Here is a 137,941-nt window from a genome sequence, read left to right as displayed (position 1 = left end):
CAGATTGGTTCAAGCTAACAGGAAGGATATAATAACTCAAATAATAATCACTCTTTAAAACTGTGGTGAGCAAAAAAGCATCTCAGAACACACACAAAAAATCAAACCTTGAGGTGGATGGGTTACAGCAGCAAAAGCCCACATTGGGTTCTACTCCTGTCAGTCAAGAACAGGAAGTTGAGGCTACAATGGGGATGGACTCAATCAAACCAGACAGTTAAAGATTAGAAAAAAATTTGCCTGGTCTTTTTCTAATCTTCAGTTGTCGAGTTTTGGTGATCCTGTGCCCACCGTAGCCTCAGATTCATCTTGTTGGCTAACGGGAGCTTTAATCTGTATCTGCATGATTACATTTGCTGTGCATTTGATATGCATTGTGCTGCAACCATACGATTAGATAATTTAATTAGATAATTGCATACAGTAAATAAGTAGGTATACAAGTGTTCCTATTAAAGTGCTTAGTGAGTGTATAACTGTATTACAGTAACTGTTAGCTTAGGGTGACCAGATTTCCCTAGTCTGAAACCGGGACACTTTTGCGCGCAACCATGCTCGTGCACGCACACCTTTTTTTTTTACGTAAACGTGACACTCAGAGAGGCACTCTTATCATTTTGTTGAAGCTCACATTTATCAACATCTCACATGAAATAAAACAAACAGGCATTTTGTTATCTAGTAGCATAGTGGTATACAGATCAGTTAAATTATGGTCAGACAACAGATTTTGTAATGGCTGAGAATAGGCCAGGCTATGTCCATAGGCCAAATTTAAACTGATTTATTTCACCTCTTTGTGAGAACACCAAGAAGAATGCATATGCACATGTAGGCTATATCTCTAAAATTGTATGCACTATAGCATGAACTTAAAAAGTAGATATGTGACCTCAACATAGCCTAGGTCAGAATCAACCTTACTAACCATTCCCCACAACTGAATAAAGCAAGATGTGTACAAAAGTGAACACTTTAATGGAAGGTGCAACAAGCTGTTCAACACAGCAATATGGCCAAACTGTCAGAATGGTATGTTAAACAGAAACAAAAAAGAGACAAGTGATTTGAGAATATACACTCAAACAAAACAGCAGTAAAGGAGGAGAGGGGCGACAGCCCGAGGAAAGCCCCCACAGGATGTGATCCTGTATATTGGCGTTATCACCGTGGGCTGCGGAGAAGGAACACTTGCAGTGTGTGCAGTAGGCTTCGTGTGCATTGTTCTGCACCTCTCGGAGGAAGGGGTAGGTGCCCTGTAAATCTTTGGAAAAGGTACATTTTCTTTTCGGCATAATTGCTGTGGCATTACTGCTGCTAGCTGCTAGACAAAGAACATTCGCGCCAGTTAATGTTTATTTTATTGTTGCATGGCAACACGTTCTGTTGTCTGGAATAATGTGGCTAAATAAACACCCATGCCACAGGGCCAGGGGGCAGTAACCAGGAAAGTTTGCGATTCCTGTCAATTCATCAAAATAGTAAATGCAGGGCCCTATGAAAGATTACAATTTAGGGCCCCCCCAGTAAAATTTTCAAGCTCGAGCAACTGAATTTGAAGTCTGTTTTTGGCTGGCACTTCTACTTTACTATGCATGTGATCAGCTACCTAGCAAGTTTAGGTGATACAATTATTTGGTATATGAACATTTTAAATGCAGAACTGTCAGAATTAGACTGAATAGACTCTTGCCTTAAAATGAAAATTCCATGATATATATTATGGAAGATATATATTTCTTTTATTAGCAACTATTATTAGGCCACTCAGTAGCTTATGGAGTTCATTCAATCCAAATGTTTGTGTTGAGAGAAATTGCATGCATCACTGTATCAGTCTGGATTTATAACATTCTGTATGCACATTATGGATACTCCAGAGCCCTCCAGCAAACATCATCGATAATCAGGATTACAAAATGTATTCCTTTGTTTCCTCCATTTATTGACTTATTGTATGTGATCAAATGTATGCCTTGATGAATAACTACACTAGGTTTTATATATATATATATATATATATATATATATATATATATATACAATTACATAGTGCACTGCAAGAAATCCACTAAGTGTTTTTGGTTTCTTTTAGGCATCACACATTTATTAGAAAACACAGCAAATGTTCAAATATTCAAGTTAAATACTTAGTAACAGTATCAATAAATCCACACATGAACAATAGCAATGATATCTCTGACCACAGCTAATGTGCAAAATATTAAAGTTAAATACTTAACAATATCAACAAATCCACACATGAACAATGGCAAAACACCTAGACTTAATTATACAATAAAGATACCTATGAAAAAAGGTGACTTTTTTTTCACACACAGTGTGATATCCGGACTTCATAATTCATCACACCTGCTCCTGCTTAGCAACTTCTAGAATGCACACCTCTGTTGCGCACATAGAAAAAACCCCAGCTGCTCTAGCTGCGCTAATAGCGGCGCTGTGCACACACGGAGCTACACATTTCACGTGTCCCGCTCCCAGAATCAGACTGTACCATTAGTAAAAAAAGGGTGGAGGGGTGAAATGACAATATCATAAATAATTCAAGAAAAATGTCATAGCAAATCATAACCATGTATAATTTGCATATTTTAACAGATGAAATGAAATATTTTATTTCAAAAACTTACACAAGGCAATACTATTAAAATAATATTAATATCCCTCATAGGCCCCCCTGTCAGTGCCAGGCCCTTAGAATCGTCCTAACCCCCCCCCCCCCCCCCCCCCCCCAGCGGCGCCCCTGACGTCGCGAGTGGCGAAAACCGGGACATATCCGTGTCCCAACAGACTTTTGTCGGGACTCGGGACACACAACCCCAAATCGGGACTGTCCCGGTAAAACCAGTCTGGTCACCCTATGTTAGCTAAAACTGGTGCTTTGGTGGCTAGCAACCTGGATCACGACATTGTTGGTGAGGTATCTAGTGCTGAAAATATTGATAAGTATTTGAAAACAGGGTGTAATAACACAGCTGGATTACAGCAAATGATTAGAGTTATATTTAAATATTGTTTTGTTATATACACATGCTTGGGCCTTGTCGGTTCAGTTCAGATCACTGGATGGTGCATAGCTACGAGTCAGTGGACTTGTAAGTCCACGTGTATGTTTCCCCCCTTATTATCGATATTTGCCTGTACATGTGGAACTGAGTGAATGAATAAATCATGTAATTTGTAATGTTCAATACTTTTTGGCACATAATCTAACAGAACTAGACACACTTTATCAATGTGTACTGTGTATTACTACACAGTATCTCAGTTTATTTACATTGCCAAGGTTTTCTCAGTGTATTTCCTTCAAAAAAAATTATTATTATTATTATTTTGTCATGTTGGTCTTGCTGATTTGTCCAAGGGTTGGATTCTGCTAGTACTTTTTTTTCCTGCACCTCTCTGCTCTGCTTTCTGTTCAAAATGCTTTTGAGGTGTGTGTGTGTCCCCTGTATAAGCACACTATATACAGTACAGTTTTGGATAATGACTATTTATGCCTTGAAATTTGAAAAAACCAACTTTCCAAACTTGCTTTTGCGTAAACCTTGGCCAAAAGTAACTGCAGTGTAGCAGTGTGTCATTGTTTTCTGTTTTCATGTTGTAGGAAAGAAAAAAAAAATTCGTTGCCATGTGTCTTAAGTTGAATTTGTTCTGCGCTGATGTTTTGTATTATATTAACATACAAACTTGGTACATTTTGAAATGCCTTTGTGTGTTGTAGAAGGACAAAAATATATATAATATTAAACAAGTCATTTAAAACGTTGCAAAGCTGTTTTTTCTTCTGGAATGCTGTTTTACATTTGAAACTCTGTGTGTGTGTGTGTTCATTCTTGACTTTAAACTTGAGCCTCCTTCAGTTAAGCTTGAAAAATGCTTTGCGTCAGTTTGCGGGATTCGTTTAGTATCACTGCTGTTAACTCCCTACTACTTCTATATTTTCAAGCAGTTATTTGCTTCATTAATTACAGTGATTAATGACCAAAAAAGAAGTTTTCTTAATTTGCATATTCTCCTTTGGCTGACCCTTGTATCCAAAACAACTTACATTTGAGGCAGGATAGAACTGAGCAGCTCCAGCTTACCCACGACCCTGCACATGATAAGCGGTTATGGATAATGGAGGGAGGGAGGGATGGATAGAACTAAGCAGTTGAAGGTTAAGTGTCCTGTTCAAGGACTCCAGAGTGGCAACTTGACGGTTCTAGGATTTGAACTCACAACCCACTAATTAGTAGCGGAAAACCTGAAATTAAAATAAAAGTATAATCAAGTATGCTCATTGTACAATATACTGTATTACCTTATATTTAAGGCATGGTTTTTAGAGAAGGGATTTTTCCTGGAATTCTTTGTTTGTAACCACATGACCAAAACTGCTTGCGTCATTGACCGCCACCATGTTGGAGGATATACAATCAAACAATAAAGCTTCTGTAAACAGCATTCCAAGCGATAATGTAACTTATTCGACTTATTTTAACTCACTGGATGGCCTTTCCAAGAAAAGGTACCAAGTCTACAAATCAGCGGAGGCTTATAATTTTGACGTCTCTGGCTGGGTGAACACTTTGCAACTGAACACACACACACACACACACACACACACACACACACACACACTGTATAACATATTTAGTTATAAAAGAGCACTCACTGGGTGAGAAGGCTGCAGTATTTGAGGGAGTGAATTGACATGAATCTTATTTGATTGACTCTGTGATCGTTTGGGAAGATTCTTGAATAATTTTGCATTTCTTTCTGCACTGTATAAATCTAGCATTTCGAGCTACCACTTTAGTACCATCTTTGATTTTGTTGTGGCCCATATTTTGTGTTGGAACCCAGTCTGGATCCATAAAATTGTAAAGATCAGCTGGTTTCCCTAATGGAAAGAAAAAGCAAAATAAAAGCAGCGTCATCAAAATTATATACAACTCTTTTTCAAATGAAATAATCGTGGAAGCCTTTGATTGTTGGATCACACACTTTATGATCACAGCTTTGTCACATTTGACAGCGGCGAGTTTCTGCATGACCAGGCTATTAAATGATCCAATATTTCTTATATATTGCGATCTTTCATTAATAACTAGTTTGTAGCACTTACCATTAATAAAATGTTCATTGCAGACTCGTGTGATTTTTGCTTTCTCACATCGCTTGGATCAGCCCGGTTTATGTCGGACAGCCACTGATGTCCATGGACAACTCCTCTTGTTTGTCCTTCTTGGTTATTTATAATTGCTGGAATTCTAAATAACTTATAAAGTCCCCTTATCTTGAATAGAGTTGTGCCCTCATCCAATTATAGCACAAAGAGTAGGCATAGTAAAGAAACAAAAGGAATTCTTGAGGGTAACAACTTCTCGAGCATATCTTCTATAGTAAATGTGCGTCACGTGAGTACCGTATATCCTCCAACATGGCTGACTTCTGGTTCAAAGCCTCATACGTAATTAGCTATGATGTCACATGCAAACGAAGAATTAATGGGTTTCAGTCACGTGACTTTTCTTAGCGGTTTTACCGGAAGTGAAATAGCTGGTGGTCTAAATGGCTGCAAACAACTAGCAATAACTTATCAGAATGCGCTCGTAATCTAGACGCCATGCTCTCTTTAGATATATTCAGAAGATTGCTATGTGCAATGGAATCGATCCCTACAGTCTGAGAAAGAAGAATTTGTCATACGATCTCAAAAACTACCCTTCAGTCGAGTTCCCCAACATCTCGAACTATCTGGTGTTGCAGATATCCTTCTACACCGCGAAGCAGATGAAAGCGTGGAAGAGTATGGAGGCTTACAACTTTTTTGTATGTGGCTGGGTAAAGGACCTTGATATCAAGTCACTGCCAAATGAATCCTGTATTGTTTTTGCCCGTGTAAGTATGTGGTTTTTGTTTTTTTTAGTTTTTCATTCACGTCTTTACAATGAAGCGCTGCAAGTTGAAGTGTAAACAAACAACAGTTCACTTGATTCTCACTTGTGTTGGCTCTTATCTCTCAGGTAAATCATTCACAAAGACCATCAGAAACCCTTTTAAAGACCTAAACAAGACAGAGAAGAAGTGATCACGGCGCATTGTAACTGTATGGCTGGGTTAGAATTTTGTCGCAACCTTCATGCATAGTATGGACTTTGTGAGGAGTAAACAAAGAAACAGCTGGGGACTTTAGCACTTCGTGACTAAAAAAATTACCATAAAATAACACCTAGCAAGAAAAGTACTTGGAAAACACTAAGGACATAGCTGAGAGGGATATACAAACCTTTCACGACGTGATCACTGCAAACTCGAGCATGCTTCGACTCGGCTCCCTTTGATTTGAGTGAGAGGTTCAGAAGCCACTTTCTTGACGTCTTTTTGTGAAATCCTGTGTTTCATTCACCCTTTATTAGTTCATGGGGAACCCTGAAGAAACTTTTCAGTTTCACAGTTTGATTTGAACAACCTAAAACAACGCAAGCATAAGGCTTTTTTTTTTGCGAGCAATGCACCTTCTCCGTACAAACGCTTTGTCAACTGAGCTTTGGTAGACCACCAGCTAAAGTTTTGAATAACTAATGAAGCGGATGTGACGTCATGTGAAACCCAGCAATAGATGACGAGTACCTCTGCTGTGTTCTTGTTATTCAATAGCATTTGTGCCATTTCAGTGTCCCCTAGGGCCGGGCTATTCAATTGGTGGCCCTAGCGAGGCAATTTGTACTGTTCCTTTAAGTAGTGTTAAAAAAAAGGCCAGACTCGGGTGCTGCTCTCCACTCTTCTAACTATAGTCCTGTTCTTGCTAGCACCTTAGCTACACTAAATGTGTCTTTCTGCTTTAAAAAAGCGAAAAGTTGATGCAGAAAACAGGCAATTCACCAGTGAATAGACAGAGAAGTCCATTCTGTGTGACATTCTGTGTGAATGTTGACAGAGAGTTTGCAGTGAAAGCAAAGGAGCTAGTAATGTCATTAAATGAAGTGTCTTTACAACTCAAACTCACTGACATTCAGTCATCAGATGGCCTGCGACAGTCATTACAGCTGGCAGCTGCTGAAAAGTTTTGGACTCATGACATCAGTCACGAGAAATTCCCTCATTCAAGGGCTCTTTCTCTCTTTTTCCTCACACTGTTTGGCAGTACTTAGACATGTGAATCATCATTCTCACACATGAATGCCATTAAAACTAATAACCACACATCCCTCACTGCCCACAATCTGCACCACTGTATGCGTATTGCCCTGACCACATAGATACCTGTACCTGACTTCACTGCTCTTGCTAAATCGAAAAAATGTCATTTCTCTCATTAGATGGCAAATGTTGGCTGATTTTTTAAATGTCTGATGCAATTTCAATAGAATTACTTTGCCTTGATAAAACTCTGCACTGATATTTTGTCATATAATTCCCCATATAATAGATATATAATTCCTTCTTATAACAGTCTTATCTTGTCTTTCTGAAACAAAGTAGCTCTGACATTGAGCTCTCTCTCTCCTAAAGGGTTTTTAGGAGAAACAAGTCAGAATTCAATAAGCTCTGGCCAATGTCTCATAACGTTACTTCTTAATTTAAACTCCAAAGAAGCAGTCTATCGTCAAAGCCCAATTAAGTTCAATTTAAGTTCAACTTAAGATCTTAAAATACTCTTCTGCTATTCTTTTGCTCCTAAAGGGATTTTAGGAGAAACGGATCAGAATTCAGTAAGATCTTATTTATTTCGGTGAGACAAAGACAAGACTGTTGTAAGCCATAATATTTTCCTCTGGGTCATTCCGTATTATTCACTTGTCCCTTTGTTTTTTGTTGGTACAGTTGTGTCCAATTAAGTCTTTGTTAAATGAGTTTCCTAACATGCCATTTGAATGTAGAAAGGCTTGGGCCTTTGTCTAAAACAGTACAATGCACTGATGATATTATGCAGTTACAAAATACAAAAAGACCTCCTATGATGTTGTATGGCCCTGCGATGACCTGGTGACTTGTCCAGGGTGTACCCCGCGTCTTGCCCATAGTCAGCTGGGATAGGCTCCAGCTTGCCTGTGACCCTGCACAGGATAAGCGGTTACAGGTAATGGATGGATGGATGGATGGATGTTGTACTTTACTGTATCTGTTAATGTGATTTACTCATATATTTTAAGCGGTATTTCTCAGGCCCTTCATTTGGGATACTTTTCATGAACTGGCCCTCATTACAAACTAATTGAATAGCCCTGTCCTAGGGTGTTTCTCAGTGTCAAGGAAGAATCCTTTAATGGCTGCATTTCAAGAATGCCACATCACTGAATCCACCAAAAGACTGTTCTAATGTCTAGGAGCCTTTGAATTCTACCAAGGACCGAGTCCTTTCTTCAGAGAATTTTCAAGGATGCATGTGTATCCTCAGCATTCTTAAGGCACCCACAATCCTATGCACAAGGTGGAACCCTTTTAATGACGCACACCTAACTAGCCTCTGAAGGACCTGACTTGGAAGGACTCTTCCTACCAAGGAAGCATCTTTTGACTCTGAGAAATACCCCTAGTGTCACTTTCCTAGTGCTATGTCACATGATGTATGAGGATATAAATTCCTTGAATATGTGTACTTCCCTTAATCTTCCTGTAGAGGGCGGACATGACCTTTTCCTGTTTAATTAGATTCTAGCTCCCTGTTCTCTCTTAGTAATTAGCTGAAAAGCTGTTATGATTGTTTTCACTCCAATTCACAGAAATATGGTAAGATCTTGAAAAGAGTACTGAATGAATGGTGACCTGGCAGAATAAATAGTCACGGTGGTTGTTTCGCGGCTCAGACACTGTGGATTTAGTTTTTAAATTAACTGACAGTTGTAAGCACCCACATTTTAAAGGATCACAAAACCACTGCTTGTAGCTATTCAAATATAGGAATGTTAATGTGATAATTGTTCAGCAATTTTTGGTATAAAATTAGCTGTTTGGCAATATATAAAAGCATAATCACAAAAAGGTTGTAACCAGGCTTGATGATTTGTTTAAAAGCCATGACCTAATGGTCAGAGAAGCAGCTTTGGGACCAAAAAGGTCACCGGTTCGATTCCTTCAACCAGCAGGAATGGTTGAAGTACCCTCGAGCAAGGCACCTAACCCCCAACTGCTCCCCAGGCTGCTCTGGGTATGTTGTACGTCGCTCTGGATAAGAGCATCTGCTAAATGCCATTAGTGTAGTGTAGTAACGATTAGTCCTCCACCCTCAGGATATCTTCACGCTTAAATGTGAATGTCTCTCTGCATATAAGCTTGTATCTGTGTCCCGAAGTAAGATGCCATTTAAATTTCAGTAGGAACGTTCTCATTTCTTATGCATATGCATTCATACCTAAGGGCAGTTTAGAGTAGCCAGTTAATCTACTGGTATATTTTTTAGAGGTGAGAGGAAAAAAGGGAGCATTGGGAAACGTGCACAGAAATTTCACACAGACCGTAACCCTGAGGTCAGTATTGTGTCTATTACCCTGGAGCTGTGAGACCACTGACAATCTTATGACCTTCCACTAGAAATTCTTATGTCCAATTTATAACTGAACTCTTCAGCAGTCAATTATGACTTTACAGAATTTAATATGAAATGATCTAGATCCCAAATTCCCTTAGTCATTCATCGACAATGGGAAGATGAAGGAATAAAACAAATGAAATGAGACAAAAGTGTGTTGCCCTTCATACATTAGATAATGGCTATAAAAATAACTACATGCCTGAAAATACCCATATCCACTGTTGGGGTAATTTAATATATTTAAAATTACATTAGGGCGACATCGTGGTGTAGTGGTTAGCGCCGCCTCACAGCAAGAAGGTTCTGGGTTGGAGCCCAGTGGCTGATAGGGGCCTTTCTGTGTGGAGTTTGCATGTTCTCCCCGGGTCTGCATGGGTTTCCTCCGGGTGCTCCGGTTTCCCCCACAGTCCAAAGACATGCAGGTTAGGCTAATTGGTGGTTCTAAATTGACCGTAGGTGTGAATGTGAGTGTGAATGGTTGTTTGTCTCCATGTTTCAGCCCTGCGATGACCTGGCGACTTGTCCAGGGTGTACCCCGCCTCTCGCCCATAGTCAGCTGGGATAGGCTCCAGCTTGCCTGTGACCCTGCACAGGATAAGCGGTTACAGATAATGGATGGAATAAAATTACATTAGCTGTAATGAATGAGTATGCAAGTGCATTTTGACCCCCCCCCACACACACACACACACTGGAAGCTCATTAGGATTTCTTCAAGGTTCAAGATTTGATTGGAGATTTGCGGAAGAACTCCATTTCCAAAAAAGTTGGGACACTGTAAACTGTAAATACAAACAATTTGGTGATCTGCAAATCATGGAAACCCTGTATTTGATTGAAAATACTACAAAGACAACATATCAAATGTTGAAACTGATAAATGTATTGTTTTTAAAAAAAAAGTATCCTCGTTTTGAATTTGTCAGCAACATGTTTCAAAAATGTTGGGACAGGGGCATGTTTACCACTGTGTTGCATCACCTCTTCTTTAAGAACACTCTGTCCTTCCATTGCTCCATCGCTGATAGAGTTGTAGCAAAAATAAAGTGGGTTTTTTTTTTACAACAAACACACAAGTTTCTTTTTTTTTGTTGTAAAAAGAAGGATAAAAAAAGAAGGAATCTAATCCCCACTGTAAATTACATGTGATCTGTGATGTTATGAGTCTGTTTTTCCTTAAAAAGGTCCTGGGAACCATGGTATCACATGACTAAAAATTTTTTTTTTTCTTCCACTCAGAGATCAGGGCCAATTTTGTTTACTTGGACTCCAGGCCAAGAAGCTAAAAATGGGTTGTCGTTAGATCTCTAGCAGAACAATAATCCAAAGCACTAAAAAATAAAGTTTAAATGACTACAGAATCAAATGCTTGACATGGCCATCCCAGTCCCCTGACCTAAACCCAATGAAATCCTGTGGGGTGAGCTGAAGAGGAGAATCTACAGACTCTTGGAGGATATGGAGTTTCAGATTTTTTTTTTATCTGTATTGTCCAATCTCATCTAGCATTACAGTATAATTACTCTTATGTTGGCAAAAAAAAAGTACTGTACTAAATGCAAGGGTGCAAATAATTGTGATGTGATTTTGTTCAAAAATCCTTTGCTTCAATTAACGTTTCACCTTTTCTTTTATTTTCAGTGTGTGATTAAACTAATTCACCACAAAACATTTTTACACATATTTAGCAAGGGTGCCAATAATTCTGGAGCTGACAGTACATACTTTTCATGTGGCAAATATAGAATGTTACAGATTGTTAAAGGCCCCCATGGGGGCTCTATATATATTCACTTGCAAAAATGCTTGTCACCAAACTCCAGGAAATACTAAGGCGTGGGATGCACACTAATGGGTGCAGATATATTCGGAATGCTCTTTTCTCAACCTGGCAACAGTTTGGTGACAAACTGTCAACATTTAATATCAGAAAACTGACTTTCATTTCGTCAACCAGTCTTTGTCACCACTCATTTATATAGAGATTCACTTGCGGGGATTCGTGACCATTCTTGTCACCAAACTTCAGGAAATACTAAAGCATGGAGCAAGCATTAATGGGCGGAAATATATTGGGAATGCCCTTTTCTCGACCTGGCTACAGTTTGAATACAATCTGTCAACAATTCATGTGAGAAAAGTCACTTTTATTTAATAAACCGGGCATCTATCCAGCCTCCATGGCAGTGGCTGAACGGGCTGGATTTCTCTAAGAATGTATTCCATTCATGTTCTTGTTTAACATGTTGGGGATTATTTTTGCTGAAATGCCAAAAATGCCTTGAAAAAACTTGAAATATGAAACATTTGATATTCCTCTTACATTGTGCATGCTCTGCATTGTAATGTAACGATCTGGATCTCATTGACACTATGTGTAATTATAAGGCTAATAGCATATGTTGTCCAATAAATCAACAATATAGATTGTCCTCCTGTCTTTGGCCTCCTCTGTTGCTTCCATGCTTACCATGGTGAAAATGGCAAAGAGCTACTGTATGACAGGTCAGTAGACTGATCTGCTTTTTTTTTTTACTTTGAATGCCATAATAAGCTTTTTGACAAAAAATGTGATTAAACTTCCAGAAAAAAAAATCACAGAAAAATCTAGGTAAGTGACCATTCATGACGGCTGCATGACCGCCTACAAAAATGTCACCGGGAGGGGCCTCGTGTTCCTTGAACACATCTGTAGTCTAATTAAACATGTATCGGCAAATGCACTCCTGAAATATATGATTGCCTGTGTGTTGTCAGCACACATGTACAGGGAGATATCAATCTCTTTCGTTATTGTTCCAAGTTTCAGCTTGATTTTGACTTTTTGGCTTCCAGAAACAAGAATTCCAATCCACTTACAGCTTCCTCACCTCATACTTTGACGGACAAAAAGGTTCAAGCTAAATGCAGCGAAAAGAATGAAGACATGAAGATTTTGCATGACTGAGGTTAAATAGGGTTTCATCTCTCACATCCATACAGCTTTTCCAAAGGTCCCTTTGACCTGCATGTTTCATTGCAAACATGACCACTGGCTTTCAGTGGCTGAGTGCAAAAGGAGGAGAATAATCTTGAAAGCTTTGAGAAATAATGGATGATCCTTTCATTTAAAATTAATGGATTTCCAGATTTACTTGCATTTTATGGAAATGCTACTTTCTTCTTTCATTGTTCCTTTCTTTCTCAAGGAGTTGGTGGTGGTGGTTCTGGTGCTGCAGCTAAATTTAATCTAATAGATTGAATAAAAATCTTGCACTAAACACCATGAGCTTCCTATACAGTGTGCATAACTCTGAGAACTACAAACCAAAGCAGCTGAAAATCAACTGAAAAACAGCTTTTTTGAAAGCATTGCTTTCACTACCCCAGAACTGGTCACCCTGCTTAGAAGAAAGCTTGCACCCCAAAATTACCTTTAATGTACAATGCACTGTGTTTGCCTGTCAATACCTGAAACATGTGTAGACCTACCTGTTTAAGTCCATCAGGAATGAAGGTCTACATATGCACTGACAAAGCTATCTATTTTATTTCTCTTTCAGTTAGATTATAAAATGAGTCCCTGTTGCTCTATTGACTGTTTACTTGGACACAGTTTACCACTAGACAAAGTTGTCCATAATTCTTCACAAAAAGCCAGTTTTAAGAATTTTTAGTTTTTAGGGACTTGTATCAACAGATAATATTGTCTTATAATTGAATTGTGTTATTATAACTTCCATTTCCAATCATTGCTCCCATATGAAAATAAATAACTACAAGAAGCAAGGGTGGATGGACAAAGTTTTGAGACAGTATACACTACCGTTCAAAAGTTTGGAGTCACTCTGAAATGTCCTTATTTTTGAAAGAAAAGCACTGTTCTTTTCAATGAAGATCACTTTAAACTAATCAGAAATCCACTCTATACATTGCTAATGTGGTAAATGACTATTCTAGCTGCAAATGTCTGGTTTTTGGTGCAATATCTCCATAGGTGTATAGAGGCCCATTTCCAGCAACTATCACTCCAGTGTTCTAATGGTACAATGTGTTTGCTCATTGCCTCAGAAGGCTAATGGATGATTCAGGGATGCCATGGTTACGGCCCGCGGGCCGGAAGTGGCCCGATTGGACATCACATCCGGCCCGTGGTTGATATGGGAGAGCCATTTTTTTAATTAAAAAATGTAATAAAATAAACTTTCATCTAATGGTTTTTCCTTTAAAAAATTCAATCTGACGTTTTATTTTTATTCAATTTTCGTGGAATTATTTCAGTTTATCTTTTGCTGCTGCCCGCCTCAGCTGCTGCAGCGCGTGCGCTGACCAGGATGTTAGCCTGCAGTGTTGCACGCCGTTGAAGGATGAGTACACATCTGTTGCAATCGAATCATTCTACAAATACTTGCCGCCAGAGTACCCAGTTATGACGGCATTTGCAGGCAAAATATTGTGTATGTTTGGGACAACATATTTATGTGAGCAGGCCTTTTCTGTGATGAATATTAATAAATCGAAACTGCGTAATCGCCTGACACACGAACATCTCAATGACGTTATGAAAATAGCCACGGCCCAGAACCTGTCCCCCAATGTCGACAAGCTAGTGAAAGTTAAAAGGTGTCTAGCTTCGACAAGGAAAATGTAGCTGAAGTAGGTTTGTCTTCCCATTCATCATATTCCTGTGTGATATGGTTGGGAGGGAATAAAATGGGTTGGATTTTACTGATGTATGCTGTACAGTAGGCTAATGCCATAGGCATGGGTTTGTGAAAATGTGGGTTGGAGCTGTATGACTGGCAAAGGAAAAGTGCCATCTGTTGTTGAGCCAATGCAATGTGAGGTCATATCTGGCTTTTTTCAAGAACCTTACGTTTTTCTACTGAATATTAAGTCACTTTGCTTATTTTTTGGATTGCTTTGTTCTGGCACTTATTTCTGTGACTTGTTTAGGAGTGTTTGGCCTTGACTTTTTTAATTGGCCTAATTTTGGCCTAACAATGCTTTTATGTGTAAGCCTTCAATAAATATGATCAAAATAATTTACAGTTTACTCTTGTGTTATTTGTAGAAAATGTGTTGGCATTGGCACCTAGTCTATTTTGTTGCATTTCTAAATGTGGACTACTTGCATGGATATGTCCGTGTCACATTTTCAAAGGGTAAATATCTGCTATGTAATTGTATGTCTCATTGTGAGGCTATTGTGGTGCCAATACAGTTCCTTTTCGATGTGTTGTTGGCATAATTTTAAAAACAGTATATCCATGTGTTGAGTTACCTAAGGTGTAATTCGGCCCCCGAGGTCCCACTTAAAAAAATCTGGCCCCCTAACCAATTTCACCCTGGCATCCCTGCCCTTGTACAATCATGTTAGCACAGCTGAAAACAGTTGAGCTCTTTAGAGAAGCTATAAAACTGACCTTCCTTTGAGCAGATTGAGTTTCTGGAGCATCACATTTGTGGGGTCAATTAAATGCTCAAAATGGCCAGAAAAATGTCTTGACTATATTTTCTATTCATTTTATAGTGGTAAATAGAAGTGTGACTTTTCATGGAAAACACAAAATTGTCTGGGTGACCCCAAACTTTTGAACGGTAGTGTATTTAAGCAAAAGTATAAACATTTTAAAATTTTACTTGATTAATAATGGAAGTATACAGCCAAAAAAATGTACTCGTGAAAGTAAACAAGTTGCTACTTTTACTTGTACTCAGAAATGTAAAAGTAAGTGGTACTAAAGTTATGAAACTGTTATTTTTTTTCCATATACAGTGGTGCTTGAACGTTTGTGAACCCTTTAGAATTTTCTATATTTCTGCATAAATATGACCTAAAGCATCATCAGATTTTCACACAAGTCCTAAAAGTAGATAAAGAGAACCCAGTTACGTGGTTCATCCTCAAGTTCCACACTTCAGTCCAGTGGCTTATCCATCTTCAAACGCACAGGGATAGCTATAGTACTAACTACATTGTGGAGCATGAGAAGGCCAAGGACAATTGCCATGATTCTTGAGAGTTTTCTGTCTACACTGATGAGCTTGATTAGTGCTACACTGAAATTATTAGATGCCCTTTCAATCAATGTGTAGCATACAGTAGAAGAGACTTTCAAAATTTTGTAATGAGGACTTTGAAGGTCTAAATAAAAATATAGGGACAAAAAAATATACTTTTCCCCCCTTGGAAATTTAATCAGGTAAGTGTACTTAAATAAGAGTGTTTAAATTTCAAGTATAAATACAGCAAAATATGTATAGTAACTAAGTTCAATTACATGATTGTTTTTCACCCCATCAACAAGTATTTACTTTTGACATAATCTGTTTTAGTTTAGTCCGGAAACGGCTGATCAACAAGAAATAGGCAGAGGTATGCTGGTGTCTTAATGGTGTACTGTTTGGAAAATCGTTTATTCATGTGTATAATTAAAGGAGAACTGAAGGCAATTTTTTTTTATTATCAAAATTCTATTTATCTCATTTTATTAAATATAGGAATGCATTTTTGATAGCTATTTTGTCACTGCTATAGCAAGTTATAAGTGTTTGTTTGAAATATGCTATGTAATATATCAGTCCATATGTCAAAGCAATGGCTGTAAACGAGATTCGCTGAGACCTGTGCGAGACATCGTAGGACGGAAGTAAAACGTACAGTGGAACTCAAAGTGACCGACATCTGCCAACGTTGTCAAAAGACGCGCGCGCCCTCTTTCGAATGCTGATGTAATCAAGCCGGAAGTTTTGTTTGTTTTGATAGCAATCAGGACAGTTTAAAAAAAGTAGGCAGTAATCGTCATTTAAACTTGTTTTTGTGCAATATTTTGTTTGGAAAACAGTTTTCAAAATAGCGGCACTGACACCTGGCTGACACTTGACGTTTCGAAGTCTCACACAAGTCTCGTGAAGATCATGTGGATAAGTGACGCCTGCCGTGGACCAAATGAACTAAATTCAACATGGCTAAAAACCAAATAGGCCGATAAGTATAATATTTAATTGCAATTAGTTGCCAATATAATTCACGATACAAGGTTACTTAAACTGAAAACGTAATTGAATAACACGTTAATTAAGAAATAAAGCAGGTTTAAAAATGACTTCAGTTCTCTTTTAAATTTCAGGTGTAATTCAATAAACTCTGATTAAAAGCACATCTCTTGGTGATATAAGACTTTAATGGAGAGTAACTGCTTCACAGAAAAATACATGCTTCAACAATACTATAAAAGGTGTACACACTGACTTCTAATCATCGGAAACATTTAGAATATTATCATTTGTGTATACTGTCCGACAGTCACATTTTAGCACTTGGCCTCCTTACAGAAACCTAGACGCTTACACAGTCAGCAGCAAAGAGGGCTTCAAGCATAATGCTGTATTTAAAGTTGTCGAGTAAGGCACTTAGTTATAAGATGATAGTAACATGTTTATAGAATCATTGCAGTTTAGACTTCCTATAAAGAAAAATCCTATTTAAAAAATTCTATAAAAGATCTATAGGCCGTATAGTTACACTGATGTCATACTGAGTTAGCCAAGTAGGACACACAAAGACATCTGGGGAATAAGATAATTTTCTCAGCTTTCCTTTTTCAACCTGCTTTATACTCCAAAATATGTACACAGGGCACTTACTTGTGTAAACACATACAGTATAAGCAACAAAAAGGCTTGGTTACATATTAACCATTCATAGCAGTGACAGAGACTTGTGTCAGGGACAAGGACTGATTTACAAAGGAAAACCATAGCAATAAAATGTTTCTTTAACGTTGAAAACATCCATCATTTCTTCAAGTATTTAATGACCGTCTCATGTAACTAAAAACAAAACTGGTGGGGATTTACATGCTGGTTAAAATGGAAACGTTGGTTAAAATAGAAAGGTTGGTTAAAATGGAAACGCTGGTTAAAATGACTTGATACAGCTGACAAAAATGCTTTTGGTGCAAACCTTTTTTCTTCCAAACACAAACTTGTGCATGCACCCAGAAATGACACATTAGGCTTGTAACATTCTTGATCTACAATGTGTGCCATTTTCATTTGGTTTTCCTTGAAGCAAGTGCTGGAGTGATCTAGAACCTTTATTTGCCGATGATAACATTCCTGAACCCTTTTACGGGACCAAGTTTGTCGCTGTTAAAATCCACCAGTAGTTTGCGCAAGCCATAATGGGTGGGTGTGAAGTAGATTTTGACCTTGACTTCTTGTCCAGGTTCAACACTGGTTGAAATACTGAAAAAAAATTATATAAACTAATTAGATATCACACTCGTGCCCCATCACAGCTGATTACGGCATCAATTTAATTGCTTTTTTAAAATGTTAGATACTGGACATATGAGGAAGCAGAGTAATATCCTTAAAAAGACAGTCCAGTGCATCCAGTCCATTTTATCAGCTGTTCGGGCAAAGTGTTTTTCTGACTGGAGGAAGTGAAACCAGTAGAGATTCAGAAAAAAAAACATTTAAAATTTAAACTATATTTGAATCTATAAGTGTTTGATGGAGTTTAGCATAAGTAAGCAGTTAAATGACACAATCTAATGTTCGTTTCCTGTCCATAGATGAACATTTGCCATCAAGTGTTTGATGTACCAGGAGACCAGCATATGGCTAACATGCATCACATTATAAGATCTTTAGATCTTTGCACTGAAGCAGTTTCTTGATCCACGTATTAAGCATTTATATTTCTGGACTTCACAGCATCATGAGCCTTATTGGCTTTTGCAAGTCATTTTGGATTGTACTCACATCATTAGATCTGAGTGCAAACATTTGTCTTGTCTCTTATTATTTAGTCCTACATCACCCATCACTGAACTACATCACTGAACCAGATTAGCAGGAAATCAAATATTTTAGGGATTATGAAACACATGCTGCTAGGCCAGAGTTTAATATTGGCAAACAAACCTTAAATGAGTATGATCTAAGGGGAAAATTTCTGCTGTCTCCTTCGTCTATGTTTGGATCTGCAGCCAGCCTTGATTTATTAAAACCAAATGTTTTGTTTTAACACTGTAGCTAATTATTTGAGTTTTATATCCATTTGGAGTGTTTTAAGTGATTTTTGAATGCTAGTCTGTTTACAGAGAAAATACACAAGCGTTTTATAAACCATTGTGTTTCATGTCTTAATGCTCTCAGACTGCAGCTCGTATGTGAAATGATCTATAAACCGGCACATTAATGTAGACAATGTCTGCTTAATGTAACATACCTCTTAGTAATAGTCTTGCCTCCAGTGAGGTTGGCTCCCTCAATGCTGAAGCAGCATGCATTTAAAGCCTCTGGCAGTGTGTTCAGCACCGTGAGTTCTGCAGCCAGCTGACGGTTCTCTTTGGGTTCTCCCAGGATCTAAGACACAATGCCATATACATAATATGATAAATAAATGTTCACTGTGAATTATTTAATTTATATCACAGTGCTGTTGAATTCTTAACTCTCATGACTATAATTCAACCCACAGGTTTAAATTAATGTGCTCTTTCTAATATATTGTTTCTAACAGCAAATTCACATGGACACAGACTGCTCCACATAATCTAAGTTTAATAACAATTATATATTGTGCTATTATTTAACAAAGAAAAATATCTGATGGTTGATTTCTTGAGGCTTTTTGTAATGAGATGTTTATTGAACATTTAAGGAACAAGTCTCTGGCATCAACAATATGCAGCAGTCAGTAAGTTTTCCACCAGAGGCAAGTCTTCAGGACAAAGTACTTTTTATTTTCTCTTTCTTTTTTAATTAACATCAAGAGAAAGGAAAAGGGAGAGGTTGGTGATGGAACAACTGTTTACACCACCTATAACATAAGTGATATCTGGAATAAACTTGCCTCATAAATGTCCTACAACATTAAATGTAACTATAAATGGATAAAAGTAGCATAAACTTGCTGTGGTATTTTAAGGAGAAAAATACAGGACCTTAGGACTTCATAGTGGTAACAAGAAACCCTGTCATTGATTATTTTTTTTTTTTTACAACGGTGCACTATGTCATGATTTATTCCTTATTTGGTACTTGTTAGATTTATTTTTTTCTATATGTGTATGTCAGTCACATACTGTACAATCTTGGCCATATACCGAGTAAAATTCCTGAGGAGGTTTGTATTCCAATTTTTGTATTGTGGTAACATTTTTAGGTTGAATTTTATTCCTCTTATATTAAAGCAATTTGCCAACGATTGCAACTTTTTATTTATTACTGAGTGACACATTATATTTTTGAACAATTTTTGGTTAGATTTAATGTGGCACTATCATTTATGTTACAGCAGGTGTAAACACTTGTCACCAGCCTCTCGTTTTTCTTTCACTAAAAGTTGTCATGGCAGCATGTCTGTACCCTTATCTTGATCTCTGGGTTGTCAAGGACAATAGTGCGCATAGCCAGAATGCCTTCTCTGGTGCTGTAGTCAATCAGCAGAGCACCCAGGCGGATCAGGTTGTCCTGTGTTATTGCATTGCAGTATTTACTGTAGTTCAGCCTCAGTGGGACCTTCCGCTCTAGAACGCACATACACACATCAATTGCATACAGTGACAATCACCACACCACATACAAACACGTGCATCATCTAACCAAAGGAAACCCCCCCCCCCCCCCCCCCCCACACACACACACACACACCTACCTCCTCCAGGTTGTAACTCGACATTGAGCAGGTCTTTAAATCCACATTCCTGCCCTATAGTGCCATCATAAGCAATGGCACGAGAAGCAAACACCAGACGACACTTTTTTAACACCGATGTCTGGTTGGAAACCAAGGCAAAGACATCAAAATCACAGCCCTTCCTCATTTCCGTGCTGACCTTGATGGTGACATGTAGGCCGGTGTTGACTGGCTGTTTTAGAAGTTTGTTTTGATGGTTGGCGTTTTTAAATACCTCTCGTTCTTCAGCAGTGCCTGTCTCAGGAAAACATTAAAGCAGGTCAAATGCCAGGGTTGTCATTACTCTCTCAAGAAAAACAGTAAATCTAGAATTCTAAAGTTTCCCCAGTTTGTCCCTCTATGGGAACACTTTTAAAGTTCTACAACATAGTCTAGAGACAGTTGAAATTCAGAGAGGATTGAAAGCAACAGCCCAGGGAGCTAAAAAGCTGTACCGATCCAACAAACCTTCGCAGCATGCTTTTTTTAACAGTGTAGGTAACACAATATTCTACAGCTGCTATGGAATCAGTTTGTACCTTTCACATCCTAATAGATGCAAAGTTAAAACAATGTCAGAGAAATTTCAGTAATTTTGGGTTTTAATGTCAGTGTTTATGTGGCTAACTGATTGCACAATTTGTGGTAGAAGTGTGAATGATGAGCACCAGAGGACTGGTGGATATACTCTACATTACCTTCTGGATACTTGTAAAGATGGGTAATGTCCTCTCGCTTGTCACTTCCAACACTCTTAGTGCTGATTTCCTGGCCAACCACAGTAGTAGTGATGATCTTTCTTGTGTTGCCATCTTTGTACTTCAGGAAGGTCTCCACATCTGCATTTACCTCCGAGAACACAAACGGGGCATCATACTTGCACAGTAGCTCTCCCTCCTTTATGGCTTGCACTGGGACTGGACCACAGCAGTATACCCCTAAGGGTGTGGGAAAGAAATGGATGGGATTTTACTCCATTTGTTACAATGAAATAAAAATGAAGATGTTTCAATCTTATTTGCATTAAAAATATTGTCCATACCCTCGCTCTTCTCCTGGGGTGTGGGGTCACTGGCCTGCCAGCCATTAAAGCCTGCTTTCAGATCAGGACGAGCCATCCAGCTCTCCACCCAGCAATGGTAGTTCCTGCGGGGGTAAAAAAAAACCCAACAACTCACTTTTATTCAAAAACACCTACTTTACATCTGCATTTGTCATGATCCGCCCCGGACTTCCACTCCGGAGATTTACTATCTCCCAGTTCAGCGCAATCTGGATCCGGGATGGGACTTCCATCTTGCCGTCATTCACTTCCTGGTCTGCTCTGCTGTGTATAAATAGGCCATTCTCAGAAGGGGACTTTGCCAGAACATCTTGTCTGTTTCTCATGTCGTCTCTGTGCCATTTTTGCTTCCTGGATTTTTGCTCTCTGTTTTGCCTAGTCTTAGCCACAGTTTTTGTACTCATGTTTTGTCATTTTTTTTATGTTTTTGCACTACGTCTTTTTGTCTCAAGTTTTTTGTCTGAATTATTCTTGCTATTTTTGTTCATTGACTTTTTGGACTTTAATTAAATAATTTTTTATTCATTGGATTTTCTGGTTTGTGTTCTGCTTTTGGATCCTATCTCACCACATCTCGCTCCCTTTAACAGTACTTTCTGGCCAACATGGATCCAGCAGAACTTAACCATCTGAGAATAGCTATACAGCAGCAAGGAGCCCTCCTTGGGACCCACCAACAGGAACTCAGGCAGATCACCCAGAACCTGGCCACCCTGTCCAACTCACTCAACCTCCTGGCCACACAACTCCAGCACTCCCAAGCCGTGCCTACCCCTGCCCAGCCATCTCTTTCTTCACCGCCCGCCACTGCCACTCTCCACGAACCAAGACTCCCTTCGCCTCAGCCCTACAGTGGAGAACCAGGTACCTGTAGATCTTTTTTGTCAGTGTTCGCTGATCTTGGAGCTTCAACCTCTGGCTTTCCCCACAGAATGCTCCTGGGTAGCCTATACCATCATGCTTCTCACTGGCAAGGCCAGGGAATGGGGAATGGCGGTCTGGGACGCCGACATGCCCTGTTGTTCCAGCTTCAAGGAATTCTCTGAGGAAATGAGGCAAACATTCGACTACTCTCTGTCCGGCCGGGAGGCGGCAAGAGAGCTCATGGAGCTGCGGCAGGGGTCCCGATCTACCTCGGGTTATGCCATTGAGTTCCGGACATTGGCAGCATCATGCGGTTGGAACGAGAGTGCCCTGATCAACACGTTCCTACATGGCTTATCCGATGCCATCAAGGATGAACTCGTCTTGCGGGAACTGCCGTCGGACCTCTCCAGCCTGATGGACCTTGCCAATCGCATTGATGCACGGGTTCAACAACAGAGGAGAGAGAGGAGCCGCCTCAACTTCAACCCCTCTCCACCACCTGCCTTGTCCTTCGAACCCATGCAGGTAGATCGGGTACGGGTGTCAGCGGAGGAACGACTGCGCTGATGGAGCACAGGGGCTTGCTTCTACTGCGGTCAGCAGGGACACATCTGCCGAGCCTGCCCGCTAAAAGGACGAGCCCACCAGTGAATTGAGGGGCCCTGGTGGGCAATGCTCAGAACCAGTCCCCTGCCGACCATTACTCCCTGTTATCATCACACTCAACAACCGGCATCACCATCTTCAGGGGCGGACAGGAACCTGATCTGCTGTGCCACCGCCAAGGATCTCGGAATCCTGTTACTCGCCCTCGAGGTCCCTCTCACCGTCCTGACACTCAGTGGCACTGGCTTGACAACCATCACTCACCTCACCACCCCGCTCACCCTAAGGATTTCAGGTAATCACTCCGAAACGATACAACTTCACATCATGAACAACCCTCGTATTCCCGTTTATTCTTGGATTACCCTGGTTGATGCAGCACAACCCCCATTTAAACTGGACTGACCACACCATCTTAGGCTGGAGTCCTTCCTGCCTGAACTCCACTGCCTCCCGCCAAACCACCTCAGCCAGCGAGTTTCCCGACCTTTCTCATGTGCCTCCGGAGTATCTGGACCTCAAGCCTGTCTTCAGTAAGACCCAAGCAGTGTCCCTTCCCTCTCATAGGCCCTATGACTGTGGTATCGACCTCCTGCCAGGGACTGCACCACCCAAGGGACGTCTCTACTCTCTTTCCCCCACCAAGAGACAGGCCATGGAGAAATACATCACTGAGTCTCTGGCAGCTGGGATTATCCACCCTTCCTCCTCCCTGGCAGGGACGGGATTCTCCTTTGTGGAGAAGAAAGACAAGTCGCTCCGCCCCTACATTGACTATCAAGGTCTCAACGCCATCACAGTCAAGAACCGCTACCCACTACCACTCATGACTACAGCCTTCAAACTACTCCAGGGAGCCAAGGTATTCACTAAACTGGACTTATGCAATGCCTATCACCTAGTTAGGATCAGGGAAGGGGACGAATGGAAGGCGGCCTTCAACACCACCACAGGCCACTATGAGTACCTCATAGTCCCTTTCGGCCTGACTAACGTGCCCGCAGTATTCCAGGTGTTGGTTAATGATGTTTTGAGGGTCTTTCTTAACACCTTTGTCTTTGTTTACCTGGACGATATCTTGATTTTCTCTCACTCCCTGGAGGAACATCGGGGTCATGTCCGGCAGGTTCTTCAATGCCTGCTGGAGAATAAGCAGTTTGTTAAGGCAGAGAAGAGCGAGTTCCATCAGGCTCTGTCTTGTCCCTGGGGTTCATCATTTCACCAGCCAAGATCCAGATGGACCCCTTCAAGCTGGAGGCAGTCGCTGACTGGCCCACCCCATCTTTGAGACGAGAGCTCCAGCACTTCCTGGGGTTCGCCAACTTTTACAGGCGTTTCATCTGCAACTTCAGCATGGTGGCTGGACCTCTCTCAGCCCTGACCTCAACCAAGACCAAGTTCAAGTGGGGGGAGGAAGCAGAGAAAGCCTTTTCCAGTCTCAAGCACAGGTTTACCACAGCACCCATTCTCACCATACCCGATTCTACCAAGCAGTTTATCGTCGAGGTTGACGCCTCCGAGTCAAGGGTCAGAGCCATCCTATCCCAGAGGGCCAACAACAACAAGGTCCACCCATGCTCCTTCTCCCGCCGGCTATCCCCAGCTGAACGAAACTACGACATCGGCGACCGTGAACTACTGGCCGTGAAACTATCCTTGGAGGAGTGGAGGCACTGGCTCAAGGGGTCTGACCTCCCGTTCCTAGTCTGGACCGACCATAAAAACCTGGAGTATCTCAAGTCTGCCAAATGTCTCAACTCCTGTCAAGCCCGTTGGTCTCTCTTCTTCTCCTGATTCAACTTCACGCTCTCCTACCACCCAGGCTCCAAGAACGGCAAACCCGATGCCCGATCCAGGAATGTTCTCTTCTCACCAAGAGGAGTCCAAGCCACCCAAGACTATCCTTCCTCCACGCTGCCTGGTGAGAGCCACTATTCTAGAGGTTGAGATACTTGTGCACAAGGCCCTGGAGCAGGACCCCGGTGAAGTTAACTCCAACAATATTCCTCGTAACCATCTGTTTGTCCCCTGTCATGTGCGAACTCAGGTGCTGCAGTGGGGTCATGGTTCCAAGTTGGCCTGTCATCCGGGAGCCGCCCGAACCCTGGCTCTCATCCAGCAGCGCTTTTGGTGGCCATCCATCAAGGAGGACGTCCAGGAGTTCATGGCAGCCTGCGACACATGCTCCCGGAACAAGACAGCCAACCAACCCCCTGCTGGCCTACTAAGACCCCTTCCTACTCCACATCGACCTTGGTCTCACATCACCCTGGACTTCATCACAGGACTCCCCAACTCAGGTGGCAATACATGCATTCCTACTGTCATTGACCGTTTTTCTAAGACCGTCCATTTCATTCTTCTGCCCAAGCTCCCCTCAGCCAAAGAGACCACAGAACTACTCATCCACCACGTTTTCTGCCTACATGGTCTGCCTACCGACATAGTTTCTGACCAGGGTCCTCAGTTCACTGCACAGTTCTGGAGAGCCTTCTGAAAACTCATCGGGGCTACCTGTAGTCTCTCCTCAGGCTTCCACCCACAGACCAACGGCCAGGCAGAACGGGCTAACCAGGCTTTGGAGGTTGCACTCAGGTGCATGGCATCCAGGAATGCCAGTTCTTGGAGCAAGTACCTACCTTGGATCGAATACACACAACACTCTCCCTTCCTCTGCCACAGGTCTCTCTCCATTCCAGTGCTCACTAGGGTACCAACCACCACTGTTCCCCAGCCAGGAGGAGGAGGTCGCCGTACCATCAGCCCAGGCCTTTATACACCGCTGCCAGAGGACATGGGCATTGGTCCGGAGAAGACTCATTCGCTCTGCACTTGCATCCAAGAAGCAGGCTGACAAACATCGCTCCAAGGCACCCACCTACCGAGTGGGCCAATGAGTTATGCTCTCCATGCGCCACCTGCCACTTGGGGCCGTCTCTCACAAGCTGGCACCCAGGTTCCTTGGACCCTTCCTCATCAAGAAGGTAATCAATCCATGTTCCGTTAGACTGGTATTACCACTCACCATGCGACGTGTTCACCCCACCTTTCATGCATCACAGCTTAAACCTCTGGTTTCCAGGCTCTCTGTTTTGCCTAGTCTTAGCTTTTGCACTATGTCTTTTTGTCTCAAGTTTTTTGTCTGGACTATTCTTGCTATTTTTGTTCATTGACTTTTTGGACTTTAATTAAATCATTTTTTATTCATTGGATTTTCTGGTTTGTGTTCTGCTTTTGGATCCTATCTCACCACATCTCGCTCCCCTTAACAACATTTAATCATTCAGCAGAGACATTTGTCCAGAGCAACTTATAATCCAAAAGTGTGACCTTACATCTTTTACTCTAGAGTACTGTGTTTTACATTTACAGTAAATTGTAAACTTTACCAGAGTCGTGTACACTGAAAGTCGTGTCAGATATTATTGACCTCATTCATGAGGAAACCGGTCTTGAATCATTTCCTTTCCAAACTGTCAAATGACAGTTGAATGTTTTTAATGCAGGAACATTTATAAACACAGCACAAACCAGATGATCTGTTCATTAAATATACCTCCCTTTTCTATAAATAACTGCTTAGTCATTGTTGCCCAAATGTTAAAACTTTCTCAATAGGTCAGTTTGTGCCTTAATTTGAAGTGTGTGAGTAATTCAAGGGAAGAACACAGGTTTATTCATATGAATAGGACTATTCACAAGCGTACACATTTGCATTTATGTATGTCTGAATATGAATAGTCTTAAAGTCCACAGAAATAATTCAACTTTGACAATAGGGGAAGTAAATTCAGAAAATTAAAAATTCACCTGCTTACTTACCAAGCACTCAGCACAAGTTATACCCATACCTCAACACTGGCTACAGTTTCAAAGCAAATCAAGTCTAAACTTCAAACTATTATGTATAAAGCAGCTCTGCACCTTAGCAGCACTCCCATACTTTATGTATTTGGGGCTATGGGGACATCAACACTGATGAGAACTACAACAGCAACAATAACCTAGTTTAAAAAAAAAAACTAAAAAACATAAGACTAACTTTGCACGTATGTATGTACATATTATAATTCTGACATAAATTAATGATAGCAGAAGTGAACTGTTATTACCAGATCATGTCTCTGGTGGTGTTCAGCAGCTGGCCATTTTCATCCACATAGCGCTCAATCACCAGGTTGCTGTTGGTGTCATGGGCTGAGAGGTAGTTCGTCACCACTCTGCAGGGGATACCCAGTGCTCGAGACACTGAGGACAAATGCCCAAGAAATTTGGCTTATTTATTCATGACAAGTGAAATCCATTACCAATGCTTTTAATGTGCTGTTATTGGTGCCTTTTTAATTATTCTCCCATGCCAGCTAGCTCTAATGCATATTTTACTACCAAATTGAATTACGTCGGTCCATATCTCCAGGCTTGTCTAACTGCAAAGAATTTGTGAAGAAGAAAAATTCTTACCAGTGCAGGCAACTGCAGCGAACACCCAGCACTGGCCAAAGCGGACAGGCAGGCAAGAAGTGGAGTTCCAAGTCTTGAGAATCTCCACACTCCCTCTCCAGGACATGGGACTGACTCCACCTTCAAAAGTTTGCTTCCAGCAGCCTTCCAGTACCCCATTATCTCTGTCATTACTGTTCACCTGTGAGTGTGTATTTGTGTGTGAGTCTGGATGAATATATGCATTACAAAATGCCTTCAAATGAGTGCATAGCATAATGAGCAAAGTTGTAGAAATGTAATTCTCACCATAGCACTAAGCACTCGAGAGACATAAATAGGGTTTCTGCGACCAGAACAATCTTTCCCAGGGTTACGCCGGTACTTAGGGTTCACATCCAGAATTCTTAGGCACACATCCAGAATGCCTTCTTCAAACTAAGAATTGCAGAAAAGCATAAACTAGCCATTATTATTATTATTACCCTACTAGGAAAGGTTTGCGACAATAATAGCAATGTGACAACTGTGACAAAATTTATCATCTGATCTGTTTGTCTAATAAGAGTTTTAGAAATCCCATGAGGTTTCAATTATACAAACATCGTTTAACACGTACCATGCAAACCCTGAGCCTAACTCAAGCCTTGCGCTGTCAAAAAAAGGGGTACAGTAGGAGTCCATTTCTGTCCCCAAGTTACAATCAACACTAATGTACCCCCTAGGGCTCATTATTGGACCTCAAGGTAACTACGTGTACCTTTTTAGGGCCAAAAAGATACATATATGTTCCCTAGCAGTATTTAAAGGGTACCTATGAGGGTCCTGCCCCAGTGACAAACCATTGTACCCCTAAAGGTACAATCATGTACTTTATTTTCTGAGAGTGTGTATGGATTGCAAAATGCCTCATATATAGGCAGATGACAAATTAAAGAAAACACTGGTGACTCTATTTTGCTGTGGGGCAGATTAGCACCTATGGGAGAGTTTGGACCAATATTAGACAGTGCCTTCTATTATCATCAATAAAACACCAGGGATTATCTTTTAGAAGAATGGGGCTCATGCCTCGAGTACACTTCCAGAGATTTATCGAATTTGCAAGGATCTGGTGGCTTGTGGTGGCCCAACATCTGCAAGTTTATACAGGTGTTTATTTTCCCTTTAAAGTGCATATGCTATACATAAAACCTCTTATAAAATCCAAAACACATGATAGTGTACGTAATTGTCCTTTGTATTGCACTGATCATACATTCTAACACCGGTTTCCTCTACTGTGCCTTTTGAATAATTCATTCATTTTAAAACAGTAGCTGTTTCATCTGGGTCAAGGTCACACACATACACAGAGGCATGTTTTTGGAGGTGGTATGAAACCAGAGAATATAGAGGAAATCCAAGCAGTCATGGGAAGATGATGTGAAATATGTGGATTCAGGATCAAAGCTTGGACTCTGGAGTGGTAATACAGCACTGCTTTACTATAGTTATTTATCTTATCAGTGTTGGCGCCTCTAAAAACCTCCTGTACCATAATGTCCTTTCTCTGCATTTTTTCAGTCTCTACATCATCACTCTTTTTGTAAGCTTGCAAGCCCTATCTTTTTAAGGGGGTAGAGTGAGAGTTATTTTGGGGTTACATCCAACATTTGGAGTATATGTAGAACGGGATGATAGATAATAAATGACGTGCATCATTGTGTGTGTGTGTGTGTGTGTGTGTGTGTGTGTGTGTGTGTGTGTGTGTGTGTGTGAGAGAGCACCTGGCCAAAATACCATGCTGAAGGGATGGGATATTTGGCATCACCCTTGTAGATGATCCCATCCTGAGCTAAAACATATTCTTCCAGATTCTTCTCGCTGTTCATGTACACAGCATCTCCTGTTCAGCAAATAACCGAAATACATCATCCTTTATAAGCCTGATGGAAACATTCACTAGCATTAATAGACACTGAACATGTAATATGTGTTTTATATACAGTACACTTTTTCGATGGAATAAAAACATGTATTCTATTCCCTTCTAGTGGGTTTCATTCATTTGGTTTGATAGCATGCAATATTGTTAGCATATCGCTTATCCTACATGCATTACATCACTCTACCCAATGGAAAATGAGTGTTGAATATGGTTTACGATATTGCATGGTTGTCAAGACAACAGGACGTCACATGTCGGAGATGTAAAACTTTTGTGCTAGCAAGTGACTTTGACAATTTGTAAACAAACATGGCTGCCAGGTTTGCTTCATTAAATACAGAAGCTTTTGAGAGAATTTTGAAAGAGAAAGCTGTGTTGAACACCCAAACGGAATGTGTATGTATAATAATAATAATAATAATAATAATAATAATAATGGTTGCCTTTTTTCATGATATATCAGAAATATTCCATTCAGCTAGCATGATATTGAACTCGTCTTCGATTTGTTCAATATCATGCTAGCTGAATGGAATATATCTGATATACCACTCAACGCCAGCCAATATTATTTAATTATGTGTGCTTAGGCATTTGTGTGTGGCCTGCTGATGAAGTATAAAAATAAATTAACACTGCTTTTGTTTCGTTTGTACAGAAGGATAACAAATTCAAGGCTTCTGTTTGTGTTTGTGTTAAATTTTCACTCACGGGGGCACCAGGGGTTGAACAGTAGTATCAATTTAAACTGAATCCTGCCGTCTAGAATCATGGTGTAGCTGCCGATTGGTGCATCAGGGGCAGAACAGATGGACAAGGAGACAATGTCCCCAGGAGGACTGGTTACTGCAGCGCTCCACTGTGTATCATCAATATCACCACTCAGGCCAAACACAGCTTTGGTACCATACTGCTCCACAGGATCAGGCCCTTTAGACATTCATATAAAGTAATGTATAAACATCCATCCATCCATTATCTGTAACCGCTTATCCTGTGCAGGGTCACGGGCAAGCTGGAGCCTATCCGAGCTGACTATGAGCAAGAGGCAGGGTACACCCTGGACAAGTTGCCAGGTCATTGCAGGGTGTAATATATAAACACTGATAAGAATATCAACACTAACATCACTGCCAAATTCTGCACCAATAAGAAGCATTTCTTACTAAAATAAATGCATAGAAACACGACACTTTGGGAACTCAGGATGTGTGGCCCAGGCCTTGGAAGAAAGTCTAATGAACACACAGACTGGAATTTCTGTAACTGGGACATATTCCAGGAAATGGTTCCTTTTAAATGTTGGCGCAAAAACAATCTCGTTATTTATGCATATGGCATGTTCTTTTCATGTGATGTTATGATGCTGTTATAGCTTGTGAAGTTGTTGTAAAGGGAGTTCTAAATACAGGGTGTTTTCAAAAAAAATTGATATTTCACAATCTAATAACTTTGCCAATTCTCATTCAATTGACTTCAAATTTTAACAGCATGTGTGGAAACAGGTCAAAGTTTAATGTTTTTTGTTTTTATCTTTTTAGGTATAGAAATGCCATTAACTGGAAAAGAAAAGGCATTTTGTGTGTTAGAGTACACTCGAACACGACTGCAGCGTGCATTTATGAGAACATTCTCTAAAAATGCACTGACTGCAATGCAGATTTGGACATGGCACAAAAAGTTCAAAGAGGAAGGCTGTCTGTGTCTCAGGCAGCACACATATTGAAAATTTGTGAAATTGTTCATGGAATTCACATACCTTTGAATTTCTCATTCAAATTTTGAGGAATAAATCTTATATTGTTCAACATTAAGCCTGTTCAGTTTCATTCGCCTCGACTATGTAGTTTCTGGGATATTTACATCTCAAATAATATCAAATTTTTTGAAACACCCTGTAGTTAGATGCAAATCAGTGAAACACACATTCATCTGCTTTAATCTGAATGAGGACAAAAGTTTCGCTAGAAATAGATAGTCATCTTTTGTGGCTGCTCGTTATCATAAAACACTCAACCAACTCAAGTGTGAGCAATCCCAGAATAACTAAGAGATTTCAGTATAACAGCCAATCCCACTGCATACATCAGACATGGAAGAGTACGAAACCATATTTTCTTACATGACTCTAAATTGACCTTCACCCTATATACAATTCTTTCCTGATAATGTAGTTATCACTGAACAGATGCTTTTTCATTGTTTCCTGTGTTGCAACCATTGAGCGTCTTCATTGCTCAACAGAAGACACTGGAATTTTCCAGCTGGCTGTTATAACCTCTTAGTAATTTGACACTCATTCTGATTCCTATAACTTTGATTGCCTCTTCAGAAAGTGTGTATTCTGCTAGTGATATATATTTAAAAAGTTTTACTTATTAAAGCTGATTAATTTGTAATCTATAATCTATACGCACTGATCACTTTACATTCAGGACTGTAAATACAATTAGTACAATCTGTGCAATACTGTATGTGCTTACACTGCACTTTATTTTACTGACTTGATCACTTTACACATAGGAACGTAAATACACCTAGTACAATTGTGCAATATCTGCCTACACTGCAATTCCCCCACTTACTTTATCTTGTATTTTATATATATATATATATATATATATATATATATATATATATACACGAGTGATTCCACGCTTATGGATACTGAAATGGGGACATGAACTTATTTTCAAAAATTCACCTAAAACCATTTTTTTTTACCATCAGGTCACAAAACATGTAATCTTTAATGAATGATATGTTAAAAGATAACTTTAATTTTCTGAGATGTAATAAAAACATATTTATATGCCAAAGTCAGAACGTAACAGAAGTGTTGTGGACATATATATTCTCAATTTTAACAATGTAGAATTACTTTTTGAAACATAGGAAGGTGATGTTTTAGCAAATATAATTAATAAACATGTGTAGTAGAATAAACATACACATTCTTTCAATAAGATTAACATGGTATATAGCTAGATTGTAATTAATTTGTAACAGACGCGAGATGGACAATCATAACAGAAGTAATGTAACAGACATCATTTTGGAACTCATAGGCTTGACTTTGGCATATAAATATGTTTTTATTACATCTCAGAAAATTAAAGTTATCTTTTAACATATCATTCATTAAAGATTACATGTTTTGTGACCTGATGGTAAAAAAAGAAATGGTTTTAGGTGAATTTTTAAAAATAAGTTCATGTCCCCATTTCAGTACCCATAAGCGTGGAATCACTCATATATACACACACACACACACACACATATATATATATATATATATATATATATATATATATATATATTTATTTTTATTTTTTTTTTTAACTGCTGCCGTTTTATCTGAGTGCTATCAAGCTAAGTTTCATTGGATAACTACAATGACCGTCAAGTCTTGTCTTGTCTTATCTTATCTTTTCTTATCTTATGGCATAGCGAAACAAAATACCCTACCAAGAGGAGGAGAAAGTCTTCTCAGTACTTTCACCACTTTTACCCTCCTATTCATGCTCATTAACCTTTTGTAAAGTAAAATCAAGCTCAATAAAATGTATAAACCTTGTCTTCTTTTTTCATCTGCTCCCGTTAGGGGTCACCACAATGGATCTTTTCCATATATTTGATTTGGCATAGTTTTTACACCAGATGCCCTTCCTGACGCAACCCTCCCCAATCTATCTGGGCTTGGGACCGGCACTAAGTATGCGCTGGCTTGTACAATCCCAGTGGCTTAGTATAAAATGTATAAAACTTGTAAATTATAATAAATTTATAACAAGCACTCTTGACCATTCAACTTCACAGAAACCACATTTTAAATTTCTGATCTAGGAACCCTTTCTTTTTTTTATTAATTAATTAATTTTGCATTAGTGGCTCTAATTTTAAATGTGTCTCTAATAATTATTTTAGACCAGGGGTGCACAGCTCCATTCCTGAAAGGCTGGAATTCAGCATACCGGTAGTTTGTCAGTTTTACTGCAACTTGAAATGGTAATTCATTGATGAGTTAAATGAGTTGTCTTCAAACAGAGAAGCGGAAGATTGGAGTTGGTCGCCTCTGTTAGGGTTTTGCTGGGATTCGAACCTGGTTCGTTGGTGTGATAATCCAGCAAACCCCCACTAGGCCACCAGGGGGATGACTCAAATGCAGAGGCGTGAGGCGGAAGTAGAAAAAGAATCAAAAGGTTTATTTAAACTATATACACTATATACAGGGCAAAACAAAAGACAAAAAAAACCCAAAGAGTATAATCCAAAAGAAAAGCAAAGTGCAAAAATTCAAAAGCTAAGAAGATCAAAAAACACAGTACAAAGGAAACTGGAGATAAACATAACAGCACAAAGACTCCGTGACAAGAGGACTGAACTCAGGGGTATAAATAGACAAACTAATTAAGGACACAGGTGAAGATAATTAGGCAATTAACACAAACACAAAACACAGGAACAGTGGCGGCCTCTAGAGGCCAAAATAAACACGACATGAAAAGGAAATAACAGCGGCCTCTAGAGGCCAAAACAGTCCTAGTCCTAACAGGACCCCCCCCCTAGGAGCGTCTCCTGACGTTCCCAGGGCGATCCGGATGGGCCGAATGGAAGTCCCGACATAGTTCTTTATCAAGGACATCCCGAGCAGGAACCCAGCAGCGCTCCTCAGGACCATAGCCCTCCCAGTCCACCAGATATTGCAACCCGCTGCGGACCCGGCGGGAGTCAAGCAGGCGATTCACAGTGAACACAGTCTGCCCCTGGAAGATGCGGGGGGGTGGGGGGTTCCTAGGGGCAGGGGCATACGTAGATGTCAGTACGGGCCGTAACAGGGAAACATGGAAAGTGGGGTTGATCCTCAGAGTCCGGGGCAACTGGAGCCGGTAGGAGACAGGGTTCACCCTGCGCACCACCTTGAAGGGGCCAATGTAGCGAGGAGCAAGCTTGCGGTTCTCCACCCGCAGTGGAAGGTCCTTAGTGGACAGCCAAACACGCTGCCCAGGGCGGAAAGCGTGTGCAGGTCTTCTATGGCGGTTGGCCTGAGTCTGGTTGGTTCTGGAGGTCTGTATGAGGGTCTTCCTGACCTTGCTCCAGGTCTTGCGACACCGTCTCACATATTGGTTGACCGAGGGCACCCCCGCGTCCTCCTCCTGGTCCGGGAACAGAGGTGGCTGGAACCCGAATTGGCACTGGAATGGCGACAGCTTGGTGGCCGATGACTGCAGGGTGTTGTGGGCGTACTCCGCCCATGGCAGCCAGGTGCTCCACGATGTCGGGTTATCCATAGCCAGGCCTCGCAGGGTGGTTTCCAGGTCCTGGTTGAGCCTCTCCGTCTGACCATTGGACTGTGGGTGAAACCCAGAGGAGAGGCTGGCAGTGGCTCCGATGACCTTGCAGAACCCGTGCCACACTCGGGAGGAGAACTGGGGCCCTCGGTCTGAGACGATGTCCTGTGGAAGACCAAAGACTCGGAAGACATGATTAAACAAAAGTTTCGCAGTTTCAAGAGCAGAGGGGAGTTTGCACAGTGGTATGAAGCGGCAGGCCTTGGAGAATCTGTCAACTAAGACCAAAATGACCGTGTTACCTTGTGACTCAGGGAGACCCGTGATAAAGTCGACTGCCACGTGGGACCAGGGACGCCGGGGAATGGTCAGAGGATGCAGGAGACCCTGGGGACGCTGTCGTGGGTTCTTGGTTCTGGTGCAAACCTCACAGGACAGGACAAATGACCTTACTTCCTTCTCCATGTTAGGCCACCAGAAGCGTCTTTTCAGGAAGTCCAGGGTCCTCCGAGCTCCCGGGTGGGCGGTGAGAGGGGAAGAGTGACCCCACTGGAGAACCTTGGCCCGGGCTTGATGTGGGACGTACAAGAGGCCTGGTGGCCCCGTCCCAGGACCGGGGTCCTGGCGTTGGGCTCGTCGGACAGCCTCCTCAATACCCCAGCGGACAGGGGCCACAATCCGGGACACAGGAATAATAGGCCCGACTTCATTCTCCCTGTTAGTGGCAGAGAACAGTCTGGACAGTGCGTCAGGTTTGGTGTTCTTGGAGCCGGGGCGGTATGAGAGGGTGAAGTCAAACCGACTGAAAAACAGGGCCCACCTAGCCTGTCGAGGGTTCAGTCTCTTGGCTTGCTGGAGGTACTCCAGGTTCTTGTGGTCAGTCCAAACCAGGAATGGATGTTGTGCTCCCTCCAGCCAGTGCCTCCACTCCTCAAGGGCCAGTTTGACCGCTAGCAGTTCTCGATCCCCCACATCGTACCGGGACTCAGCAGGACTCAGGCGGTGGGAGAAGTAAGCGCAGGGGTGCAGCTTTCCTTCCGAACGTTGAGAGAGCACCGCGCCGACACCACTGTCCGAGGCGTCCACCTCCACGATGAATGGTTGGGAGGTGTCCGGGAGAACCAGAATGGGTGCCGTGCAGAAGCGGTCCTTGAGGTCTTTGAACGCCTTTTCTGCCTGAGGAGACCAGCCATAAGATCCACCTGTCCCTTTGGTGAGGTCTGACATGGGTGCTGCCACAGAACTGAAGTTCCTGATGAACTTGCGGTAGAAGTTAGCGAATCCTAAGAACCGCTGAACCTCCTTAACGGACTTGGGAGTAGGCCAGTCCCGGACGGCCAGGGTCTTGGCAGGGTCCATTTGGAGTTGGCCTGTCCGTACAATAAATCCCAGAAAGGAGACCTCGGGAACATGAAATTCGCATTTCTGGGCCTTGGCGAACAGATTGTTCTGTAGCAGCCTCTGGAGAACCTGGCGGACATGGTGGCGGTGCTCCTGCACGGTCTTGGAAAAGATAAGGATGTCGTCGAGGTAGACAAAAACGTATAGGTTAATCATGTCCCTTAAGACGTCGTTGATTAGGGCCTGAAAAACAGCTGGTGCGTTGGTGAGTCCGAAGGGCATCATCTGGTATTCGTAGTGCCCAGACGGGGTGTTAAAGGCAGTCTTCCACTCGTCTCCCTGTCGGATACGGATGAGGTGGTATGCGTTCCGTAGGTCCAACTTGGTGAAGACGGTGGCGCCTTGGAGCAGGTCGAAAGCTGTGGACATCAGCGGAAGGGGATATCGGTTGCGCACAGTGATCTTATTCAGGCCCCTGTAATCAATACATGGTCGGAGCCCCCCATCCTTCTTGCCGACAAAGAAGAAGCCGGCTCCAGCAGGTGAAGTGGAGGGTCGAATAAACCCAGAGACCAGGGCATCTTTGAGGTATTCCTACATGGCCTTGCGTTCTGGCTGAGAGAGTGAAAACAGTCTGCCACGAGGAGGGGTAGTCCCAGGGAGCAAGTCGATGGCACAGTCGTAGGCCCGGTGCGGAGGAAGAACGGCGGCCCTGCTCTTGCTGAATACCTCCTTGAGATCCCAGTACTCTGTGGGAACTTGAGATAACTCGGTGAGATCAGGGGGCTCGGCAGGAGACACAGGAGAGCTAGAGAGCAGACAAGAGGCATGGCATGCAGGGCCCCATTCCACAACCTGGCTTGTTACCCAGTCTATGCGAGGGTTGTGGCGAGTAAGCCAAGGAAGGCCTAGAATAACTGGGAACTCAGGTGAAGGAATCAGGTGCAGGGATATTTCTTCCTTGTGACCTTGAGACTGGAGGAAAACTGGAGAAGTAACTTGGGTGACTCTTCCATCACCTAACGCTTGGCCATCGAGGGCAGACACAGACAGTGGGACTTCAAGAGGTGCAGTCGGAATATTGATGCTTTGGGCGAAGTGAATATCCATAAAGTTCCCAGCCGCCCCTGAGTCTATCAAAGCTTGACAAGAGTGGACAGACTCACCCCAGGAGATGGAGACCGGGATGTAGATTCCTTGGCCAGGGAGTCCGGGAGAGAGGGTAGGCCCCGTCACAACCCTCCCTCGGCTGGACGGGGCGGTCCTTTTCCCAAGAGTTCGGGACATGATGCTCGGAAGTGACCAGGCTTGCCACAGTAGATGCAGCACTTGTCCCTCCTTCTGCGCTCCCTCTCAGATGCGGAGAGGCGAGTACGACCCACTTGCATGGGTTCTGGACAGTCACTGAAGGAGGTAGACGGTCTCCAGGTAGAGGTAGGGAGGCTGGGGGGGCTCAAGGCTTGGTGGCGTTCTCTCATCCTGTTGTCCAGACGAATAGCATGTGAGATGAGGGTTTCGAGGTCACTTGGGCATCCAATAGAGGCCAGACCGTCCTTGATGGGGTCAGACAGACCATGGTGGAAGGCTGACACCAGGGCAGTCTCGTTCCATCCACTTACTGCTGCGAGTGTTCGGAACGAGATGGCGTAATCTGCGACGCTTCCTCCTTGCCGGATGGACATGAGCTTTCGGGCTGCGTCGGTACTGATGTCTGCCTGATCGAAGACCCGAAGCATCTCTTCAGAAAACAGCTGGAAATCAAAGCACTCAGGTCCCTGTCTTTGCCAGATAGCAGTAGCCCAGGCTCGCGCCTTACCAGCTAATAAGGTGATCACAAAGGCAATCTTGCGGCGATCCGTAGTGTAGGTGGTAGGCTGAAGCTCAAAGGTGAGTTGACACTGGGTAAGGAACTCTCGGCACTCACTGTGCTTGCCGTCATACCTCTGTGGTGCAGGAAGGCTGGGTTCGCGAGGTGAAGAAGGCAGCATTGCAGGAGGCACTGGAGCAGGAGTGGGAGCTGGATCAGGATCAGGAGATGCAGGCAGAGATGTCAGCTGTGCCAGGGTTTTCCCAATTTGCTGAAGCAGTTCCTCGTGGCGAGCGAGGGCCTCACGTTGGCTGGTGAGCGTACGTCCATGAGCGTCCATGGTCGCTCCGAAGCGTGTCAAAGCTGCCATAATTCCCTGAAGGTTGGCCGGGTAGACAGTTGAAGCAGCCTCTGCTGAGTCGGTCATGACGGAGTCTTTCTGTTAGGGTTTTGCTGGGATTCGAACCTGGTTCGTTGGTGTGATAATCCAGCAAACCCCCACTAGGCCACCAGGGGGATGACTCAAATGCAGAGGCGTGAGGCGGAAGTAGAAAAAGAATCAAAAGGTTTATTTAAACTATATACACTATATACAGGGCAAAACAAAAGACAAAAAAAACCCAAAGAGTATAATCCAAAAGAAAAGCAAAGTGCAAAAATTCAAAAGCTAAGAAGATCAAAAAACACAGTACAAAGGAAACTGGAGATAAACATAACAGCACAAAGACTCCGTGACAAGAGGACTGAACTCAGGGGTATAAATAGACAAACTAATTAAGGACACAGGTGAAGATAATTAGGCAATTAACACAAACACAAAACACAGGAACAGTGGCGGCCTCTAGAGGCCAAAATAAACACGACATGAAAAGGAAATAACAGCGGCCTCTAGAGGCCAAAACAGTCCTAGTCCTAACAGCCTCTGGGTTCTATACAGTAAAATGTAACAAAATACCTTATATCAGGGCTGCGTCACATCCACAAAGAGCTAAAATGGCTGCAGGTTTTCATTCCAACCAAGCAGGAGGCACACCTGGTTTTACTCTTGAAGTTGTTTGAAGACTGAGACCAAATGAGTAAAGTGGGAACAGGTGAGGCTTCTGCTTGGTTAGAATGAAACTTTGCAGCCACACTGGTCTTCATAGATAAAACTGGACATCTCTTTATAAAGTAATTAATCTATCATATATTATAACATAGCTTATCTCAGACTATGGTAGTAATTAAAACGTTAGACATAAACATAAAAGTACATGCTTTTCTTTCTACTTGAATTTATAAACACTTCTTGTCTACTTGTATAAACATATTCTCTTGATATTCTCCTGTTTCCATTTTTGTAGTTTTCTCTTTTCTTTTTCTTTCTCATGCCTAATATCTTTAGGTCTGTCTTACATTCTCACTGAGACCATTTGAATCATTTATCAGAAGTGGAGTTTGGGGAACAGGGCCAAAGGTAATATTTGAACATTAGTTTTATACAGTGGCCTTATTTAGTCTCTGTTCAATATTTGATTTAACCAACATGTCATAACTGTGCTTGGAGTAAACAGTACATCTCCCTACAGTAATATGTTAACAAACCACCCACATGACAAATTCCCACTCACTGGCCTAGCAGCATTTAGGAAATAGTACCTGTCTCTGCTGTGATGTGGAGCTGATGGACTCCAGGCTCGTAGGAGCCAGAGCGGAGGTTGAGGTTGATGGTGAATGGCTGTCCTCTCCTCACTATCAGGCGATCGGTGCCATTCAGCTCTGTGCGGTGGCTTGTGTTATTGAACTCGCATGCAAGGTCCCAAGTGTCAATGTCAAGAGCTGAGGAGTTGGAGATTAACAAGGAAAAATTAATGGGAAAAAAAAATCAGTGAAATGATCTACTAATCCACTGCTAATCCGGAAATGTGAATTTAGTAATCCAGTGCAATAAATCAAATCTTAAAATCCTTGGGAATGTGCACTAAAACTGCAGTATGGTATATGCAGAACATGTATTATGCTCAACAAATGTAAACAGCAGATTGTCAGCTTCTTGTTCTGATCATGTGCTGTTCATTTTCAAAACTTTATAGGTACAATTTCTTGACCTGTGGTTGAATCATATTTCACATACACTACCAGTCAAAAGTTTGGATACACCTTCTAATTAAATGTTTTTTTTTTTTTATGAATGAAAAGACACTTCGTATCTTAATGATGGATGTTGTTTCTCTTTACTTAGTTGAGCAGTTCTTGACATAATATGGATTACTACAGTTGTGGAATAGGGCTATTTACTGTATTGTTATTATTTACTATTTACTGTTTGATCTCAAAAGCATTTAGAAGGCAATAAATTGCACTAATTAACTTCTGATGAAGCACAGCTTTAACTGAAAAGCATTCCAGGTGACAACCTCATGAAGATGGTTAAGATAATGCCATTAGTGTGCAAAGCATTACATTACATTACATGGCATTTAGCAGATGCTCTTATCCAGAGCGACATACAACGTGTACAAAAGTCAGGTATACAAAGTACTGAACTTCGAGACAAGAAAGTTCTAGTGCCAACTGAACAAGTGACAGCAATACCTTGTGTGATATTTTGTTGAAGTTCTAATACTCAAACAGCCAAGCAAACAAACCAACCATACAAAGTATAACTAAATAGAGAACTCAAATGGGTAACCCCAGGCTAGACAGTACACAGCCTGGATTGGTCTCTAGACCAAAACACAGTTACACATTGGGTAGGGAGGCAGGGGAGAGGTACAGCCTGAAGAGGCGTGTGTTCAGTCTTCACTTGAAGATGTTCAAGGAGTCAGCAGTTCTGATCTCAATGTGAAGGTCATTCCACCAACAAAATGTAATATAATGCCTCATCAAGGTCAATGGTGGCTACTTTGGAGAATCTAAAATCTGAAACATATTTTGGTTTTCTACAATGTAGAAAATAATCAAAATACAGAAATACCTATGAATGAGTAGGGTGTCCAAACTTTTGACTGACTGTATTGTAGTTTAATAGCATATGGAAGGATAATAGAGTTTTAGTGCAGAGAGAAATGATAGAAGTACAGGGTGGTGTTGTGTATTAATTCTGCCTTTCCTTCTCTCAAGTGAATAGAGGAGTGAAACGACAACTGAGCTACTGAAAACATCCCCTTTCCTGTTCCCTGATTTCCAGTTTTTGTTCCAGTGACTTGAGAGGGGAAAATATATTCACTTAAATTCAGGGCAGAAAAGTGAAGGCTGTGTCTTCATTAAAACAGTTGTTCTTTATTTGAATATATTTGCTCTTTACTTTAAAATTAATATATAACAAGTGTTTCATTGCATTTTTTTTTTTTTTAGAAATTATCCATAGCAGCCAAACAAGCAATCTCATTATGTGTGTTCTTAAGGAAGTATTATGCACACAGACATTCCAAGGATATTTAGGCCCATTAAATATCTTAAGTACACACTGTCCTCCACCTTTAAGCTATGAAGTAGTAAAATTGCCTTATTAGGAATTACATCTGGATGTCTTTAAACTAGTCAGACCTGGATTAAAGTAGAAAAACATCGTATTGTTTGATGCTTTCTGCTTATGAAAAGTCATATTCATTAAATATTGTTACAGATTATTATATTTTTGTGGTTCTTATTATAGGTGTGTGTGTGTGTGTGTGTGTGTGTGTGTGTGTGTGTGTGTCAGTGGTTACTCATCATCCTTCTATTCCTATATACATAGGAATAGAAAGACAGAAATTCTTGCCTGCAAAACAGTATGTGTCAGTGTGGAAAAGTCTGAGGTAAAACAGGTATATTAATGCATCATCTTGTTAAAGCAACACTTCCCTTTGTGCAGGCACGCACACAGAGAGAGAGAGAGAGAGAGAGAGAGAGAGAGAGATGTCAAGTGTTTCAGTGAATGAATCTAATACTCATGAAGATATTTGGATAATGATTTGTTTAATTCCTAGAGAAAAAGAACAAAGTTACCTTTCAAGACCATAATTTTCTGCTTTTGGAAAGGGTTTTAAAAACAGCATTGCTGTAGTTTTCCATTTGGGTTTAGCTCAGTGCTATTTACTGAATGTACATATCAATGCAGAATGGGTCTCTGTATGGTCGTACACTTTACTCTCACTGCCCAGGTCATAAGTACTTCAAGTTCTTTATTTTATTTTTTAACCATGGGCACCATAATAATCTCTAACTATGACACATTAAATAAGCAGTTAGCTGTAGAACTTAATGTAGCCATACGGCAGATAGGCTTTAATATTAATTATCATACTGAAGCACTTTGCTGTTGTCTACATGTTGAAAACAGCTTACATGGTGAAGCCAAAGGCACTGAGTGATGGAACTGAGGGATCTCTCTGGACTTTAGTTCATCAAATTCAGCCCAGGTAGTCCTTGATAAATGAGTTGTATAATGTGTATTAAAAGAGGTAAAATGCTAAATTGTGTTGTATTGTGGCCCATCAGCACTGTAGTATGACATCCCTGACAAAATGCCTCCTGGCTTTTATTATCTGCTGGTTAATATACTATGCTATAATTTAGGGTGAAAGGTTACAAGTCAAGCCTCCCAAATTGCTTTTCATTGTCCTCAGCTGGTTTTCTGCAGGGGTCAAATTTCTCCTGATATAGAACAACTTTTCAGTCATCTTTCATATGAAACATGTATGAATGCATGAACTATGTTTAATAAAGGTAAACATCTTTTATATTGAACCATAAAGTCTTAAATAAGTTTTCCAACATCGGTGCTTTCATTTAGAATCCTGTTGATGGCAACCCCATGAACAATTGTGCAATCACACCCTGACTTTAACATCACTTGAAAGTGCTTGTTACCACTAAAGTTACATAGTTCTTGACATAGCAGGTGAAGTTTATTTGAGTTTCGTATGTTTATTATCCTCCACCCGAAATGGGTTCCATCTGTCTGTCCGGTCACATTTTTGTTTCCAGGCCATATCTTTAAAACTACTGAAGATATCTTCATGAAACTTTGTATACATATCAAGGAACATGTGAACTGGTGCCTTTTGCTATTTTGGATTTTTGAAAAAAAGTATTTTTCAAATTTTTACACAAAAAATAGATTTTGACTTAGTTTCTAAGAGCAATGTTCATGTCCGGAGCATATATCCAAAACTATTCGTGATACGGATTTGAAACTTGGTATACACGTTAACAAGCTGATGTAGATGTGCCTTTTCATACTAAGAAATTTGAGAAATTTTAATTTTTCATGTTTCCATGGAAACAATTTCAGACTTAGTCTCTCAGATTAGTCTTAGGGGTAAGTTTTGTTTCCGGAGCAGAACTTGAAAACTATGAGTGGTATGGACATGAAAGTTGGTATATGTGTTAAGTAATGTATGTGCATTTTGGTACTAAGAAATGTGAGAATTTTTTTAATTTTTAGCACATCTGGACCAAAGGTCCGGTGGACTTATGCCATGGGCTGCTGAGGTCAGTGTAAAGAGGTAGGGCTGGTTTCCTGAAGCAAAACTTGAAAAATGTGACAAATACTATCTTGAAACTTGGTATACAGGGCAGGGGATATAGATGACACTGTCTTCTTGTTACTAAAGTCATATGATTCCCATGTTTATCACTCAACCAAAATGCATGAAATCAAAGTCACACATTTTTGTCTGGTCTCTGATTTTGGAAAATATTTTATATTTGGATCATTTTAACAGCTTAAGGTTGGCAGAGAACCTACTACACTTTACTCATACTGCAGTGTTCATGTGCAGCAGACCAATGCAAATAAGATATGTTGTGCTCTGCCAAAGTATTATTTGGATGTTCCTATTAAAAGCAACACATTCTCCTGGGAACTATCAGCAACTGAAATTCCTTTGTAGCAGAGCCTAAAACATGCAAGCCCATATTTAGTTGTGCAGGGCCTGAATGAATTTTCCTGTGCATAAATGCCAGATAGATATATAATATTAATTACCAGAATAATGAGTGTCTTTAAGCAGGAAAATTGCTAAACTGCTCTGGACTATGGCAGTCCAGTGGCATGGAGCATACATTCTCTAAAAAATAAAGTTCAAAAGAACATTTTTGGGATCTTAATTTAAGAGGAAATTAAGAATAAAAATGTTTTAAGCTTAACATGAATGTAAACTAATTGTGTAATTAGTTCTGCATGTTGTACCATAGTCTGTACAAATTCCTTTAATTCTCGCCTTCTAAAAGATGCAAAAGTAAGTTTGTAAACTCACCCATGTTTGCGTGTCTGCGGTGTGAATGTGCGGCTGGGTGCTGCGCTTCTTTCTCACTGCTACACCGTGTGCTGTTTTATGCATGAGCTGTGGGTAAGCAGTTTATGTCTAATGTGCCCTACAACGTCACTAAAATTCCTAAGTAGGAGTGTGCGTGTGGGGCGGTGGTGTGGGAGGTGATGAAAGGGCTCTGAGTGATTCATAGCTGCAGGCCATATGTTTAAGACAATGCATTTCATATCGATGTTCTATTCCATTTCATTAACAGAACAAATTGTGGCTATGAAAGCAAAAGTGTTCTCTTGATAGGTAAGGAGGTGGGGGTTCTGTCTAAAAGGGTTATATTAGGAAGTCTTTCTGGTAGGGAAACACTCCATTCTCAGTCTTCTGATGGTTGGAAGTGTCATTACAGCCTCCTTTAGAGGGACGACCCAATAAACCATAAGGGTTTTATAATGAAACTTTTTTTCTTAAACTACATACAGAAGGTCAACTAAGCAATGAAAAGACTTAAATAGTTATGCCATCAATTAAAGCTACTAATATCATATTCTAATCTGTCAGGGGCATACCAACATGATATAATATCGACCAAATCAAATCATATATACAGATACTTATGTTATGCATATATATATATATATAGCCTGTGACCCCCCCCCCCCCCCCCCGCCCTTTGTCAGACCATACATTTTTTCAATAGCCGCATAAGAATATTAGAAAAGCTCCGAATGTAATTTTTCTAACATTTTTTTTAACTAGATTGTCACCTCAGCCTCATTAGAGTTTCTTTAACCTTGTATGGACTTCCTGTGGTTTGGGTGCGAAAACCCAGTTCTGCGCAAGCGCAGCACAATCGCACTAGAAAGCATGGTCAAGCTGCCAGTGTAGCTGCAGTCTTTTTAGTTGGGAATTACGAGTATTTCCTCGTGTTAATAATTCACCATGTCAAAACACGCGAAACTCTTTCTTTCGACGTGAAGAGAGGTAAGCAATTTATTATATATTTTTTTCCATCAAAGTTGCATTTTGTGGCTTCAAAGCTAAGTTTTAGTGTGCCGTTTCTAGAACACAGCATCAAGAAAACGTGGAAGAAACAGCAATAATGGAAGAGCCAGTTTCTAAGCTACCTAAAACTAGCAATGGCAACTATTTTTTGTTACATATTTTTCATAGTTCTATTCTAGTACTAAGTCAATTTTATTTTATGATAAAACAGACTCAAAACAAGATGCATCATCGCCTTCGGCAGACCAAGAAACACCGGCCTAAGCGGCAGTTGCCGGTGAGTGAGCTTGGTTTGCTTATGCTATGGTCGCTGTTGTTTGGTTTGATAGAATTAGCCCAAAACATTAGTACGGTCAGTAAGCTCAACCATTCTTTTTTTGTCGATGTAGGCGTTCTTGATTTGCCGGATAAAGCTGATTTGGCCAAATCATTGTCCGACATCTCAACAGCTCGCAACATGAAATGAAAGAAGGATGCAAAGACCACATTATTTTCTCAAATGTATTCAATGTATTTTTTTCATTTACAAACCTGCTGGTATGTACTCAGGCTGCCAGTCAGGCCCTGTCCACATGGCAACGGATTCAGGTGAATCTGATAAAATTGTTTATCGTTTCGGCCTGGAGTCCACACGGCACCGGCGTTTTGGGTGCCCCAAAACGATATTTTTTTGAGAACGGGTTCCAGAGTGGAAAAATCTGGCAACGGCGCCGTTGCGAAGTCGTCTGGATGAGTAGAACGGATTTGTTTACGATGACGTCATAACCACATGACTGTCAGTGCTTCACGCCAGGTAGAAGTGTAACGAACTCGATGCTACATTCCTCAAAAAGGGCGTAGAAGAACAAAGTAATCCATCAACGTGTAGCATTCAATTTATTCCGGACCATTAAAGAATTCTGGAGGATATCAGAATGTTGGCGTACCGGCTTCCATCTAACCCCATTCATTCCTCTTTCCGCGTCTTTCGTTTTACGCTACTGATTAATAATCAAAACTTTATGTGGCTGATGCTACAGAAGAAGGGGTTTATGCGCATGCGTCTACTTCTTCTATTGTTCTGGTGTCTCCGATGGGACCGTCTTACAGCGCACGTAGAGGTGTGGCATGTGTATTGCATCGTTTTCAGCAAGTGTTGCGTTGCCATATGTACCTGATATTTTACTGATCCGTTGCCCATGTGGACGTGATATTTAAAAAAAAATCTCGTTGCCGTTGTCGTGTGGATGTAGCCTCAGTGTGTGACCCCCCCTTTGAAAAATCCTAGCTACACCCCATCTGTGCTAAATAAATAATAAGAATAGAATAGTTTCAGTTCTCATAAGCTTCTCATACAAGCCATAGCCTGTGTGTAACTTAATACAGAGCCATTTATCACATGGGAAAAATGCTATCAGAAAATTCCAGTGTAGTTGTTAAGTGTTTGTGCTATTTGGTCCATTTACTACAGATGCTGGAACCATCTTGATGGAACTGCTTTGAAATTGTTAGTTCCTATTTGCTGATAGTACTATAATAATATATTTATTTTTTGAAGACATGTATTTTGCATGTTTTGTGACTGATCCATTAAACCCCAAACCCTACTCCATTTACCTGCCCCTCCCTAGTGTTGTTCAAAGTCTGATATTTTCAGGCATGTTTCTTCTGGCTCACTTTTCCAGCTCATTGAAAACTAACCTGGTCTAATTTGCCTTTCATCTGTTTTTGAGTTCTCAGAATTCACAAGCTCTTTATTGATTTGATTTCTTTTAATTTATTAACTTTGCCATAGCAATATAAACTGTTCATTCTTTATATAAATGATATGTGCAATGTATCAAAGATATTTTAGATGGTATTATTTGCAGATGACACAAATATGTTTTGTTCTGGAACAAATTTACATGAGTTAGAAAACAATCTCGTCAGAATTGTGCAGGTTAAAAAGTTGGTTTGATCTAAATAAATTATCATTAAATCTGTCGAAAACAAGAATCATGTTTTTTAATAATTATAAAATAAATAAGGCAATAAATGTACAGGTAGATGGTGTTGATCAGTAATGTCACTTGTAAAATATCTGCACACTCATACCGTCATTCTGTGCACACTGTATACTTTATATTTATTTATCTATTTCATACTTGACTTACCTGGATTACTTTGCACTATGCACCTATTGCACCAATTTTTTTTTTTGCATCTGTTTTGTACTATGAGAGCTAAGTGAAACCGGAGTCAAATTCCTTGTGTGTCCACATACCTGGCAATAAAAGTGTTTCTGATTTCTGATGGGTTTTTTTATACTGAAAGAGTTTCTAATAATACATTTCTTGGGGTAATAATAGATGATAGAATTACTTGGAAATCAAATACAAAATACATACTAATTAAACGATCAAGAAGCATATCTGTGTTGAGTATAGCATACTGATACAGTATATATCTCATCTCATTATCTCTATCCACTTTATCCTGTTCTACAGGGTCACAGGCAAGCTGGAGCCTATCCCAGCTGACTACAGGCGAAAGGCAGGGTACACCCTGGACAAGTCACCAGGTCATCACAGGGCTGACACATAGACACAGACAACCATTCACACTCACATTCACACCTACGGTCAATAGAGTCACCGGTTAACCTAACCTGCATGTCTTTGGACTGTGGGGGAAACCAGAGCACCCGGAGAAAACCCACGTGGACACGAGGAGAACATGCAAACTCCACACAGAAAGGCCCTCACCGGCCACGGGGCTTGAACCCAGGCCTTCTTGCTGTGAGGCGACAGCGCTAACCATTACACCACCGTGCCGCATATATATGCATAATTATGATATTGGTGTCTGTGTACGTATGGATGTGTATATGTCTGTACTGTATATATGTATTGTATGTGTGTATATATGCATAACATAAGTATCTGTGTATATGATTTGATTTGGTCATTGTCCAGTATATTGCCACGATGCATTGTCACTGGATTTTTTTTTTCACAAAACATCCAATTTTACCACAGTTCATTATAATTAGAAGTTTTTCAGTCCGAATTTTTAATGATTTTGGGCTTGCAAGTCATGTGATAACACTGTACAGTTACCTGATCCGTGTCCCATGCCCAGTTTGAGCCATGCATGCAGAGTGCCAATTGTGGAGGTGATGCGGTTCAGGTAGTTGTGATGCTGCCCAATCTGTACTACACATGCAAACTGTACAATGTAATATTATGTTATGTTTGGTATAGATATTTGGCATCGATTTTAAATTCAAGTCTAAGGTGATTGTGTTGTAAATCTAAAAGATAAAACGTGTCACCGTGTGCTTCTGTTCTGTGTGTTTTGTTTCATATATAATGCAGGTTATTGAAAGGAGGTGTGGTGCATATAAGGAAAGTTTTGATTATATAATGAAAAACACACAAGCCAAATTTCCAGAAAAGTTGAGGTATTTTCCAAAATGCAATAAAAACAGAAGTCTCTGATTTGTTAATTCATGTGAACCTTTATTTAACTGACAAAAGTACAAAGAAAAGATTTTCAATAGTTTTACTGACCGACTTAATTGTATTTTGTAAATTTAAATGAAGTTAGAATTTGATACCTGCAACACACTCAAAAAAAAGTTGAGACAGAGGCATTATTATAATTATATTACATTACCTTTCCTTTAATAACACTTTTTAATCATATGGGATCTGAAGATACTAATTCTTGCAGTTTTGCAATTGAAATTTTTGTCCATTTTTGCTTGATACAAGACTTCAGCTGCTCAACAGTCTGTGGTCACCGTTGTTTGATTCTCCCCTTCATGATGCATCATACGTTCTCAATAGGAGACATATCTGGACTGGCAGCACGTATGCCTAATAACAAAGCACCAGGTCCGGATGGCTTCCCTGCTGAGTTCTACAAACAATTTTGGTCCATTTTGGCTCCACTTTTTATCAGGATGATCAATGTATCAAAACAAAAAAAAAAAGACTTCCAGCTAGTATCACCACAGCTTCAATTTCACTTCTCCTTAAGCCCAATAAGGATCCAACAATGCCATCCAGCTACCAGCCAATCTCCCTACTCAATGTTGACAATAAAATAATCACCAAAACGTTAGCGCACGGATTAGAAGCGGTCTCCCCATCCATTATCCACCCAGATCAGATTGGCTTCATCAAAGGCAGAATTTCTTCCTCCAACACCCACAGATTGTTTAACATAATGCATCACTCCTCAACTTTACAAGAAAAAACCATTATAGCAACTCTTGATGTGGAAAAAGCTTTTGATAGGGTCAACTGGAATTTCCTGTTTTCCACATTAGGGCGGTTTGGTTTCGGGGAATCGTTCATTAATTGGATTAAGATTCTCTACACTTCACCCTCAGCCACAGTGATCACCAATGGACTAACATCACACAGTTTCACTCTGCACCGGGGAACTAGACAGGGATGCCCACTCTCCCCTTTATTATTTAACATCTTCATTGAACCTCTAGCTGCTGCCATCCGTCAGAACCCCCACATTAAGGGAGTTCAGACTCTAAATATGCATCATAAAATCAGCCTCTATGCCGACGATATCCTACTTTTTCTTCAAGACCCCACAGTATCAGTAAAAAAACCATTAAACTTATTGACACATTCTCTTTCTGAATACTCAATCAATTGGAATAAGTCTGCAATTCTTCCATTACACTCCAACAGCTGGGATGTGACAGCCCATTCATCACCTATCCCACTATGTACTAATTATATTACATATTTAGGGATAAAGGTTTCCCCCAGGCTGTCAGATTTATTTAGTCTAAATTTTACCCCCCTGCTCAATTCAATAGATGATGATCTTCAGCGATGGACAAACCTTCCACTATCCATCATGGGCAGGATATCAGTCGTCAAAATGTCAATATTACCCAAAATAAATTATTTATTCTCAATGATTCCGACACAGCCCTCCCCTTCCTGGTTTAAATCACTAGCCTCAACAATTATTAAATTCAACTGGAAAAATAAGACACCAAGAATCAAACTGACCACTCTACAAAAACCTAAAATACTCGGAGGACTAGAGGCTCCACACTTCCAACATTCTGCCCTGGCCAACCAGCTTCGTTACATATACAAATGGTTACATCCCACCCCCTCAGACAACACCTGGTTAGACATAGAACAAACCATTTGCAAGGATATTCAGATCTCAGACCTTCCTTTCTGTAGTCAGTCAGTTAAAAAACATCCATCCTTCAAAGCACGAACAATATCATCTAGTCTGACAGCTTGGTGGAAATTCTATCACGTCACTGATTCACCTGTAGCACCGTCAAATCGCACCCCAATTTGGAATAAGCCCGATTTCACTGTCAACAAAAAAACCACTCAATTTTCTCACATGGATAGGCAAGGGCATCACTCAACTTCATCACATTATTCAAGACAAAAATTTGGCTTCATCCCCTTGTTTGGTCCAGAAGTACGGCATTGAGAGTAAACACTTTTTAGAATACCTACAAATTAAATCATCTATCCAAGCTAAAATTAATATCCAGACAGCTAACCTAGACATCCCCTCACCAATCATGGAGTTGATCAACATTCCCTCCCCCCAAAAAATTATTTCCAAAATATACAAAATTATATCTCGTTTAGAAAAAACTTAAGCCTACCATATCACAAATGGGAATCAAATTTGTCCATTACTCCCGGTGCTGACTTCTGGACCCAAATCTGTAAAAACATCTACCTCATGACAAAAAAATAGCAATCTACAATTAATACAGTACAAGGTTCTTCACAGATTTCACTTCACTGCACAGAAACTATATAAAATGGGCTTTGACTCTGATTTGTGTTCTCACTGCATGCAAAATAACCCAGACACATACATTCATGCTGTCTGGCATTGCACTCCAATCAAAAGGTTTTGGATAAGTGTCACAGAATCACTCTCTACCATTCTTGGCTGTCACATCCCAGCAACCCCTTCCCTGTGTATACTTGGTGATACAACCGCAATCAATATAAGCACCTCATGCAATAAAATACTGCTAGTAGCGCTGACTATCGCCAAGAAAACAATCCTCATGAACTGGAACTCAAGGAATACTGTACACATCACTCATTGGAAAAATTTGTTATCGGATTATATATTGTGGCAGCGGGGGCGTGGTCAAGCATCGGTCTGTGACAGGAGGGTGGAGCCGGGGAAGGTGAGTGGCAGAATCGCTACACCTGACGGTAATTAACCTGTGTTTTGTGTGTGTTTTCCCAGTAAGCCGCTCACTATTTAAGAAGGCTGAGAGAGAGCAGAGGGAGCGCGACCCGGGATTGGAGGCTGAGTGTGTGTCTGTGTGCTTGCGATCGTACAACTGAAAAGTTGATTAATAAATACGCTGTCTCTACCTCCAAACGTTGTCCTGCCGTCCTCTGTGCTCCACCCACACATTGTCCGCGCTACATATATCATTGGACAATATATCCACTCCAAACTTAAACAACACTCAGGATACACCCTCCCCTTGGACACCCTTCATCACCTTCTTACAGTTATGACCTGACCCTCTGCGCCTGAGATCCAACTCACAACTTTACATCCACATGTAAATAGCTATATAAAAAATAGGGCGGCGGATGGTAGCTGGAACAATTATTTTTACTATTATTATTTTATATATATATATATATATATATATATATATATATATATATATATATATATATAAATAAAATCTCATTATCTCTAACCTATATAATCTCTCTTTCCCGCCTCCTTTTTTTTTTGGTTTAAATTATTTATTTATTTTCCCCCTCTCCTTTCCTCCTTTCTCTTTCTCTCTGCCTCTCTCTACTTCACTCATCCCTGTTCTGCCTGGGCCCCATGGGTGGCTTGGGCGCCCCGGTCCTGTCAGGTTGCCACGTGGGACTGGTGTTGGTCGGTGCTGTGGGGGTATTCGCGGGTTCTGGGCCCCCGCCGCGCACTCGCCCTTTGCGCACACACACATACCTCTTCCTGGCAATACGCAACATGCCTTATTCTCTTTTAAATGCACTACATATTAGTTTGCATACATCATACATCTACCAATAACAAGAACAACAAATAGACTAGGGCAAGCGAGGCGTGCATGCAGATGCCTCTTCAGGTGTTTCACTGCACGCCTCGCTTCTTTTAATGCTTACACAATTTAGAGGAGGCATATATACATGAGTATGCAGGGTTGTTATGGCGTGCAGGGCGAAATCTGGGCAGAGACTCACCCTGAGCGCGCACTTCTTTTAATGCAATACATTAGAGAAAGCCCACAATATAGCCATTTACATTCTTATATAGGACAAATACGGCATGTTGCGTGATGGTCTGGAGTTGAGGTGTGGTGGGTCGTGGGGCGGAAGTGCTGGAGGCCCTGGGCCAAGGGCTGTGGGCTGGTTAGCACGCAGGGCCTTCCCTCTGCCGTCTCATTGTAGTATATCTTGTGCGGGGGCGGGACGACACCGTGGTCATACTTGGGCATACCTGTCAACTTTGAGGTTTGAAAAAAAGGGATATTTCCCAGATTTTTAACTCAAAATAAGGGAAAATTTCGGAAAGTCATACCCTTCACCAAAAGTGGGTGTGTAGTTGAATGGGGGGCAATTTTCTCTCTCGTATTTGTGATTTCCTGTACTCTGGTGCATGTTGGTGATAGCCAAGACACAAACTCAATATGCTTATGGTTTATAGAGTGCATTTGTGAATAAACTATACATTTATTTTTATTTGCTTTCAGTGGTACAAGTTATTTCCCAAATTAAGGGCTAAAATACGTATCTTATGTTAAAATAAGAAAGGTCATTATATAACCAGTCAATAAATTCAATTCCATTGCAATTTATTATGGTTTTACCATAGTCATGGCCTCGGAACACTAGATAGATAGATAGATAGATAGATAGATAGATAGATAGATAGATAGAGTAATAAAGAGATAAAGAGTAAGATAAGATATTAAACCAAGAGTGATTTAAAATGGGTAAGTTTCAGATAGAAAATAAAATAAACAATGAGTGGATAAAACAGTTAATGCACCAATTAGTTTACACTAGGCTATTTATGAGGTCTTAGCCAGGACATACTTAATGTAAACATGTGTAGCTTACCTTTGATTATTTGGGAGGCTTTCGTTTTCCCCATAGAAAATTTCTTTGCGATGGAAGAGTCTGGGAACATTCCAGCCACGCACTTGTTGAAATTATCAAAGAAAGAGAGGCTAATGTTTTTCTTAGCTATTAGCATCGCCATCTTCACCTCAGACCTAATCAGTGTTGCCAGATACTGCTGACGTTTTCCAGCCCAAAATATGTTCAAAACCCGCCAAAATGCACTTGAAACCGCCCAACTTGGGCGGGAAACCGCCCAATCTGGCAACACTGGACCTAATCACTTGTTCAGCCTCGCCTCCGGACGGAGTTCTGTAATGACTGATGCCTGAGAGGGCGGGGACGTGAATTCATGGCCCGACTTCCTGCTGTAAACTCCTGTCAGAGGCGCATCATGAGTTCTGGACCTACCGACTTTTTTATATTGTGAAAATACAGGACTTTTATATATTGTGAAAATACAGGACTTTTATATAATGTGAAAATACGGGATATTTTCGGGAAAATAAAAAAAACAGGAAGACAGCGGGAAATAAGTCAAAATAAGGGATTTCCCGGGAAAAACGGGAGGGTTGACAGGTATGTACTTGGGTGCCCAGGCAATCCTTATAATCAGTCAGTTAATCAAATTTTTTCTTATTCTTATCCCTATTCTTATTTATCTTATTATTATCCTACATAAAGATAATATTACTCATTTCCTTTGTAACCCTCCTTCTCTGCGATCTAGCCTCCATCTCCCCGGTCCAACAGTAAGTCAGTACTACTCCTTATATACACGCACACACACACACACACACACACACGGACATCTCCATATACACATTATTCCTCACTTTTAATTTTGGTTTTTCACTCAACTTTAAATTCGGTGTTGTGTTTGAATTCTGTTTTTTGTGTAGTTGTATTGTCATTGTTCTGTATAACTGTATTGTATATGAATAAAAAAATAAAAATATATGCATAACATAAGTATCTGTATATATGATTTGATTTGGTCGATATTATACCATGTTGGTATGTCTTGGTAAGTTGGTATGTTTTCTTTTTTGTTTGTTGCTTTTGTTTTCTTTTGTATATATATATAGTTTATTATGGCAGAAAGTGACGTTTGATTAGCAGTGGTATAGAGGGTTAGGATTTGATAGGTTATTTACTTCTTCCTAATCCTTTCCGAACATTATTATGTTACTGCCTTGTGGCTACGCTATTCTCTTTGTTTATGACAATGTTCTGATTACTGCATTTTTAAATTTTTATTTTTGTTTTTTTGTTTTTATATCTTCTTTACCATTCGGAATAAAGCAATCAATCAATCAGTCAATCAATCAATACATATATAATGTCAAGTCAAGTTTGTTTGTATAGCGCTTTTAACAATAGACATTGTCCCAAAGCAGCTTTACAGAATCTGAATGACCCAAGACATGAGCCAATTTTATCCTTAATCTATCCCCAATGAGCACGCCTGTGGTGACAGTGGCAAGGAAAAACTCCCCCAGACGACACGGGGAAGAAACCTCGAGAGGAACCAGACTCAAAAGGGAACCCATCATTTGGGCAAATCCAAATGAAAAATCAGAGGAATTTACAAACGTTTTACGAAGTGATCGCTGCAGTTTTTCGACTCAGTTTCCTTCCATGCAGCAAAAAAAAGCAAATACGTGTATATATATATATATATATATATATATATATATACACACACATACATTATGGCTGGGAAACCACTACAGCTTGCGCCAATTACAATGGCCCCATTGTACCAAATCTGCATGTCTTTGGACTGTGGGGGAAACTGGAGCACCCAGAGGAAACCCACACAGACACGGGGGGAACATGCAAACTCCACACAGAAAGGCCTCTGTCGGCCGCGAAGTTCAAACCCGGAACCTTCTTGCTGTGAGGTGACAGTGATAACCACTACACCACCATGCCACCACTTTCCTGATTGTTAACCCTGACTGGCTTTATTCCCCCCTTTATACATATCAAAATACAGCAAAACAAGAATTTATTTCTATTTTTTTTAAAGGTGTTGACTGCAAAGTTGAATTCTGGGCAAAATGTTCTATGGCTATAGCTGTTGGAGCTTTGAGTTGTTGCGATGCTGCACACACCGTGTACCCTATGTGTCACCGTTTTGCTGAGATAAAATGCATCCTGCATTTTACGATTCCGAAAATTGCAGAAGCAAGCGAGCAGCAATATCACATGACCACCATGGGGCGTGTGTTTCACCTACTTTTAACCAAAACAAGTCAACATAGGCAAACATGGCAGACTCTGCTCTCCCATCAGCTAAAAGCCAGCGGAAAAGAAAAGGAAAGCCTGTCTAGCGAGTGCAACTGCAAGATTGCAAGGTTAGATGACATGTCATTTTCCTGGACAGATAACTAAATCATTCTCGCTAGCGCTTAGCTATCAGCCTTAGAATGCATGGGCTTGACTCCATGGTAGCGAGTATGGAGTTATAAGGGCCTTTGACATGACGTCATTGGAACTGCGGATTTGTTTATCCTGCCAGGCTTTGTGTGTCATGCTAGACCAAGGCCCTGACTTGTTTATTACTATTATAAGTCCATATTTGAGCTTATCTTTGTCATAATAAGGTATTTTTCTTTATCGGGAATTTCCCATAACATTCCAGCATGAAACCTACCTCAAAATATTGGTAGGCAACTTTCATAAGCCTTTAGCATCTTCAGTGTATATAGAAGTCCCAAATATTAAGTAGTTCAGGGTGTTGTAGTATTCCAAATCCGGTAGCTGGTTTGCCATACACTTTTCAAGTGGAATAAATACATTTGTGGGTAAATTTAAGAAGAGAGAGAGAGAAAGCAAAATAAATAAATAAATAAATAAATAAGTTTGTGGGTAAATAATAAAGGATCTGAGATGCGTTCATGTTTCAGCTTTTGGATGTAATATGATCTGCTGGTATAATTTTAATTTTTAATTGTCATGATGTTTTCCATGCATCGCTGTCTTGCTGTGACAGAGTTCCATAGTAATGTTAATTAGTTGAAGCTCCTCGCGTTCGGCTATTTCTGTAGGGCCATACTATTTCCCTCAAGAGGTAGGAAAACAGTCCCAAAATGATGAAAAGCAACCCTCAGCACATCTAAATGATCACATCTCGTCTGCATGATATTGTTCTTGCGAGACACAGGAAAATGCCAGATGACTTTGCAGTCAGTATCTTTAATTTTTCCTGATATTAACATAATACATTCAAAGGCCAGACTATTACACAGATGAGTGAAATATGGAGATTGGAATGGAATTGTTTAAAATACAAAATACATACAGACTGAGAAAAATGACTTAATACATGGAATACATTTCATTTTTCATTCGTTTTCATTATAAACAAAAAACCGTTAAAGTTCTTTAAAGGTTTTTTTTGTACCAATCAATATTGTTCCCGCTCTCTCTCTTACACACGCGCACAGGTTTGTTTGTTTTTTCTGTGAGTAAAACATACTCATGCATGGATGTTTAAAAATGTGCAAGATTTATTAGGGGCAGGTGTAATTCAGCTGTGTAGCAGTGCAGTGGCTATCCATCCATCCATTATCTGTAGCCGCTTATCCTGTTCTACAGGGTCGCTGGCAAGCTGGAGCCTATCCCAGCTGACTATGGGCGAGAGGTGGGGTACACCCTGGACAAGTCACCAGATCATCACAGGGCTGACACATATGGCCCTTTTCCACTACCCTTTTTCAGCTCACTTCAGCTCGCTTCAGCTCACTTCAGCCCGACACGGCTCGCGTTTCAACTACCAAAAACCAGCACGATTCAGCTCGTTTCAGCCCTGCTTAGCCCCTAAAACTCGCACCGTTTTGGAGTGGGGCTGAAGCGAGCCAAACCGTGCCGAGTGAGGTTGGGGGCGTGAGCAGACACTCCCCTGTGCACTGATTGGTGAGGAGGAGTGTCCTCACATGCCCACACACCCCCCGCGAGCGCGCTGGGATCTGTAAACACCGCAAACCCGGAAGAAGAAGAATTACGAATTACGAGAATTTCTGAAGCCTTATGCGCCTCGCCTCATCTATACGCTCTTGCCAGTATCTGTTGGCGTTGTCGGTGACAACAAGCCACAGCACCAAGACCAGCAACACTAACGACTCCATGTCCTCCATGTTTATTGTTTACTATTCGGGTCGTGAGACTACCGCTGAAAAGACTACTAGGATACTGTACATGGCTCTTCCTGTCACCGTTGCAACCTCTGAGCGCTCATTCGTATGCCCTTCAAATAATGTGCGCAGTATAGGCTATTGATGTTTTATTATGAGCCATGTACAGTATCCTAATGATTTTTGTTTCTGAGTTACATGTTCGTTTGAAGGACTTCGTTTTTGTAGCCTAGTACAGTGACATACAGAGCATCGTGGACGAGTTCGCGGAGCGCAAGGCTCGTCGTATGCCCTTCAAATAATGCGCGCAGTAGGCTATTGATGTTTTATTATGAGCCATGTACAGTATGTCGCCTAATGTTTTTTTGTTTGAGTTACATGTTCGTTTGAAGGACTTAATGTACAAAATAACATAGTTGCACCCCGTAGTGTTGAAATTGGTAAACACAGTGCATTCAGTGAGGTTTGCACCGCCCTCCTTTTATTTCTGACTCTTCCTGTCACCGTTGCAACCTCTGAGCGCTCATTCGTATGCCCTTCAAATAATGTGCGCAGTATAGGCTATTGATGTTTTATTATGAGCCATGTACAGTATCCTAATGTTTTTTGTGTCTGAGTTACATGTTCGTTTGAAGGACTTCGTTTTTGTAGCCTAAAATGATGTTTTGATAAGCTTTAATAAAGGGCCCGGTCATTTGCCCCGCCCCCGGCCCGGCTCTGACTTGTTCCGCCACTGTCACTGATGTCACTGTTTGCGCTGCTTAACGACATCACGTGACGTCCACCCACTTTCGCTAACTCCACCCAATGTGTCCACCCACTTCCAGCCAGCACGGTTCAGCGCGGTTGTAGTCGAAATGCAACTCCAACAGCCCCGCTCAGCTCGACTCAGCTCGATTCAGCACGGCACGGCTCAGCCGCGTTTGTAGTGGAAAAGCGGCAATAGAGACAAACAACCATTCACACTCACATTCACACCTACGGTCAATTTAGAGTCACCAGTTAACCTAACCTGCATGTCTTTGGACTGTGGGCGAAACCGGAGCACCCGGAGGAAACCCACGGGAACACGGGGAGAACATGCAAACTCCACACAGAAAGGCCCTCGCCAGCCACGGGGCTCGAACCCAGGACCTTTTTGCTGTGAGGCGACAGTGCTAACCACTACGCCACTGTGCCACCCCATGCAGTGGCTACTAGCAGATAAATAAGTTTTGCAAAAGTTGTGTACAAATCTTTACTTCCATGTTTTATTGAATGAAGTACATTAGATTCTTTGTGAAGGTGTCTTAGTATGGCCTTATGGCAGAAGTGGCACTTTATATGGACTATTGTATTGTCCAGTATATTGCCACGATGCATTGTCACTGGATTTTTTTTTTCACAAAACATCCAATTTTACCACAGTTCATTATAATTAGAAGTTTTTCAGTCTGAATTTTTAATGATTTTGGGCTTGCAAGTCATGTGATAACACTGTACCTGATCCGTGTCCCATGCCCAGTTTGAGCCATGCATGCAGAGTGCCAATTGTGGAGGTGATGCGGATCAGGTAGTTGTGATGCTGCCCAATCTGTACTACACATGCAAACTGTACAATGTAATATTATGTTATGTTTGGTATAGATATTTGGCATCGATTTTAAATTCAAGTCTAAGGTGATTGTGTTGTAAATCTAAAAGATAAAACGTGTCACCGTGTGCTTCTGTTCTGTATGTTTTATTTCGTATATAATGCAAGTTATTGAAAGGAGGTGTGGTGCATATAAAGAAAGTTTTGATTATATAATGAAACACACAAGCCAAATTTCCAGAAAAGTTGAGGTATTTTCCAAAATGCAATAAAAACAAAAGTCTCTGATTTGTTAATTCATGTGAACCTTTATTTAACTGACAAAAGTACAAAGAAAAGATTTTCAATAGTTTTACTGACCGACTTAATTGTATTTTGTAAATTTAAATGAAGTTAGAATTTGATACCTGCAACACACTCAAAAAAAAGTTGGGACAGAGGCATTATTATAATTGTATTACATCACCTTTCCTTTAATAACACTTTTTTAATCATATGGGATCTGAGGATACTAATTCTTGCAGTTTTGCAATTGGAATTTTTGTCCATTCTTGCTTGATACAAGACTTCAGCTGCTCAACAGTCTGTGGTCGCCGTTGTTTGATTCTCCTCTTCATGATGCACCATACGTTCTCAATAGGAGACAGATCTGGACTGGCAGCAGGCCAGTTAAACACATGCACACTGTTGTAGCCCATGCAGAATGAGGCCTGGCATTGTCCTGCTCAAATAAGCATGGACTTCCAGGGAAGAGACGTCACCTTGGTGGCAACATATGTCTCTCCAAAATCCCAATATATGCTTCCACATCATTGGTATCTTCACACACATGCAACTTGCCCATACCATGTGCACTGATGCCCCCATACCATCACAGATGCTGGCTTTTGCACTTCTTTCTGATAACAAACTGGAAGGTCATGTTCACCTTTGGCACTGAGAACTCAACATCTGGTTTTCCCAAAAACAAGCTGAAATGTGGACTCATCTGACCACAGCACATGTTTCCACTGTGTTTTGGTTCATCTGAGATGAGTTCGGGCCCAGAGAAATTGGCTGCATTTCTGCATAGAATTGATGAATGGCTTCCTCCTTGCATAATACAGTTTCAGGTTGAATTTCTGCATGTGGACTGTGTTAAGTGACAACTGTTTTCCGAAGTACTCCTGAGCCCATGTGGCTACATTTGTCACATTAGCATAATGGTTTCTCAGGCAGTGCTGCCTGAGGGCTCGAAGGTCACACACATTCAACATTGGTTTCCAATCTTGCCCTTTACACAATGAGATGTTTCTGAATTCCCTGAATCTTTTCACAAAATTATGTACTTTAGATTCTGAAGACCTAAATTCTCTGCAATCTTGGCTTGAGAAATGTTCTTTTTGAAGTGACTAACAATTCTCTCATGAATTTTGGCACAAAGGGGCGAGCTATGACCCATTTTTGCTTGCAAAGACTGAGCCTTTGGTGCTGCTCCTTTTATACCCAATCGTGTTACCAATTAACCTGCTTATTGTGGAATCTTCCAAAATGGAGTTACTTGAATATCCTATAAACTTTTCAGTCTTATTTTGCTTCTGTCCCAACTTTTTTTGAGTGTGTTGCAGGCATTAGAGTCTAACTTTGTTTATATTTACAAAATACAATTAAGTCGGTCAGTAAAACTATTGAAAATCTTTTTTTGTACTTTTGTCAGTTAAATAAAGGTTCACATGAATTAACAAATCACAGGCTTTTGTTTTTATTGCATTTTGGAAAATTTCTCAACTTTTCTGGAAATGAGGTTTATACAAGTTGTGGATATATTTTCTTCACCTCTTTTGTTTCACTGATTTCAGCTTGCACTTTCAAGTATAATAAAGCTTACATTCAATTAAAACTATAACATCTACCACTGTCATTATGTCATATGAAGTAACTACCAAAGTGTGAAATAGTACCAGTGCATCAAACATAATCTAACAGTAATTATTCTATCCACATTCACTGGATATGAGCAATCATGCGCTCTGATTGGCTACTCTACTACGAGGCTATCAGCTCATATACCATGAGTAGAGAACAAAAAAATGGCAGCGCATGTTGCTGAACCAACCGAGGATGAAATAAAAACTCTACTGGAAAACAAAACCCCAAAAAATAAAAAAAGCAACAAAATATGGAATAAAAGTATTTGATATAAGAACATATCTTTTTTTGTATTTTTCAAGAATTATTATTATAGCATTTTTCACAAATTGCTCCTGTCATTTCACACGCCTCGTCAGCTATCAGCTCATGTACGACTCGATTTCATGGAATAACTGTCAATTATACAGTGTTTAATATGGCTATGTCAAATCTCTGAATCAGCTCTGTTGTTCCCTTATTTTTCATCTTAAAAATCTTCTTACCGCTAATATTTCAACGGGTTCATTTTTAGACATGTAGTCAATATGTTTGAATTCGCATGCACATTTGGAGAGGAGAGAGTGAGACAATACGTTTATAGGTATGGCTAGTTTGTGGGGAGCGATAACTGGAAAGTCTTATGAATGTGGGCATAGCATTTAAAAACAATATGTATTTGTATAAAGTAAAATCGGCGGCACGGTGGTGTAGTGATTAGCGCTGTCGCCTCACAGCAAGAAGGTCCGGGTTCGAGCCCCGTGGCCGGTGGGGGCCTTTCTGTGCAGAGTTTGCATGTTCTCCCCGTGTCCATGTGGGTTTCCTCCGGGTGCTCCGGTTTCCCCCACAGTCCAAAAACATGCAGGTTAGGTTAACTGGTGACTCTAAATTGACCGTAGGTGTGACTGTGAGTGTGAATGGTTGTCTGTGTGTCAGCCCTGTGATGACCTGGCGACTTGTCCAGGGTGTACCCCGCCTTTCGCCCGTAGTCAGCTGGGATAGGCTCCAGCTTGCCTGCGACCCTGTAGAATAGGATAAAGCGGCTAGAGATAATGAGATGAGATGAGATAAAGTAAAATCTAAAGTAAATCACACAAATCTTTTAACAGAATTAAGCAGTTTATTAAGAAAGGTTGTTATTTTCATTGCTGCTGTGTTAGCCCACTGCATTAGACATGATGAGTAATGGAAATTAGACGTGTTTAGAAGATGTTATAAATGGCACTTCATCCTGATCATTCTGTCAGAAGATTAAAAACAACAACAAAATTTTGCAGTGAAATGTGTACATGTCTAACATTTGTGCTGCAGTAAACTGATTGACCTGCTTTCTCTTGTGTCATAGGTAAACTCTGATTATATCTCAGTACAGACCATGAGTTAACCTGTACCTTTTTGGAATCATGTGTGGAACCCTTTATTACAAACATTTATAAGGTACTAGGAGAAATATTTTAGATTGGGATATAAAAATATGAAAGTTGTTCGGCACCATGGATTGATGAGATGAATGTGTTTGAGGATTGACCCACAGCGTAAAAGACTTGGAAAATACCTGCTTTACTGTACTGTGTTACCATGTGAATTGCAAGTCTAATTGTGCTCACGGAGAAGAGGATGTGGTTATTAGAGCCACATTTCCCTGCCTGATTTGTGCTGTGCAAGTGTGTTGCAAATCGGGTAGGGGATACAGATCAGGTTGCAGAGGAGCTCATGATACCATCATAACTTGGCTGAAAATTTTAATTGGTGAATTCTAGTACAATCGCTGGTTTGGTGAGGAAAAAAGGAAATCTTCTTTAATCGGTATCTTATTATTTAGAAATTAGAAGGCACGAAAATAAATACACATTGGGCAATATAGGAAGAGCAAACAATTTCTTTGAGCTATAGACCCCTGAGTAAGACACAACACTCTGTAAGTTGCGCCTCGTAGCTGCAGAAACAAAACAGGAGTCTTCAGTGATTCTGAAGAGCAGAGCCAGAATTGTATTGCGCTATTGGGTGTCAGAATTAGAAAAGTGTTCTTAAACAGCTTTATTTTTACTTCATACTGTAGAATTGTACACCTTTCCAAGTCACAAGAAGACATTTGTGTTTACAGGCAATTATCAAGGATAATTGGTTCAAGGAGCTCATTAAAAATGCATTATCTTTGCAGTGCCCAATTCATCTGATCTAAGTAGCTAACTACGGTATCAGATCTTTGCATGAAAAAAAAAACAAGCTTGGCTTACTAGTTAACTACTATTTCAAGAAACTTAAAGTTAGCTTAAGGATACAAGGATAACTTATTTAAATTTACTTAGCTTTTATTCAGTTCACCTTTTTTAACTTTATTAAGTACCTGGGCTTTCAGTGCAATGACAATCCTTGATATTATAATCATAAAACTTTTATGTCTTGGTTGTGTCCACAAACAACAAAACTGTACTCACCAAGAGACTTGATGAGCAAAGTCATATTTACCACACCTTTAATCAAGGCATCATCCTAGTCAATAGATGTGCCTTTATATAAATTTACCAACATTTCATGTGATTTCAAATGTCTATGCACAAAATTAAGCGTATGCATGATTGATAAATTGGAGCCCATGGCCATTCTTACACTGTTTACCATTGTCTTATAATAATTACTGAAATATTCTTTTTTGACACAAAATATTAATATGTGAACCCAATGTGCTAGTTACATATTCTGAATTTGTGAGACAGGGATCACTGATCTTATCTGCTGAAACATTTCAACCAGATACAAACGCATGATTAAACACATGGATTCAGTGTTAGAGATTTAGCATATGCAAAGATGTGATGCTGGTTATATACCAGAACTTTTGCTTTTCACCATTTCTCTTTGAACATATTAGAATATAACTGTTTTGGCTTGATGAACATGATACAATCTTACAAACAAACAGGAAATCAGGTTGAGTTTGCTTGTTAATCTCTCAACTTTTCTTCAAAACCTGTTTTGGATATCTTCAGTAAAATGTGCATGAACCTTTATCTGCTGAAATCATGTCCAAAAAAAATGGAAGAATAAAAAGTTTGCCGTTCTTACATTTCCAGTAGAGTTCATCAGGTAGCAAGTGATAACTTTTAATTTTGGTTTGCGTTCAGACATATACAGTTCCTGTGCCAATTACATCTGCAGAAAATTATCAGTACTTTTCACTCCCTTTTGCAATACTGCACATACATTTTTAACAGGAAACCATTAATCAGCTCATACAGAAAAGGAAAAACAAAATTCATACAGGAACCAGAATGCAACTGTAACACTGGATAAGCTAATGATCTGGATAACAAATAGAGTAAAAAAAAAAAAGAGCATTGCAAATGAATAAGCAGAAACTGCAAGGTTCTAAAAATAATTTTTAAAACAATAATAAATATGTTGTACAACTTTGCAATCACACTCTCCAGGGTAAGGCTATCTGTGGTGACTGAGAGCATCCTCCTGTAATATGGACAGAATAAGCACCAGCATGTACTTTTACAAAGTAAAATGGAACGTTTCATAATGCTCCGTGGCCGAAATAATATTATATTCAAACTTCAGTTGATTTTCCCATGTGATTACTCCCTTGAACCTGCATTGTGAAGAAAAAAAAGTGAATAATTTTCATGTTAAATAAATATAGACTCAATCTACAATTAACTTTTTTTTCACCTTGAGTGGTTGGTCACTCTTTTGGTATGGTGGTTTAGATGATTTGTCTTTGTGCTGCTGGTAATCCTCAATTTTGTGGGGCCATGATTTCCCCAGACCAGTGTCAGACACCTCTAAGGAGTGTACCTCATGTTCTCCGCCAATCACTGACTGGAAACTGTAGCCAGAGCTGCTGAAGCCACTAACACTCTCGCCTGAAGATTCTGAACTGTCAGCTGGAACAAGATGGATAAAAATGGCACTGAACTGAAAACCTAGATTTGTCCAGTGTACAGGTATTCTGACTCGAGTAAGAATGTTTTTTATGTATTTTAGGATAAATCATGATAGATATGTGGCCAGAGAGCATATTTTGTTTTATAAATGCCTTACCAAGCTGATTTTGCTTGACAGTTTCCTGGTCTAAATCATGCTCTCCTGGATTAGAGAATCTTCCAGGGTCAGGCACAGAAATAACTCTTCTACTAACACCAATGTGGTTCCCGACAGGTGAGACAGATCCTCTCCCTGAGGAAGAGGAGGAAGATGAGTGGCTGCAAGATGACACGTAGCTGGCCGAACCAGTAGAATTTGGCCTCTGGACAAGAAATCTTCGTTCAGTGTCAGGCATCCCAGAGAAAACAGGTGCCTTACAGTCTGAGAACATTAAATAAATCCACAAACAAAAAGATAATAGATGAATTACAGCATATTATAATATATTATTTTAATTTTACTAAAATATTAACAGAATTATTCCGCCATATTATTTTATTTGGATGTGTTACCATAGTGTGTACTGTAAGTAATCCTTCAAGTTATCATCCATTATGTTACATATCATTGTTCATACATAAGGGATATGCTACTCTTCACCTCGTCCTGTTAGAGCACAGTTAATGGCACGGTCGCAGATGGCAGCTTCACTGGGCTTAATGTCCATAAAAGGCTTGCATCCAATTCCCATGAAGACCCTCTCTTGCATACGAATCTCTGTGTGAAGCATCCCATGAAACAGCCATTAGGTAGCTACAGAGTATGTTATATGTCAATGCAAATGTATCCAGAGGTGGACAAAGTACCCAACTTTATTACTTAAGTCAAATGTTACTCCGATAGAAGTGAAAGTTGTCCAGTCAAATTTTTACTTAAGTTAAAGTACTGAAGTACTTGCTTTTAAAATTACTTAAGTATTAAAAGAACATTTTCTGTCAACGCATCATTGTATTATTGCCACAACACTTACAAAATCTAATGCCTCTGAAGCAACTTACTGGTTTTACAAAATATGAATGCATGCTGTGCCATCATGATGGTTTAACATTAAGCTACGGTAGCTAGTCAGTGATGCTCCACCTGACATGCTACCAAACTCTTTTCAGACTCGAAATCATATTTGGTAGCTAACGCTACTAGAAAAGAAAGATTTCTACATTCTGTTGTTTATTTGGCAAGATTATGCTAAAATGTTTCTGAAAGGACTTCAGATAAGTTAACATTATTCATGTTGCGTAACTCTGTTTTTACACGCAGTGTCCAAGTTAACTAGCTACGTGTTAACTTTAGCCGTGGACAAAGCGATGGCAACTTGGCGGGCAAATCCATAGAAAGTCGTTTGACTAACCAGACTGCATAGCTATTGTAATGTTATTGCAAGCTCTAAAAGCGTAGACAACTTCATTTCAAGCTTTCTCTTGGAATAAAACATCTATATACCTCAATATGCTTCCACAGGTTGGACGGCGAGTTTTTGTAGGCTGTGATGTGGTTCATTTTAGGCAAACAAAGCAAACATTTAAAATGAAACGAATCTTTAATCCTTTCAGAAAACTGAAACATGGGTTCATGGGCCATGAGTGTGTGCATTCCCCAGAAGAACCGCCTCCTTCCATTCTGCCATTGACTGATCATGTTCAAATAATGCTGCTGAAAAATCACTGATCTTGATTTTATCCAGTCTATGGATGTGACATGACCCTAGTGATTACTGATAGTGATAGGTTACTGATAGTGATAGTGATAGGTTTTTTCGCAGTGTCACCTGCGAAAAAACCTATCACATTTTAGAAAAGAAAAGAAAAAACATCCACTTTCAAAGCTGCTTCATAGTAATGAGTAACGAGGACCTTGACAGAAATGTAGTGGAGTAAAAAGTACGATATTTGTCTTTCAAATGTAGTGAAATTAAAGTCATAAGTTCACCCCCCCCCAAAAAAAAAATACTCAATTAAAGTACAGATACTCAAAAAGTGTACTTAAGTACAGTACTCAAGTAAATGTATTTCATTACTGTCCACCCCGAATGTATCTAAATAGGAGACTATCGTTCTAATTGTTTGTTGTTGAAAATAGAGCAACTAATTTTCCAAGAGATGGTTTAACATTCTCACTGCTAAAACTCCTGAGTTTGTGGAATACAGTACCTTTACAATTCAATAATTATAGCATAAAAATAGCTAAGTGTTGGAGATGTGCCAAATGTATATTCCTGTTAGTTTTTAATCTCATTCATTCATTCACACTGTTTTTTTCCTGTCAGGGTCAGATCCAGTCCTTATCCCAGAAACACCAGGCACAAGGCAGGAAAATGCACTGAATGGGATACCAGTCTACTGTAGGGCACACATTCACACACTCATCTAAACCTAAAGCAATTTAGAGTACCTAATTCACCTACTGGCATGTTTTTAGGAGGTCGGAGGAAACCAGAGACCCTGAAGCAAATATGGACAACCCCATGAACACAGGGAAGACATGAGAAACTCCACACAGGCAGTAACCTGAGTTTAGGATTAAACCAAGGACCCTTGAGCTATAATGTGACAATGCTACCCACTGCATCTGTTTTTTTCCCCTTTGTTGTTATTTCAAATAACAAAATATTCTTACATTGCTCCAACTGGTTATAGCCTAATGGAAACAAACTGCTACTCTCTGCTAAAATGCAATGTAATTAATGAGACAGGGGGGCGGCACAGTGGTGTAGTGGTTAGCACTGTCGCCTCACATCAAGAAGGTCCTGGGTTTGAGCCAGGACCAACTGAATTTCTGTGTGGAGTTTGCATGTTCTGCTTGTGTCTATGTGGGTTTCCTCCGGGTGCTCCGGTTTCCCCCACAGTCCAAAGACATGCAGGTTAGGCTAATTGGTGGCTCTAAATTGACCATAGGTGTGAATGTGAGTGTGAATGGTTGGTTGTCTCTGTGTGTCAGCCCTGCGATGACCTGGCGACTTGTCCAGGGTGTGCCCTGCCTCTCGCCCATAGTCAGCTGGGATAGGCTGACACACAGAGATAGGCTCCAGCTTGCCTGCGACCCTGCTCAGGATAAACGTCTACAGATAATGGATGGATGGATGTACTTTGAGTATTTATTTTTCTGACATTTTAATTTTACTCCCTCCACTTTAACACAACTGTCTGTACTTTCTACTCCTTATATTTTAAAATCTGGTTTATTACTTCAGTTTTAATGCATTCGAGAGAAGTGATCAATTATTTATTTATTTCTCTCATTATCTCTAACCGCTTTATCCTGTTCTACAGGGTTGCAGGCAAGCTGGAGCCTATCCCAGCTAACTACGGGCGAAAGGCGGGGTACACCCTGGACAAGTCGCCAGGTCATCACAGGGCTGACACATAGACACAGACAACCATTCACACTCACATTCACACCTACAGTCAATTTAGAGTCACCAGTTAACCTAACCTGCATGTCTTTGGACTGTGGGGGAAACCGGAGCACCCGGAGGAAACCCACGCGGACACGGGGAGAACATGCAAACTCCACACAGAAAGGCCCTCGCCGGCCACGGGGCTCGAACCCAGGACCTTCTTGCTGTGAGGCGACAGCGCTAACCACTACACCACCATGCCGCCCTTATTTATTTATTTATTTATTTATTTATATTTTGCATCACTGCGCACCTTCCCAACATCAAGACCAATTTCAATCTCAGTGGATGGGACAATAACATACAGAAGAAACAGCACTGATTAAACCAACCCAATTTGGCAAATCTGACTGAATTAATACATGAGCTTCTTTCAAATCCAGCAAACTGAGGTGAGAGGGTTTTCTCTGAACTTTTTAATTTGAATGTTTTTGTGTAAACATATCAAACTGTTCAATTTAAATAATGCTTTAGCAGTATGTGACGTTTGCTCTTTAAATTCTTCAAATAATTTGCCAACAAGCATGTAAGGAGCTTAGTAAGGTAAGGATAGATATGTTACCATTATATACAGCTGGGTTGCTGGTTAGCACGCTATATGTAGCTAGCTGCTAATCAAGCGGCTGCACATGCAAGTGGATTATTTATTTGTCACAAAGTACTTGACAAGTAAAATATTTGCAGTGGACCACATTATATATACAGTATAATTTAATAATTAATGTAAGAATGCGTGGGTTTGCCTCCTTACACACACACACACACACACACACACACACACACACACACACACAAACACTGACCCCTGAATATTATACATGATACTGTATAATATACAGGGATGAGAATGAAAAATATTTTAAAAGTCTGAAAAAAACGGGGTGGGGCCATGGGGCTAATGATTTTTGGCTTTTTTTTTTTTTTTTTTTTACCCCAAAACCATTAATTTTATCAGCAAAAATTTGCAATTTATTTGGAAATAAATTCCCCTTCTTGGTGGACTCCCAGGTGAAAATGATTAATATGGTACAAGAGACTTGTTTTTAATCAATTCACATTTGATGATTTCAAAAAATCAATGCACCTTTTAATATAAACGAGCTCTACAGTATTATATTTCTGCATTTTAGCTATTCATGTCTTTGAATACTCTAATCCTTTAAAATGAAGTGCAAACCAGAAAAAAGTTCTATCATATAATTCTCTTAAGCTTTCTTCTGATGTTATCATGGTAGCAGGAGGTCTTGCGTATTAAGCAGGCAACATTCAACATCACTTATCACTTCCCTTTCAACTGTTGTGTGTACTAACTAGGTTTTATCTGGACAGGATGTTGTGTAATGTAATACATATACCATAAGGTCAATTTGAAGATCGAGATGGTGATTTTGAATTAAAGAACAGGCATGTACAATGGGCATTACATATTGGAAATTTTTTTAAAATCAAAAACTATAAGTTCATCTTGGCCTAAAAAATTTGGGCAGACGCTCCCGCGCGGCACACACCAGCAATTCCATCCCCCTATGAAATGAGCAATAAGTAGGAGAGTTATACATGCTATCATACTTAAAATTTAATCAGAAATATAGATATGATACTATGATTCTCCCTAACATGCTACATTAGATAAGCTAACCCCATTTATAAAAAGATACACACATATATGACATGTAATTGATATATATTTTTTGGGGCACGCGCTTGCTCTCTGCCATGCCGATCCTGTAGGCCGCACTGACTCAACTGAAAACTCCGGTCCTCGAGAAAAGAGATAAAAGCCCGCCCACACTGAAAGCTGATTGGCTTATTTTGCTGAGTAACCCAATCAAGATGCTCTTTGTCTGGCATGCGCTACATGAACAGGCACACAGGCAGTGTTGCCAGATTGGGTGGTTTTAAGTGCATTTTGGCGGGTTTTGAACATATTTTGGGCTGGAAAAATGTCAGCAGTATCTGGCAACACTGCACACAGTCTCACTCGCGCACCCCCTCGCGCACGCACATTCTAAGATGCGTGATGCAGACCTTAATGTTGCGCGCGCACGCTCTTGCTCGCTTCTATCAATATGCAGGAGACTCCCGGAACTTCCGGGAGACTTGGGATGTCTGCGTTATAAGGTGACCACAGATCGTTAATCATACCCCCCCCCAAAAAAAATAAAATAAAATAAAAATTTCTCAACAGATTTACATCGATCTCAAAAACGATCATTTTGGTCTGAAAAGTCGGAAATCCGCCAATCGGCGGAAAATTCTCATCCCTGGATATATGATATTCAGTTAGCTTTGCACAGAAATGCCTGATAGAAATGTCCTTTAAAGGGCTACTTTTTACTTTGAGTACATTTCAGAGCCTGTACTTTTGTAGTTTTACTTGAGTAAAGTTGTTCAATCAGTACTTCTACTTTTACCAGGGTCTTTTTTTACACAAGTATCTGTACTTTTAAAGAATTTGTGTACTTTTGCGACATCTTGTCAAAGTTAGAAAAGTCCTTTCTACTGACCCCTGTTGTGTATCGCCTGCTCCCACAAAATCCTCTCCAGGTCTTTGGTCCAGTCTTTCTTCACTTCATATCTTCTTGCCTGTAGTGTGTATGTGTCCTGTGACTTCCTCCTTCGAAACCAAATTTCAAAGCACAGCCCACTATCACCACAGTTATGTGTCATCCCAATGTCAGAGGTCTGTACAGGGAGTGGAGAAAAAAGAAGAGGATAAATAGAGAAAATGAGTGAAAAGTTGCATTTGCACAGATTTTTGTATTTTGTTTCAGTGTGCAACAACAGTTCAGTGATATAAAAACATCTATACGTGGATGTACTATATATATATATATATATATATATATATATATATATATATATATATATATATATATAGGGTGATTACCTTGAATGACTGTTTGTAGATATATATGTCATTCCCAACCTCTGTCTTCTTGGTCTTGCTAAAGAGGATAAGATCTTGGAAAAGGAAAATATGTCTGTAATATTTCTTCTTCCTAAAGGACACCAGGAACTCATCTTGGCGAATCAGCTGCCCTTGTTCCTTCAGATTCACCTGCACAGATACACAAGTCAAAAACACATTTAGGGTAGTCCAGAATGTTTTCAAATCCCTTTTAGTAGTAATAAAGATATTGTTTAACATTAACTATTCTTTCTTCTCCACCACACTCACATCACATTCCTGGATGTCATCCATAGCAAGGAGATTGTTGCCATGACGAAGCTGGAACTGGATGACCTCTAATGCAGCCTGTAACTCGGCTCGCTCAGGACCTTTGTGTGACGTTGTATCACACTCCTGTAGCATGTCCTGCAGGAGCAGACTGTATTTACTGATGCGCTGCACTGGCTTCAGCAGGTATGATGATAGGTCCATTTTGTCTCCCAGCAGCTGCTGTTTCTGCTGCAGAAGTAAAAAGTGTGTGTAGCACAGTATGTATAGATTTACAAAGGCGTAGTTGGGGGAATAAACAAATTAAGGCTTTCCCCTACTTAGACATTATGTCTCTTTTTAGATATAACTTATCAAGCACAAAAAATTGCTCAAGATCAAATTTTATGCTACTCCTAAATACAGATGGTGATGAATTAAAGGGAAAAAAAACAGGATAACATGTTTTACAAAGGTGTTTCTAAAGCCATAGTGAGTTGCCAGAACAGGTTTGCTGTGCCATGTCAGAGATTCTACAAGTTTCTGAAACTGTACTGGAGCGATGAATGCCATTCTTTCAAAAGCCGTTTCCGCAGTTGGAGTTGGGAGAACGAGTAGTCTAACACATCACTCAGAAATCTCACATACGTGTTTAATTGGGTTGCGATATGGTAACTGTAAAGGCCACAGCATAATATTTACATCGTTTTCATAGTCATCAAACCATTAAATGGTTCCTTGCGTCTTGTGGACTGACTACTGTCATCTTTGAAAAGACCAGTTTCATCTATCCATCCATTATCTATACAGTACAACAGTTATCAATCAGGGTTATGAGGGAAGCTGGAACCAATCCTAGCTGACTTCAGGTACTTCCTGGACAGGTTGCCAATCTATCGCAAAGCTAACACAGAGACAAACAACCATTCACACTCACATTTACACCTATGGGCAATCTTAGAGTAGCCAGTTCATTGTTGTAATTTGAATGTCTTTGGACTGTGGGAGAAAACCAAAGCACCTGGAGGAAACCCACACACTGACCCCAGTCAGTCAAAAGGTTCAAACCAGAACCTTCTTGCTGTGAGGCGACAGTGCTAACCACTGCACCACCATGACACCCCGAGACCAGGCCTGTCAGAATGTTTGTTTGTTTTATCTGTAACCGCTTATCCCATGCGGGATCGCGGGAGGGCAAGTTAGAGCCTATCCCAGCTGACCATGGGCGAGAGGCAGGGTGCACCCTGGACAAGTCGCCAGGTCATCGCAGGGTTGACACACACATAGAGACACACACAACCATTCACACTCACGGTCAATTTAGAGCCACCAATTAACCTAACCTGCATATCTTTGGACTATGGGAGGAAACCCACGCAGACATGCGGAGAACATGCAAACGCCACACAGAAAGGCCCTCGTCGGCCGCTGGGTTCGAACCCAGACCTTCTTGCTGTGAGGTGACAATGCTAACCACTGCACCACCATGACGCCCCGAGACCAGGCCTGTCAGAATAGAGAGGTTTTATCACAAGATAAAGGTGATCATTCAGAAAAACTTTATATTGATTTGCAGTGACACTTCACTCTAAGGGGACAAGTGAACTGAAAATAGATGAGCAAATGCTCCTACAACATAAGAGAGTCACTATTTTTTTTTCCTTTAACATATCATTCATTTGTATGTGTATCATTTCCTTATTAGAGTACCTTGTTACCGCTTACCTTAAAGAACTCTTTTCCATGGTTGATTAGCAGGTGGTCTGAGCGAGGTTTATTTTTGCTGTAGAGAGCATAGAGACCAAAACTCTCTTTCTGGATTTGGGAGAGATGTAGGTAAGTCTCACAATGCAGAGAGATGGACCTAAATAACATAATGGTGGCTTGAGAGTGTAACAGTGATGGATCATATGAAAAGAACTTACTTACATGTCGTAGAAAACATCGTCCTACATGAAAAGGGTGTCTGAGGCAAAGCTCCAGCTCTTTGAGAAAGTGGTGTTGATGGAAATCTCTGAGTTTTTCCAGATTTCCAAAGATGTTTCCCCTTTGTCCCCTCAGGTCTTGTGGTACATCTTGGCGCTCAAGTTCTGGGAAGTAGTGCTCCATAACATAGCCCAGTGCTTTCACATATTCTCTTTCTGTTTTCAATAATTCTTCCATGATGTGCTGCAGTTTACTGCCCAGCCAACACAGCAACATGTTAAAGTCATTCATTGCATTATTTTTGGGGGGTCAGAGTTATGTTAAAAGTAATGGTTTCCAAAGTGACTGAAAACTGAAAGTACTCTATAACAGTATAATCATAGAGTCCCTCTGCCATGTGATGCTAATATGCTGTCTGAAAGCCCCAAATTTGAGGAGACAAGCCCTGATTCTCATAACATCTGGCCATTTTAAACATGCTCTACATTTAATCATCAGCATATGTTTGCTAATAAACCATATAAAGATGCATACCAGTGATCGAAATCATCACTTAATAATAAACAAGAACACAGCACAGTCACCAATCATAAATTGAAAACAAATGGGTGCTAGCTTCAAGTGTGTGCAGATGTTGCTCTTGAAAGTTGGGCAGTTGAAAGTTGTCTTCTCTTGATTACTCACAGTAAATTGCTGCTGTTCTCCAGTTCTGAGGCAGTGTTGCAGTCTGAGCTATCTTTTAGCTTGTCTGGAGTTGTAGGGTCTTTAGAGATGTAGACTGAATTTGTATCATCCAGGTAGTTCCTGCTGCTTTTTTCTTCCTTCATCCAGCCCTGCCTTGGGCTGGACACACTAGAGCAGAAGCTCTCTTGCTGAGATATTTGAGAATCCTGGTCATCCAGAGTGACTCTGGACTTATCTCTATTATCCATTTGGATCCATTCTAGTTTCATATGGCAAAAGTCTGAGCAGAAGTTGTCTTGATGATAATCAACACATTCTCTGTCAACTAGCAACACGTTGGGTTTGCTGGTAGATGTTTTTTGGCACACAGGTATCACAGGACTAAAGCTTCTTACACACGAGCCCTCGCTATGGGATCGGCCTAGCACACGATTCCTCTCACCCCTGCCAATAAGGTCAACATTCCTGAGATCAGCCTCACTATAGTGCCCACGGGGAACCTTTACTAATTTAGCAGTTAAGATGCTTGCTGATGCTAAATTTTTGTGTATGTTTACAGATTTATGGCTAGCATGACTATCTTGATTCTGTGTCTGGGCATTAACACTACCCAGGGAGGAGCTGGCTAGGCAGGAATTAGGACTTTGCAAAGAGGCTTCGTTATTCTTCAACATCATTTCATCTCTCTGTAGAAATCTTTGAAACTTTTGCTTTCCATCAAGCTCTAGCAGCTTCTCCTCGAGTGTCTGCTTGACCTCCTGGCACACCAAGCAAGCCTCACTCCACACATGGATCATTCTGTGATGTTTCTCAGTCATAGCTTTACTCCTCTCCTCCTCAAAATGCTCAAGCGAAAAGGCTTTAAATCTCTCCTGAAAAGATTTCAATTTGTCGATGTTGGCCGTCTCTGGGTAACAGCTCATCTCCATGTGTTCCAGATAGTGACTGCACTCTTTGGTAAGAGTAAAGGCCTGACAAATAAAGATGAATTGGGATTTATTTCATAAACTTGTATTTCTACTTGTCATTTAATTCAAAATAGAGCAAATGAGTAGATCACTTCTTTGAGTATTAAGTAATTACAGTATTTGTGCCAACCTGCTCACAGAAATGAAACAGACGGATTAATGCCTCCAGGTCAGATTTGCGCTGCTCAGCTTGCACCAGGAAAGCTGACAAGTTGGTTTTGAACTTTGTCATGTGAATATGGAAAATGTCAGTCTCAGGATAACATGTTCCCTGGATCTTTCTCTCCACATCTTTCATCAGTGACATTGCTTTCTCTTTTCGCTCCTTAAAAAAAAGATAGTTATAGTTTCCCTTTAGAAGAAGAACAACTTGATTTATCACACGTATACTTAAGCACAGTGATATTCCTCTCTGCATTTAACCCATATGAAGCATTGAACACACACACATGCAATGAGCACACACACATACCCAGAGCAGTGGGCATCTATGTTACAGCATCCAGGGGTTAGATGCCTTGCTGAAGGGCACTTGAGCCCAAGGTCACCCCATGTTAACCTAACCACATGTCTTTGAACTGTGGGGGAAACCGGAGCACCCGGAGGAAACCCACACAGACACAGGGACAATATGCGAACTCCACACAGAAAGGCCCTTGTTGGCCGCTGGGCTCGAACCCAGAACGTTCTTGCTGTGAGGCGACAGTGCTAACCACTACACCATGTTCATTATGCATGCTCTGCATTTTCTTAGATACAGGCAAAATGTCAAACCAAATAAATTTCCATTTATTCTAATCGAATACCATAAAGTGGTGGGTTTTTTTTTCAGAATTTGAAGAGATAGTTAATTTTTCTTTTTAGAAAACATTCATTTAGAGGTATAATTCACATTAGGTAACATATTCAATTCGAAAATTTAATGTTTCATAATCCTGTGTAAGCCAAGCCACTCCAGTTACGTTACTTTCAGTGTGTGCATTTGCATTCATGTATAAACGAATATTTGGATCCATTTATTCTACCTTTGCCTGAGTGAGAACAGCATGAATGTCTGTGAGTCTTTGCTCCAGTATCTCCCTGGTTTCTTCTGCTGGGTCGAGGTCCCTCTGCCATTTCCTCACCTCCTCTTCACACCACTCTCTGCTCTGTGAATTATATTGCTCCTGTGAATCATAAACTTCCTTTGTCCAAATAATTTAGGTGTTAAATTATAATCATGCTCAAGGTACTGTAGGTAAATTAAAAAATGTACACAGCCTACATCATATGTAACATAAGAGAATTTATCTCAACAGTGTTGTTGCCTCACTGTTTTAAGTTGTTCCTCTGTTTCTCTCAGTAGGAGCACATGATCTAGATGCTGCAGTGATTGGTTGGACCTCATAACCAGAGTGTGAACTCCTTCTTCCACTTGGTTATACAGACAAAGCACATCCTCCATTGAATCCCTGTAAAGAAATAAAAATAAAATAAAATAATTCTATCCACATTCACTGGATACGAGCAATCGCACACTCTGATTGGCTACTCTACTAATAGGCTATCAGCTCATACACCATGAGTAGAGAAAAACAAATGGTGGAATGTGTTGCTGAAGCAACTGAGGATGAAATAAAAACTTTCCTTGAAAACAAAACTCCAAAAATTGTTAAAGGATTTAAAAGAAACAGAAATAGTGAAAAGAATACAGTTCCCCCCCCCCCCCCCCCCCATATCTCCTGTTCCACACTCCAGCCCAGTCGGTACATATATATAAAATACATACCTACACACACACACATACACACAACCCCAATTCAAAAAAAGTTTCAACATTTGATATGTTGTCTTTGTAGTATTTTCAAGATTTTCAAATCTTCACATTCCGTTTTTATTTATGTTTTGCACAGTGTCTCTCGGCTGGCCTGGGAATGCCTCGGTGTTCTTCCTGAGGAGCTGGCCGAGGTGTCTGGGGAAAGGGAAGTTTGGGCTTCCCTGCTTAGACTGCTGCCTCCGCGACCCGGTCCCGGATAAAGCGGAAGAAGACGAGACGAGACAGTGTCCCAACTTTTTCAGAATTGGGGTTGTGTGTGTATACTAGTATATATATATATATATATATATATATATATATATATATATATATATATATATGAAAATGAGTGTTTTACAGGGAAATACACCACTTGTATTTTTCATACGAGCTACATCCGGGACACAAAGAAACAAAACCATGACATAAATCTCTATGTGCCACTCGTGAGGATCTCAATGAATTGTTTTGACAAATTTGTGTACTTTTTGTTTGTGAATGTGTCTATATAATAAAAAGAAAATCACATTGTTGGCACGAAGATATGAAGTTTATCTTCTTGTGTTGAAAAATATGTCACTTGTTTGCTTTGCTCACTCGTGATAAACTTTCAGCACTCAAAGATAAACTTCATATCTTTGTGTAACTGTGTAATATCATTATATAACTTTATATATAAAGCAGTTATTCCATGAAATCAAGTTGTACATGAGGTGATAGCTGACGAAGTGCATAGCGCCGAGTTGGCTATAAGCCATGTACGACGAGATTGAGTGGAATAACTGTTTTATTCTATCCACATTCACTGGAATTTGAGACACAGAGCATTTTTTTTTTGAAAATTCAATAAATAAAACTTTCTACAAAACGTCTGAAAAAATAATTTCTGCTTTGAATGTAAACAAACTGGCAGTAGCAATTTGTGAAAAATGCTATAATAAAAATACTTGAAAAATAAAAAGATGTGTTCTTACCATCAAACACTTTTATTCCATATTTTGTTGCTTTTTTTGTATTTTTTTGGGTTTTGTTTTTGAGTAGAGTTTTTATTTTGTCCTCGGTTGGTTCAGCAACACACGCTCCACCATTTTGTTCTTCTTCTTTAGGGTTTTTTTGGCAGTTGGCAAACCAAATTAAAGGTGCATTACTGCCACTGACTGTGTTGGAATGTGGAACAGGACATACTGGGGGAGAAAAACTATTCTTTTAGCTATTTCTATTTCTTTTAAATACTTGATAACAAAGCCGCCATTTTGTTTTTCTCTACTCATGGTATACGAGCTGATAAGCTAGTCGTAGAGTAGCCAATCAGAGCGCGTGTTTGCTCATATCCAGTGAATGTGGATAGAATATATATATATATATATAAGACACACACACACACACACACTAGCATGGTGCATACCATATTTTGTAAAAAAAAAAATACTACAATAAGACAACAAAAGCTTACCTGTAGTCTTCAGACTGAGCAAATCTACATTCTTCCTTCCGCATTCTGGCTAGTATAGCACCACCGTCCCTCTGAAGCGTGACCATATGTGTATTTTCAAGTACCTGCTTCATGGCACTCTTCTGTTCTTGGCTACACCTCCTTACATCCTGTGGTATTGGGTTAGTTAGAGAAATCTTATTGTAGGCTACTTTTAGTCTGTGACATACTGTATGCTCTAGATTTTAAGAAAATAACTGTATCCACTGCTACCTCTGCTGTGTCAGTTTTCTTGCTACTGTCCAATTTTCTTATTGCGCTCTGTAATAACAAGTCTGCTCCTTGAAGATCCATCTTAAAGAGGAACAGTTTCTGTCACACACACACACACACACACACACACACACACACACACACACACACGGGTCCTTAAATGTTTCAAAGGACAATTCCTGCAAAACAATCCTTTACTTTTTTAATAGATATTAAAAGCCTATATCAAGTTATTCTTAAGACGGCTGGATTGAGAGCCCTAAAGCATTTTCTTGATGCATCTGTGACTAAAAAATGACCCACCCACACAAAAACTCTTAAGCTTATCAGAGCACTTAACTGCTTCAATTTCATTTCCAAGTTTTACTCCCAAGTAAGAGGCGTTAGTATGGGCACTAACATGGGATCCTCCTTTGCAAACCTCTTCATTGCTTTTGTTGTGCAAAAGTTTTTTGAACAGTTTACTGGACATGTATCCACACTACTGCTTCAGTACATCAGTCATATTTTTGGTATAGCTAACTGCACAGGTGAGAAGCTTCAGCTTTTTATTTCCTCCTTCTCCACGTTTCATCTAGCCCTGGAATATACATGGAGTATTGCTCACCCTAGCTTGAGCATATCATTACTTCAAGGATGTATCTAGAAAACACATTCACTTTGAAAACCACCATCAATTACAATCTGACAGACTCTCGTTCCTACTTGGAATACAACTCCTTAGATCCCAAGTACTTAAAAAAAAAAAACTCCATCCCTTATTCACGGATAATGAAACTTAAACACATCTGCACTGAAAATTAAGACTTTCTCCTGCGATGTAAGGAACTGTGCAAACATCATAGATAATGCCACAGCCCATGTTCACCCTATTGAGAAAGCAGATGCACAGATCGCTACACATTCCACTGCTAGGGCAAAGAGAATTCCTTGGTGTTTACTTTTCATCCCACTAATAAAATAGTGATGGATATTATATTTAATCCTTCAGGACTATCCTGAGACAGCTTCCCTGTTTAAGGGATCTCCACTCATGTCCTACAAAGGAGACAACAACATCAAACACCTGCTTGTTAGGAGTAAATTAAATCATCAGTCTAATGGAATCTGTGGCACTCTTACACGCAACTGTTCTAGATATTTAAACATTAAAAAAGTCAGTCAAGGAATACAAAAAGCACTTGATGGAAGAAACATTGTGAGAGCTGTGAAGAAAACCCCAAAAACAACAGTCAGTGACATCACCTACAGCCTCCACAGGGCAGGGATGAAGATATCACCATCCACAGTTTGAAGAAGACTTTGAGATTCTTCTGCAAACCACTCATCAACAGTACGAATTGGAAGGCCAGATTGGAATTCGCAAATAAATTTTAAAAAAAGAGCCATAAAAGTTCTGGAAACAAGATTAACTGTTCCAAAATGTGGAGAAAGAAAGGATATGCTCGTGATTCAAAACATATGAGCACATTGATCAAGCACAGTGGAGACAGTGTCATGGCTTGAACTGCTTCTGGAACAGGCTCACTAATCTTCATCAATGATGTAACTCGTGATGGTAGCAGCAGAAATGAATTCAGAAGGCTACAGAAACATTCTGTTCGCCAATTAACAGAAAAATCTTATTGGGTCTTATTGGGAGGAACTTCATCATGCAGCAACACAATGACCCAAACACACAGCCAACACGACAAAGCACTTCATCATGGAGGAAAAAGTGAAAGGTTTTCGACTGGCAAAGTCAATCATGAGACCTAAACCCAATTGAGCAGCATTTCACCTCCTGAAGAGGAGAGTGAAGGGAGAAACACCCCAAAACAATCAACAACTGAAAGACGCTGCAGTACAAGCCTGGAAAAGCATCACAAAAGAAGAATGTAACAATTTGGTGAGGTCAGTGGATTGCCATCTTTATGCAGTTATTGCAAGCAAGGGATCTCATCTCATCTCATTATCTCTAGCCGCTTTATCCTGCTCTACAGGGTCGCAGGCAAGCTGGAGCCTATCCCAGCTGACTACGGGCGAAAGGCGGGGTACACCCTGGACAAGTCGCCAGGTCATCACAGGGCTGACACAAAGACACAGACAACCATTCACACTCACACCTATGGTCAATTCAGAGTCACCAGTTAACCTAACCTGCATGTCTTTGGACTGTGGGGGAAACCGGAGCACCCGGAGGAAACCCATGCGGACACGGGGAGAACATGCAAACTCCGCACAGATAGGCCCTCGCCGGACACGGGGCTCAAACCCGGACCTTCTTGCTGTGAGGCGACAGCGCTAACCACTACACCACCGTGCCGCCCGCAAGCAAGGGATATGCAGCCAAATATTAAGCAGTTATTGGGCGAGGTTGAACAAAATATCATGATTTGTTAATGGCGAGCAAACAGCAATTTAGCATCGGCAAATAATTGCTTGCAAGACACAAGCAAATCACAATATTTTGTGAAAATCGAGTTCAGTAATTGTTTTATCATTCAATTTTTTAAAAATATTGATTGCGCAACGAGTTAAATGATAAAGAAATTAAGCCATGTTGACAAAAGTGCAAAGTGGCTGCATGAGCAGACCATTATTTGTAGGCAGTTATTTGCAGTTCGCTTAGCCAATCAAAACGGCATAAAAATAATTTGAATGATGTGTTACTTATTTTAATTTACTTTATGACTATTTGTTCCAATGGTTTTACTGGTCCAAATCAGCCATGTTCTAAATTGTTGAACACATCGAGATATAAATATCAAGAAATGAAAGCTTACCTATAATTTCAAAACGAATGAATTGTCTTTGCCGTTCCAGAACTTTTGAAAGGGATTGTGCATTGTCCTTAATAGAAAACTATGCCATTGATTTGAACTGTGCCTTAGACTTTTTGCCTGAATCCTTATTACTAAATTCTATCTACATGCACATTAATTTAACCCAAGACCAGAGGATCAAAAGGTATAAGAACCGCCACGTAATTTAGTTTACATTTACAGAATTGCAACATCTTTCTGTGGAATACAACCCCACATCAGAAAAAGCTTGAACGGTATGTTGTAATTGAAATGAAAGCTGAAAACAATGATTTGTAAATAATATTTGACCTGTACTGCACTCAAAATAATACAACAGCACATTATTTCATGTTTTACCACATAAATTTTTATTGTTTTGTTTTATTCAAAATAAACACATTTCAGTTTTGATTCTTGCAACATATTTCAAAAAAGGTTGAAATGGTAAAGCATTTACCACTTTGTAAAGTTGCCATTCCTTCTCACAACACTTAAAAGAAGCTTAGGGACTGAAGACACCAAGTGTGAAGCATTTAGATGTTATTTTGTCCCATTCTTCCTGCAAACAGGACTTAAGGTTTCATTGTCATATTTTAAATTTCAGAATTCACCACACATTCTCTACTGGGGACAGAGAGGACAGACACCCTCTTCTTCCACAGCCATGCCTTTGTAATGTGTGCAGAATGTGGTTTTGCATTGTCTTGTTGAAATATCCCTGGAAAACATGTTGTCTCGAAGGTACCATATGTTACTTCAAAATCTCAATGTACTTTTCTGCATTAATGCTGCCATCACAGAAGTGTAATTTACCTTTGCCAAGGGCACTGACACAACCCCATACCATGACAGACCCTGGCTTTTGGACTTGTCGCTAGTAACAGTCTGGTTGCTCCTTTTCGTCTTTGATCTGGAGCACACAGCGTCCATTTCTTCCAAAAAAAGACCTGGAATACTGATTCATCAGACCACAATACATATTTCCATTGTGTGATGGTCCATCCCAGATGACGGGTCTTGATGCAGTGCTGTCTGAGGGATCGGAGATCACGGGTGTTCAGCTTAAGCTTGCACCCTTGCATTTTACACACTGAACTTCCTCCAGATTCCTTGAATCATTTAATGATTATATGCATCATAGAGAGTGAAATATCCAAATTCCTATCTTTCTTTGAGGAATATTGTTTTTAAACATTTCAATAATTTTCTCATGCATTCGTTGACAAACTGGAGATTCTCGGCCCATCTTGGCTCCTCAAAGACCAGGCCTTTGCTGGATACTGATTTTGTGCCAAATCATGATTACAAACACCTGCTGACATCACCTGTCTCAAATCACATCATTATTTAATTTTACCACATTACTAGCCCTAAATTGACCCCGTCCCAACTTTTTTGGAATGTGTTGCAGATCTGAAATGCAGGAATGGCTGTATATTAAGGAATGGAATGAAGTTAACCAGAAAAAAACACATGAAATATCTTGGGTTCATACTGTCTGTTTATATTTTCCATACCATCCCCACTTTTTCTGATTTGGGGTTGTACTTAACAGCTGGAATGAAGGAGTACACTCACTATTACTGGGAGGATTTTAAACAAAAAAAAAAAAGTAGGCAAATACTTGATTAATCAGCTTACAAAGAAGCCTAAAATGATCCAGCTGCTTTTCCCTGGAAAGAATGACATGAAATAGCTTGTGTTTATTTCAGTCAGTTGTACAAACTAACTGTGTATTTTCTTACTTGGTAGAATTGTAGCCAGTCAGTGTGATTGTAAGGGAAAGATCCTCCAAACTCACTGGTCAGCTGCTGTCCATCAACACTCTTATGAAGAGCTTTTAGTGAAGTAATAATATCCATCTGAATTATGTCAGTGGAAAAAGAAAGAGGATGTTTGTTTAAAATAAACCATGAGTTAAGTACTGATGTGATTGAGTATAGGGTATGCATGTGTTTGTTGCAGTGTTTCCATTAGATTTAACATCCATTACTCATTAGCTACATTAGCCTCGTAGGTACAGTGATAAACTAATTCACCAAACATTTTTATGTCTGTGAAGAAGGAAAATAATGTACATTTGATTTTTTGATTTAGCAAAACTATTCCCTTAACCCTTTGATGCAAAACATGGGTCAAAAGTGACCCGGCTGAGTTTTTATCTTCTATATCTTTGCAATAAATTAATTCCATCATTCAGTATTCAAGGTATTCCTCAATTAACTTGTTTTTGATCATCATACATCCTTATTTTATTTTTTCCTTTCTTAGTTTTTGAATAAAAACCCTTTTTGTATCACTACCCTTCTAATGCACAACATGGATCAAAAACGACCTGCATTCATTTTCCAGGTTATTTCATGTATGGCTGAGTGTTTCTATGATATACTTTTGAAATAAATTGATTTTGTCATTTACTTTTCCAAATATGCAGTAAATATCTTGTTTTTGTTTAGCACAAATCATCATTTTTATTTTTCCTTTCTTAAGTTTTGAACAAGCACAGCTTTTGTAATTCTACATCAAGTTTACACACATGGGTCAGAAACGACCCGCATGTATTTACTCCAGTGTTTGGTGGGAACTGTGAATTGTGCTTGTGTCAGACATTTCACAGCTCAGCACAGCGCCCTTTGCCCATCTAATACATGTAAGTAATGTTTTTCAATTGTTCTAACATTACCTTAGAAAAAAATTTATTATGTTTAGGTTACCTTGAGAGTGAGTAGATTACTTGTCAGAAAGTTACAAGTAATTACTATTAGCTACCGAGCTGTTGACATATTCTACTTTAGTTAGCTAATTTTATTGTAGTTGGCTTAGCTAACTACATAGTTAATAAATAAATAACTGGCCCCATTCACTGCTAAAGTAATTACTTGAAACAAATTATTATTATAGTATTAAGACATTTAATTTTAAATCACACTTGGATGACCCATGTGTAGTAATATAAAAAGTATTTTTGTTCATAAAGTAGGAAAGAGAAAATTAAATTAATGATTTGTGGTAATTAAAAACAAGATATTTAAAGAATACTTGGAATATTCAATCATAAAATAAATTGATTTCAAAAGATAGAGCAAAGAAAAACTCAGTCAGCATGAAATAACCTGGAAAATGAATGCAGGTCATTTTTTGACCCATGTTGTGCATTAGAAGGGGTGTGCATATGTTTTGCATCAAAGGGTTAAGTACAATTTCCACGTTGGAAAATTAGAATAACAACAAATTAACAAATTTACTGGACCATACAAATTATTGTTACCTGTAATCCTTGTGGTCTGTCTGCTCGAGGACTTTGGTCTTTTTCCACTAACAACAAAACACTGTGCACAGCATGAGGGACTTGCTCCTAAAAGTCAACAGGTCATTTTATGCATGTGTGTGCACGTGTTTGCACATTTCAGTTCAATCCTATTTTATTCATGTAGCACTTTTAAGAAAAGGCAATATCACAAAGCAGCTTTAACAGAAATGTAGATTTAATTCTGTAACGAGTAAGCCAGGGGAGATATTCATTTTCTATACTTTATTGTGGGTCATGGGTGAGCTGGTGCCAATCCCAGCTGACATTGGCCGAGAGGTGGGGTACACCCTGGACAGGTCAACAGTCTGTCGTGGCACTAATAGAGACAATCACCCACTCACATTCACACATTTGGGCAATTTAAAGAAGCCAGTTGACCTAATCCGCATATCTTTGGACTGTTGGAGGAAACCAAAGCACCCAAAGAAAGCCCACACAGGCACAAGGAGAACATGCAAACTCCACACAGAAAGGCCCTGGTCAAGTGGCAGGTTTGAACCCAGAATTTTCTTGTTGTGAGGTGACTTTGCTAACCACTGCACCAATGTGCCGCCCCCAGAGGAGACAGTAGCAAGGGAAAACTCTCTGAGATAACATGAGAATGGTTCCTTTCCTGATATCTTTCTCAAAAATGTAGCCCATCCTCTTGAAAGGTTGTTTAGGATGAACATCATAGTCTTTACTATTATAGTAGCAGTTCTTAGGTACAAGTCTACAATATAAACTGATCTCACAAAATTGGAAATTAAGAACTAAAGTTTACTGTGAATCTAAATGTTTAGTTCAGTTTAGTTTTGGGGTTTTGTTTGTTTTTGTGTTTTTTTTCCTCCAAGTAGTTTTTTTTCCAAGTAGGATTTAAATCTTTGGGATATACAAATAACTTGATCATTATGAGTAGTATGAAGATATTGAACTCACCTGGACCATTAGCAAAGCCTTATAGAGCACTGAGGGAATCGGACTGTACCAGCTGTTAATTATGACTGTTAATCCCAGATCTCTCACTTGTCTCCTACAATGGGTTACACAGAAGTTCAGTAAGCCACAGAGGAGTCACTCTGTACAATAATTATGAATAATTGGTTTGTGCTGTTACAGCTATGCTTGAAGATCATATTGCTATATGAATCTGCAACTGTGAAGAAAAATTGAACCCCTTGAAACTTTCTTGAAATTTCTGTGTAACTTGACTCATAATATTAAATAGTCATAATAATCATCATCACAATGGAAAACCATGTGAATTTCAAAAATACTGAATGAAAAAGTATGTGTTAAGGTGTTGGTTTCTCTGCCTTACAAAAATCTGCTCTTAACAAAAGTACAATGTGACCCAATTAAAAGATTTTAAGAAGACAACATTAGGCTGAAAAGGGTGAAGTTTGCTCTCAAAGTTTGTTCTCTATCATTCCATGGTCAGACAGAGTTTACAAATAGAAACAGAAGAAATTCAGCTCAAGTCAAGTGGATTTTTATGTCATTCCTCCATATAACTTCAGGACTGTGAAGCAACACAAAACATTCCAGTGCATGTTAAGTAGACTGGACAACAGAATAATATTTGGATGGATTATTACAGCATAACAGAAAGAGCTGAACACGAATATAACTTAAAACTAGTATAAACAATTGTCTGTAAACCATACCACTGCTAGCATTTTAAAGTGCAAGTGTGCGCTGATGGGTGTGATCATTCTAGGGTGGGTGTTGGAGTCTTGTTTACTCCAGGTCAAGTCAAGTTTATTTGTACAGCACTTTTAAAAACAGACACTGTCGCAAAACAGCTTTCCAGAAAATTTAAGACTTTAAACACAAGCTAATTTTATCCCTAATTTATCCCCAGTGAGCAAGCCTGTAGCAACAGTGGCAAGGAAAAACTCCCTCTAGGTAGGTGTTTAGTATTCTGAATGCCTCAGGGAAGGAACAGTTACAGAGAATGTTAGTGGTTGGATGTTATCAGTGTAATTAATGTGAGAAGAACTGAGAATTTTCAAACAAAAAGTTAAAAAAAACCCCACTAAATTAACAGCTAATAAAGTGTAGTCTTTAATTTCATTTAATGAATGTATTTATCTAGGGGGCCATCCCTGCCTTTACTGTCATCCTCTTTTGGTATGACGAGATGATTGTTCACCAAGCTGTTGCGTAAAGAAAACACGTACATCCTGACCCAAGGCATGCTTCTGGTACATGTTATTATGTCAGTAATGGCTTAAAGTTTAAGGCTCTCATCAGAAGGTCGAGTTCAAACCACAGAACAGCCAAGATGCCTTTGAGCAAGACCCTTAACACTTTCTGATCCATGGTTGTCATCTTATTTCTGGCCCCAGGTTTCTAACAAGCCGAGATATTTCACTGTACTGTACATGTACAAACCCCATTTTCAGAAAAGTTGGGATATTTTCCAAAATGCAATAAAAACAAAAAGCTGTGATTTGTTAATTCACATGAACATTTATTTAACTGACAAAAGTACAAAGAAAAGATTTTCAATAGTTTTACTGACCAACTTAATTGTATTTTGTAAATATAAATGAAGTTAGAAACTATAATCCTCTGACTTGTTCTGTCAGTTGAGAAGCTTTAGATTCTTCACTAATTTTCATCTTAAGAGTCTCCATGTCCTTTTCAATTTGCTTTAAGTGCTGCTTTAAAGTGTCGTTTTCCTTTTGTAAAGTCTTAATATTATTTCCCATGATTGAAATCTGTTAAATTCTTCAGAAAGCAAACTAAATAGCATCCATTCACTGGCATGTATATGTCCCCAGAGGCATGTACCCCAACCATTTCACCATCCCACATAAACATGTCCTTAACTACATATTTCAACAGCATATCTTCATGCTATAAGAGGATGTCAACAAAGGCAGGAAAGACCCCCTGCCTACAATGGGAAAACACTCAGCCAGAAGGGCGTTTACAAGAGTTAAGCACTGCTATCAGTTCCTGTTGATGGAAACTGAATTATTTTACAATACTAATTTAAATGTAATCAAATCATAAATGAGAAAATTTGAAATGAAGCTACTTTAAGTTATTAAAGATATGTATACACTGGCTACTAGCTTAAGGAGAATTCAGCTGTCCTTTTGCATGAACCCTTAAAGGTTCTATGTAGAACTCTTCAACAGAGTGGTTCCCTGTTGATAGCAAGTATGTTACTAAAGGGTGGAAAAGAAATTATGAGTGGCATTTGATCCAACATAGTCACAGTTTGCAATCAGAAACTCAGAAGAGCTTAGACATGCTAAATCCACATGAAGTAACTTAAATATGTAGGTTGGGTTAAGTATTTACAGTGGATATACCGTACAAAGTGTACACACCCCGTTAAAATGCTAGGTTTGTCTGATGTAAAAAAAAAAATGAGACTAAGATAAATAATTTCAAAACTTTTCCCACCTTTAATGTGACCTATAACCTGTACAATTCAATTGAAAAACAAACAAATCTGTTAAGGGGAAAAACATAAAAAATAAAAAATGTACAATAAACTGGTTGCATTAGATTAGATTAGATTAGATTAGATTTTATTGATCCCTTTGGGAGGGTTCCCTCAGGGAAATTAAGATTCCAGCAGCATCATTACAGATAAACAGAGAAAAGAAATGGAGAAAACTTCTAGATAAATTAAAATAAATTAAGTATTTACATATACAAATATAAAAGAATAAGATATGGGGAAGAGAGGAAGGGAGGAGGGGGGAAAAGGGGGAGAAGTGGGGTTAGGGTAAGTGTGTGTGGGGGGGGGGGGGGCAGGAAAGATATTGCACTTTATATTGCACATTATATTGCACATTGTCCGGTATTGCTTATTGTCAGGCTAGGCTACTGCTCCTTCCCATCCTCTATCCTCCTGTTACCCCTCCTCCCCCCCAGAGAGGAGTTGTACAGTCTGATGGCATGAGGGACAAAGGAGTTTTTGAGTCTGTTCATCCTGCACTTGGGAAGGAGCATTCTGTCACTGAACAGGCTCCGCTGGTTGCTGATGACAGTGTGCAGAGGGTGACTGGCATCGTCCATGATGTTCAATAGTTTGTCCATAGTCCTCTTCTCTGCCACCGTCACCAGAGAGTCCAGCTTCATGCTGACCACAGAGCCGGCCCGCCTGATCAGTTTGTCCAGCCTGGATGTGTCCTTCTTGGATGTGCTGCCCCCCCCAGCACACCACGGTGTAAAACAGGACACTGACGACCACAGACTGATAGAACATCCACAGGAGTTTCCTGCAGATGTTAAAGGACCGCAGCCTCCTAAGGAAGTATAGCCTGCTTTGTCCCTTCCTGTATAAGTGATTGGTGTTGCAAGTCCAGTCCAGCTTGCTGCCCAGCCACAGCCCGAGGTACTTGTAGGAATCCACAGCCTCCACCTCGACTCCCTCGATCAGAACTGGTCGCGACCTTGGTCTGGACCTCCCAAAGTCAATCATGGATGCAAACGGCGCGCCTTTTGGCGGATGCCGCCTTTTTCACAGCTGTCTGGGGGACTTGTGTGAATCGTGCAGATCCGATGAGTTTTTTTTTTTTTTTGGGGGGGGTGCCTTGGAGTGTCTGATTATAATTTCATCAAAGTAAATTCTGTATTAAAATTACTAAATAAGCAAATGCCGTTACAGTCCATGAAACATAAGAAGTATAAGTATGAGAAGAAAACAGTAAATCAGAAAGCTGCGCACGTCAAGCCAATTGGCTGCGCGCCATTATCTGCTGCTGGCTGCACTTCACTGCACGCGCAAGGATTTCCATCAGTCCAACGTAAGTTACGTAAGTTACGTAATTGGCTTTACGTGCGCAGCTTTCTGATTTACTGTTTTCTTCTCATACTTATACTTCCTATGTTTCATGGACTGTAACGGCATTTGCTTATTTAGTAATTTTAATACAGAATTTACTTTGATGAAATTATAATCAGACACTCCAAGGCACCCCCCCCAAAAAAAAAAAAAAAACTCATCGGATCTGCACGATTCACACAAGTCCCCCAGACAGCTGTGAAAAAGGCGGCATCTGCCAAAAGGCGCGCCGTTTGCATCCATGATTGACTTTGGGAGGTCCAGACCAAGGTCGCGACCAGTTCTGATTGAGGGAGTCGAGGTGGAGGCTGTGGATTCCTACAAGTACCTCGGGCTGTGGCTGGGCAGCAAGCTGGACTGGACTTGCAACACCAATCACTTATACAGGAAGGGACAAAGCAGGCTATACTTCCTTAGGAGGCTGCGGTCCTTTAACATCTGCAGGAAACTCCTGTGGATGTTCTATCAGTCTGTGGTCGTCAGTGTCCTGTTTTACACCGTGGTGTAATTGGCTTTACGTGCGCAGCTTTCTGATTTACTGTTTTCTTCTCATACTTATACTTCCTATGTTTCATGGACTGTAACGGCATTTGCTTATTTAGTAATTTTAATACAGAATTTACTTTGATGAAATTATAATCAGACACTCCAACACCCCCCCCCAAAAAAAAAACCTCATCGGATCTGCATGATTCACACAAGTTCCCCAGACAGCTGTGAAAAAGGCGGCATCCGCCAAAAGGCGCGCCGTTTGCATCCATGGTCAATGACCAGCTCCTTGGTCTTCGAGGTGTTGAGCTGCAGATGGTTCCTGTTGCACCACACAGCAAAGTTCCCCACCAGGCTCCTATACTCCTACTCTCTGTCGTCACTGATTCACCCAACGATGGCTGTGTCATCGGCAAACTTCTGGATGTGACACAGCTCCGAGTTTTAGCAGAAGTCCGTGGTGTACAGGGTGAAGAGAAGAGGGGTCAGCACCATGCCCTGGGGTGCTCTGGTGCTGCTAATTACAGTGTCAGACGTGATGTCCTTCAGCCTGACGTACTGCGGCCTGTCAGTGAGGTAGCTGGAGATCCAGGTGACCAGGCAGGGGTCCACTCGCATCCTGCTCAGTTTGTCCTGAAGCAGTAGGGGCTGGATGGTGTTGAAGGCACTCGAGAAGTCCAAGAAGAGGATCCTCACTGTGCCATTTCCCTTATCCAGATGCGAGTGGGCTTGGTGTAGCAGATAGAGGATGGCGTCTTCCACACCAACACCTGCCTGGTACGCAAACTGCAGACAGTCCTGGGCATGTTGTACCTGGGGTCTGAGGAGGCTGAGGAAGAGCTGCTCCAACGTCTTCATCAGATGTGAAGTGAGTGCCACCGGTCGGAAGTTGTTCAGCTCGCTGGGCTGATTCTTTTTGGGAACTGGAACGATACATGATGTCTTCCAGAGGGTTGGCACTCTCCCCAGCTGCAGGCTGAGGTTGAAGATGCGTTGGAGTGGTTCACCCAGTTCAGCAGCGCAGGTCTTCAGTAGTCATGGACACACCTTGTCCGGGCCTGCTGCTTTCCTGGGGTGAAGCTTCCTCAGTTGACCTCTGACCTGGTCTGCAGTAATGCATAGAGGAGTCTGTGTTGAGGTGGGGGAGGAGGGGGCTGCTGTGATGACTGGAGGGAGGTGTGTTGAGGGAAGAAGGAGAGATGGCTGCAGTGAGGGAGAGGGTGGGGGGGACATGGAGTGTGCACACCCCTAAACTAATACTTTGTTTAAGCACCTTTTTAATTACAGCATTCAGTCTTTTTGGGTACACACCTACCATCAACTAAAATGACTCTGATTAACTCCAAATAAAGTTCAGACATTTACTCAGTTGCCTCCTCCAGCAAAAGCCAGGGTTCACAGAGAGCTTACAAAGCATCAGAGGGATCTCATTGTTGAAAGGTATCAGTCAGGAGAAGGGTACAAAAACATTTCCACAGCATTAGATATACCATGGAGCACAGTGAAGACAGTCATCAAGAAGTGGAGAAAATATGGGACAACAGTGACATTACCGAGAACTGGACGTCCCTCCAAAATTGATGAAAAGACAAGATGAAAACTGGTCAGGGAGGCTGCCAAGAGGCCTACAGTAACACTGAAGGAGCTGCAGGAATTTCTGGCAAGTACTAGTTCTGTACTACATGTGACAACAATCTCTCGTATTCTCCATATGTCTGGACTATGGGGTAGGGTCGCAAGACAGAAGCCTTTTCTTACAAAGAAAAACATCCAGGCCCGGCTAAATTTTGCAAAAAAAAAAAAATACATCAACTCTCCCAAAAGCATGTGGGAAAATGTGTTACAGTCTGATGAAACCAAGTGTGAATTTTTTGGCCACAATTCCAAAAGGTATGTTTGGCGCAAAAACAACACTGCACATCACCAAAAGAACACCATACCCACGGTGAAGCATGGTGGTGGCAGCATCATGTTTTGGGGTTGTTTTCCTTCAGCTGGAACAGGGGCTTTAGTTAAGATGGAGGGAATTATGAACAGTTCTAAATACCAGTCAATTTTGGCCCAAAATCTTCAGGTGTCTGCTAGAAAACTGAAGATGAAGAGAAATTTCATCTTTCAGCATGACAATGACCCCAAGCATACATCGAAATCAACAAAAGAATGGCTTCACCAGAAGAAAATTAAAGTTTCGGAATGGCCCAGCCAGAGCCCAGACCCAAATCCATCTGAAAATCTGTGGGGTGACCAAAAGAGGGCTGTGCACAAGAGATCCCCTCGCAATCTGACAGATTGGGAGCGCTTTTGCAAGGAAGAGTGGGCAAATATTGCCAAGTCTAGATGTGGCAGGCTGATAGACTCTGACCCAAAAAGACTGAATGCTGTAATTAAATCAAAAGGCGCTTCAACAAAGTATTCGTAAGGGTGTGCACACTTACAGTATGCAACCAGCTTATTGTACGTTTTTTATTTTTAATGTTTTCCCCCCTAACAGATTTGTTTGTTTTCAATTGAATTGAAATGAATAGGTCACATTAAAGGTGGGAAAAGTTTTGAAATTATTTATCATGGTCTCATTTTTTTACATCAGATAAACCTATCATTTACGGGGTGTGTACACTTTTTTTTATATCCACTGTATTTTTGAGCTACCTCATCCTGCCATCTAGTGGTCACAATGAGATGTTACAGTTGCATGAATGCACAGCCAATTCAATTTTACATACAAGTCTCTGCATCAACCAAAAAAAAAAAAAAACACCCATCCTAAAACCTATAGTCAAACTCATGTTTACATGTCTTCTCCCTTGTTACAAACTGTAAAATACAACTGATGAGTTTTTTGGTTTTTTTTTTTTTTTTTTTGGGGGGGGGGGAGGGGGGGGCGCTTTAAATAATAGGTTGTAAAACCCAGACACATATGCATAGTTAGTTCTCAAACCCAGCATGCCTATGATTGTGGCAATACACTTTTTTTGGACAGATGTGGTACCTCGGGATGGAGTGAAGATAAAGGACCAGTTTGAAGAGTACCAGAGGAGAGAGCAGAGGGGACACCCAGCCATTCTTTCCCCCATGGACTTCAAGCACAGCTCTGCCAGCTCTGTCACGACTGCCTATGGGAGACAATTACACAAAGAAATAGTAATACTACTATTGTGTGCATTTTTAGGAACAAAATCAGCTGTTTGTTTAAGAAAGTCCTCAATGCAGAACCAAAAATCCATGGGGTGGAGTCAGATCTGATAAAACCCCTCCTATGTGGGTGGAGATTCAGTGAGTTTCAGGTTGGTTTAGTGTGTTGTTGATAAGTATGTTGTTCTACATTGTAGAACATTTTATGGGTTAGGATTAGGTCCACCACCTGGACTATTGGTTTTCAGCAAGAACTGTCTAAACTGCCACTGAATGCAGGATACTATTTTTGTCAAATTTTCTCAGTGTAATCTAATTCTGTAGTTAAATATAAAAGTATCTCATTACTTATTAGCACATCAAAGCACATCGCAACCTATTACTGGAGGGATAAGTAGATAAGATAGATGAACTGTAAAAGCTTTATAATTATGTTGTTGTTTTTTAAACAAATACGTGGGATTTATGTCAGTTGTTTTCCTTTAATTTAAATACATATACAGTAACTAGCCTTTTCAAAAGTCTATAAACCAAAAAAAAAAGCTTCAAATCCAGCATGTTGCCTTTTTTTTCTGACTGTGGATAAATAAATATATTGAATAAATTATAGTAGCTTATTTAAATTAAATATAGATGCTTAGAACAGGTCACCTGGCAGACAGATGATGCCCAGTTGGAGAACATTCTTGATGGTAGGGTCATGTGAAAGGACATGTTCAGGAGAGAGTCTTTGTAACTGGGCTGAGGAGCTCTGGAGCACTGCCCCGTTCGGAAGTGCAGTAAACTGCTCAATTGACCCAGTAGCAGACATGTCTTAAAGTGCAAAAGCAAATTAAGCATTAACTTTTTTTCTGTACAGCATTAATTCAACCTATATTCACATATTGACGTTTGTTGTGAATATTAACTGAAGCTATTGACCTTACCCACGACTCACAAAACATTCTAAATGATCAGGGACAGAGCTCCTGTTTCACAAATCCATTCCCTAAGGGAAAAATGCAGTTCTACTCACAACATATATTGTGTGCTCTTTGATCACTACCAAGTGCTTTTGCAGACATTTCCTATGCCTTTATTCTGTTATAGTCATGTCTCTGTATCTGTTCTGTCATTATGGATGGATGGATGGATGGATGGATGGATGGATGGATGGATGGATGGATGGATATTTTTTAATATGTTGCCATAGGTCTCTTAGTAGACTCCCTGATAAGTTTCTTCTTGTCCTTTTGTCAATTTTGGGGAGACATTCTGTTCTTTGTAATGTCACTGTGGTACCCCACTGTAGCACTCCACTTTTTGATGATGGTCTTTACTGTGTCCCTTGGTACATCTTGTGTTTTTGAAATTCTTTTGTATACCTGTCCTGATGGATACCTTTCCACAATAAGAGCCCATACATGCTTTGTAAGCTCACTGCAGACCATGGATTCAACATGGCGATGTCAAGAAAATTCTGATCTTTTTTTTTTCTGGAGTTAATCAGAATCATTGATTTTAGGTTTATAATAGAGAGGGGACCTTTCCTTAGGAAACCTAAGGCATACTTTCTTGACGCTTCCTTGAATAGGCAGTAATGCCTTTATTATTTTCTGTAGTTTTATGGTTTTTTAATCTTTTTTTTGTTTATTTTCTATTTTAGTTTTCTATTACCTATATTTTTATATAGTATTTATACAGTATTTATATAGCATTTTATATAGTATTTTTATATAGTTATATATAGATGGAAGTATTTTATATATATATATATATATATATATATATATATATATATATATATATATATATATATATATATATATATATATACACACAGTGGTGCTTGAAAGGTTGTGAACCCTTTAGAATTATCTATATTTCTGCATAAATATGACCTAAAACATCATCAGATTTTCACACAAGTCCTAAAAATAGACAAAAGAGAACCCAGTTAAACAAATGAGACAGAAATATTATACTTGGTCATTTATTTATTGAGGAAAATGATCCAATATTACATATCTGTGAGTGGCAAAAGTATGTGAACATCTAGGATTAGCAGTCAATTTGAAGGTGAAATTAGAGTCAGGTGTTTTCAATCAATGGGATGACAATCAGGTGTGAGTGGGCACCCTGTTTTATTTAAAGAACAGGGATCTATCAAAGTCTGATCTTCACAACACGCGTTTGTGGAAGTGTATCATGGCACGAACAAAGGAGATTTCTGAGGACCTCAGAAAAAGCGTTGTTGATGCTTATCAGGCTGGAAAAGTTTACAAAATCATCTCTAAAGAGTTTGGACTCCACCAATCCACAGTCAGACAGATTGTGTACAAATGGAGGAAATTCAAGACCATTGTTATCCTCCTCAGGAGTGGTCAACCAACAAAGATCACTCCAAGAGCAAGGCATGTAATAGTCGGTGAGGTCACAAAGGACCCCAGGGTAACTTCTAAGCAACTGAAGGCCTCTCTCACCTTGGCTAATGTTAATGTTCATGAGTCCACCATCAGGAGAACACTGAACAACAATGGTGTGCATGGCAGGGTTGCAAGGAGAAAGCCACTGCTCTCCAAAAAGAACATTGCTGATCGTCTGCAGTTTGCTAAAGATCACGTGGACAAGCCAGAAGGCTATTGGAAAAATGTTTTGTGGGCGGATGAGACCAAAATAGAACTTTTTGGTTTAAATGAGAAGCGTTACGTTTGGAGAAAGGAAAACACTGCATTCCAGCATAAGAACTTTATCCCATCTGTGAAATATGGTGGTGGTAGTATCATGGTTTGGGCCTGTTTTGCTGCATCTGGGCCAGGATGGCTTGCCATCATTGATGAACAATGAATTCTGAATTATACCAGCAAATTCTAAAGGAAAATGTCAGGACATCTGTCCATGAACTAAATCTCACGAGAAGGTGGGTCATGCAGCAAGACAACGATCCTAAGCACACAAGTCGTTCTACCAAAGAATGGTTAAAGAAGAATAAAGTTAATGTTTTGGAATGGCCAAGTCAAAGTCCTGACCTTAATCCAATCAAAATGTTGTGGAAGGACCTGAAGCGAGCAGTTCATGTGACGAAACCCACCAACATCCCAGAGTTGAAGCTGTTCTGTACGGAGGAATGGGCTAAAATTCCTCCAAGCCGGTGTGCAGGACTGATCAACAGTTACCGGAAACGTTTAGTTGCAGTTATTGCTGCACAAGGGGGTCACACCAGATACTGAAAGCAAAGGTTCACATACTTTTGCCACTCACAGATATGTAATATTGGATCATTTTCCTCAATAAATAAATGACCAAGTATAATATTTTTGTCTCATTTGTTTAACTGGGTTCTCTTTATCTACTTTTAGGACTTTTGTAAAAATCTGATGATATTTCAGGTCATGTTTATGCAGAAATATAGAAAATTCTAAAGGGTTCACAAACTTTCAAGCACCACTGTGTGTGTGTGTGTGTGTATATATATATATATATATATATATATATATATATATATATATACTGTATAAAAATAAATAAAAATTTATAATTACTTTTGAACATGAGTTTGAGTGTTAATTTGGAGCATAACAGTCATATGTCCCATTATACAAGGGTGTGCACACTTATGCAACCAGGTTATTCTAAGGTTTTTTCCCCTCATCTCGAAAACAGCTCTATTTATTTTTCACTTGAATTTTGTTGGTTGCTAGATCACATTAAAGGTTGAAAATTGATCTGGCATAATAGAAAACTATAATGGAAAATCTCATCTCATTATCTGTAGCCGCTTTATCCTGTTCTACAGGGTCGCAGGCAAGCTGGAGCCTATCCCAGCTGACTACGGGCGAAAGGCGGGGTACACCCTGGACAAGTCGCCAGGTCATCACAGGGCTGACACATAGACACAGACAACCATTCACACTCACATTCACACATACGGTCAATTTAGAGTCACCAGTTAGCCTAACCTGCATGTCTTTGGACTGTGGGGGAAACCGGAGCACGCGGAGGAAACCCACGCGGACACGGGGAGAACATGCAAACTCCACACAGAAAGGCCCTCGCCGGCCACGGGGCTCGAACCTGGACCTTCTTGCTGTGAGGCGACAGCGCTAACCACTACACCACCGTGCCGCCCATAATAGAAAATAAACAAAAAAAACATTAAAAAACCATAAAACTACAGAAAATAATAAAGGCATTACTGCCTATTCGAGGAAGCGTCAAGAAAGTATGCCTTAGGTTTCCTAAGGAAAGGTCCCCATCTTGGTTTCATTTTTCACAATACAAAAACCTGTCATTTTAACAGGGTTTGGGTAGACTTTTTATATCCACTGTATCTTCCATCTGAGTAGACATGTTTGTATATTAAATATTCCATTCCATCTAATGGGAACCCTGCGACAAATTGGCAACCTGCCCAAGGTGTACCCTGCCTCTCACCCAAAGTCAGATCCTGACAGACCCTGACAAATAAGTGGTATAGATAATGGATGGAAGGATTATATCTAGTGGGAAAAGATTTTCCCTTATGGACATTACTTTAGTTATTCATTTCCAAACTGTTTATGACCATTCAGCTACACTAGGTGGTGCAGTTCTCTCTCTCTCTCTTGCTCTGTCTCTGATTAACACACACTGTTAACTACAGCTAAGTCTTTCTTGTCTTCACTTTAAAAAAGACATCAAGCAGTCTATTCCTGCAGAGAAGAGTGAGGGGGCAGTTATTTCTGGCTCTTCAGACAGGAATTTTGTCCAGCATAAATGGCCCCATTCTTCTGAAGTGGGGGAGGAGATGGAGGCGAGGAGAATAACCTATTGGAATGCTGTACAAACTATGACCTCTGACACTTGGCCCCATGTCATTATGTACTCTTTTTGGATGACCTTCTGTCTGGGCAGACTGTCAGGGCAGCACATTCCACTCTTTGTGAAGGAGATGAGTCAATGTCATCTGTTGATCAGACCACTTGTACGGGACCGGTTTTGTTATAAGCATGTAACATGACATCGTGCTGAACCTCTTGCCGGATGTTGACCAGACATACACACAGCTAGATCATCTATAAAGCAGATGTGTTTTCTTTTCAAACAAATCACTCGTATCACTCATGCGTGCACACGTTTATGTAGAATGTGGATTCTAAAACATACATATAAGACAGAGAGACCTCTATGATCAAAACACATCCCATTTGAAAACAAAAGTAAGGTTTGGATAAAGCATTACACATTTGTTTCAAATTAAATCTACCATGGAATCACTATTCTCTAATCATACACATCACTGAGTGAGGAAACCCATCAGAGCCAATTACAAATTTATATTAGGATGGAACTTTGTAGTACGAAATGAATTCTTTGATGCTTCATACCATTTTTTGCTGCTTTCCGTCTGTCTAGTTTTGGGGACGCAAGTCCAAAGGTACTGCATTTCTTGCTTCGTTGAACCTGAACTCCAGGAACCATGGGAATGATTTCTGGACAGACATCACTGTGACTCCTGCTGGCTGGCCTATCCTCCTGTGAATATTCCCTGGCTGGCTCTGATACTAAGGAAGCAGAGTGGGCTTTAGGCCTGCTTTTCCCAAAACCTTTCAATGCTTGTACAGGGCTTTCACCGCATTGCTTGTTTTCACAGTAAGGTCTTTGTTCAAATTGACTGTTTTGTTCTTGAAGCATGTTCAGACTGTTCTGTGGGTGAGGAAATAGAGAAGGTCTCTGTCCTGCATGTTCATCAAGCGATTTATGAGGACGTGCAAAGCCGTAAACAAACTGATCTATTTGTCTTCCCTTGCCTACAACTTGAAATTTGTGGGCAGCAGTCTCTTGCCTGCGACTTCTATGATCTGGCAAAGCCCTTAGTCCCATTTTGGGCAAGTGTTGCATTTTGTGATGCTTATGTACACCGGTCCGCATTTGACAGGGTTCCTGCTCAGTCAGGCAGTGTTGCCTGTTGACATTAACTACTCCAGTATGTTTCAGTATAATTTTCTGAAGATTGTCTGGAGGTTTTTCAGTAAGCAAGTACTTTGGCTGTTCAGCTGTGTTGAGACTTGGCAGTGCTGTGTTCTGGGAAAGGTGTATTGCGTTCATATTAATTTGAACTAAGTTCTGATCTTGCTCAACTGAATCCGGACAGGACTGTATTAGGTTTTGCCCAAGTTGCGTTGAACCCTGCACTGGTGAACTGCTCAAAGACTCAAACCCAAGATCAATCCCTTGTGCCTCATAGCCTGGTTCTGCTTCTCCTAAGCCTGGCCATGTTTCATTCAGGGGCACTATTGTGCTTGCCTTCTCAAAACTAACTGGGTTTTTTATAGCTGCTAGGTAAGACTGACGATGCCTACCCTTGGATTCGGAACCCTTCTGTGCATCTTCAGAAAACTGATTATTTCTTGAACATGGAACACAGCGCTTATCCATCAGTCCTGAGGGTTGAACACATGGGGTGCTGTCTCCTTTTGGAGAAGGGGAATGAGGTCTGAAAGACACTGGTTCTGAAGGTATAACAGCCATTTTAAAGCTTAAAGCGTCCTTCTCTTTGGCAAAATCCAAAAGATCTACATAGTCCCCCTCCAGCTCTCGAATGGGCTTGCTATCCCATGTATTTGGGGAAACCCAACCAACAGGTTTGCCTACAGGATTGTTCACAGGTTTCCCTTGTTCCAGATTAACAAATCTGTTGCCACTTTTCACTAATCGATGTGAAACTGCAACCTCATTTTTAGCTGGAATGATTATGGTTTCTGGTTCAAGAGTTGTTTTGGGAAAGGACATGCTTACAGGAAACTGCAAGTTGGGCTTTTCCTCAGAATTATCTTGCTGTATTAAGCCTGCAGTTGTGCATGATGTTTTAGACTCAACCTTCGCTTTTGGCCTGTCCAAAAATTCAGGGTTGATCACTTCTGCCCAGGACACCTTTACAATCCCCTGATCAGAAGAAAGCACACACTGATGTAGCTGATGACCATGACGACCCTCATTGATTTCCTTTAACCAAGCTTCAGTGAAAATGCAAGGATAGGATGTCTCTGGGATGGGAGTCTCCTCCACAGCAGGGCCTTCTTGTACCCTAAAACCTGCTAGTAATACCAGATCCTCCTGTGTCAAGATATCTTCCTGCACCAGGAGGCTCTTGAGGACTATGCGAGCTGACTGTTCCCCAAAGGGTTCCACCTGCAAGTAGAAGTCTCCAGGACGTAACAGTAAGGGATTAATGGGGGCTAGCTGGATTACCACACGGTCTCTCAAACAGAGAGGCCAACCTTCACACCGGAACAAAACATCAGAGTACTCCGCCTAGAAAGAGAGGAATAGAAGAAAAGAGAATTATGATTTAAAACATTTATTAACATTCTATTATCTTTTAGCATGAATGAAAAATTGAAACTAAAGTGTTTTCTGCATGATCTTACTTTTTCAGTTTGGATTCTTTGTAAATATTTTTGAGCCTGCTCAGGCTTCATTGCTCCTTATTTTAAAAATATTAGAGGTTTTGGTGTGCACAAAAAAAATGTAACCTCATTCTAAAGAATTGCCTTTGAGGGCTTTTACTTCTTTTGAAGATAAAACAAAATTTACGGACAAAGAAACTTCTTGGATAAAAGCCAGAAAACTCCAAAAGGAATAGTCAGTGGCTTCATTATTTCCTATTGATCTTAAATTGAACCCTCTGGTTACTGTAATGATAATAGGGGAGAACAGGGAGACTCAGGACAAGTTTTTAGCTTTTGTAGAGTGTGTGAAATTCTTTGCAGGTAGTGTCACATTCATATTGCATTAGAGAGTAATTACTATTCCCTTTTGACATAATGTTAGTTTCTCAGCTTGTTGCATTTCCTGGCCTTCACTTTTTCTGTCTTTTTTTTTTGCAGGGAGATATGAGACACTGAAGGGAGACATGGGATACTATGTTGGGAGACTTGGGACATAGTGGGGAAACATGGACACAAATAAAATACCCAGGCCTACATGTTTAATTTTTATTTATTATCAAAACCTGTAATGTATGAAGTGTATGAAGACACAATGCTGGAACAGCAATAGAAAAATGTCAGTTTACCCAAATCTGATAAAACAGATAAAACAGTTCTGTTCTCAAGAAAGAATGAAGTAAGTTTAATCTTCATGCAGGTACACTCCCACATTTTTTTCCCCAAGAAAAAACCTGCAGCATGAACTGTCCCAACTCTCCCCTCTGGCCATTTTGAAAAAAAAAAATCCTTAAATGTTGTAAATGTTTCAATGTTTAAACTTTTTAAATGTTTAGTTTTTTAAAAGTTTAATAAATAATACTATTCATGGTAACTCTAGGCTACATACTTTAATTCCTAACAAATCCCGAATTCACCAGCAGACATTACACCATAGAATAGACGTGGATTGCAAAGTATTAAATACAAGTTTTGGTTGACAAAAATACTGAACTGCACAAACCTTACTGCAGTGTCCAGCTTTGTGGCTCCAAAGGAAGTAGGCTACTGTAAGGGGCAACATCTAACTTCTGATGGAATCTAAAACCTGACTGGTTGAAATTAATTTATGGGAATACAAACTGTCCCAAGTCTCCCCCATACCGAGTCTCCCTGCTTTCCCCTACAGGAAAGTATACAAGGTATGATCAAAATGTTCCGGGACTGTTCCAGTTGCAAAACAATGGAGCATGGCAAGGTCATGTTCATGCAGTAGGGGCAAGCAGTAACTCTGAGTCAGTATGCCATGTAACATTGCACTGTCAACATCAGGACCTGTGTTACACATGTTTTTTGTGACAATGTGCACATGCATGGGCGGCACAGTGGTGTAGTGATTAACACTATCGCCTCACAGCAAGAAGGTTCTGGGTTTGAGCCCAGCGGCTGGCAGGGGCCTTTCTGTGTGGAGTTTGCATGTTCTCCTCGTGTCAGCGTGGGTTCCCTCTGGGTGCTCTGGTTCCCCCCCATGTAATTAGGTTAACGTGGGGTGGCCTTGGGCTGAAGTGCCCTTGAACAATGTACTTAGCCCCTGACTGCTCCCTGGGCGCTGTAGTATGGCTGCCCACTGCTCTGGGTGTGTGTGCGCGTGTGTTCACTGCTTCAGATGGGTTAAATGCAGAGGACGAATCTCACTGTGCTTGAAATGTGCATGTAACAAATAAAGCTTTCTTCTTCACATTTATGATTTGCACAATGCACAAGCATTTGTGATCAGCAACACGAGGCCGTGAAATGCTTCAGCAAGCCTATGCCAATGAAGCAATGAGCCAGGCGAGGTGTTTTGAGTGGCAATCATGCTTCATGAGGTGCAGGACAACGTTCTGACCCTCATGGTTCACGAATGCCACTCAAATTAAATTTGATGTTTGCTCTCTGGTCCAGAGTAAAATCAGAAATGCACATCATCACAAAAACACATGTAACACAGGTCCCAATGTTGACAGCATAACATCACACAGCATATTGACTCACGAGTGTTACTACTTGCTCCTACTTCACATGCATGACCACGTTCTGTTCGTTTGCAACAGGAACAGTCCTGGAACTTTTTGATCACACCTCATATATTTGCCATACAAATACAATAACCTTCAAGTATGCATAGTGCTGAATGATCTGTCTAATGTTTGATTTTAATTTGAACATTTCAAATGATGTAGTGAACAAGTAATTTAAATGTTTTCATTATTTGTGTGATTAATGTGTTGCACTCACACAGGCAGCCTGTTGCACACTCTCTAGGATGTGTTTGGCTGGAATGAGGTAATCCAAAAAACACTGCAGTGTGTCTCCCTGGTATCGTGCCTCAATGGTACGAAAGAGCTGGCTCAGGACCGTTGGAGCAGTGGCCTCAAATGGGGGGTAAAGAGATGACAATGCACTCTGAATGGACCAGTCCAGAGAGGAGGAATTCTGAGAGTAGACAGAGTGAGAGATTGGGACAGAAAGGATCAATAAAGATTGCAATGTTCTGGGAATGCACAAATGAAGGAGTAGTTTGGAACACACTGTTTTAACATGGAAAGCACCTTTTGATTGCTTTGTTTTTATCTTCTAGCCAAAGATGGCTAGAAGTGCTGAGGTTGATTTTTACTTCTGTTTAAGCTAGGAGTCCATTTTGGAATAGTGTGTTGTTTTAATCACAGCTCATTTAAAATGATTAATCATCCAAAGAAAAGAACCAGATTGAAACAGAAAAAAGAAAACATAATAAAACATGGTCTAAACCATGTGCATGCAATTTTGTGCATGATTACACTGCACTGTGTGTGAATTTATATGTGTGAGAATAAGGAGTATGTGGGTAATGTTTTACACAAAGGGGACCTTATTTACTCTTTTAACTAAAAGTAATGAGTCATGAACTAAGACAACAAAGTAGTGAGCTTAAAGTTGAGAAAAATAATGTTATTAAATGTTACATAAGTAATAAGCATAAGTTGTTCAACTAAATGTTTATTCCATCCATAATAACACAGATACAGTAAGGCTCCCTGTAAATCATATAAACTATGAAATTTAGAATTCTCATGTAATAAAGTAGTTTACTGTTGAGTTTCGCCCTTCAATTGAAAATTACAGATGATGCTGTTGTAGGTTATTAGTTTAATGTAATTAGCTCTGAATTAACAAATGTTAATTCCATTCATGATAAAGATAAATCTGCATAAATTAGCATATTGATCAAGTTGGTCAGTGGGTGTACTTGTTTGAACAACCTTAAATTGTACTTTTAGGGACTTTAATGACTAAACCGACAAGAATAAAAGCATTGATAATATGAATTATACGATTTAAATAAAACACTAGTTCATATTGGACGTAATGGACTTAATTATATACATGAATATAAAAACAGTTGTAGTAGGTATAATATATGGCATCACTTATGCCATTACTTATGTTCTATTAATATTCAGCATCATTATTTATCTATAACTATACATGAGCAAGTCTGCTAATGTAAAATGGGAACGACTAAACACAATCTAATGGAAGCAACACAGTAGGGGCAGTCTACCATGTGAATAGTACAGACATAAACCAACATAACATTCAATGTTCAATCACAATCTTTCAAGAAACACGCGGAAGTTCAGATACGTCAGATATGGCTCCATTTTTTATATAGTTAAGACCTATACCTTTTTAGCAGATTTTAAATCTATATAAAAATATCAACCTACAGTTATGAGATTATAGGTACAAGTCATCACAGAGAATACTGCAGCCAGATGCTGTTGATTGCAATGCTTGAATCAGATCTCAGACTGGAAGTATTTTATCTGTCTGGAACAGTGAAGTAAACATGCAAGCACACAAAAAGAAGAACCACCCATGAGATTGCTCTCAGAGAACTGTTATCCCCAAGTCATTCTCTTATCATTACAATAATCTTGGTGATTTAGGCTTCAATTTAGCCTCAGTCATTTCAATAAAATTCATATGAATACTCATAGTATACATACATTAACCACACACACACACACACACACACACACACGCACATTATTACAGCCCAATTTATGCATAAGTACAGTGGTGCTTGAAAGTTTGTGAACCCTTTAGAATTTTCTATATTTCTGCATAAATATGACCTAAAACATCATCAGATTTTCACACAAGTCCTAAAAGTAGATAAAGAGAACCCAGTTAAACAAATGAGACAAAAATATTATACTCAGTCATTTATTAGTTGAGGAAAATGATCCAATATTACATATCTGTGAGTGGCAAAAGTATGTGAACCTTTGCTTTCAGTATCTGGTGTGACCCCCTTGTGCAGCAATAACTGCAACAAAACGTTTCCGGTAACTGTTGATCAATCCTGCACACCGGCTGGAGGAATTTTGCCCATTCCTCCGTACAGAACAGCTTCAACTCTGGGATGTTGGTGGGTTTCCTCACATGAACTGCTCACTTCAGGTCCTTCCACAACATTTCGATTGGATTAAGGTCAGGACTTTGACTTGGCCATTCCAAAACATTATCTTTATTCTTCTTTAACCATTCTTTGGTAGAACGACTTGTGTGCTTAGGGTCATTGTCTTGCTGCATGACCCACCTTCTCTTGAGATTCAGTTAATGGACAGATGTCCTGACATTTTCCTTCAGAATTCACTGGTATAATTCAGAATTCATTGTTCCATCAATGATGGCAAGCCATCCTGGCCCAGATGCAGCCAAACAGGCCCAAACCGTGATACTACCACTACCATGTTTCACAGATGGGATAAGGTTCTTGTGCTGGAATGCAGTGTTTTCCTTTCTCCAAACATAACACATTTCATTTAAACCAAAAAGTTCTATTTTGGTCTCATCCGTCCACAAAACATTTTTCCAATAGCCTTCTGGCTTGTTCATGTGATCTTTAGCAAACTGCAGACAAGCAGCAATGTTCTTTTTGGAGAGCAGTGGCTTTCTCCTTGCAACCCTGCCATGCACACCATTGTTGTTCAGTGTTCTCCTGATGGTGGACTCATGAACATTAGCCAAGGTGAGAGAGGCCTTTAGTTGCTTAGAAGTTACCCTGGGGTCCTTTGTGACCTCGCCGACTATTACCCTGTCCACACTAGGGATTTTGCACCGATACGAAACTACTTTCGTACCGCAACACCTGTCCACACTAGCAACTATACCGGTACTGTAGCGGTATAACTGTATCGGTACGAAACCCACAAATGTATGGGTTTCGTACCGGTACAGTATCGGTACTGTAGCGCTTCGCTGTAGTGTGGACAGATGAAGCGGCTCTGTATCGATACAAATATAATGCGCATGCGCAAATTCACACACCTCAATCGATGTCTTCGCTGAATAAAATAGTGAACGGAGATTCGTTTGTTTCTTTCTCAACTGCCTCGCGCGTTTTATATGATTCAACTGAATAAATGACCACCAGAAATACAGACTGTACATTGACAACAAAAAGCACACACACATTGTTTCATCCGTACGGAAGCCAAGAGAGGCCCTTCATATAATCCTTTTTTTTTATTCACCTTGTTATCCCGAGATAACGACATAATTAATTCAGGATCTCGAGAAAACAACACAACTAATTCGAGATCTCGAGAAAACAAAACCGTTATTTCGAGATCTCGAGAAAAGAAAACAATTATTCCGTGATCTTGAGAAAACAAAATTATTTCATGATCTTGAGTAAACAGCTGAGAAATGGTTCATTCAGGTGCGCCAAGAGACTTGTGATATGCTGACTTTGGGGCTATTTCTCATTCTGTATAGACGCAACTTTGGTCATTAGAATGTCTGGAATAATCGATCACCTAATAAGGCAATATTTTGATCAGGGGTTGACACAGGGAGAGATTGCATTAAGTCTTTTAATAAGGGATAATTTCAAAATTAGTCCGCAGCACCTCCGCAGAAGACCGGCCAGGCTTCGTCTCTACCGACGGAGATACAGTGATCCAACTGAGATCACGGAATAATTGTTTTGTTTTCTTGAGATCACGGAATAATTGTTTTGTTTTCTCGAGATCTCGAAATAACAGATGCCGTATATTCTCGGAAGGAAGTTACTCGGTAACCACGGAAGCATTTTGCGCACGCGCATTTCAACTACCGTGAAAGAAAACCACAAACATTTCTCACTAGTGTGGACAGATGCACTAAACTGTACCGGTATACTTTGTATCGATACAGTTATACCACTTTCGTACCGGTATAAGTGTGAACACAGCATTACACGCCTTGCTCTTGGAGTGATCTTTGTTGGTCGGCCACTCCTGGGGAGGGTAACAATGGTCTTGAATTTCCTCCATTTGTACACAATCTGTCTGACTGTGGATTGGTGGAGTCCAAACTCTTTAGAGATGGTTTTGTAACCTTTTCCAGCCTGATGAGCATCAACAACGCTTTTTCTGAGGTCCTCAGAAATCTCCTTTGTTCGTGCCATGATACACTTCCACAAACATGTGTTGTGAAGCTCAGACTTTGATAGATCCCTGTTCTTTAAATAAAACAGGGTGCCCACTCACACCTGATTGTCATCCCATTGATTGAAAACACCTGACTCCAATTTCACCTTCAAATTAACTGCTAATCCTAGATGTTCACATACTTTTGCCACTCACAGATATGTAATATTGGATCATTTTCCTCAATAAATAAATGACCAAGTATAATATTTTTTGTCTCATTTCTTTAACTGGGTTCTCTTTATCTACTTTTTTTAGGACTTGTGTGAAAATCTGATGATGTTTTAGGTCATATTTATGCAGAAATACAGAAAATTCTAAAAGGTTCACAAACTTTCAAGCACCACTAAATCCTACAAGTTAATCCTCCAGTCCTACTAACAAACTGTTATTATAAGTGACTACTGAGTTGTTTATTAATCACACTGCATAATTAGAGCTAAAAGTCTAGAGTTTATGATGGTGGTAATTATATTTTGCTGTTGTCTTTTTACATGAAGACCAAAAATGTGTCAGTCACTCGGCTTAGCTCAAGTCTACAAAGCTTATCAGTTATTAATCTGTAATCACCAATCAAGTTTGCAGACAACTGTATTGAATAACCAGAACAAGCAAATATGTTCATTCATTTCCAGCTTCTGAACAGATCAAGACCATTCCCCAGGATGTCAAGTACCAAATGCTACTACAGAGACAAAAAGACGCCTATTTTCATCACCTCATAAATTTTACCACAACATGAAAATTATTAAAATTAAAATAATAATTTTCAAAGATATAAAGGCATATCTCATGTGTGATACACACACACACACACACACATACATACATACATACATACATACATACAGTATATGGGTCTGTCTCAGAAACTGGGTACTGTGGGGGTACCCCACTAAATATACTCACAGTCAATAAACTATACGGTTTTGAATGGTGATGTTGGTTTTAATTTAAAATAAAATGATGAAAGAAATAATACAGATAAAACTAAATCTTTGATGTGAATACTCATCTCATCATCTCTAGCCACTTTATCCTGTTCTACAGGGTCACAGGCAAGCTGGAGCCTATCCCAGCTGACTACGGGCGAAAAGCGGGGTACACCCTGGACAAGTCGCCAGATCATCACAGGGCTGACACATAGACACAGACAACCATTCACACCTACGGTCAATTTAGAGTCACCAGTTAACCTAACCTGCATGTCTTTGGACTGTGGGGGAAACCGGAGCACCCAGAGGAAACCCACGCGGAGAACATAAAAACTCCACACAGAAAGGCCCTCGCCAGCCATGGGGCTCGAACCCAGACCTTCTTGCTGTGAGGCAACAGCGCTAACCACTACACCACTGTGCCGCCCCTGATGTGAATATTCAGAATTTGGCAAAAATTCTGCAAATTTGTGGAAAAATGGCGGCTTGATCTGGGACATGATAAATGGTTGACTACATCGCATTCCCTTAAAAAGGTTGTAGTCCACTGAAAAGTCTACAGTAATCACTAATTGTATCTTAAGTTGTAACTTTATACACCTAAGGATTGGTGCGCTCACAGAATAATCATAACCGTGATAAAACATCATGCAAAATATTTGATCACCATTGTAACTCCATTTTCCGCATACCCAAAACCAATACGATCGTGTGCTTTGATCTAAACGGAAAGCCTCAGGGTCAAGGTCACTACCTCACCAAAAGCAGTAACTTAAAATCACTACGCCATAATTTAGTTATAAATCTGCGATTTTGTTTTTTAAAATGAATGCTGAAAGTTAGGTATAGAATATGTTTCTTACAGAAAGTTAGGTATAGAATATGTTTCTTTTGTTTTTGTCATATCACCTATCTCATATATATTGTGAGCGCACCAATATATATGAGATAGGTGATATGACAAAAAATATAAGGTTGAAGACATCCTCATGAAACACAATGTATGTCATGATATATAATTTTGCTGAGACTTTGCTTTTAAAAAAAAACAGCATCAAGGGCCACTGTAGTTTCTGAGATTTTTGTCTTTTATTTAAAACATTTAAATATTTAATGAAGAACAAACAGGACAGCATAGTGGTACAGTAGTTAGCACTGTCATCTCACAACAAGAAGGTTCTGCGTTCGAACCTCGTGGCTGTTTACATGTTCTCCCCATACTTGTGTGGCTTTCCTCCGGTGCTCCAGTTTCCTCCCACAGTCAAAAAGCTACACTAAATTACCCATGGGTGTTAGTTTTGCAATAGATTGGAGACCTGCCCAATCTTGCATGAAGTCAGCTGGGATTAGCTCCAGCTTCACCTGTAACCCTGACTGGTAAGTGATGGATAAGATGATGGATGGATGGATTAAGAAAAGACAATAACTGGTACAAAAATAGCTTTTAATGTCCAAGCAGTTGCTTTTTACAGTAACAAAAGAATTTGAAAAGCACTGATACTTGACAATAATGACAATGGCAATAATAATGACAATAGGTAAAGTAACAGGAGCTGGTGGAGGACTGCTGCAGAAATGGGTGGAGGACCAGGTGCATGCCAGTGGAGGAGGGCTGTTGGGGGTTTGCAAGTTATTCCTTCAGCAAGGCCTATGGAACCCTGGGCATCATGACAGTAAGCAGGAGAAGAGCCATCAAAAACAATTTGTAGGCGGCAGAGAAAGTGTCTAGTTGGCTCTGGCTGAAAAGGGGTGACCAACGGGGTCAGTTTGATCAACCTAGGTCGGATCGCCTGGATAAGGGCGCCTATCATAAGACTCAAAGCACCCAAAGACTCCAGGATATAACACTGATGATGTGCATCAGAAAATGTATGTAAAACCTCCATGTACAATGCCTTGAAAAAGTATTCATACCCCTTGAACTTTTTCACATTTCCACCTTACAACCACGAACTTAAAAGTTTTTTATTGAGATTTTATGTGATAGACCAACACAGTGTATCACATAATTGTGAAGTGAAACGAAAATGATAAATGGTCTTCAAAATTTTAAACAAATAAAAATCTGAAAAATGTGATGTGCATTAGTATTCAGCCCCCCTGCGTCAATACTTTGTAGAGCCACCTTTTGCTGCAATTACAGCTGCAAGTCTTTTGTGGTATGTCTCTACCAGCTTTGCACATCTAGACACTGAAATTTTTGCCCATTCTTCTTTGCAAAATAGCTCAAGCTCAGCCAGATTGGATGGAGAGCGTCTGTGAACAGCAATTTTCAAGTCTTGCCACAGATGCTCAATGGGATTTAGGTCTGGACTTTGACTGGGCCATTCTAACACATGAATATTCTTTGATCTAAACCATTCCATTGTAGCTCTGGCTGTATGTTTAGGGTCATTGTCTTGCTGGAAGGTGAATCTCCTTCCCAGTCTCAAGTCTTTTGCAGCCTCCAACAGGTTTTCTTCCAGGATTGCCCTGTATTTAGCTCCATCCATCTTCCCATCAACTCTGACCAGCTTCCCTGTCCCTGCTGAAGAAAAGCATCCCCATAGCATGATGCTGCCACCACCATGTTTCACAGTGGGGATGGTGTGTGCAGGGTGATGAGCAGTGTTAGTTTTCCGCCACACACAGCGCTTTGCATTTAGGCCAAAAAGTTCAACTTTGGTCTCATCTGACCAAAGCACCTTCTTCCACATGTTTGCTGTGTCCCCTACATGGCTTCTGGCAAACTGCAAACGGGACTTCTTATGCCTGTCTTTCAACAATGGCTTTCTTCTTGCCACTCTTCCAAAAAGGCCAGATTTGTGGAGTGTACGACTTATAGTTGTCCTGTGCACAGATTCTCCCACCTGAGCTGTGGATTTCTGCAGCTCCTCCAGAGTGATCATGGGTCTCTTGGCTGCTTCTCTGACCAGTGCTCTCCTTGCTCGCTCTGTCAGTTTAGGTGGACGGCCATGTCTTGGTAGGTTTGCAGTTGTGCTATACTGTTTCCATTTTTGAATGATGGATTGAACAGTGCTTCTTGAGATGTTCAGAGCTTGGGATATTTTTTTATAACCTAACCCTGCTTTAAACTTCTCCAGAACTTTATCCCTGACCTGTCTGGTGAGTTCTTTGGTCTTCATGATGCTGTTTGTTCTTCAGTGTTCTCTAACAAACCACTGAGGCCTTCACAGAACAAGTGTATTTATGCTGAGAGTAAATTACACACAGTAGGACTCTATTAACTAATTAGATGACTTCTGAAGGCAATTGATTGCACTGGATTGTATTAAGAGGTATCAGAGTACAGGGGGCTGAATACTGATGCACACCACATTTTTCAGATTTTTATTTGTTTAAAATTTTGAAGACCATTTATCATTTTCGTTTCACTTCACAATTATGTGCTACTCTGTGTTGGTCTATCACATAAAATCTCAATAAAAAACTTCTAAGTTCGTGGTTGTAAGTTGGAAAAATGTGAAAAAGTTCAAGGGGTATGAATACTTTTTCAAGGCAGTGTATTCATGAAGAAAGTATGTTGCACTTAAGTTCATAGCAAATATGTGTCTGGTACAAACAACAGCATTAAATGTGTTGCTAAACCTCAAAACATTCAAGCAGTATTTCGTGACATCAGTGTGAAATAACACTAGCTGCCATTTTGTGGGCTGCCACAATTGAAAACAGGGAGATGATGAAGAGCTTAAGTTTCCCCCCAACAAAGGCTCTATCCACAGCCAAGACATGAGTGTGAGGTGTATTCTATTAGTCATACAGTAATACAGACAGCAGTGCCTGTGAGCTCGTGCCCTCACCTCGGAGGAATGCTTGCGCTGGAGTTTTTTTAAAGCTTGTTTCTCACCATAATGAGTTTATTTGATAGAAAGTCACTGAGCTGTGCTGATGTGGAATTCACTGACTGTTTTAAAGACTGTAATACATTGCAGCTGTAACCCATGAGATGTGATCTTCTGTTTGCCTTTTCATCCAGAGCTGGGCTTCTTCTTCCAGAACTTCAATGTAACAGCATAGTCTTAAATTTGTTATTATAAACATGTTCTTATAATAAAACATTCAAGGTATGTTTAAGTCTGGAGACAGAAGCAAGTTGTTATTATCTTCAACTTGCGAACTTTTAATCTGATGATAGATAGACACCAAAAAGGGTAGACTTATAATTGAAATCTCTGTATGATTAATAGTGAAATACTATATCGTTAGATGCAATACATGGTACCTTTTTTTCCATGAATAAATACAGTTTGCAGTTGATTTCTCTGGCTCGCTTGTCTAGTTCAGGGTGGTCCTTTTTGTTCTATGTAGGCTCCAGAATCCTTTGGCTGACCCCTCTCTCTCTCTCTCTATCTCTATCTCTCTCTGAGTAAACATTCTCTGTTTCTGTCCTGCCATCTTGCCTCTCCTTAGGCCTAGTATATCCTTCTGAATTTGTTTATTTGCATACAAGCGAGTGCATCCTTTATGTGTTGTCACATAGGTGTCTATAATTATACCTGCACATAATGGGAACATTTCACTGCAAAGTGAATGGAGAAAAAGCCATTCCAGATATTTTATGCTCATTATATTTGATCAAAGTTATATCTGCAGTCAGATTACCTGATTATATTTTCACTCTGAAACTCTTGATAAAAACTAGAGAAGAAAGGTCATGTTTCATCTCAACAATACAGGGTACTGTGCACAGCCAACTCAATCAATCACCATTTGCATTAAGACTGGAGGATGAACAGTACCACAGATACACACAACACGCTGTTAGAAGTTTGGAGTTGTACACATCAAGGCTGGTTTACACTTCTGTTTTGAAGCCTGTGTATGTATTTGCATCATGGATTTAAGGGAAAGTGTAGCTTACCTTAGCCCGCTAGTGTGCATCTGCACGCTATGCTTACCCATAAACGTTTATCCCCTCACTGTATTGTGACAAAAGAAAAATTCGCACATACTTTAAACATACAGTGCTGCGCAAAAGTCTTAGGCAACCTATTTTTTAGTACAAACTTTGTTATACATACTCAGTACAAAAACCGAGTCAGTACAAAAAACATTTAGACTTCCAAGGATTAGTTTTCCAGCACAAAATTGAATGTTACAAAAAAAAAAAGTTTGTATGTCAGTAAAGAACGCAGCATTTTACAAAAGAGCCCACTATTCAGACGAGAAAACATAATGAAGGCTACTGGGTTTTGCTGCAAAAATAAGAAGCAAGTGCGACAGTCAAAGTGTCCAGAAGAACTGTACCTGATTCTACAAGACGCTCAGTAAAACCTTCAGCTCATTTCCTTGTAAAACTGCACGCATTATACCTGACACTATTACATTTTTAAAGCAAATGATTATCACACCAAACAGTGACTTTGTTTCATGTATTACTGTTTACTGCTCTTTATCCTATATTCTTTTAATGTAGAAACATTTAATTTCATTATTTTTCAAGGCATCTTGCTTTCCAGCGGTTCTCTGCATGTGCTTTGTACTTTTGCAGAGTACAATAACACAGGGATATGAATCATGTGGCGAACCACTGAAGGACAACACTGACAGGCTGGCATGAACAGGAGAAAATATTCTCATAAACACGTTTTTTTTTTTTTACATATTTAGAAGAAACCTTTATTTGTCACATGCACACTTCAAGCACAGTGAAATTCATCCTCTGCATTTAACCCATCTGAAGCAGTGAACACACGCACACACACCCAGAGCAGTGGGCAGCCACACTAGAGCACCCGGGGAGCAGTCAGGGGTTTGGTACCTTGCTCAAGGGCACTTCAGCCCAAGGCTGCCCCATGTTAACCTAACTGCATGTCTTTGGACTGTGGGGGAAACCGGAGCACCTGGAGGAAACCCACGCAGACACGGGGAGAACACGCAAACTCCACACAGAATGGCCCTCGCCGGCCGCTGGGTTCGAACCCAGAACTTTCTTGCTGTGAGGCGACCGTGCTAACCATTACACGACCATGCAACCCTCACATGGTATGTAGATGCTGCTTTTCAGTTGCGGCTTCTTGGAGCAGTGATAGTACTACGGACAACGTGCATATACAACCCCGATTCCAAAAAAGTTGGGACAAAGTACAAATTGTAAATAAAAACGGAATGCAATGATGTGGAAGTTTCAAAATTCCATATTTTATTCAGAATAGAACATAGATGACATATCAAATGTTTAAACTGAGAAAATGTATCATTTAAAGAGAAAAATTAGGTGATTTTAAATTTCTTGACAACAACACATCTCAAAAAAGTTGGGACAAGGCCATGTTTACCACTGTGAGACATCCTCTTTTCTCTTTACAACAGTCTGTAAATGTCTGGGGACTGAGGAGACAAGTTGCTCAAGTTTAGGGATAGGAATACCCATTCTTGTCTAATGTAGGATTCTAGTTGCTCAACTGTCTTAGGTCTTTTTTGTCATGTCTTCCGTTTTATGATGCACCAAATGTTTTCCACGGGTGAAAGATCTGGACTGCAGGCTGGCCAGTTCAGTACCTGGACCCTTCTTCTACGCAGCCATGATGCTGTAATTGATGTAGTATGTGGTTTGGCATTGTCATGTTGGAAAATGCAAGGTCTTCCCTGAAAGAGACGTCATCTGGATGGGAGCATATGTTGCTCTAGAACCTGGATATACCTTTCAGCATTGATGGTGTCTTTCCAGATGTGTAAGCTGCCCATGCCACACGCACTAATGCAACCCCATACCATCAGAGATGCAGGCTTCTGAACTGAGCGCTGATAACAACTTGGGCCGTCCTCCTGCTCTTTAGTCCGAATGACACGGCGTCCCTGATTTCCATAAAGAACTTCAAATTTTGATTCGTCTGACCACAGAACAGTTTTCCACTTTGCCACAGTCCATTTTAAATGAGCCTTGGCCCAAAGAAGACTTCTGGATCATGTTTAGATGCGGCTTCTTCTTTGAACTATAGAGTTTTAGCTGGCAACGGCGGATGGCACAGTGAATTGTGTTCACAGATAATGTTCTCTGGAAATATTCCTGAGCCCATTTTGTGATTTCCAATACAGAAGCATGCCTGTATGCGATGCAGTGCCATCTAAGGGCCCGAAGATCACGGGCACCCAGTATGGTTTTCCGGCCTTGACCCTTACGCACAGAGATTCTTCCAGATTCTCTGAATCTTTTGATGATATTATGCACTGTAGATGATGATATGTTCAAACTCTTTGCAATTTTACACTGTCGAACTCCTTTCTGATATTGCTCCACTATTTGTCGGCACAGAATTAGGGGGATTGGTGATCCTCTTCCCATCTTTACTTCTGAGAGCCGCTGCCACTCCAAGATGCTCTTTTTATACCCAGTCATGTTAATGACCTATTGCCAATTGACCTAATGAGTTGCAATTTGGTCCTCCAGCTGTTCCTTTTTTGTACCTTTAACTTTTCCAGCCTCTTATTGCCCCTGTCCCAACTTTTTTGAGATGTGTTGCTGTCATGAAATTTCAAATGAGCCAATATTTGGCATGAAATTTCAAAATGTCTCATTTTCGACATTTGATATGTTGTCTATGTTCTATTGTGATTGCAATATCAGTTTCTGAGATTTGTAAATTATTGCATTCCGTTTTTATTTACAATTTGTACTTTGTCCCAACTTTTTTGGAATCGGGGTTGTAAAAATAAAGAGTGGCTAATTTTCCAAGTAACTCAAAACAAGCTCTCTATCATAGACACAGACGTGCGGACACGCGCTCTCTATCGTAGACACGGACACGCGGACGAAAATTGCTTGCACTTCACCGCCCACCTTGCTACAGGTGGGCCGGCTCTATATCACATGTTGACCAGACGTCCGTCAATCTTTCAATTAGGCTGCCAGACAATTGGCTATGACATGGTAATCACATTCATCACCAAACTAAACATGGCAACGTATTCACTGTTCACAACTTTAAACCATGGCTCTAGTACTTCATTGACAAATTGCATTGCATTGGAATCTTATCAACATAAATCATTTAAATAAATTCATAAACTTAAGAGTTCAAAAACGGCTCAAGCATTGTACATTATATGGCCAAAGGTATGTGGACACCTGACCATCACAATCATATGTGCTTATTGAAAATCTCATTCCAGAGTTTGTGCCCCCTTTGCGACAATAACAATCTCCACTCTTCTGGGAAAGCTTTATGTTATATTTTGACTGTGGTTGTGGGGATTTGCCTATTCAGCCATAAGAGCATTAGTAAAGTTGAGCACTGATGTCAGGTGAGGAGGCTTGACGTGCAGTTGACATTCCAGTTCATCCCACAGGTGTTCAGTGGGGTTGAGGTCAAGGCTCTGTACAGGCCACTAGAAATCTTCCACACTATCCTTGGCAAATCATGCCTTCATGGACCTTTGTGCACAGGGGCATTGTCATGCTGGAACATGTTTAGGCCCCTTAGTTCCAGTGAAAGGAAATTGTAATGCTACAGCATACAAAGACATTATACAGTATGCGGCTGTGTGCTTCCAATTTTGTTTGGGGAAGAACTCCATATGGGTGTGTTAGACAGGTGTCCACATACATTTGGCCATATAGTGGATCTATATGAAGTTCTTTACACATTTCTAGGCACTGTTCAAACCTTTGATGTAGATCAATCTTCATTAAACATTTTATTTAGATAGCTTTAACTGATATTGTTTCCCTCAGCACTATAAATCAGGCCTTGTGTAGTACTGATATTTCTGAACTGGTCAAGTTTAGTTTTAGTAAATAAATGCTCAAGATATTCATGTTTTTTCCTCGAAAATAATGAATTCAAAGAATAGCCAAGCCATTTACTTGGCAGAGAACAATAAAGGAAAACCTAAAACCCCAGAATCTGACTGTGAACTTTACGTAGCACCTTCTTACTGCAAGAGAATAATAATAAAAATTTTTTTAAAAATGATCTGGCCCGAGTTTCCCAAAAGCATCGTAGCGCAAAGATCATCGTTAAATGGTAGAGTGAGCAGCACAATGAACACTCTCTCTCCTACTTAAGGTGCTCTTAGGGTTAAGATAGGGTGACCAGATTTCCCTAGTCTGAAACCGGGACACTTTTGCGCGCAACCATGCTCGTGCACACACACCTTTTTTTTACGTAAACGTGACACTCAGAGAGGTGCTCTTATCATTTTGTTGAAGCTCACATTTATCAACATCTCACATGAAATAAAACAAACAGGCATTTTGTTATCTAGTAGCATAGTGGTATACAGATCAGTTAAATTATGGTCAGACAACAGATTTTGTAATGGCTGAGAATAGGCCAGGCTATGTCCATAGGCCAAATTTAAACTGATTTATTTCACCTGTTTGTGAGAACACCAAGAAGAATGCATATGCACATGTAGGCTATATCTCTAAAATTGTATGCACTATAGCATGAACTTAAAAAGTAGATATGTGACCTCAACATAGCCTAGGTCAGAATCAACCTTACTAACCATTCCCCACAACTGAATGAATAAAGCAAGAAGATGTGTACAAAAGTGAACACTTTAATGGAAGGTGCAACAAGCTGTTCAACACAGCAATATGGCCAAACTGTCAGAATGGTATGTTAAACAGAAACAAAAAAGAGACAAGTGATTTGAGAATATACACTCAAACAAAACAGCAGTAAAGGAGGAGAGGGGTGACAGCCCGAGGAAAGCCCCCACAGGATGTGATCCTGTATATTGGCGTTACCACCGTGGGCTGCGGAGAAGGAACACTTGCAGTGTGTGCAGTAGGCTTCGTGTGCATTGTTCTGCACCTCTCGGAGGAAGGGGTAGGTGCCCTGTAAATCTTTGGAAAAGGTACATTTTCTTTTTGGCATAATTGCTGTGGCATTACTGCTGCTAGCTGCTAGACAAAGAACATTCGCGCCAGTTAATGTTTATTTTATTGTTGCATGGCAACACGTTCTGTTGTCTGGAATAATGTGGCTAAATAAACACCCATGCCACAGGGCCAGGGGGCAGTAACCAGGAAAGTTTGCGATTCCTGTCAATTCATCAAAATAGTAAATGCAGGGCCCTATGAAAGATTACAATTTAGGCCCCCCCCGGTAAAATTTTCAAGCTCGAGCAACTGAATTTGAAGTCTGTTTTTGGCTGGCACTTCTACTTTACTATGCATGTGATCAGCTACCTAGCAAGTTTAGATGATACAATTATTTGGTATATGAACATTTTAAATGCAGAACTGTCAGAATTAGACTGAATAGACTCTTGCCTTAAAATGAAAATTCCATGATATATATTATGGAAGATATATATTTCTTTTATGAGCAACTATTATTAGGCCACTCAGTAGCTTATGGAGTTCATTCAATCCAAATGTTTGTGTTGAAAGAAATTGCATGCATCACTGTATCAGTATGGATTTATAACATTCTGTATGCACATTATGGATACTCCAGAGCCCTCCAGCAAACATCATCGATAATCAGGATTACAAAATGTATTCCTTTGTTTCCTCCATTTATTGACTTATTGTATGTGATCAAATGTATGCCTTGATGAATAACTACACTAGTTTTTTTTTTTTTTAATATACAATTACATAGTGCACTGCAAGAAATCCACTAAGTGTTTTTGGTTTCTTTTAGGCATCACACATTTATTAGAAAACACAGCAAATGTTCAAATATTCAAGTTAACTACTTAGCAACAGTATCAATAAATCCACACATGAACAATAGCAATGATATCTCTGACCACAGCTAATGTGCAAAATATTAAAGTTAAATACTTAACAATATCAACAAATCCACACATGAACAATGGCAAAACACCTAGACTTAATTACACAGTAAAGATACCTATGAAAAAAGGTGACTTTTTTCACACGCAGTGTGATATCCGGACTTCATAATTCATCACGGCGGCACGGTGGTGTAGTGGTTAGCGCTGTCGCCTCACAGCAAGAAGGTCCTGGGTTCGAGCCCCGGGGCCGGCGAGGGCCTTTCTGTGTGGAGTTTGCATGTTCTCCCCGTGTCCGCGTGGGTTTCCTCCGGGTGCTCCAGTTTCCCCCACAGTCCAAAGACATGCAGGTTAGGTTAACTGGTGACTCTAAATTGACCGTAGGTGTGAATGTGAGTGTGAATGGTTGTCTGTGTCTATGTGTCAGCCCTGTGATGACCTGGCGACTTGTCCAGGGTGTACCCCGCCTTTCGCCCGTAGTCAGCTGGGATAGGCTCCAGCTTGCCTGCGACCCTGTAGAAGGATAAAGCGGCTAGAGATAATGAGATGAGATAATTCATCACACCTGCTCCTGCTTAGCAACTTCTAGAATGCACACCTCTGTTGCGCACATAGAAAAAACCCCAGCTGCTCTAGCTGCGCTAATAGCGGCGCTGTGCACACACGGAGCTACACATTTCACGTGTCCCGCTCCCAGAATCAGACTGTACCATTAGTAAAAAGGGTGGAGGGGTGAAATGACAATATCATAAATAATTCAAGAAAAATGTTATAGCAAATCATAACCATGTATAATTTGCATATTTTAACAGATGAAATGAAATATTTTATTTCAAAAACGTACACAAGGCAATGCTATTAAAATAATATTAATATCCCTCATAGGCCCCCCTGTCAGTGCCAGGCCCTTAGAATCGTCCTAACCCCCCCCCCCCCCCCCCGCGGCGCCCCTGACGTCGCGAGTGGCGAAAACCGGGACATATCCGTGTCCCGACAGACTTTTGTCGGGACTCGGGACACACAACCCCAAATCGGGACTGTCCCGGTAAAACCGGGACGTCTGGTCACCCTAGGTTAAGAGGCTTTTGGGAAACCACTGGCAAGTCAAACTATCCACATGCTCCATATTCCATCAGACCTTAATCCAACATCTGTTCATTCTTCAGCAGGAAAAGTCTTGTACTTTCAGCTGTCAAATTTCAAACGACCCCCTCTTTCTCTTCTCTCAGCAGGTATCTCCCTCCTCTCCTCTTTTCTTCCTGTCCCTCCCCTCTTTCTTTAAGGAGACAGTGTTGTCTTTGTCTTGGTGCCACTCTTATTTAATTCCTAACAGACAGACCTGTAGCATAATGTTCCCCATTCACACAGCTTGGGTCCTTTTTAAGATCTTTACACTGCAACCCAACAAAATGTTTGCACCCATCTAACATCAGAGCACAAGCTGTCTGCTTTCCCATCCACACATTTCTTTAACCGTCTATCCCTCTGACCAACTTTTGCCATTTTCAAATTAGCTTCCAACCCTCATTGTTAAATCGGTCTTCTTCTGCTGTTTGACATGCAAAAGATACAAACTATACATTAGCTGTGACATTTGGAGGACTCTTGATTAGCAACTTGTTAATACAAACCACCCTTTCCTGTAAATGTAAAATCTTAGGACAGAAATTTGAATTTAGAAGCTGAATATTCAGAATTTAAACTTCTAGGACACCAGAGGTGGACAAAGTACCCAACTTCATTATTTAAGTCAAAGTACAGATCCCACTGGTCAAATGTTATTCCAATACAAGTGAAAGTTGTCCAGTCAAATTTTTACTTAAGTTAAAGTACTGAAGTACTTGCTTTTAAAAATACTTAAGTATTAAAAGTAAATGGGGCGGCACGGTGGTATAGTGGTTAGCGCTGTCGCCTCACAGCAAGAAGGTCCGGGTTCGAGCCCCGTGGCTGGCGAGGGCCTTTCTGTGCGGAGTTTGCATGTTCTCCCTGTGTCTGCGTGGGTTTCCTCCGGGTGCTCCGGTTTCCCCCACAGTCCAAAGACATGCAGGTTAGGTTAACTGGTGACTCTAAATTGACCGTAGGTGTGAATGTGAGTGTGAATGGTTGTCTGTGTCTCTATGTTAGCCCTGTGATGACCTGGCGACTTGTCCAGGGTGTACCCCGCCTTTCGCCCATAGTCAGCTGGGATAGGCTCCAGCTTGCCTGCGACCCTGTAGAAGGATAAAGCAGCTAGAGATAATGAGATGAGATTAAAAGTAAATTTTCTGTCAATGCATTGTTGTATTATTGCCACAACGCTTACAAAACCTAATGCCGTTACCAAAGACAGAAATCTGAATTCACAAAATGAACGCATGCTGTGCCATCATGGTGGTTTAATGTTAAGCTAGCTAGTCAGTGAAGCTCCACCTGACATGCTAGCAAACTCTTTTCAAACTCAAAATCATATTGGGTAGCTAATGCTACTAGAAAATAAAGATTTCTACATTGTTTATTTGGCAAGATTATGCTAAAACATATTTCTGAAAGGACTTCAGATAAGTTAACGTTATTCGTGTCAGCGTAACTCCGTTTTTACATGCTAACTAACAGTGTCCAAGTTAACTAGGTATGTGTAAATGTTGGCTGTGGACAAGGCTGTGGCAACTTGGCGGGCAAATCCATAGAAAGTCATTTGACTGAGCAGACTGCATAGCTACGTTTGCAATGTTATCACTAGCTCTAAAAGCACAGACAACTTCAATGCAAGCTTTCTCTTGGAATGAAACGTTTATATACCTCGATATGCTCCCACAGGTTGGATGGAGAGTTTTTGGAGGCCGTGATGTGGTTCGTTTTTGACAAACAAAGCAAATGTTTAAAAGGAAATGTATCTTTAATCCTTTCAGAAAACTGAAACATGGGTTCTAGGTATGGCCATGGGTGTGTGCATTCCCCAGAAGAACCGCCTCCTTCCATTCTGCCATCAACTGATTGTGTTCAAATAATGCTGCTGAGAAATGATTGATCTTGATTTTATCCAGTCTATGGATGTGACGTGACCCTAGTGATTACTGATAGACTGTCTCAGCATCACCTGCGAAAAAACCAATCACGTTTTAGAAAAGAAAAGAAAAAGCATCCACTTTCAAAGCTGTTTCATAGTAACAAGTAATGAGGACCTTGACAGAAATGTAGTGGAGTAAAAAGTACAATATTTGCCTTTCAAATGTAGTGAAGTTAAAGTTATAAGTTTAAAAAAAAATACTCAAGTAAAGTACAGATACTCAAAAAGTGTACTTAAGTACAGTACTCAAGTAAATGTACTTTGTTACTGTCCACCTCTGTAGGACACCTAAACTTTAGAGAATCTAGGACCCCTGAGAATTTTACATATTAAGTTAAAAGTCCCATGTTTGACTTTCCATCAAAAGTTGGACGCAAGAAATAGAAAATGTAGAAGGCTCAAAAATCACATTGAGCTGTACTGTTTGCTCAACAGGCAATTTGGAATGAAAATGCAAAACTCAGCACCTGCTCTGGTGTGGGCAGAGCTGCACAAATACAAACACAGGCAGAATTTGCAAGACTTTACCACTGTTTTAACATGCAAACTCCAAGCCTCAGTCATGGCTCCACCATATGCAGTTTGCATTCTGTACTAAACAATAGGAAAGTAGATGGAAAACAAAATTCTTGTGAAATGTGTTATGGAGTCAAAATACTAAAAAGTGCAACTGATGTAGAAATAACAGTTCGTGGTGCTGTGTCAGATGACAGTGACTAAACGTCTGGCTAGGGCTACAACTCATCAGTCTGCTTTCTGTGTGAATTTGCCAGTCCTTCCCAGAGTCAAACACATAGAAATTAATTTGTAACACATGTTGCATATTGTCTCTTCTCTCCAGTTGTCGCTGAGAAAAAAAAAATCCTGACTAGGCCACAAAACGGGTCAGTAAACAACATTCCGCAAGTTAAAAGTGGTCCAAAGCATTAATGGGTTCACTCAGGGACAGAACAGGACATGGTTCTGAGCACAAAGAATAACAGAACAGCTTTAATGTGCATTGGCATAGATTCTCTAGAACTGTACTGGAGGGATGAGCATTGTTCTTTTAAAAAATATTCTCGCAATTATTGATTTGATGATGGTGCTGGAGAGTGCCATTGTGCCCAAGTGCCATTGTGAGCATGAATGTCTGTGTCTCTCTGTGTTACTCTGCAATAGATTGTCAATATGTCCAGGGTGTACCTCGCCTCTTGCCCAAAGATTGGCTCCAGCTCACCCGTGGCCTGCAATTGGTAAGTGGTATCGAAAATGAATGAATGATTGCCTATTCATCAAATCATTCAGGGAGCCCCCGTGTCCTATGGATGAGGACATTATTATCCTGAAAGAGAGACCAATCCGATCTAGATAAAAATGTTTCACTATACTACAAACATGATCAGTCAGAGTAACTGTATTGATTTGCAGTGTTCATTCTACATTGACAAGCAGACACAGACCATACCAGCAAAACATCCCCACAGCATAACAGAGCCAACAGTTTTTCCTTTAGCCTTATGTGTATTTATATTTTATGTTTACTTCATCTTCAGGATGTCAAATACCCTATATATTTAATCAATGCAAAGAAAGCAACGACACCAAATTTCTTTAGTATTTAGAAAAACTTGTCCATGAAAGACCAACAAGAAGCAGTTCCGGTGGTTTTTAATTTTACACAGATCAAAAGATTTAAAAAATAGAACAAATAAAACACATGCACACATGCACAAAGTGCATTTCTCTTCGTTCTACCCAAAAATGAACCTCTCACTTGTCCATATGACTCAAGAGAGACAATTATTGATAACTTAACTATGATCATGTTCATAAGTGACTGCCCAATCAAATGTTACTTTAAACCTTGAACCACATTTATCTGACTCTGTTCCTTTGCCATTATTGTCTTGTCTTGCCTGTCAAGATGTGGCCAGCCTGGGTCACAATTACTTGAAATGAAAAGACTTAATCTCATGATATTACAGCAGATACTAATTAATAAATATCCTCAAAAGAAAAACAATAATCCTTCCACAAGTCTTTTTTTCAGACCCTGAGCATTACTCTAAAAAATTCAGATTACACATTAAAGAGAGACGGGCTTTCGATTTCATAAAATCGGTGAAATTTAGTTCCCTCTGAAATTTGGTCACTGTGACATATGTTTATTTCTGTAATATCTCACAAAATATCAGGCCATTCTGTGGCTGGGAAGTTATTTAATTTAAGGGGATGCCTAGGAAATAATGTGCATGAAATCTTTCGCTTCGCACAGTCAAGCAGACAGAGGAAGTCCATGTGCACAGGTTTACCTTGACCGTGCACTGACAGTTACATCATTCTGTAGCTAAATGAACAGCTGATCACACCGAGGCGCTCGCTGACCGCTTATATTAATTCGTTTGGTCCTGCGTTTCCTTTCCTTCGCAACATAACGTCTTTTCTTCTTGCTTTCTGTTACTGTAGTCGGTCTTTCACGTTTCATTCACACACTCATGTCCTCCATTTTTCTCTCCTGTTTCAAACTTGTATCCCACAATGCCTTGTGCAAACGGGGAAGGCCCACTGTGTGATGCATGACATAGTATCTTGAATTGGGTCGTGGTGAAGCAGGAAAAAATAGCGAAGAATTTAGGGCCACGTGGCCCTAAATTCATTAATTGTTCTATTTAAAAAAAAAAAAACTCATAAAATTGGAAGTCCGTGATTCAAATTCAGTAGCTTTTGGTCCACTAAACAAAAATAATTGGGTGTCATGGAAAATTCTTTCTATCACCTACATTTGAAAAATCTGAAAGGTAGTCTACCTTTAATCATAACCATAGATCCCACAGAAATAACCATCAAAATGTTTTTAAATACAAATTAATTTGGTGAATCAAATACAGATTAGGTATAAAGTTACATACAGGGAATTTTTTGCTGACCCTCTGCATCACTTTTCCCCTTTTTACATTTTGTATTAAAATGTGTCTTGGGCAATCAGTTCACAAGTGGACAGCGCTAAATACAAGTGTAAGGCTACAGTCACACTACAGCTCGCAATGGGTTTGCGAATACTCATCTCATCTCATTATCTCTAGCCACTTTATCCTTCTACAGGGTCGCAGGCAAGCTGGAGCCTATCCCAGCTGACTATGGGCGAAAGGCAGGGTACACCCTGGACAAGTCGCCAGGTCATCACAGGGCTAACATAGAGACACAGACAACCATTCACACTCACATTCACACCTACGGTCAATTTAGAGTCACCAGTTAACCTAACCGGCGGCACGGTGGTGTAGTGGTTAGCGCTGTCGCCTCACAGCAAGAAGGTCCTGGGTTCGAGCCCCGGGGCCGGCGAGGGCCTTTCTGTGTGGAGTTTGCATGTTCTCCCCGTGTCTGCGTGGGTTTCCTCCGGGTGTTCCGGTTTCCCCCACAGTCCAAAGACATGCAGGTTAGGTTAACTGGAGACTCTAAATTGAGCGTAGGTGTGAATGTGAGTGTGAATGGTTGTCTGTGTCTATGTGTCAGCCCTGTGATGACCTGGCGACTTGTCCAGGGTGTACCCCGCCTTTCGCCCGTAGTCAGCTGGGATAGGCTCCAGCTTGCCTGCGACCCTGTAGAAGGATAAAGCGGCTAGAGATAATGAGATGAGATGAGTTAACCTAACCTGCATGTCTTTGGACTGTGGGGGAAACCGGAGCACCCGGAGGAAACCCACACAGACACGGGGAGAACATGCAAACTCTGCACAGAAAGGCCCTCACCGGCCCTGGGGCTCGAACCCAGGACCTTCTTGCTGTGAGGCGACAGCGCTAACCACTACACCACCGTGCCGCGGGTTTGCGAATACTTGGTGATGAAAAATTGGTAGCACCACTATCAATCATGTGATGCACAGTGAATGTTCTCCAAGCTTTAGGAATTGTTTTTTGGTGTGTGGCCAAAAATGTCCTCGTGAGTGGCCAAAAATGTCGCAAAAAATTTAATGCATGCATTAAAATTTGGTGGCAATGCTTTTGTTGGCAAACTAATCAGCGAATACTCGCAGATGGGTTTGGGAATACTTCCTGAAGCTTTATTTTCCTCAATAACCCATCGCAAAGCATCATGAGCTGTAGTATGACCATAGCCTAAATGAACACCAAGATGCACTGTGATCCGATCACTCAAATCACTTGGTGAGGTGGTCTATGACACATTTGACCAGATCTTTTGCTGTGTAAATGCTAATGCATCCTGATATATCCCTGACAAGGTTGGAACATGAAAATGTGCCATCAATGCAGGATGTGGTTAGTCTGGCTAACGCGACTTCAAAGCTCTACGAGCTATTGGTCTGGCCAAGATATTAAGCCCAACCGTTTCCAAGAGCCCGTGGTTGACCCGCCTCCCTGAAATGCCTCATTTTGCTACTGGTCGAAGCCAGAAAAGGCTGTGACGAAGCTTAAACCAATCACATCACTCTTTCCTCTGACGTATGTGACGCGACGGGGCTAACTGGTAGATTAAACCATAGACATCCTATTATTAAACTCTTACTGAAGCCGGTCGGGAGCAAGGCGAAAACGTCCTTCCTTTCAATAAATACCTCCAGGGCTGCTCTTTGCTCCGTTTTCAATGAGAACTTCCCGTTGAATGCTTTCAATACAGCATTCGTGAATGAAGCGCTTCCGGCATAGATTCTGTAAACAATCTATGGCTTCCGGTCGCAGTTCTACTACGTCAGTGCCTTGAACACGCCTCTACCCAGGGCTGTTGGAGATGCTCAAAGTTGATTGGTTCCCGATTTTTCGGGAGCTTGGAAGAGCTGGAGATAGCTTGCCTGGCCAGACTAAGCTCGCAACAGGCCCTCGTGTTGCGTCATGCTTAGGATGGGCGGGCCCAGGCTAGGATGTGGTGGTTGTTTTGGTGACAGTGCAACAACACTCAAAAAAATGGAGAGGAGCACTGATGTACGTGGTTGGAGTGCAAGGAATTAATAATAACAGCAAGTTGCAAGTTTAATCTTTTTAACATGACTGTGTGCTGGGCCCTTTGACCTTCTAGCAGAAGTGACAGGCAGTAGCAAAATCTGAATACAAGTGGTCAGCTGGACACCTTGGAAACACATGCTACAAGTACACATAGGTGTAAATGACGATGCGTCTCAACCGTCCACCTGTCATCCGATCACCCAAGACGCATTTTCAAACCAAGTGTAAACAGGGCTTTTGTGTCATCACTAACTGGCTGTGGTGACAGAAAAGAGGCTTTCTCTTTTTTTCCTTTTATCAATGACTTACCCCTTTACCTTTTCTTTACTTAATGCTTCTAAGCTGGTACTGCACCAACTCTATTATCATGACAAAATATTCCCATGCCAGCACCAAGGCCTTCTCCTCCCAGCTTGGGCCTTCAGGCAGAAGCACATTTGCTTTATCAGGTAATCTGGCCCAAACTCTCATTAGTGAAGGAATGAATGAGAAAATGACTGTTTGCTTTTGAGGTGGTTTTTTTTTTTTTAGATCATTTTTGCCCTGCTTAGCAGACATGTTATCAGAGTGGGTGCTTGTATCTAGGCCAGCTAATTTATATACCAATTTATCATCTAGTAATTGTTTGCCTTTGAATGTTTTACTTCAGGACACAGGATGTCTTGATGCAGTTAATGTCTTGCTTGTTCTGATTGATTAGCAACCTTCTCTTTATGACTGGATATTTAGTAAGGTGTGTAAAAAAATATAGTTTTATGTCAGATTACTTGACTAGTTTTTTGAGAGTTGCATGAATCCATAGAGGCCACACCAAAACAGTGTAAGTTGTTTGTGTGAGAAGAGGGGTCGGATAGAAGCTGTTACTTTCCATTGACAATTGCTGCCAAAGAGATATGCTGGCTTCTGCAGGCAAAACAAGGGTGCAGAGACCTGCCCCTCAGCAACTGGGAGGAAGACATATAACACTTCATTCTCTGGGAATCACAAGCCATAAAACGCAAAATATTTGAAATATTTGCCTGTTAGGCTTGTGTTTAGAGGTAAACACAGCAGTCAAAATAGCCAAAAAAAACCACCTTTTCTTATTGAGTTATATTCCCAAAATTGTAAAAGACAGTGGGCATTAGCTTTAGTAACTTTAGAACCATTTCATTCAACAATAATTACTCTCACCAGAGGCATTAAAAGGAGCAGGTGTACATCTGATCATTCATCCAATTATCCAATCAGCTAATCATGTGGCAGGAGCACAATGTATACAGTCATGCACAGACAGGTCAAGACTTTCAGGTAACGTTTACATCAACCATCAGGATTTATTTTTAGCCCTTGTCTATGTAAACTCTAGAGACATGAAAAGCCCAAGACATCAGCAGTTTCTGAAATACTTAAACCTGTCTGGCACCAAAAAGACATGCCTGATTTATAGGGAGTGCCACTCTACAAGTATTGTCTCGTCTCTCCAGCAATGTCAAGTTCTTTTTCTGAATGGACCAAAAATTTCCAGACTTGCTCTGAAGCCAAGTTGTGCATTTTAGGACATTTTCATTTGACGAAGATTCACCTTTCAAAAAGACAACGTTTTTCTCAATAATGTCTCTATACTTGGATCTGTAAGTGGTGGGGCTTTATGGAGACATATTACCAGTCAAAAGTGTGTACACCCCTACTCTTTCATAGGTTTTTCTGTATTCTGACTATTTTCTACATTGTAGAACAATACTGAACACATCAAAACTATGAAATAACATATGGAACATGGATGGAATTGTGGGGTAAACAAAAAAAAGTTAAAAAAGAAAATATGTTTCATATTTTAGATTCTTTAAAGTAGCCAGCGTTTACTTTGATGACGCTTTGCACACTATTGTCATTATCTTTACCAGCTTCATGAGGTAGTCACCCGGAATGCTTTTCAATTAACAGCTGTGCCTTGTCAAAAGTTAATTAATGCAATTTCTTGCCTTTTTAATGCATGAGACCAAACAGTAAATAATAAAAATACAGTAAATAGCCCTATTCCATAACTGTTGTAATCCATATTATGTCAAGGACCGCTCGACTAAGTAAAGAGAAACAACAGTCCATTATTAATTCATAAAAAGAAAGAAAAAACATTGAATTAGAAGGTCTGTCCAAGCTTTTGACTGGTATTATAGGTGTGCCTTTCAAATCATGTTCAATTAACTTAATTTCCCACAGTTAATCTAGAAACCTTTCAATTGATTATGATCAAAGGAACCAATGGATCCAATGTTAGCTCAATTTCAAGTGTAATAGGAAAGGTTATATTGGGTGCATCGACAGTGGTTACGGGTATTTATCTGATACGACGCATATTTACTCATACTTGTAAAAAAAAATGCTCTGATACCAACATCTGTTATCATGTGACACTGTGGGAGGTAAAACATTATCGCACTGATATACAGAGTGCATGAAATGACAGCTGAAGTGGAATAAAACATGCTCTTTTCCATTGCAACTCTACTCAGTTCAAAGTAACTCATATAGCCAGTGAATGCACTTCATTTAAAATCAACTAGCTAATGAGCCTAGTAGCCTCAGTGTCTGAACATGCACATGTGCACTTTTCATGGCCATTATGTAAACTGGGAAAACATAAACGGAGCTAGATCTAATGTTCCATTATGTACCTGATTAATCCGAAGTAGGTTACTTATTTCTATAAGTAATAATCTCATTATACACCGTGTGAATGTTATCGAGAACAGGTTCAATACAGAATTTCACTTCAAATAAATCTGATGCATGAAACAATGTTGAAAATTATGGTGGATCAGCAACTGAGTTTCAATGGATATTGCAAATCAAAAGCTGGTCACTAAGTAGAAATAGCCCAGCTCCTCATAACTTTGGGCCAGTTTTCAGCATTAAAATAATATCACTTATATATAGATGAATTTAGAATAGAAAGTTATGTTTTCTAGCCATGTTACACTTGCAATGTCTAGACAGGCCGCATTACTAAGCAACATGGATTTGTTACACATTTTCTATGGATGCATGGAGTAAACCATGTGAGGATGCGTAGGAATAATAAATAGCTGCCTCTCATATTCTCACCCACATATTATGAGGAAGACACTGAATCATTATAAAACCTAAACTGCGGCTCACTGAATTGCAAAAGAAGCCAGCCCCACTTCTCTAATTACATTTGTGGAAGGACATGCATGCGTCAATTGAGTTACTGCAGAAAGAGAGAGTTGAGGAATAGAAAATGATGAAAACAGATGATAAAGTGTACAAGAATCATTGTGTAGATAAGTATATCCTGCTTCAGGATAGGTCCTTCATTTAAAATGTACAGCTGTATATTGTTACATTGGTTGAAAAAAGGTGCAAAGGTACACCAGTTTTGTGGCGTGCTGTTATATAATTCCTTTTGAAGGGTTAAGTGCTAATAGAGGAAGGCTCTGTTAGGCTGTCTTTATTAGTAGTCACAAAGTCAGACAGCTATAAATGGAAGGTATTTTGGGAGGTAGTCCTGCTTCCCTCCAGCCCCCACCCCTCCCCAAGCACCTACAGACAAGAAGGCATTTCTGTATGCATCTAAAAATTTATGAGTACTTTATTAGGAAGCAAATGTACCCTATTTAGGAGTGAACACTGATCATCCAGTGTGTAACTACCACCTAAACTTGGATAAGAGCTGCTCATCATAACAACAACCTACCACAATTTAACACCTGACCTAACTATTGTACTACTTTTAAGGAAACAAACAAACAAACAAACATCCGATAGGGACGTAACCAAATACAATACATTATTCAGAATGAGTAGGTAATATTTTCTAAACATATACAAAAACACATACGAATAACAGATACACTATTCATTTTTATGTTTGCTTTTGAAATGGTTCGCAGGGTATCTGGTTTTGAATAGAGGTGTGCATAATAACTGGGAGGTGGGTGTGAAATGAGAGGTCAGATATAAAACTCACAGAACAAACAGAGACCACAATTAATCTGAACGCAGTGTTCATTCATTCATCCTTAATAACTGTATGGTCATGACTATGGTGCTTTAAATTAAGCTAATAGTTTAGGAACATCTCAGTGTTTATTCATTCATTTTCTATACCACTTATCCATTACAGGTTGTGGGTGGGCTGGAGCCAATTCCAGATGACACTGGGTGAGAGGCGGTACACCTGGACACGGTGCTAATCTATTGTGCTATGGCTAACACAGAGAGACTTTTACATGTACATTCACACCTATGAGCAAATTAGAGTAACCAGTTGTCCTAATCCGCATGTCTTTGAACTGTGGGAAGAAACCGGAGCCCCCAGAGGATACCTGCAAAGGCACGAGGAGAACATGTAAACTCCACACTGAAAGGCCCCAGTCGACTGGGAGGTTCGAACCCAGAACCTTCTTGCTGTGAGAGGATAATGCTAACCACTGCACCACCATGCCACCCATGGTGTTCATATTTAATAACAGAAAATATCTTGCCCATTTCGGTCACACTTTTGGCTTAAATTCAAATACAAATACTGCTATGGATATATGAAGCGATAAACAGATACGCATAATGACATTGCATTACACTCCTAATATCAGGCATATTTACAATGCATGTGCAAATGTAGATTAATATTAATATTTTAAACTTGCACTGAAAGTATTATTATTATTATTATTATTATTATTATTATTATTGTTGTTGTTATTTACAACATACATACATCCATACCATGTGCTAATGTGTGAAGATTTAAACTTAAAACTTGGCCATGAATCCTGAATTTAGTTGATTGATCACTGCAATTTCATAATTACTGTAGTGCCTTTTGTAAATTTTTAGCTCTAATATGACTTTGGCTGGAACCTGTTCTGTTGATTACAACTGAAGTATGACTAATAAGTGTTATTAGTATAAATACACAGGAGATTATAGAAAATCATGCACATTGATTGGTTGAGAAATTCGGACTATTTCTCGATAATCACCTCGAGAGACTCGGCAAAATGGTAGCCAATCGCTTAGGGCCCGTCCACACGAGTACGTTTTTGTCGAATCCGCATAAATACTTTATCGTTTCGGCCTCGCGTCCAGACGGATCTGGCTTTTTCAAGGTGTGAAACCGGTATTTTTTGAAAACTGGTCCCAGAGTGGGAAAATCCTAAAACGCTGGATAGCCCGGAGTCGTCTGGACGGCGAATGCGGATTTTTTCAGAAACGATGACGTATAAGCCCCGCCTCTCTAACCTTTAACCTCAGCCTCCACCGCTAGACGCGTCATAACAACAACAATGGCGGACTACAGGCTTCTACCATATAGTTCCACTTCATTGTCGGTCCACACAAAAGACTCTCCTCTTCCTCTCAGAGTTGCGCTGGCCATGATTGTCCTCTTCTCGTGTTATGAGCTTGTTTGTAAACAGCGCATGACCTTTATACGCATGCTCCATGGCTTCTCTTCCGGTTTTAGTGTATTGGTGTGGCGGCGTCACAGCGCCACATACAGGCCTGGCATATGTACTACAGCGTTTTGGGTCGTTTCCAGTGAATCAAAATGACGCCACGTTTACGGAGATTTTTTTCAAAACGACAGCGTATTGGGTGAGGCCGCGTACTCATGTGGACGGGGCCCTAGACACTGAAATTTTTGAATTTTTTTTTAATCTGTGTGGACGCAGATATTCTGGAAACGACGCCGTGTTTACGGAGATATTTTTCAAAACGACAGCGTATTGGGTGAGGCCGCGTACTCGTGTGGACAGGCCCACAGTCACTGTAAATGAGGAAGAATTTGAAATTATGAAAGCAAATGCTGTTCCTAAAAGCACTAAAGATGCTACGAAGTTTGGTCTAAATCTGTTCAAAGGTAAGGTGGAATTGTGATTTATTTCATCTATTTCAAAACAAAGTATTTTATGTGAGTCGGCACAGATAAGTGACACAAGTCTGCACGCATTACATTTGAATGCTGCTTTTCGACTTTGAAATAAATACTTTTTTAAATAATCACCTGTATATTTATACTAAAACAATTATCCACCTTAGGCTCAGTGAATATCGGTGAATAATAATCTTGACTTCGTCTCGGTTATTATTCACCTATATTCACTTTGCCTTCTGCAAATAATTGTTTAAATAAAAACTCCACCATGCACTGTACAGGACTCAGACAACCAAAGATACACACACACACACACACACACACACACACACACACACACACACACACACAGAGTTAAATATTTGTTTAATCTGCACAGTCCTTTCAAATCAATACTTAGAAAAGAAAATATTTTAGCATATACACAAAAAAGAAAAACTAAACTCTGTGTAGCTCAGTAGTTTATGTATCACGGTTCCCATTTCTGCCTTCAGTATGCAGAATAGTTACAATGTCAGTAAGGGTCATCTGATAAAGAACATTACTAACATTAAATCAAACACAATCCACATCAGGCAAAAAGTAAAGTAGCAGGTTGTCCATTCCTATTTAAAAGCAGTAACATCTTATACCAGTCTAATTCTTGCTCAGTTTTCAATCAACAAACTTGTAAATCACAAGGTCTGTAGAGTGGCACTATAGAGCACAACCACAAACAGACAAAACATAAGAGCAGGACAAACAGTCATACCATTTTGGCGATGCTGTCCACGTTATCCAGCTGTCATCTTTGTTTATCCATGCAGAAGTTGGCTTTGTTTTGCAGACAGACTTATATCCACTGAGGACATATCTGCACTGTTGTCCAGTTTGGAGATGGTGCTGTATTTTGGCTGAAGCAACTCACTGCCATTCTACAACACAGCAGCAAAAAAGTTGCTCTGTGCCAGGGAGCCTGTTGCTTGGTTTGGTACTCTTGCTTCCTGACTACTTTTTCAGAGAGGGAGGGAGGGAGGGAGAGAGAGAGAGAGCAATAGAGGAGAAAGGGAGGGGAAAAAGAGAGGGGGGAGAAAAGCTTTCTCTAACAGAGGAAATCCCCCTTAAGGCTTTTCATACTTTTCCTCAGTGGCAGTTCTGGACTTCATATCCATTCCCCCCACACCAGCTATGGACAACACACACACACACACACACACACACACTTCATTCATGGACAAAAGACCACTAAAGACCCACTGAACTTTTTTTTTTTTTCATTTCCTCTGTTCAGCTTCTATTCTATTCTATTCTCTAAGCCTCACACACACACACACACACACACACACACACACACACACACACACACACACATCAGTGGGAGAGAGAGAGAGAGAGAGAGAGAGAGAGGGAAGGGGGAGGGGAGGGAGAGAATGACAGAGAAAGAGAGGGCAAGAAGGAGTGCAGACCCCTTGGAATGTATGGTTACACCCTTCTTGAACAGAAACACATAGACAGACACTATGGCTTGTGTGAGTGGATAATATTTATATAGTCTGCAATTTTAAATGAAGAATAATACACATGAATTCTTGGACGACGTACTCTGAGGAATGCACATGGCCTACATGCCAGCAAATAGGTTAAACTGGACTCTTTCACTCAGTCTGCCGTCTTTTGTTCTGCTTGCCTTACTGTACTTTGAGAGCTCTCTCTCTCTCTCTCTCTCTCTCAACAGCAGGTTGTAACAGATGTGAATATCCGAAAGTGCAGCAAAGAATCTCACATAAACAGAGGTTTGGGCATGAATTTCAACAAAATGCCTGAAAAGCAGCACTCATCTGTCCCGAACTCCTCTCTTTCAGGATTTCGCTGGTTTTAAATGTTCTTCTTAATACTGGAACGTCATAAATGTAGTGCTTTACTTTTAAAAGAACACAGACATATTTTTTTTACTACAGTTTCAGAATAATATTTGCAGAAACACACTGAGAAAGGAAGAGCTTTGTGGGGGGGGGGGGGGGGGGGGGACTGCAAGGGAATACATTCCTAAGAAAAGAAAGACAGCACAAGCAAATGGCTGGGAGCTGTTTTTATTTTAGCGTCCATCTCATGTCCAGAAATGAAAAGGGCTGGTCTATTGATGCCAGATCAAAGCAGCATAATGCACCAGACATGTATACTAAATCCCAATCTCATCAAAACCAGATGTGGACATGGAGAGGAAGAGATAGAAATTAAGAGAGATCATGCGGAGAAAAGGGTTGAGACAACAACAAAGACACTGCAATATAGAAAATGACTAAAGCGAGAAGAAACTCTAATGAAACCTTTCTACTGGATGAGCAAGAGAGGATAAGGCAACTAAAATAGGTGGATTGTTAGATTTTTAATATGTCCAGAGAGAAGGCGAGAGAAAGAAAAATAGAGGAACAGATGTGTGTGTGAACAATGCTGTAGGTTGTGAGTACAGCTGGATTTTTGCCTTTAACACAAGAATCTTCACAAAAGCCCTCAGGTCATCCTCAGCTAGTGAGCAGACTGCGAGTTTCCTTTACACTCCTCGAACTATAACATGACATATGGGTCAGAATGTTTTGCACAACTAACAAACATGCACATACACTCAGAGTGGTCTCCAAAGGTGGGCAAAAGGGCCAGTCACCCTGAGCCCTGCCCTTTGAGGAGCCCAACACTGATTACGCATTTGCTAAAATTATAGTATGTCGATATAAAATTCTCTAACCACAACAACAATACAAAACACCTACCAAGCACACCTACTGGGAAGCCATGGCCTAATGGTTAAAGAAGCAGCTTTTGGACCAAAAGGTTGCTGGTTTGATTCCTTACACCAGCAGGAATGGCTGAAGTACCCTTGAGCAAGGCACAACTCCAAACTGTTGCTTTGGGAATGTTGTATGTTGCTCTGGATAAGTGTGTCTGCTAAATGTCATTAATGTAATGTAACTTTTACTGCAAGGATAATTTTTTTAGTCGTTGTAGAATAAGCTCTGCCATGGAGAGACTAGTGGTGAATGAATGTGTGGATGGAGAGAATTTTGCAGGTGAGAGAAAGCAGCAACTGTAAACAAAAGCATGGCAGATCTGTCAAAGTATGTACCAAAAAATATGATCGTGTTTTTGATAACAGGGAATGAGTCAATGAAAGAAAGAAACAACAATATCACTAATCACCTGCTAGCTGCTCTGCTGTATATGAAGTATAGATTTGAATGAATGAATGAATTGAATGAATGAATTGAATTGAATTGAATTGAATTGAATGAATTGAATTTATTTATTTATTTCGAACATGTATAAAAATGTATGTAACTATTTGTACATACAAAAGAAAGAAAATGAAAAAAGTGACAAAAAAAGAATAAATAAAATAACATAAAGAGCTAATACATTACAATACACCGCACATTGTTCGAAAAAGGAGTGGGAAGAAGTACAATACTTTTTTTAATTTCCCACCCCTTTTTAACTACCCCGAAATCCAAACTACATTAATACAGCTATAAAAAATATATACCATATATACACTTCATGATTATCCATATAAATATCTCATCTCATCTCATTATCTGTAGCCGCTTTATCCTGTTCTACAGGGTCGCAGGCAAGCTGGAGCCTATACCAGCTGACTACGGGCGAAAGGCGGGGTACACCCTGGACAAGTCTCCAGGTCATCACAGGGCTGACACATAGACACAGACAACCATTCACACTCACATTCACACCTACGGTCAATTTTAGAGTCATCAGTTAACCTAACCTGCATGTCTTTGGACTGTGGGGGAAACCGGAGCACCCGGAGGAAACCCACGCGGACACGGGGAGAACATGCAAACTCCGCACAGAAAGGCCCTCGCCAGCCACGGGGCTCGAACCCAGACCTTCTTGCTGTGAGGCGACAGCGCTAACCACTACACCACTGTGCTGCCCCCATATAAATATATAATTACAAAAATAAATATATACTACATACCATATATATATATATATATATACACATATACATACACACACATATTATATATATATATATATATATATATATATATAAACACACACACACACATACATATATATAAATATATATATATATATATATATATATATATATATATATATATATATATATATATATATATACACACATACATACAAACACATACACTTCATAAATATCCATATAAATATATAATTACAACAATATATATATATATATACTTTATACCATATATACACTTCATAAATATCTATATAAATATATAATTACAAAAATAAATATCTACTACATACCTATCCCTGTAAATATGAAGATATCTATCCCCATAAATAAACATATACCATATACTAAGCTAGTTCTAATATAACAATCAACCCTATTCTATTTATCCCTCATCATCCTCCATTAACATACTTCCTCTTCAATATACTTGTTTAAAAATATTTTTTGTACCTTTTTTTAAACAGATTTATATTTGCACTTTGTTTTATTTCTGTCTCCAGTCTGTTCCATAAAGTCACCCCACAGCTCGATACGCACATGCTTTTCATATTTGTTCTAACCTTTGGTTTTTTAAAATTTAGGTCTCCCCTTAGATTATATCCCCCCTCTCTCTCACTAAACATTCCTTGTATATTTTTCGGCAATAGATTATTTCTTGCTTTGTACATTATTTGTGCTGTTCTGAATTTTACCAGATCCATAAATTTCAACATGTGTGATTTTATGAATAGTGAGTTTGTGTGATCTCTGTATCCTGTTTTGTTTATTGTCCTTATTGCTCTTTTCTGTATTGTACATATTGGCTGCAGAGTGGTTTTGTAGGTATTTCCCCAGACTTCGACACAATAAGTCAGATATGGCAAAAATAATGAGTAATATAGAGTATGCAAAGATTTACAATCAAGAATATATTTTGTTTTCCACAGAATTGCCGAGCACTTTGCCAGTTTTGCTCGTACATATCCTACATGAGGTTTCCAGCAGACTTTAGGATCCAAAATCACACCAAGAAATTTAATTTCCTGTACCATTTCTTTGATTTGTTTGTTTGTTTGTTTGTTTGTTTGTTTGTTTGTTTGTTTGTATTCACTCAGGTAACTTTTAGAGATTAACCTTACACCATATTTAATTTTAATATTGGAGGAAATATTTGCTCTGTCTATGGTACTCAATCCTAGACATATATGGACATATTTACTACTAATACTTTGATATTTTTCAGCCTTTCACTCATTTTTTATTAAAATGGATTGCAAATACAAAGTGCATTTCTGCACCCAAATCAATAGTAGATACCCCAACTACCCCAAACACAACCATGTTATAGATAGGTGTCCATATTTGCTCTGCACATTATATATGCAGCTTTGCCTAAATGCATTTAAGAAATGTTTGATTTGCCATGCTGTTGTTCACACACTACTTATTTTTGGTTCAACAGCCCAATTTTATGTGCACAGCACATACACATCACATTCCCTCAACCTGGGAGCCACAAGAAAATTACAGTCCTGGGCCCTGAACACCACTTGACACTGTCCTGTACACACTTACCCTAACGCACACACAGTATCCACATGTAATCCTTTTGACATAAATGTAAGGCATACTGCACAGATACTGCATCAAAGTGTTTACAACCTAAATCTAATCCCAGTTATTTAAATAATCTATCTAAATCCCAGTAATCCAGATGCAATGTAATTTTATGTGTGTGTGTGTGTACTTACAGTAGCATGGAACAAGCATTAGAATCTATAAGGTTGCAATGTGATTGGCTCTCCCCGGTTCCATATACTGGTTTCTGATTGGAAAACAAGCAAATATACAGTGAGCTTTAGATAGGGTCACTGGATTCTATCTGGATTCTATTCTAGACTGGAAAAAAAAGTTTATGTCTTTATAACTTTAAAATTTATTTGAGAATCTTGTTTGAAACAGTTAGTCAATAAAGTTAGCAATTTGCAAAATCA

General features: G+C 40.1%; 2 protein-coding genes across 4 annotated transcripts; both read right to left on the bottom strand.

The window, feature by feature from the left end:
* Window positions 1–16,693: 16,693 nt before the first annotated feature.
* Window positions 16,694–43,898, bottom strand: tgm2b (transglutaminase 2b). Its single transcript, XM_060919507.1, has 13 exons — window positions 43,792–43,898; window positions 39,206–39,385; window positions 29,840–30,058; window positions 28,968–29,086; window positions 27,508–27,636; window positions 27,220–27,400; window positions 26,871–27,006; window positions 21,265–21,368; window positions 20,921–21,160; window positions 20,202–20,477; window positions 19,913–20,073; window positions 18,771–18,907; window positions 16,694–17,779 (listed from the first exon to the last, which is right to left on the bottom strand). Exons 1-13 carry the CDS (start codon window positions 43,793–43,795, stop codon window positions 17,629–17,631), a joined length of 2,037 nt encoding a protein of 678 aa, XP_060775490.1. The 5' UTR covers window positions 43,796–43,898; the 3' UTR covers window positions 16,694–17,628.
* Window positions 43,899–62,800: 18,902 nt separating this feature from the next.
* Window positions 62,801–132,921, bottom strand: quo (quattro). Of its 3 annotated transcripts, none has more exons than XM_060919504.1 (23): window positions 132,720–132,921; window positions 102,246–102,443; window positions 97,929–99,855; window positions 93,235–93,396; window positions 92,441–92,564; window positions 85,089–85,182; window positions 84,129–84,215; window positions 82,606–82,722; window positions 78,075–78,173; window positions 77,823–77,971; window positions 75,887–76,025; window positions 75,600–75,722; window positions 74,705–74,899; window positions 73,607–74,577; window positions 72,926–73,175; window positions 72,722–72,811; window positions 71,018–71,248; window positions 70,727–70,897; window positions 70,344–70,521; window positions 65,043–65,159; window positions 64,560–64,823; window positions 64,188–64,402; window positions 62,801–64,107 (listed from the first exon to the last, which is right to left on the bottom strand). In XM_060919504.1, the coding sequence occupies exons 1-23, from the start codon at window positions 132,720–132,722 to the stop codon at window positions 64,066–64,068; spliced, it is 5,946 nt and encodes a 1,981-aa protein (XP_060775487.1). In that variant the 5' UTR covers window positions 132,723–132,921; the 3' UTR covers window positions 62,801–64,065. The 3 variants fall into 3 exon arrangements, with proteins under 3 accessions (XP_060775487.1, XP_060775489.1, XP_060775488.1); XM_060919506.1 differs by having other exon boundaries at window positions 98,904–99,855; XM_060919505.1 differs by lacking the exon at window positions 65,043–65,159.
* Between the last annotated feature and the right edge of the window lie 5,020 nt (window positions 132,922–137,941).

Source organism: Neoarius graeffei, chromosome 4 (genome assembly GCF_027579695.1).
Source record: "Neoarius graeffei isolate fNeoGra1 chromosome 4, fNeoGra1.pri, whole genome shotgun sequence".
NCBI classification, from domain to species: domain Eukaryota; kingdom Metazoa; phylum Chordata; class Actinopteri; order Siluriformes; family Ariidae; genus Neoarius; species Neoarius graeffei.
This window is presented reverse-complemented; position numbering and strand designations above follow the sequence as displayed.

Excerpts from the sequence above, each read along its gene's own strand:
- quo (XM_060919504.1), bottom strand. Across the intron at positions 93,397-97,928 it reads ACGGAAAGCAGCAAAAAATG|ACATGTCTGCTACTGGGTCA; the intron begins GTATGAAGCATC and ends TTGCACTTTAAG. Across the intron at positions 74,578-74,704 it reads TGTTTCATTTCTGTGAGCAG|GCCTTTACTCTTACCAAAGA; the intron begins GTTGGCACAAAT and ends TTTATTTGTCAG.
- tgm2b (XM_060919507.1), bottom strand. Across the intron at positions 29,087-29,839 it reads GTTCAACCCCTGGTGCCCCC|GAGATGCTGTGTACATGAAC; the intron begins GTGAGTGAAAAT and ends TTTGCTGAACAG. Across the intron at positions 27,401-27,507 it reads CTCGAGTGCTTAGTGCTATG|GTGAACAGTAATGACAGAGA; the intron begins GTGAGAATTACA and ends ACACACTCACAG.